The following is a 144,179-nucleotide window of genomic DNA, read 5'->3' as shown; positions in this document are numbered from 1 at the left end:
AGAAAATCACTACTCTATTTCATTCTTCCAATACGTGCAGTTACAATTTTATATTCACTCTGACATCATTATTTTCTCATCTGTAATAACCCACTAGAGAGTAGTACTTGATTCTAGAGAGTTTATCTTGCAAATAATTATATATCTAACACACAGATATATAAATAGGAGTGTAATTTTAAAAATCACCAGGAAGAAGACTATACATTACCTCAAACTCAATGAATTTTCCATTTGCTATCATTGGGTTCTAGAGTCTTATCTTAAGTGTTTCTTATAGTCTTTCTTAAGGAAGAGATAGAGAAAAAAGTACTAAGTCTCTGGTATGTGCCAGGTGCCATGGTCTTTATATATATACACACACATACACACACACACATATATAATCAATTTACACACACACACACACACACACATATATATATATATATATTATTTTTCTAATTTAATTTAAATTACAGCTATTATGTTTAATTATTTTATCTTGTTTTACAAAAATGAAAACTAAGGCTCAGATAAGCTAAATGACCTTTTCAACTCACACAGAAGATATGAAACTATGGTAAAGATAAATCATCTGTTGGTGGTAGCCTGGAGAGGGAGCTGATGCTATGAAGAAGTACAAAAAAAATGAATTTGACAATTCTACAACAAGAAAACATAAGTCAATCAAATTGTGCGATTTGTGAACATCAATCATATGTATTTGGAAAAGTCTCTGCAGCAAATTGAACTGTAAATAATTATATCTCTAAGTATACTCTTTTGTTTACTTTGTATCTAGTTTAGACCATAATCTACATTTTTAAATAAAAATAATTCACACAGCTAATGATAAAATTATTTAACAAACAAGATATTTATCATTGCATTCTTATGTATTATATATGACCATGGTGGAAAACATTTAGAGTGATACCATCTTATCCTACAGTTGTTCTGTGTGATTTTGTGAGCCAATTGGCTTGGCATAAAGGGCATGGATTCCCTCTGGGGACTGTTTTGAGCAAAATCAATCAGGCAGGGCTGCAATTATAGCACCTGCAAATATTATTATAACCTTTTCTACCCACTATCTACCACAGGTTGTGTTCCCAGGGAAGCAAATGATGAGATGGAACTGAATGTGCATGGTTTTTAATCTAAGAATGCTCTTGGGACCAACACCTGTGGAAGGTTGAGTGGGAAGCAGGATTTGGCAGAGGAAGGAGGCAAGCTGCAATATGGCCAACTACAGTCCCTGCCTACCAAATGGAGAGATGAAAGCAAAATGCATTCTTATCTCAAGGTGGGTTATCTCCTAATGTCTTCTGGTTGTCCTAGTCACAGTGGGACAAGCCAAGAAAAGTCTTGACATTGGGTGAGGCAGCTCTCTGAAGCAGAGGCTATCAATCATAAAGCAATTGACAGTAGGCAGCTATTACCTGATAACACACTAAAGCTGGGGCAACATGTTCTTTGTTGCAAGGAGTCTGGGTACTGAAGTATGACACCATCCATCAGAGTCCAAATACCATAGCCTTTCTAGTAAGATGTCCTTACAAATGTAGAGGCATCTGCCATGGGAAGGCCTTCCTTCCTGTGAGCTAGCACAGTGGCTACACGGTCCTTTGATTATACTTGCTTTTAATTATATACTTTATATCTAATTAAAAATCTTCATTTAGGTAATACAAAAAAGAGACTTTACAGATGAGTTTTTATTGGCCATGTTATAGATGAGTATGTAGATTGACTTTACAAGTTGTATTTATCTGATTACAGTGACCTAACTCAGTACCACAGACTGGGTGACTTAAGCAATAGAAATGTGGAAATCCAAAAGCAAGTCCAAAAGCACAGTGCCAGCAGAATAGGCTTTTTGAAAGCTCTCTCTTTTTGCCTTTTGAAGTCATGTCATCTAGTTCGCAGGTGTCCTCGCTCAGTCTCTCCTTGTTTCTTTTCTTAACCTTTGTGCAGAGAGAAGCAAAGATCTCTGAGTTTTCCTCTGGTCCTAAAACAAGTCCCACCAAACTAGGGCCCCATCCTATGCCCACACTAAATATAAATTATTTCAAAATGGTCCTATCTTCAACAACATTGCACTGGGGCTTAGAACTTCAATGCATGACTTTAAGAAGGGAGGATGCAATTCAATCCATAACACAAGGAAATTAAATTGGGAACTGGATCTAATTCCAAGTGTACAAAATGCAAATGCTTTTTGGTTTATGACTGTTTCTTGGTAGAGATTGGTAAATGTTCTTTCACTAATAAGGGTGCATACTAATTTATTGATTTCAATTGGTTGTCCTTTTTATTTGTCTTCATATTTAGGCTCCCTCTGCATTTATTCACTAATATACACCTGGACTTCACATGGCCATAACTTCAAACTCATATTTTTTGATATTTCTTAGTTGTAGTTGGACACAGTAACTTTATTTTATTGTTTTATTTTTATGTCGTGCTGAGGATTGAACCCAGGGCCTCTCACATGTGAGGCGAGTGCTCTACCATTAAGCCACAACCACATCCTCAAACTTATATTTTGCAATTGCTAATTTTACATTATTTTCAACATTCAACAAAATATTCAATTTTTGTACATGCAAATGTTGGTAAAATGCATATAATTATGTTACCTCATGTCAATAGGGAAGAAAAATTTATGATAATTTGTCAACACAAGTCTATCATTTTACTTATAATGGTATTCAAATAATTTTAATGTTAAAAGAATCTCTCATATAGGTGCCTATGCTTTTCTCTGAAATTCTGTTCTTTAAACTTAGTCTAAGGAAATAACCAGAAAAATGTGTATGTGTAGATGCATATATATACACAAATACATGGACGTACAAGGATGTTCCTTACAGTATTAATTGAACATTTGGAAGACATTTAATGGGCATTTAATAAGGCTCTAGCAAAATAACGTATGAGACATCTGTTCAACAAAATAATGTGCATTCATAAAAATTGCCTACTAAATTGATTAAATTACAAGGACCAGTTTTCATATTTTAGGTAAAAATCAATTTGTGTTTCAAAATTGTTAATACAATTTAGCAGGCTAGATTTGTAGCTCTGTGGTAGAGAACTTGCCTCGCAAGTGTGAGGCACTGGGTTCAATCCTAGCACCACATAAAAACAAAGGAATTGAGTCCACATACAACTAAAAAAAAATATTAAACTTAGCTTTTTGTCCAGAAAAAAAATCTATGTGCCTAGAAAAATATAGACTGATATATTGTACCCTATTAATGGAAACTATTCCTGAAAGGTAGGAAATAGGCCATGTTTTTTTTAGTATGTTCATTTTAACTCTACTTTTTCAAACTTCTTATAATTAAAATGCCTTAATTTGGTAATTAAAAACTTAGCATAGTATTTAAAATTTATGAGAAGTAATAAAGTAATAGTGTAATGCTCCTAACACTAATGAATTTTAATACTGATTGCTTACTAGGTAACTGTTAGTACCCGAAAATTTCTTATCTAAATTATTTTTATAACCCTAGAAACCTGAACCAATCATCTATTCCTGGTTTTCATCATGCTTCTTAAAATCAATGACAATAAAGCAGTTTTTCTGCAGCTATCTTTGTCTTTAGTATTATCTACACATGAGCTATGCTACAAATTAATATTGTTAATGAAGAAAAATATTTGTAATTGGGGAAAATATAGTAAAAATTCATGAATTCTTTGGTTGTGTACATGATGAAGAAAACAGAAAGAAAACAAAAGAGTGAATGACAACCTCCTAGGCCAAGACATCAGTCCTTGGAGAGTGAAGCTCTTCTTCCTTCTCAGAGATGAAGGTGCACCTTTTAAGATTATAACCAGCAATATATATTGATTTGGCAACTTAATTTGTTTTAGTGTGACTTTTCCATGCATGTATATATTGTGAATTGATCATATCATGTTCTCCTTTCCTCCTCCTACATTATCCACTCTCCTTCCTTCAGAAACCCTTTCCCTGCCTCACTACCACTAATGTCCCTCTTTTACTTTCAGGTTTTTTTTTTGTATGTTTGTGTGTCCTCATCTGAGAGAAATCATGCATTTTTCTGTATCTGCTTAAACATGATAAAGTTTATTTCCATCCATTTTCCTGAAAACAACATTCTTCTTTATCACAGGGAAAAATGGATATTTTAAGTGTACCCAGATTAAGACCTAGAACTCAGGTTTCTACTCTCAATACACTGCTTTTTCAACTTGCTAAATCTCATTAATTTATGATTGTTTATACTTTCAGGATAACATTAGCTCATGTGAATTTTAGGTTTTATCCTATATTGCAAAATTCTTTTGAGTTACTTTATCATTTTTCATTTTAATTTTTAGACTTTTAGTCATAATTGATTCCTTTTAACTATCATACCTGAACACAAATGATACTAGATCTTTAAATTATTTAATTCTAGAAGGTAGACATTATTATTTTGCTAACTTATAGATATGGAGACTGAGGATAAAATTCAAACCTCTAGGGTATATGTTCAGAAATTGCTAAGTCTCTAATATTATAAACTAGGACTAATTTACTTGAAAACTCTTTATTTGACAAGACCACCCATCTTCATCCTTAGTGGAACACTTGTCTCTATGAAAAAAATCATACAAAGAACTGCAAAATTTTTAAAAATTAAGCTTTTATAATTGTTGATTTAAGTCAAAAAGTTTAACATTTATTCATAACAATGTTAGTAAATAAAAGGGGCATTTTTACATAGACATAGATCTGAATGGGAGCCATGAATGAGAGATTCAATTAGTTTCAGCATCCAATTTGTTCTTGTATGTTTTCCAATATCATATATTCAGAAATTTAAGATTCATATTGTTACAAAAAGCATCTGCTTGTTTTAGTACTCCATGTTATAATTTCAGGATATCTTTCAGTTAAATGAAAGGAAAAATGTATTTTAAGAGTTACCTTAATACTACCTCTACTACTACCACTAATAGAATGGAAGCCTCTTTCTTTTGGTCAGTGCTTGTCCTGCATTTGCCACTATAGCTCCAGGGTCTAGAAGATTGTCTGCACATCATAGGAACTAAAGAGACATTCTGGGAATTAAAATAAGGAATTCACAAAGACCCAATCTTGCTCATTGATGTCTCTACCTTCCTAACCTCTAGTGGTAGAATAGTTGCCAAAAAGTTGGGTTATGTACAAGAAGAACTTACCATTTTTGAACTCACTGCTTCCACTACTCGGAATTTATAAGCCAATGCAAAATATTTCTGAGAAGCGGGGCTAGAGGAGTATATAATACATTCCCTCTCCTTTTTTTCCTTCCTCCTTTACTTTTTTATTCCTTTCTAATCTGTCACTTTTGTTTTAAGAATCTGAAGTTAAATGTGCCCAATTTGTTTGTACCTTGTGAGAAGGCAAGGTACCAACTAGCACTGGGAATGATTTCTTTTGTCCTCAACTATATTTGGAATTAGATATTCTGTTCTATAGCTATAAATGAATGAATGGTTTTGTATATCTCTAACTCCACCTGGATATTAGCTTCTGGGCACTAATACCTTGACTTCCGTCTTAGATTCCTGTGTGCTTACATAACCTGCAACCAGATTTGGATATATGGGTTTTAACAACATGATTTACGTTTTTGTTTTTTTTTTTTTCTTCAGGTACAAAACTTATTCTGACAGTCACCAGAATCTTTAGGGATTTCTTATCTGAAAATAGTTATCCAATTGCTAGATTTTTCTAATTTAAAGCTCTTTGCTGACACTTCCTTTAGACTAAGCCCCTTAATTCTCAATTTAAAAATCAGATAGAAATTCCCATGATTAAAGTGTGCCTGTTATTGGAGTTACCATATGTTATTAGTTCCTTAGGAAATAATTCTCTAACAAATATCTCACTCAAATGTCAGTAAAAATGTTAGAAAGGAAAACAAAACAAAAATGTACATGAGTTGCTGTGTTTGTAAGAAAACTTTAGCTAGGTTACTACTGACCAAGTGTCTGTCTCTGTTACAAATGAGGAGTCCAAGCAAGACATGGGAAGGAGGTAGGAATACCAAGAGTCATCTATCTCAGACTCTTAGCATAAATGTAGTTACTCTTTCAAAGCTTATCTGTTGTGTGGCCCATTACATGTCATTAAATCATTAAAAGTAATGTTTATTGGATACTTAATTTGTAATGTGCATGAATCTGAGTATATCACATATTTTAAATGCATTTAATTATCACAGTAGTACTATGATGTAGAGATGGAATACTGAAGTCAAGGCACAGATCATTTAAATGACTTGGCTAAGGCTTTACACCTCTTGACTGGCAGAGTTGGAATTCTTAGGAAGGGTGATTCTGTGTTTGGTGCCTCTTTTTCTTAAATATCATGTCTCTTTAATAATGTGAGTGCATGTTTGTGTGATATATAGATCTACCAGTTTAAAACATTTTGTGCTCTAGGGAATGTTACTTAATTGCTTTGAATCTACTTTTATTCTTATAAAATGTTGATAAAAATAACAAATTTGATAAACTGCCATCAAAAGTATGTGAAAACACATAAACATGTCAATTTTGCCTGTCATGTTAAGTGCATATATTAGAGAATCAACAAATATTGGCTTTCATATCTCTAGTTGTGAGGTTTTCAACAAATGGTTGCTGAATAAATGAATACTACAGAAAAAAAACAAAATCATAGATGTCTTCCAAATTACACATATGGGGCAATATTAAGATTTATATTTAGAAAGGCATTTACAGATCTCAAAGTATGAAATATTGGCAATAAGAACATATTTACTACAGTTATAATTTTACTTTTCTAAATTATAGCTTATCTAATTGTCAAAGTAATTTGATAATTTGTTGTTCAACTACTACTATACAATCTCCATAATCTTGTGTTATATATCATAATAATCCTTGTCACATTATCAGAGAATGACAGTATATTATTATGACAAAATTTTCAACAAGCAAGTCAGCTTCCAAAGTACTAATGCAAATATAATTTTATTGAATATTTTAAAAATCCCACATGTGACAAGTTAGAAGCAAGTGAAGTTATGATTAACAGCAGTATAATCCTAAATCCTGTCTTCCACAGAATTAACCCACCCGAATTCTTTTCCTGGAGAACATTAGTTCAAAGCATTTTTTAAATCCCTGTTTTTTTTTCCCAAAGATATGTACATTTTACCTTGCTTTTTCAGTCTACTATGAAAAACAAACATGCATATTTTACTTCAAGTTCAAAGGAACTAAATTTATCTGACCAACTTTTTCACTTGTATTCACACTATTCACTTATTTCACATCATATTCTAAGGTGACATGTAATGTGCTTTACTGCAAACTACTTTTTAAAAGATAAACTAAATATTTTTCTCCAAATGCAATGGATGCAAGCAAGATAATGCAATTCATCCAAACATTTACTCTAGGAGCTATACATCAGGAACCCACTTAAATGCTTAGAAATAGTTAAAAGATTGATATTACATTGGTAATAAAATTTATAATCCATCAATAACTTTCTCTACACAATATTAAGTGGAGTAATAAGGGAGATGGAAAGATTAAAACAGCAAAAGGGAGAGCAGAGCAAACAGCTGCCTATTTACTCATGACAGATTACAGGGGTTCTTGGTCAAAGCTGTGGAATCTGCCCCCTAGCTATTGACAGTGTGTAGCCACACTCTGTCACAACATGAGCAATAACAGGTGAGGTCTTCCTCACCTGTGGAACAGCTATACTCCCAAGAAGTTATTGGTTATTTGGTCATAGTAAGTCTGGAAGCCAATTCAGAATGTAGTTGCTATGGGATGTGTTTAATCATTTACATGACTCTTGTTCTTCAGATATGCAGAAATATGCTAAACTAAAAATCTTAACAGAACCTTATACTGTTTCAGAGGACACCACAGTACCTACATTGACAACCATCTGTTGTTATGGTCAAGTGGGATTCACGTCTTATCTCTGTAATTAAAAGCACAAATTTATTTTCTAATGGTTCATTTGGGCTTGTGAGAAAATGGCCTTAATAACTACATTGGTTAACACAATTAGGCAGAAAACTTGAGATGTACTGATTTAAAAAATATTTCAAACTTGTATAAATTAACTAATATCTACGTATAGTATTTATTTTCTAAAAGGCAAAGCTGAGTGTATTGAGACACATCTGTAATTCCACAGGCTTGGAATGACTGAGACAGGAGCATCTTAAGTTCAAAGCCAGCCTCAGGAATTTAGGGAGGTTCTAGGCAATTAAGTGAGACCCTGTCTCCAACTTTAAAAAAAAAAAAAAAAAAAAAAAAAAAAAGAGCTGAGGATGTAGCTTTGTTGGAAAGCACCAGTAGATTAAATTTCCAGTACCATCAAATCAATCAATCAATCAATCACAAGAGGAATGTTTATTATAATTCATACAAAAATCTATTTGATAAACTAATTTTACAGGGCAATATTTATTTCAAAATAAAATTATATTTCAAAAAATAAAGAATATAAGTATAACAGGGAACCAGTGATTAAAAAGAAGTTACTGGATATAGATACAAATGACATGCAAATTGAAAGTAGGAAGCTCAATAATGTTAAGATTCATTACTCTGACCTGAAGAAACTTTCTTCACCTCAGTTTCACAATTCACCATTTTGAAGTCTCCCAGTTATAACAAACCCTAAGCTACTCTTTGGTAACAGAGTATAAATTTTAAATTAAAAAAATGAATGGCATCTGTTATAATCAAGAACAATTGGCAGTCATGGTGTGGAGTAACTATTTTGCATTTCATTTTCTCTTTCTAAATAACTTTATGCGAGAAGTAGAAAACATTCAAACACTTCTACAAATTTCGCCTATAAAGCTTTTTACTCTAGCCTAAATACCCATGTAGTTTTTTCACAGCTGACATTTTTGCCAAGAAGAGTTTTCAAATGTTTAATTGCATGTTAACACTGAAAGAAAAAGTGAAAGTTTCATTAGCTCTATTAATAATTAAACGATGAAGAGATGAAGGAAAGGTCCTTTATTCATTATTTTAACAAAGAATTTTGAAAAATCACTTTTGGTAATCCCTGGAAGTACACATGTGAATAAGAGAGGACTTATATTCTAATGAAAGACACAGCAAATAACATAATTTATAGTCAAATTTGTTCTGTTAGCCCATATTTGTTGAACATCTACCTATGTGTCTCTGTGTGTAAGGTATAATGATGGGTTCTTGGGATTTATTAGTAGATATAAATGAAAATTTCCACCCTCAGGAGGTATGTAAATTAATTCTATGAAAAAAATAAACAGAATGTAATGGGACTAAGAGATTTACTTTGTAAGATGCAGGAGGAGAGCCTGAGAATGTGATATTTTAATAAAGAGGATGATAGCAAGGTGTGAGCTATGGGAAGATTTGGAAGAAAAGAATGCCCGGGGGAACAAAGGGCACACATAAAGACCTTGGAATAGATCAGAACCTGGTGGGTTATATAAGAAGAGCAGGAGCCTATTTCTGGGGCACAACGGCATGGAAGTGGGTTGCATGAGGTGAGACTGGCAGGTAAATGGGGACCAAATAATGAAGAACATTTGGAGACACAGTAAACTATCTAGATTTGTTTGACCAGATTTGAAGCTGATGACATCATACTATTTACTCTCCCTATGAGGACTAAACAGGAAAGGAAGAAAAGAAAAAAAATTAGTGGTTATTACTCCAGATAAGAAAAGATATGTTAATGAAGGGGTTAGAGTGATAATCTCAAACACCATGATCCAAAGGAGATAAGATCATCATACCAAAAACTTGTTTGCACTCCCATTTTTCCTTTCTTTTTTCATTGTTAAATTTGTTCTAATTAGTTATATATGACAGCAGAATGCATTTTGACACATTTTGTACACAAATGGAGCACAACTTCTTTCTTCTGACACTTCCATTTTTATTGCAATCAAATTTATATTGCACACACACACACAAAGGAATATTATTCACTCATAAAGAAAAATGAAATCTTATCACTTATAATAAAATGGATAGAATTGGAGGAAATAATATTGAGTAAAATAAATAATCTAGGCACAGAAAGACAAATACCACATAATCTCATTTATTTGTGGAAACTAATAAATCAATGGCATGATTTTAACATAAATACCAACTCAGTCAACTTTCAGATGAGGAGTAAAATCCATGGCATGCTGATAGCATTAAATAAATTGATGTCAATACACTTAACTTTAATTGTAAACTTTGATAAATAAAAACATATGAAACTAAAATTGCAAAGTTTACAACTCAGATGAGCATCTCCCAATATGTGTGACACACATTTTAGGTTGTTATATAATATAGCAAAGAGGGAAGAGTTAGTACAACATTTTCAGCATGAAAACACCCAGTATGTAAATAATGTATATTATTTATTATGGCATTAAAATAATGAAAAATAACCAAGCAATAAATTTTATAATAATTTGGTGATTGAATGGGACTTTTATGACTTTATTTTCTTTTAATATTTTAAAAGATAATGGAATTGGCAGTTATTTAAAAATCAAGATTTCAGGTAATGAAGTAAAAAATTGCCAATTTAAAAATAAGACTTTTCTGCTCAATTATAATGAAACAAATGAAATAATATTTTATAGGAAAAAAGGAGATATTTCTTCACCATTAAGTACTTACAATGTATGTGTGCACTTTTATTCTTATATGTTTGGAACATACTAAAATTGTAGAGGATAATCTCAAAGTAATTCACAAAGCATAATTATTTTGCCCTTTCTTTAAAGTTATAGCTCCCTTCTCCTAATATTTGATAGACACAGATGTTAAATTCCTCAAAAATAAACACTAAGATATGACAGTAGTCACAGAACCACAGAACAATTTTCCAATGGCTTTTCTTCCATTATATTTTCCCAGGTCTAAATTTCTTTTTATTCACTTCTTCTCCCTGTACAATGAATCATTCTAAACTGGGCATGGCTGAATATTTACAATTATTTCTTCAACCTTAAATTTATTTCTAGGTACTAATAAGTGTTATTCAACTTTTCATCTCCATGACCAAAATATCTGACAAGATCCATGTAGAGAAGAAAAGATTTATTTTCGTTCATGATTTCAGAGGTTTTAGTCTACATCAACTGGCTCCATATCTTTGAGGTTGAGGTGAGACAGAACAGTATGGCAGAAGGGAACTGGGGAGGAAAGCTGCTCAGCTCATGAAGCCAGGAAGAGGAGATAGGGAGGGAAGGAGGGAGAGGGGTAGGGGGAGAGACAGAAAGACACACACACAGACACACATGCAGAGAGGCAGGCACATAGACGGGAAGGGGCCAGGGACAGAACTAATCACCAAAGCCATACCCCAAGTGATCAAATTCTTCCAGCCATGCCCCAATTGCCTACAGTTTTTACAACCTCCCAGTAGTCCATCAAATGGATTAATCCAATGATGAGGTTAGAGCCCTTCATAATCCAATCATTCCACATCTGAACATTACTGCATTGCCTAACATCTGAGCTTTGGGGAGATATTTCCAGGCCCAAACTATAACAGCAACATCCATAATACAACTTTGGAAATGTGAAAGCATTTAGGGGAATGTGAAATTTTTTTGTCTCTCCCTAATTGTTTTTTATTCAAATATAGATCTTAGGCAGGTTTGGGGCAGTTGTTTCCTCTAGTGTATCATCCAATTCATTTAATAGAAGCTACCTGAGGGATATCTTTTGCTATAATCTCGTAAAATTGCCTGACAAATTAAGACTAAGTGACATCTCTGCAGCAGTGAATTTAATGGTTTTCACCTGCACTGAGAATATCATCTTCCTTTTTGACTTCCCAGAGCTTCATCTCCTTCTGAAACTTTCCCATCCTCCAGTATTTACCCCCAAGCTCTCATCTCTCTTAACATGAGCTTCTATTCCATTGGTATAGGCATAACTCATCCATGCTTCTATAATCCCTTTTGTGGTAGTTCAATTAAAGAACAAAACTAAAATCACAGGATGCAGTAATTATTTCTGCTCATTGATAATTAGAAACTCGGAGTGGTCAAATTGAAGTATATCTTCTTCCTTGAGAAATATGCTGGAAAAGGACTTATTTCACATAAAGATACTATTTTCAGGTCAGTGGTCTAGAACCCAGGAATCAGTGGTCTAGAATCCCTCCTTTCTCTCCCTGTGATTTCCAAGTGTTCACAAATTCCTTGGATCACTTTCTCCTTCTTGTCTTCTACAATTGTTCTAGTTAAAAACCCAACCACTGCTCATTAGCGCTGGTGAAATTCACTCTAAACTTGCCACATCACTTTCATCTAGCCCATGTTAAATGCACATCACTGCCCAACAGATTTATAGGATTGTATCATTTTATTTTAGAATATTAACTGCTTCAAGCTTATAGAAAACTAATACTGCTCCACTCACATAATCATGACTAAGATATTTTGCTCTGCATCTTCAGGTCATCTGAAATTATAGCTAGTACTTACAAAACACTTCTATGGCAGTATCAGAAGGGCTTTAATATGCTCATGGGCAAAGTGCATTTCTACTTTATTCCTGTATTAATTAGTTGAGTTGCTATAAAAATATATATCATGGAAGGCTTAAATAAAACAAATGTATACACTCATTTCTGGAAGCTGGAGCTCAGAGATGGGGTGTCAGCATGGCTGGGCTTGGGTGAGCATCATTTTTTTCAGTTGCCTAAGCTGTCTTCTCATGGAAGAGAGGGCAGGGGGCACAAATATGTGGTTGTGCTTTTAGAAAGCATGAGGGGAGCTCTTGGGTGTCTCTTCTCATGAGATAATAATCATTTTATGAATGCCGCACCCTCAGACCCTTGGATTAATCTAACTGCACTCTGAAGGCCCACCTCCAAATACCAGCACATAGGGAGCCAGGGCTTCAGCATAGGAGCTTTGGGAGGGTAAAATTCAGTCTTTAACAATCTCTATTTTAGAGGAAAAGGAAAGGATACAAAGTACTTAGGAGAAAAGAAATAGACCCAGAAAGGTCAAGGATGCCCAAGGGGAAGAAGGGGCAGAACTGGGTTTTGAATTCAAACAGCTTCCACCTTGACATTCTTGAACATTGTGTTGTTATTTCTAATAAAAATGTATTGCAAATATTATCAAACTTAAAGTGCTTTTCTCCTATTCTAGAGGAAATCACTTTTTTGAAGCTTCTGTGCATTTTCTGAGGTTCCTTATTTATATACCATATATATTTACATATTGACAAATATATGTGTACACATACATTCATCTATAATATATGTCTATTACACATGTCTATGACATATTTGTCTAATTTTTAATTTACATAAATAGAATCAAATGTTAACTATATTTACAAAATTTTTTCTCACTAAATATTGTACGTTTGAGCTCTATCCCTATTAAACATTGTTTACCTCACTTACCTCATTGAACTTTCTCCTTCATGCCATTACCACCTTACCCACCTGGATTCATTACTAAGGTTCACAAATTTAACATGTCCAAATACAAACTACTTTTTACTTTTTGACTGAAACCTGCTACTTTGAGACTCCTGTAAGTTACATCTTTCAGTTAATAAGCCTCAATGTTCCAGACTGTGAGCTATCTCTCTATTTCTCATCCATCAGCAGATGCTTATGGTTCTACCCTCAGTGTACAATGAAATCTGCTATAATGCAATAGTTGGCACCTGAAAAGTTTCAATCACATAAATCCCCATAATTTTTATGTGATCAAATTTATCATTAGTGTGAAGTTTAAGGTAAAACAATATTTTAAGTCAATGTTTATTTGTACAAGAAACACTGTTTTGAATTTGTCCTGAACTGAAAATCCCAAAGGATCAGAAGACTGTTACTATCTACTCCCACAGCCCTTTCTCTCACAGCCCTAATTGTATAATTTGTGAATTTTAATAATGAGAATACCTAGGTTTAATTGCTACATCTGGAATCTGTCTCTCACTGTCTCACCACCCACATCTCCAAGTCAGTCTGTCTCTCCCCAGTACTTCCCAATGGATGTTCCCACTTATACTTTGTCCTTTCTCTTCTCTATTCTCACAAAGTAGCCAAAATCATACTTTCAGCTTCAAGAATTCTTTTCCCCTAATTTCCATACCTCCAACTGCTTCTCTCTTGTCCTCACTCACTCCACTTTAGCCATGTCAGCTTCCTTACTGTTTTTCTCATCTTCATCTTTGTTATTCTCTCTATATTGCATGAGCTCGTCCACTCATTATATGCATACAACTGTTTTTTGTTGTTGTTGTTTGTTTGTTTGTTTTTTGCGCCTCCTTCAGGTTTCTTAAATATCACTTGAGCTTTCCTTTCCATCCTTTAAAAAATTACTCCTGGTCTACTTCCACTCTCTTGACCTCTCCCATATTTTGTCCCACTCCATAGAACTTAGCACCCTCTAATAAATTTATTAAATATTTCATTACTCTCTTTCCCACTAAAATATAAGCTCAATGAAGGGAGTAGTAATTATTAGTTTTGTTTGCTTTTCTGCTCCTAGTACCTAAAACGGGTCCTGACACATAGACATTCAATGAAGTTTTTACAAATGCTTAAATTTAACTGACCTGCTACATGGTATTGTGTCATATGAATATGCCCCCAAATGTACATTTTCTTTTGATGGTCAATATCGGAGTACTTTTTTCTGTGATTAGCAGTACAAACAAATACAAATAGACACACACACACACACACACACACACACACACACACTTACATATCAGTGAGCACATGAGGCAGAATTTCTACAGAGAATATACCAACCAGTGAGACATCAAGATCTCAGAACAGGGACACTGACCCTGTACTACACACTTATTCTCAGTTCAATTTACCAAACATGCTTTACTTATTTGTACTGATTTCTACTCATGGTTGCTGTGTATGAATATTTTGGTTTCCTTGCCAACCCTTGGTTGCCATACTTTCCAATGTTTACAGGCATAATGACTTTGAAATGATCTCATTGCTTTAATTAGCATTTCCCTAAATACCCAGTGTGGCTGATATTTTCGTGTTTTAGTTCTTTCAGATTTTCTCATTTGTGTATTACATGTTCTAGTCGTGATCCTTATTTCATAAGATTTGCAAAAAAATAGATCACAAGTATTCTTCTCCAATTATTCCTTTCTTTTGTGTTAATATCTTTAGTATTTTTTTTTTTTTTGCTTTGCTTTAAATACTACACGTTTATGTGTTCAAATTGTCAAGCTCGTTCTTTGATTAATTTTTTTAACTGTCTGGCTTTACTGACACTACAATTCTCATGAATCCTAAATTTATTACCATATTTTCTATAAATATAGAATTTATAAGATAAAATACTAATGACATAAAAACAGATGTTCTCAACATAATTGATATAATAGTTCATTCTTTTGTTATTTATTTATAGCGCAACCTAAAACAGATACCACATTCTTACTTTTTTCCCCAGTACTTTTTAGACTAAAGTGGTCTACCACTGAGCTACATTCCCAGTCCTTTTTATTTTGAGGCAGGGTCTCACTAAGTTATAGAGGCTGGTCTCAAACTTGAGATGCCCCTGCTTCAGCCATCTTTAACTACAATTACAGATATGCATCACTGCAACTAGCACAATGGCTAATACCTTAGTCTTGTTCTGCACTCTCTTCCTTTGCTAATACCCATTTTATTTATATTACCATAAACTCATAATGATAATTGATATTTGAAAAAGTTATATCAAACTGTTTTTGCAATTCTATTATACTCTAGGAGATATACTCTAGGAGATATATATATATATATATATATATATATATATATATAAACTGTATATATGTATATATATGTATATTATATACAGTTTAAAGCTATTTATTAATTAAAGCCACCTAAAATTTTCTTTTTATTTAAGTAAGTTTTATATTCCATGTTATCCTTGTCTGAAAGTCTAATTTCTAACTTACCTTCAGAAAGACATTATAAGTGTATTAGCTGAGCCATCTAGAATATTTTTTTTTAGATTCTCTTGACTAAATTCTGACTAACTGAATGTAAGTGGAAATGATATGTCCAACATTTAGGAGGTGCAGATATGTACCTTACTTCACCATCTTCCCATTTTCATTCTCCTGCAAGTAAATGCTTTGGGCTTTAATACTCTTTCTATCTGTTCTCCCATTGCTCAGAGAGCAGTGTTCAAAATCCCCAACTTAGTTTTGTGTACTTTTCTCTCTGGTTTCATCACCTTAAGATTCTTGTGAAGCTTCAGTTTTGTGCACACATATTTTAGGATTATTATATGGGTGCTGAGTTGTTGGCATTGTGCAATTTAATGTATGACATAAGTTGATATAATGACATTTAATATCATGCGACACCCTCTTATTTCTGATAATAGACATCTGGTATTGATGTCTACTTGGTTTGATATTGACATAGCTTTATTTGCTTTCATATGCTTAGTATTTACATGGCATATCATTTGTCATTTTTATTTTCAACTTTTGTGTGAAAGTTAGAGCACCCCTAATGTAAATAGCACAGAGTTGGGTATTGAGTTTTACAAGCAATTCAATTGCCTCTGGCATTCAATTAAATTTTATCATATTTGTATTTTATTCTATGATATGTTCCTATATTCTTTCTTCCTTCACTTCTCCTTTCTTGTATTTATAAATTATATTTTTAGGTTTGTGATTTTTTTCTCTTCTAACTTTTAACATTCTCTTCTCCATCCCTTTCTTGATACATGGGGGATATGGTCCATTCTCAAATTTCTCAATTTGATTCGATCAGGCTACTCATCCCGTAAAAATTTATCCAGGTAGTATTTAGGAACACAGGATCCTTTGGTCTTGTGATTTTGCCATTTTTAACATGAGATCATGCAGGACATTTTATGGCCTTTCTTAGAGTTGGCAGATATTACTTTGTCCAATATTTCATTCCCACAAGTCCCAGGAAAATTGAGCAGGAGGCAAAGACAGGCTATGCGAAATGTAAACAGGCAGAACAAAGAAAATACTGCAGGTACAGAATACAATATGAGCAACCAGTAATTGATGACAAAGCTGTGTGGGTTGAGCAGATGAATTACTTTAGATAGTGGTGATAACTGTAGTTGAGTAGAAAGAGTGTAGTAAGATTACATTATTATTTCAAAATTCAGCCCAAAATATGAGGACTTAGCTCTGTCTTAAAAACATGGTAGATTATATAGTTCACATCTATCTACCCCCTCACTAGGAGCAGGAATATCTAAATGTGACTTGTCACTTGGAGTATTCTTCCCTCTCACCCTTCAGGTCCTGCCCATTTGACTGTTGTTGGTAAGTGGAATCTGGGCAATTGTAACATGTGTCACCCCCTGACAGAGGTTTAAATCTGATCAGAGGCTGGTTTAGGCCTCTTGAGCCTCTAACTTCTGTCACAAGCAAATTATGCCCTAGTAGTCTCTGATTCTTTATTTTGGGACTTGGCATAAGAAGCTACTAGCAGAATGTTACCACAATTTGGAGCAGAGGTGCAGCAATCTTTAGACTATATGCAATGAGGATAAGAAATAAATGCTAAGGTTTTAAGCAAAATCCTATTGGTAGAATATTTACCAAAATATAGTTTCTATTTTCTGAGTGCTGTGGCATAGATAGAAGAATAAAATTAGGAGTAGTGTGGTATAATAAATTATTATTTGGGATTCAGAAACAAATAGGTGTGGATTTGAACCTTCTGTTCTACTACCTACCATCCCCCTAACTCATAGCTTTAGTGCTTATGTATGGAAAATAAAAGGTAGGGGTGAATAATCCACACACCATAGAGCTTTAACAAAATATAAAATGTGTACACAGTGGCCAGTACTTAAGATGTGTTTAAAATTTTTTGATGATATGAAAATATTACTGATTTTTGTCAGCATTATCTTACTTCAATGAAATGCTTGAGGCAGCTACATTTTAAGGGGAACAGATATATTTAGCTCATAGTTTTGGAGGTTTGGAGTTCAAGATTGGGGGTCTTTATGCTTTGACCTCTGATGGGGGCAATGGATAATGGTACATTTTGGTGTGAATGTATGAGGGAGAAAATGGTCACATGTCAAACCAGAACAAAGAGAGAAAAGGTGATACCTTTTCAGGCTTTTCCAACAATTCTCTCACAGGAACTAACCAAAGAGTTCTGGGAAAACTGCCTTCAAAAGGTTGCAGCCCTATTGACCTAAGTACCTCCCACTAGTCACCACCTTTTAAAGATACCACCACCACCCAATAACACAACTCTGAGATCAAGTTTTAATACAGAGAACTGTAGGGGACATGCACTGTCCAAATCCTAGCAGCACTGAACCAGACACCTGAACCACTTATAAAAATAAATGTAGATCTCATGTGTCAAATATTATTTAATTCAGGGCACGCAACAGAATAAAGAGCTCAAGGTACCTGTGCCCTTAAGAAGAAAGTTGCAGGGGGGCAAAGTACAGAAATTGAAACACCTGATGAGAGTCATTTAATCTCCTTGGGATGCAGAGATTTCAACTGGAAAATTGGGATGCTATTTCACAAGTATTTTATGTGTTGACTAATTTATGATCAGGAGACACTTTATAACACCAAGCATCCAGCTTTATAATAGCATATTAATAGCAATAAAAACTAGCATGCCATGCAAATTCTAAATCTAAAACACATTTTATATTAACTCCCTTGGCAGATCCATTTTGCCCTAATAGAACTGTTCATTTTCCATTGTAAGATGCAGTTCAGTGTAACTCTAGGTTATCAGATAGCTTTTTTATTCTACTCTAGAGGACCACACTTAAGTCAAATAAAATGATTCCTCTGTGAGGTTACCATGTGTTCCTTTGTTAATTTGGTTGGCATGGAGAGACTTAATTAGAAACTTTAAAATATTGTGTAGTTCTTCAGATAGAATATTTCTAGGAATATCTAAAAAGATGATATTTTGACATGTACATATTTATTAAAATTATATAGACCACCTAGTCTCATTTTTTCCAATTCTGTTTTGAGCACCTGCAGATGAAGACAAAAATTGACACATCTTAAGAAAGTAATGTTACTAATGCCATTGTTTTGCATTATTATTTGTGCATATTTTTGTATAGATGAGACATGGAATGCTAAAGTGTATGTGAGATTATTCAAGAATGAAGAAGAGTATGAAATAATACACATCTGATTGTTAACAAAATTGCAAAGTTTGGGAATAGGAGTTTTGTGGACACAGAAGTCAGGGGCATCAGAAAGAGGAGGCCACAAGAAAAATTAAAAAATACATTTTAAATATAGAATATGAAAATGGATGTTAATTGAGATATGTTTGTATATTGCTATAAAATTAGAAAAAAGAGTTTCACATCTATATAGTTCTACAGACGATGTAATGTTATTCAAAAAATAGAACTATATCTATATGCTATGATTCTATTTTGTTATGAATAACTCAAACTTTAGCATCTTCTCTATACTAGTCTATATGATTGCATATGCATATATGAATGAGGAAAAGTATGTCAATTATGCTATTTATGTTGATTTGGGTTTCTGTGATAATGGGCAAAGGTACAAGGCTAAGAGGTGAAAGGATTAGATTTGACATTTTAATCTCTATTGTTTGATTTGTCACAAGTAGATGCATATTAAGATTTTGAAGTTAAAATTGTCAAATATTTAATGTATCTCCCAAGACTAGTTTTTAATGTATCTCCCAAAGTGTTGAGAGCCACAGCCGAAGGGGCCCCAGCAAACTTCCAGCTGCCAGCTGATGATTGGCTCACAGCAGCCCCAGCAAACTTCTAGCTGCCAGCTGATTGGCTCCTCTGCAGTGATGCTCATTGGGCTGTTTCCCCGCCCTTTCAGACCATGGAACTACTCATTGGGGGACTTTTTTTGGCTCTACCACGGGACCCAGCCAATCAGCCTCAAGAGCAGGAGGAGTGGGGAGGTAGAGAGGCTTGTGGGAAGTTGGGCTCTGAAGGAATTCCTGAAGAGCTCGTGTGTTGTGGTGTGTGTGTTCTAAAAATAAAGTTCATTTCTGCTTGATAAGTGGCTCCTGAATTGTGCCCAGCCAGACTGCGGCTTTTGGTGGACTGTACAGGGAACGACTGAGGGTAAGTGATAAGGTAAACTGCTTGCCCCTGAAGGCAGGGCGAGAGGATGGGTAGCCATTTTAAGATTCTTCTTTGGTTTTGTTTCACTTTTGTTTTAAGTTGCCTGTCCCTGGAGATGTGTAAGATGGAAGAAAAACCACTCACATCTGAGGAACAGATAGGGAGAAAGGATGGATGGACATTTCAAGAGGATAGAAAGGTTATTATAATGATTTTTTGTTGTTCCAATTTTTTTACATTCTGTTTCAGTTTTGTTTGGTGTTATCTTGTTGGGTTGTATTATAGTTATAGAAGAAATATGGGATCAGAAATTAGTAAAAAACAAACCGAAAGAGTGTTAAGTAAATTGTTAGAGGAAGGAGGCATCTCAGTAAAATCAAGAACAGTCAGAGCATACGTTGATACAATGCAAAAATGTAGCCCATGGCTTTTTAAGGAGGAGTTGTTAAATATATCACAATGGAACCATTATGGTGAAGATTTAAATAGAAAAGAAAAGCCCAGGGACTCTGCCAGTTGGCACATTGCCATTGTGGACATTTGTATCTTATTTGCTTAGTGCAAAGCTTTCAGTTCAGACAATGGTAGAGGAAGGAGAAGACATATTGATTCAAGTAAAAGAGAAGGTCTCTTGAGCTAGTCAGACAGAGGAAAAAATTCAAGTAAAAGAGAAGGTCTCTTGAGCTAGTCAGACAGAAAAAAAAATCAAGTAAAAAAGAAGGTCTTTCGAGCTAGTCAGACAGAGGAAGAAAGTTTAGAGCAGAAAAAGCCATCAGGGGAAAAGTTACAACAGGAGACTGCTACTAACACCTTTCTATCACCAGAGGGCGTAAGTGTCCAATCAACAGCACCACCTCCATATGCTGGGAGGCCCCCAACACCTGCAGTTGATAGATGGGATCCTGAGACAGGGCATCAAATATTAACATGCCTTGTATTTGAACAGGCAGGAGGGCAGCAAATTCACCATGCTTTAGATTTCAAAACAGTGAAGCAGCTAAAAAAGGCTGTAACAACTTATGGTCCTCAAGCACCCTTCACTGTAAGCATGGTCGAATCCATTACCAACTTGAACATGACGCCAGCAGATTGGGCTAATATGTGTATAGCTGTGCTAAATGGAGGACAATACCTGTTAAGTAAGGTTGCCAATGAGGAATTTTGCAAGAAGATGGCTAGGCAAAATGCAGCAGCTGGTTATCCTCAGAGAAATCTACATATGTTGTTAGGAAAGGGACCTTATGAGGATCAGCAACAACAAATTGCATATGATCCTGGCATATACTCACAAATTGCTGTAGATGTGGTTAGGGCATGGAAGACTTTACAAGGACATGGAGGTTTACAAGGTCAATTATCTAAGGTAATACAGACAGCTAATGAACCTTACGCTGAATTTGTAGATAGGCTTATTCAAACAGTTACCAGAGTTTTTGGGAAAACAGAATAAGCAATGTCATTAATAAAACAACTGGCTTATGAGCAAGCAAATCGTTGGTGCAGAGAAGTCATTAGACCATGGAAACATGAAGATTTAAACACATATATTAAATTATGTAGAGACATTAATGAATAAGGGCAAGTCATGGCAGCTGCAGTATAATACATTTTAGATGCCAGGCCAAAAACATGCTACAATTGTGAACAAACAGGACATTTTAAAAAGAATTGCCCCATAGGAGGAGGGTTTAACAAAACTAGGTATCAAAGGAGTAGAATATTGGGTATTTGCCTGTGATGCTGTAGAGGGAGACATTGGGCTAATGAATGCCATTCTCAAACCACCATAGAGGGTACTCCATTATCAAAAAATGAAAAAGGACCAGGTGTTTATCCACGATATCGTGGAGAAAGGCATCGGGCTACATTGCCAAAAAATGGACAGGGGGGCCCAATGCTCCGGGGCCCAAGACCACAAATATACGGAGCACTGGAGGAACCCAGCAACCCCATCAGGGTAGTGCCCAGGACACATTGTCCATTAAATCCCTCACTAGACAAACCAGAGGAAGCGCAGAATTGGACATCTGTGCCTCCGCCAGAACAGTACTAACTCCAGAGATGGGAGTTCAAATCATTCCCACAGGGGTAAAAGGACCTCTTCCCAAAGGAACAGTAGGCTTATTATTGGGACGCAGTTCTTCTATTCTAAAATGACTTATGATAAGTCCTGGGGTAATTGATCCTGATTATGAAAGTGAAATAAAATTTATACCCAGTTCTCCAAAGGGTATATCAGTAATTTCACCAGGAGATAGAATAGCACAGTTACTAATAATATCCAGCCTACATGATAAATTTTCCAGTCGTACTGTAGAAAGAGGTTCCAGGGGATTAGGCTCCACAGGTGTAGATTTGGCTATGCTTTCTTTAAATTTAGATTCTCACTAAAACTAAATATTCAAGGACATGAATTTAATGGGCTACTGGATACAGGTGCAGACCTTAGCATCATCTCTCGTCAAGAATGGCCAAAACATTGGCCATTTCAACAAGCCACTCAAACACTTCGAGGCCTAGGAGTGGCGACTAATCCCCATAGAATTGCAATGGTATTAGATTGGAAGGATCCTGAAGGATGTGAAGGAACTATACAGCCATATGTATTGGATCATCTTCCCATAAATTTATGGGGACGAGATGTCCTATATCAATTAGGACTAACATTAACAAATAACATCAATCCAAATGCTCCCACTATTAGGGCTAGACAAGATTTTAGGAAAGCAAAAAGATTAGGAGAACAAAAACAAGGTATAGCAGCACCAATTCAAATAGATCAAGGAATAAATAGACATGGATTGGGTTTTCAGAAGGGGTCACTGAGACAATAAAAATTACTTGGAAATCAGAAAGACCAGTATGGGTTCCTTAGTGGCCCCTGACTAAAGAAAAGATATAAGCAGCCCATGACCTGGTCAAACAACAATTAGTGGAAGGACATATACAATCTTCTGTATTTCCCCATAATACTCCCATTTTTGTCATCAAAAAGAAATCTGGTAAATGGAGATTATTGCAAGATTTAAGAGCCATTAATAATGAGATGGTTATTATGGGACATGCTCAATCGGGGATTCCTCAATTGTCTGCTTTGCCAAAAACCTGGTATGTTTTAGTTATAGATATTAAAGATTGTTTTTTTTTTCAATTCCAATTCATCCTGAGGATAGTCCACATTTTGCATTTACTATCCCTGCACTGAATCATGAAGGTCCTGATCAGAGATATGAATGGAAAGTACTCCCTCAAGGGATGGCTGACAGCAGAACTATTTGTCAAATTTATGTTAACAATGTAATCCAGCCACTTAGAAATCAAAATCATGAACTACAAATATTTCACTATATGGATGATATATTAGCACACAAAGATAAAAACACATTGCTAGAATGTTATGCCACACTTACAAACTTATTAAAAAAATATAATCTAGAGATAGCAATAGATAAAGTACAATTAAATTTTCCAATTAATTATTTAGGAGTTCTATTATCCTCAACCATGGTCTGTCCACCAAAAACTTCAAATACAAGTAGATCAACTCAAATCACTTAACGACTTCCAAAAGTTATTAGGAGACATAAATTGGATAAGGCCTTATCTAGGTATACCAACAGGAGAGTTGGGACCTTTATTTCATATCCTAAAAGGTCCATCAGATCCAAATTCAGCCTGAATGCTAACGCCTGAAGCAAGAAAAGCATTAAAAATCATTGAAACATATATGGAAAATATGCATTTGGATAGAATTGATATAAGTTTGCCTTTATTATTTATTGTACTACCAACAAAAAATATTCCTACAGGAGTATTTTGGCAAGAGGGTCCATTATTATGGATACATTTATCTTATCTCCTAACACTATTCTTACTAGGTATCCTGAGGCTGTAGGACAATTAATACTCAAAGGAATAAAAGCAGCAAAGGGAGTGTTTGGAATTTCTCCCAATAAAATTATTACTCCATATACTATGGATCAAATTGATGAGTTAGCTAATGAGTTAAATTCTTGGGCAATAATCATGTGCAAATCTAATGTTTCATTTGATAACCACTTACGATCTAATCCTTTATTGTCTTTTTGGTCATTGCATCCTGTAATTTTTCCAAAAATGACAAGGAAAACACCTATCATGAATGCTCCAAATATATTCACTGATGGGTTAAATAATGGTACAGCAGTAATAGTTACACCTGATCAAACTTTTACATTTTTAGTACCCAAACAATCAGCTCAAAAGGTAGAGCTTAATGCAGTATTACAAGCTTATGTGATGTTTAAAGATTCTGTATTTAATTTACTTTCTGATAGTCAGTATATAGTTAATGCTATGGTATCCCTTGAAGATGCTGGTAGGATTTCCCCTTCCTCTACTGTTTTCTCTTTGCTTTCCACTATACAAAATCTAATCTGGGACAGAAAAGATCCATTCTTCATAGGACATATCAGGGCACATACAGGATTGCCTGGAGCCCTTAGTTTGGGCAATGATTTAGCAGATAAAACTACACATGATATACATATTTTCTCTACACTAGAAGAAGCTACAAATTTTCATAAAAAGTTCCATGTCAATGCTAATACTTTACAAAAGCATTTTAAAATAACTAAGGAACAAGCTAGACACATAATAAAACAATGTCAAAATTGTGTGACCATTTTACCACAAGTTAATCTTGGAGTCAATCCTAGAGGACTGATACCTAACCATATTTGGCAGATGGACGTCACACACTTGCCAGAATTTGGAAAATTAAAATATTTGCATGTTACAGTTGATACTTCTTCCGGACATTTGATGGGCTCCATTCATGCCAGAGAAAAAACTAAAGATATTATAGCTCATTGCTTACAAAATTTTGCCACTGTGGGCATTCCAAAACAGTTAAAAACAGATAATGCCTCTGATTATACTTCTACCTCTTTTAAACAATTTTGCTCATCATTTGGCATTATTCATATAACAGGAATCCTATACAATCCCCAGGACAAGCATAGTTGAAAGAGCTCATTAAACTATTAAAATGTACTTATTAAAGCAAAGAGGGAATTGGGAAGGGGTATATATATTCCCCAAAGATAAACTTAAAATAACCCTTTTTACTCTAAACTTTTTAATTTGTATTCATCAGGGCTTAGTGCTGCGGAAAGGCATATGTGTCCAAAAAATGTACATAAGCCCAAGCTACTTTAGAACAATATTCTAACAGGACAATAGAAAGGTCCTGACCCAGTAATTGTCTGGAGTGGCGGGTATGTTTGTGTGTTTCCACAGGGAAAACAACAGCCAATTTGGATTCCAGAGAGATTATCTAAAGCAATTTCTACAGACCAAAAAGAAGATGATTTGGCTCAAATCCATAACAACTGATATCCCGAACTCCAGTTTGGCTACCCTTACATCTGCGACAGAACCAGGATGCTTTTTTCAATATCTATTTTATTATTGCCCTTTCCCATATCATGAAGTTCTATTTTGTTTTTTGAGCTCATACAGACCTAGGTTAATGTTTTGCTGATCAGGTCCATTTTTTGACTATAGAGTTTTTAAACATTGCAATGGAGATTTCACCTGTAAAAAGTTATAAGGTCTTTACTATTATGTTATGTGTTGTACGTATTATATTACGTGTGCACACTTGTGTTTTATGTTGTATGTTTGTATGTACATATGTCCATATATCATATATGATGAGCACTCATGAAAAAATGGATCCAACTATTTTTATTATTCACATGATTTAAATGGTTTAATTTAAATTGGGTAAACAGCTGTTGAGGATTGTTTTAATATGTGAACAAAAAAGGAGGTTAACAGATATGTTTGTTTACTTTCACCTTTCCTTTTCATTGTATTTAATAATTCTGTTGAATATAATGTAAATTGTTAAGAAAATTGTTTTCTTTTAGTGCCTTCTGGAATGTTACATAATTTTTTCTTTATCCATTATTGCCAGAATTCCTATCTTATTCCCAGTGCTGGTGAAGACAATGATAAAACCAATCTACAGCTTCTGCAATAGCTATCACTGAACTGCTTGGAGAACTTGCCTGGACTATGTATCACTTGTATGCATTGTGAATTCACTTGTATGCATTGTGAACTATCTGTTGATGCAGCAACTTGTGGTAGTGTTGGGATATTTTTTGCTGATGGTGTCATTTTTGGTACAATTTCTCCAAAAGGAGCCGTCAATTGGCTTGGTGTATCCTCCTCCCTTCTGCTTGTGATGGTCGTTCAGCTAAAATTTGGGGGCCAACAGAGGTGAGACAAAGAACCTCACCCCCCTGCTGGTACAAAGACCTATCCACAGGTGTGGCTGTATGCTGGACCAGTAGACAATGACCGTTAAGATCCAATTGCAATGGTACCAACCTAAGACAGGAGGCTGACGCCTTGGCCTTGAGGTCAGCTCATCCGATAACGGGTAAGGACCATATGTACTATTGGACAACCTAAGGCAGGCACGGTCCCTAAGCCACATGCTTGTTGTTTAAACAGAGAGGGGAAGATGTTGAGAGCCACCCCGGAAGGGGCCCCAGCAAACTTCCAGCTGCCAGCTGATGATTGGCTCACAGTGGCCCCAGCAAACTTCCAGCTGCCAGCTGATGATTGGCTCACAGCGGCCCCAGCAAACTTCTAGCTGCCAGCTGATTGGCTCCTCTGCAGTGATGCTCATTGGGCCGTTTCTGCACCCTTTCAGACCATGGAACTGCTCATTGGGGGACTTTTTTTGGCTCCACCCACACGACCCAGCCAATTGGCCTCAAGAGCAGGAGGAGTGGGGGGGGGTAAAGAGGCTTGTGGGAAGCCGGTGGTGGCAGTTGGGCTCTGAGGGAATTCCTGAAGAGCTTGTGTGGTGCGGCGTGTGTGTTCTAAAAATAAAGTATGTTTCTGCTTGATAAGTGGCTCCTGAATTGTTCCCAGCCAGACCGCGGCACCAATGGTCAAATGTTGAGTTAATTTAGTCCTCAGTTCAACAGTGTGAAGAGGCAGGTCTTTGAAGAAAGAAATGGTTAACTCATGAGTGCTTGGTCCTCACCAATGGATTGATGATGCTGTCACAGGGGGGAGTTAGTTATTCTGAGGGTGAGATAGGCCTCTTGCCAGTCTCATCCATGTGCTTGCTTGCTATCTGATACTTTCTGCAGATGTTAAATGTAGCAGGAATATTCTTACATGATATAGCCCCTAGAAATTAGACTTCCAAACCTCCAGAACCATTATCCAAATAAATATCTATGTACATAAAATACCCAGTCTTTGGTATTGTGTTATATTGGAACAAAATTGACTAAAACATCTTGTACTTTCCCTTCTTAATATGGCCTTCTCTTCTTCTCAGAATCTTCTTCCATAATTATGCTTGCTTTTCTGAACACAAGTTACTCTAACAACTTTTCTCTGTAGATTGACTGTGTTTGTATCCTCAACTCCCCTACTCTTTGCTTTTCCCACTTTGTTCCTACTCCTGTTCTTATAAGTCTTTCTACATAATGTCACCAATAATTGTCTTGTGTTGGTTCCAGTAGACTTTCTCAGACTTCAACCTATATAAATTAGAAAAAAGAAAAGACACCCATCTTTTCAGAAATTTCACTTCTCTTGGTTCCTATAATTTCAGGCAATTACTTTCTTGGTCTCTTCCCTTATCTGCTAGCTTTTTTCCTCTTACAATCTACTCTCCCATTGGATCCCATATTTTGTGTATTTCCAGGGCTCAGTTCTGATCCTACTTTTTTGTAACACATTTTACATACATTCACCAGATGATCTCAACCACATTTTAAATGACCCATACTCCAATAATTATTAAAGTTAGATCTCTTCTCTAGAACTCTCGGATGACAACCAAGCATGTATGTGTGTGATATGCTAAGGGTTTTGGCCTATCCCACTACCAAGTCATTCTAATGACATTCTTGCTATACTTTCCCTTACCAGTGTTATCAATTATCATCAAGCTAAAAAACACTTCAATGCATGTAAAAACTGCTATTTTAATAGGTTACTAAAAAAATTATAATGATTATGCAGCAAGCCTAATCCTGTAAACATTTTCTGCATTATTTTATTTGCTGTTTATAACCACATTATGAAGTATCACTGTAATTTTACAAATGAGAAAATGAAAACTCAAAAATATTAAGTAATTTTTATAATTCTATTGACTTTTTACAATTCTATTGCCTATCTCTTTATGTCTTTCTTTCTTTATTTATTGTAATTCTATTGCCTCTCTCTTAAGTGATTTTCCCTTCTGGAGAAGAAAAATTCTAAATTCATTGATTTGAACAGATCCTGCATAATCTGGTCCCTCTCCATCTATCTTGACTCTTCTTCCATGATCACTCTAGTGTAAACCTAGGCCCAGTTCAGTTCTTTGAATACTTTGGAACATGTCTTGTAAAGGCTTTTCTATTCATGATTTGCTTTGATTAGAAGACTTTTCCTCCACTCTTCATCTGGCTATCTTAAATATATCTTCTGTGTTTGAACTTTAGTGGCATCTTAAACCAGACTACCTTTGACCCATTAAGTAAATCAGATGGCTGTTACTGTTGTTCTACTGATTATACACCTGTACTTTGTATTCTTTTTTAGGGAATGATTTACATGTATTTGTTTGTTTCATTATTAAATGTTATCTTAAGAAGAACAAAAATTCTTTCTCATGTTTTCATTCAAATTATCACAGTTCTTGACTTGTCTGTAAGCCTACCATCACCTCATATATAAACTTATTTGTCCACAACAATAGCTCAGAATAGTCAGAGCAGAATTCTCTTAGAGCATTTCTTCTTGTATTGTAATGGTTCATATATCTGAGTTCATTGCTTTATGCACAGAAAGAGAATTACTGCCCTCTTATCCACTGTTTACTTTCTACAGTTTCATTTAACTTTAGTTAACCATGTTGAGACAATATAAAGTGGAAAGTTCTATGAATAATTCTTAAATTTTAAACTGTGTATTATTATAGATAGTCTAATGACTATCTATGTTAGTCTAATGAAACTTTATAATATCCTGCTCCATCCTGTCAAGAATGTGTTTGATATTCTGCTGCCTTCCCTATTCTCTACAACAGACACTAGTATGGCAATATGTAAAACAGTGGATGTGTAACCGATGTGATTCTGCAATCTGTATGCAGGGTAAAAATGGGAGTTCATAACCCACTTGAATCAAGTGTGAAATATGATATGTCAAGAACTATGTAATGTTTTGAACAAACAACAATAAAAATCAAAAAATAATATAATTTTAACTCAGCTACATTAGAAAACAAAGATTAAACTAAAATCACCTATATTCTTAAATTAACATTTTATTGCATTGTTCCCCTGCAGATTTTTATTTACATAGAGATCATCTTTTGCATATTATTTGGCATCACAATTTCCTACAAGTACTGTTAATAAATGTGTATTCACACCATGAAAAAAAAAAAAGAATGTGTGTGATATGGTAAGGGTTTTGGCCTATCCCACTACCAAGGTCATTCTAATGACATTCTTGCTATACTCCCTTTGTCCAGTGTGTCTACAGTGTATACATTACTTTCCCCGTCATCATTTAGTAACCAACTATCATATTAATATAATGCTTGTGTTCAATTAATTCTTGTTTAACTTAAAAGTGTCTCCCAAATAAAGAGTGGTGATACTGGCAATTCAGTTGAATCAAGGAAAAGCTATAAGTGCTTACTTTAAGTGAAAAGTTGAAAATTCTTCACTTAAAGGGGAAAGGAAAACAATCCTTAAGGATGTTAAGATCTATGGCAGGAGCAAATTTTCTAACCAAGAAATTATAAAGAAGGAAAAATAAAATTGAATTAATTTTGCTATAACCCTTTAAACTGCAAAATTTATGGTCACAATGCATGATAAACACATAGTTAACATGAAAAAGCACATTAAATAAATTTTGGTGAAATACATGAGTAGAAAACACAATCCAATTGATAGAAACATATTGCTCCAGAAAGCATTTTGCCTGTACAGAAACTTAAACAAGGGGATCTCTGGAATGAATGACACCAATCCATTTACTACAAGTAAGATTTGTTGACCCAGACTCAGATACAGATTTGCACTGAAAAAATACAAAAAAAAAATGGTGTGTGCCAATGAAGAAGCTGCTGCCACTTTTCTAACAGAGTTCAGTGAATTGATTAGAGACAAAAGATGTCATCCAAACCAAATCTTTAATTGTGATAAAACTGGCTTTCTGAAAGAAGATACCCTATAAAAGCTACATTTGTAAAAGTGCAAAGTAGGTACTGAGGCATAAAACATGGAAGGACATGCTAACTCTGGTACTATGCAGTAATACTGCAGCCATACTGTACAAATCACAGCACACTCATTCTCTTAAAAAATTATTTCTCAATTCTGACAATATTATCAGAAAGTATGGGGTAACTTTCAACTTGATTATGGATGGTTCCACTAACACTTCATCTAAGTAGTGAAAAAGTACTTGGAAGATGAAGGGTTGAAGTTTAAATTTCTATTAATAATAAAAAATGTACCTGACTACCTTGAATCTGTTTGCTATAAAAGTGACAAGTTTGTATTTTTACCTCCAAATACACTCTCATTGCTGCAGCTCCTTGATCAGGGCATCATGGGGTTTGTTGAGGCTTATATACCCACATTATCATCTGACCATCTACTGATATAGTGTATTACTTGTACATAATGCAGTGCTGAAAATCATTCACCATTGCTGTTATAATAATATTCATTAAATCTTCAATGTATGATAAAAAGCAGACACTGTAAATGCCTGCTGGAAGAACTTTATAGAAGTGAAGTTTTAAATGATTTAAGGCTTCCTGGAGATTGATGGGGAAGTAAAGAAAATCATTCACACAGCAAGATAAGTTTTTGGAGAAAGATTTGCTGATGTGCTTAATGAAAAATCTGAATATATTGAAGGCCACTGAGAAGTATTGACAAATGAGAAATTGGAGAAAGTCAAGTCATCCACAGAGGATGAGGAAGATGAATAAACTGAAGCAGAACCAGCAAAATGAACATTACTGAAATTTGCCAAAGTGATTTGAATTGCATGGACATTAAGTGACAAAATTATGCAATATTATCCTCATATGCAGCATAAAGTTATCCATATAATTATTGAAGGATTTCAGGCTTTGCAGCAATGCTTTTATGAGATTTTTTGTTATAAGAGACTATTTAGATTACGTTTTTTTTCAGAAGGTTTTGTTGTAAAATCCTTAAAATATCAAGGATCTCTCCAACCATCAACATCATCATCTGCTTTTGACATTCAAGTATCAATATTATTATGGTTCATTGATCTGGGATCACACAAACAGATGGTCCTCTTTCTGATGTTCTGTCAGAAGGTCAATAGCAACTTAATACCATATCACAATGCCTATGTCATTCATCTTCTTCTCATCACATAAATATTGCTTCATCTCATATCATCACAAGAAGGCTGAGTATAGCACAATAAAATATTTTGAAAAATAATATTCATATAACTTCCACTTGTATTATACTACTCTTTGTTATTATTTTTTATGAATTGTTTGAGGCATCCACTTGAATCCTGAAAAAAATTGCTCATGGGTAATATGAAATTACTATTAAAGTACGTTTTCATGGACAATTCATACTGCTGCAGGATGTAACATGAATAGTTATCAATAATGTGGGGATGGTGTAGGTTAAGTATCTCTAATTTGAAATGTTTGAGACCAGAGTTATTTTATGTTTAAATTTTGGAATGTTTATATAGAATTTATCAGCTCAACAGCCCTAACCTTCAAATACAAAGTCCTAAGTACCCCAAAATGCAAACATTTTGAGTATCATGTTAACATTCAAAAGCATTTTGGATTTGGGGCATTTTGGATTTCATAATTAGATATGCTCTACCAGTACTGATTCTGAAACAAGACTATTGGATGGATTGAGCAAGATTATATTTGTAAAACACATTTTCCCATCTTTGCAATTTTTGTTATTTAGCTACTATTTCCCCAAGGGCCTAGTATCTTTCTTCATGAAATAATAAAATGGATCTAGAATTTAGGATGATAATCGTGGCTGCATTTTTTTATCAGATGGAATAATTTATGCAAAATTACACATTTCTGTATTATCTTCTACAAAATATCATAGTAACCTATAATTCTCCAGGGTTATGGATTACATTAAACCCTGTATGTTCAAGTGCATCAAGAAGGTCAGGAAGTCAATAACGTTGTAGATGTTATTATTTACCAATTATACTCTTAAAATTTTATGAAGTAATTCACACTAAAGAATGTAAATAACAGAGAAAGTTTATGAAACTATCTTTGGTATGAGTACTTGCATTTAATAGTAATCAGAATCAATTTTTTGTTCTAAAGGATACTAGGTTCCAGATGTATTAATATTGTTAATGTATAATTTGATGACAAAACTCCAAAGATAAGTATATTTTTTAAAATACATTTTGATACAGTTCTTACAATTTGCCCCTAATTGTGCTTATTCTTAACATAAAAGGGTGAATAATAAACAATCAGGCATTAGTCTTATCAATCTTTCATTCTCATGGGGAAAGTGAAAGATAAAAAGTGAATGAACAAAATTAATTGTAGCTTCTGACAAGAGCTAATAGATAGAGTGGCATGACAAGATATTCAGAACAAGGCACCTGGAATGATATAAAAGTTATAAGACTAGGTCTGCAAAGGAAGTGGTCTTCTGTAGTACTAGGTAAAGGTTGTTCCAGATGGAGGGAACAGAAACTGCAATAAAAAAGAAAAACAAAAACAACCTGCATTTTCTAGGAATATAAGAAGACCAATGTGGCTGAAACAAGGGAACCCAATTGCGACGAAAAGAGCTGTCTTAGGGTTAAGCAAACCCTAAATACTATAACTAGGATGAGAAACTCCTGATAAGGCATTTGAATTTTTTAAACAATACAATGGAAACCATATAAAAGTGGCATCTTAAGAACACTGTGGTATAAAATATATACAAAAATAAAAACTAATGAAGTCCTCTAACAGGAAAAATTAACAAAAGAGAATCACGTTAATGGTAACCTTGTTGTGGTAGGGTTGAGGTTTTTACAATGGGGAATAAGGGAATATTTTGAATGATGCTTTGATTCTTGATAGAGGTTGTGATTACACAGATACATCCAAGTTTAATTCATTGAATAAACACTTTAATTATTGATCATCACTTACAAATTTAAAATGTATCTCAAAAATAAATATATAGGGCTGGGGATGTGGCTCAAGCGGTAGAGTGCTCGCCTGGCATGTACATGGCGCTGGGTTCAATCCTCAGCACCACATACAAAGAAAGATGTTGTGTCTGCCGAAAACTAAAAAATAAATATTAAAAAATTCTCTAAATAAATAAATAAATAAATATCCTCAGCGAATATTGAACTTTTGTTGATGGCTGTGGGAAGTCTTTGTAAAATTATTTAAGCTTTTCTGTGTATTTATCATTTTTATTAGAAACCTTGGGGATGGAGAAACAAAGTGGAAAAATGAAGAACTTCCAGAACTCTTCATAAATAAATACTTGGAGTCTCTCATAGTGGGTAGAGTTGCAGTGACCCAATTACTTCATACTCATTATTTGCTAAATGCTAGTAGTGGAAGATACTGGAAAAAAAAAGAGTAGTGAGAAAATCTGTCATGGTCTTCATCATCAAATAGCTTAAAAGGTGTTTTGTAAATATTTATGAGACAGACTGGCATGCTTAAGTGAAAGAAACTAGAAGCCAGACCTAGATGGTATTAATGAATGATTCCATCCTGGGAAAAGGAACAGATGGAGGGGGAAAAGGGGTATATTAATAATATTAATAATCATCATGGAGTAGAGGGAAAGTTTGACTAAAAAAGAGTAAGGGAAGATTTTAGGGGTGATGGCATGTACAAATTGTTGGTAGTGATCTATCCATGACCATGTGTGTTTGCCAAAATTCATCAGATTTTACACATAGAAAGGTAAATTTTATTGCATGCGAATATTGCAATAGTACTGACTTTAAAAAGTAGGAAAATAAACCACAGATCAGCATGCTTATGAAAAATTCTAAGGTGCTACTTTTTATGAAACATAACACTTTATAAATTAATTGGTACTATTGTATCTTGGGATTATAGCAGTATTGCGTGGTGATACAACTAGCCATCAGGCTCTAAGGCAGAGGTGGTGATTTGCTCTGCGAATCCCATAGCCAGTCATCTCTGATGGGAAATACCCTTGTATCTTAAAAGTTGCCATAAATTGATATCTTTAAAAACTGAATTCCCAAAGGTACCAATGAAGGTTATTTCCATCAAGACAGACACAGGTGAAGTGAAGAGCAACCAGTCTTTGGAGGAGTATCTGATGAAGGTTAACATAAATATCAATGGTAGGGCTGCTTTTGAAGGTTATCCCCCGCCTGAAAATGAAAAGCCAGAGTGAGAACCTGAGAACCTGAAATTACACCTTGCATTACATGTCAGAGAATTTTAAACATGATTATAGGAATTAGACACAGTTGAGAAGGCCCAAATCTTTGAAATTTTTATTTAGAATATTCTTTCTTATTAATCCAGTATATGAAACATCTGGCATTAATATGAGGGAAGCTGGTGAAAAGGTAGTTGTCAAACCTATTTGATCTGAGGTGGGTATATAGTTTTGGGGAGAAATTTTTCTATTACATATTAAACTTTGGAACTTAAAATCCTAAACTTAGTTACCTCAGGTGAGCAATTTAGAATAGTACTATTCTGTCTCCAGAGATTGATTTGAAAATCAAATTGAGAAACACATGAATAATGGTATCTGCCCACAAAATGGAAGGTATTGATTTTATAAACTATACTGAGGCTATGTAAATCTCTGATTTCGAGCTAAAAAACTATTTGAAATTTCTGCCTCCTTATTACCATTCTCACTGCTTACCTATACTTTGCACATGGTCATTATGGAAGCACCAGGTTATTTTCTTTTCACGTGTAATAAGAACTATTACCATGTTCTGGTTCGGTGTATAACTAATTGTCTTTGTGGGAAAATGTCACTCTGAACTATGATTTTAGCCCATACTCAAAATTTACTTCATATATCTCCCAAGCTATTTACTCCTCCTCCTTTCTCCCACGCTTCTGGTTCTTATGAGTAACTAATAGAGGATACACTGCAAGTCTTAGAATGCAGTAGTCTATAGATACCATGATATGGTTATGGAAGTGATGGGGGGCATTAAGAATTGATCCACATCTCCTAAATAGAGAACTGTGTATCTATTGTCTTTAATAGAGAGCTAATATTCATGTAGGTAATACTGTTTATTTATACATTATTCACTGTTATTTCTTCAACAACTTTTAGAAGGTACATTCAGTATACCAGACACAATGATATAGGCTCTGGAGAAGGTGGCAAAATTGCTGCACTGACACATCATAGAACCTACAAAAACATGTTAAAGTTTTAAAAATATAGCACAGATTGAATTCTTACTCATCTGGAAATAAAAATAATTCAGGAATATGAAGTTAATATATTTATTGCTACTAACATAGGTAGTCCAAGTGATGAATTTTATCCTGTATCATTTGGTCTTGAGGCACACTAATGTCCTAATATGTGTAATGTTTGGTAATAAATGCTAAATAAAAATAAGTGAATTAAAATACATTAAGCAGGTATTTTTTTCTTACTGTGTAATCCTTACTGTTTCAGGGTACAAAAATGTAGAGAAGAATAAAACACAGCACTTGCCATCAATGAGCTCATGATTTCATAAAGGACTGAGGAGTGAGCCGATTTTTTTTAGGATTTTTTGCATAGTTAAAAATACATAGTTACAATATTCAATAAAAGAGGGTGAATGATGGTGGGTTCTGCTTAGAAGGCAACACTTAAATATATCATGAAGAATGATGTTCATCAAGATTACAGCAGCTCCAAGAACTTACTGTTTGTCGGGGACAGTTCTAAATATTTTCTGGAAAATAACACAATTTTCACATAATCCTATAATGTAGATACTATTTATAATTCTATTTGATAGAGTAGGAAACTCAAGAAAAGTTGAGGGTTAAGCAGTTTGACAAAAATACACAGGATAAGTACTGGAGCCAGAATAGCCACACAGGTACACAAAATCCAGCTTGGCAGGGGAACAGTAAAAAGCTGACTTTGCCTAGAGAATGGAGGGCATATAAACATACCTGCAGGGACCATGCCAGAAAGCTAAATGGGAGAAGCAGGGTAGCATACTGTGGTTAAGCAGATGGTATATATGCCCAGTGTAAACTAACCAGCTACTTTTTTCCCAGTGACTGGTGATCCAGAGCTACTAAATGTCATATCTGGATTGCATGTGAAATTTTACAATTACTTTTTTTAATGGTCACTGATTCCATGATTTCAAAGATCCTCTGGATATCACAAATATTTTTCTATCTGCTGTAACAGTATTTCTTGTGATCTCATAGAGAATGGGCTAAAGAAAAACTGAGTTCATATGCCCCACCATAAGGAAACAGGGCCTAATGTTAGTGGTAGGTGGTACTTTCTCTTCAGTCAAGGTTGTAGATACATGTATCAACTAAGAGTCTGTATAACAGGCATGGCTTTGTTTACTAAGTTCTCTCTTCACTCAGCCTAGAACACACCTACTTTTTTCATTGGTACTGTTACTTATCTCCTAAATTTTTTGTTATCTATCCACTCATATAGCTCTAATTATTACTCTCTCATATCATCAAACTTACATGTCCAGCAAAAGTAAATACAGTTGTTTTTCCCCAAAGAGAAGTTATTAGACTGACTGTTCATGTTACATGCAAGGACTTCTTAAAAGAAAGGAAGTGCTGTGTATTTTCAGGTGTATGGATTTTATTTCCATAGAGATTATGCCTGGTGCTTGATTATAGCCCCTGTAGCATCTGGGCCATCCATATTCAGTGTACACTTGCTGTTCTGCATCTTAAATGTGGAAATACAACGTTCTAGTAGAAACAAGATTGCCTCAGTATTTGTTAGTTGAAATGAGTAATACAGTCTGCATATAGGAAGTATGAGCTTTAATCCCTACCTAACTTTTAAGAAAGCCACAACTTTCTAATTTCACAAAGTCAAATTTAATAATTTCTGAACCCCCATCCCATTGAGCTGAAAGCAAGGTAAACCACAGGCTCCCCTGAGTTTCCTTTTCACCTCTGGGATGAAAAAAGATACTTGGCCTCCTACGTATTCCAGTACAATAGCCAATACTAATATTTCCACTGCCCAAATTCAGATATAGAGAGCAGAGGAAATTTTGAGCCATGTTTGAAGATCAGGTATTTGTCTAAGAAATTCAATTATCCTAGAGATACCACAGCTATCTCCCTGTGAGATCCACCCACAGTCCCAGTTCTCTGGAAGGAGACTGGAAAAAAACACCTTCTCTGACCATGCTTATGCAGGTGCCCCTGCATGACCATTGCTGCAGTTGTCTTCCCCACTCTTGGCAGACCTGGATAAAATTGTAACACAGATGTAGGCAACCAATTGTCTCAAAAATTTGAGGAATCTCATCCATGGACACAAGGGTGAGAGCAAAGTAACAGGATTTATTAGAGTAATACAAAGAAAGCAAGCAGAGCTCCCAAATGGAAGTGTCTCCAATAAATGGATGCCAATGGGTGTCCATGGTCTGTGGTTTTTAAAGGCATATCTGATAGCCTTGCCCAGGTGACTGTTAGGGTGATGGATGACACCATAGATCAATCAAGCTCTGAGATTTATGGGCAAATAAATTCATAATTTCAATCCCTTATTTACATAATTAGAAAGACAGGTCTCATTTGTGGTTTAAGTCTTTTAGAAAGAGAAAGCATTTTGGGTAGGGGGCCTGCTTGTCATCTGTCATTGCTCAGGTAAGGGCAAGGGTAGCTAAGGAAGGGCTGCTGTGTTTGAAGCTATGAGGAACAGAATCAGGTATTCTAGGTCAGGAGAAGGCATGTGATTAACACTGCCAGGGAGCAGCAAGTCACAGGATGTCTTTTACACTCACTGTCTCCTTTTAGGTTGGTGTGTTGTCTCCGTTCCTCCTATCCTCCTCCAAGGTTCCTATTCTGGCTTCCTATGGGAGATCACTCTTTCTGCCTCAGAATCTACTAAAATTACCTCCAGGGGATTTATTTACTTACTTATTATTTATTTTTTATTTAGGTACCAGGATTGAATTCAGGGGCACTAGACCACTGAGCCATATCATCAGCCTTTTATTGTATTTTATTTAGACATAGAGTCTCACTGAGTTGCTTATTTATTGCCTCACTTTTGCCGAGTCTGACTTTGAACTCACAATCCTCCTGCCTCAGCTTCCCAAGCTGCTGGGATTACAGGCATGCACCACCATGCCCAGCATCCTCCAGGAGATTTTATTATAAAAAACAAAGTAATATTTTTAAAATAAATAAAACTACTGGTTTGTCCATGTGTTATTTTTTTAAATGGAATGGAAGAAAAAAGTTCTAGTTATACATGAAAGCAGGTGGAAATTACCTAACAGTATATTCTGGGCCCAACAGAAATCTATTATGTGACTACTCTTTGCCAGGCACAGCTCTCGATATTAGTTGCAATAGTAAACTAAATGACAAGGAGCTTTCATTTTATATAAAATACAATAAAAAAGCAAATTAATTTGTTCAGTTAATGGTAAGTGCTTCAAAGAAGATATAGACTAAAAGAAGAAAGTGATGGGAACTACAGATAATGGCTGTGAAAACCTGAAGAGGTTGCAATGCATGGAGACCTGAATAAATTAATGAAAAAGAACATGTAGTCATGTAGAAGAAGAAATCATTACCCCCAAGGAAAAAATCAGGTCCTAGGGCTTACTATGCCAAGAATTAGTTAAGAAAACAGTGTGGTTGAGGTTGAGTCCAGAAGGCTGGAAGTTAAGGTTGAGTTCAGAAGGCTAGAAGTTTAGAAAGCTAATTAGGGGCCTGAGCATGCAGAGGCTTATAGTTCACAGGTGAAACTTTGAATGTACTGTAAGTGTGATGGAAGGCATTGGAGAATTTTAAGCTAAAACTTGTGTAGAGTTTCAGTTAGATAAGATTGATATATTCCAGAGATCTTCTGTAAAGCATAGTTCTTATAGTTAATAATTAGTCAACAGTATGGTACAATGCACTTTAAAATATCTTAGGAAGTGGTAGTTCATATTAAATGTTCTTAACATACACAGACACAAGACCACAACAAGTGCAAAGAAGTAAATCAATAGAAACTGGAAGAAAGCAAGAAAAGCTTTGAAGCTGTTGGATATATACAGTACTTGGATTATGGTGATGGTATTATGGGTATATGCATATGCCCCCAAATTATTAGAATGCATAAAGTATGCACAATTTTTATTTATCAATTATCAGTAAATATTAAAAAAATAAGGATCAGTAGAATAATTACTTAATACATATGTATGATGTACATTGAATAAAATTAAGATAAAGGGTATCATGCTGATATTTGCTTGCATTTTGGCTAAAGGTAGTGAAGAACAAAAGAGCTAGTTAGAATGTTGCTAAATTTAGCTCATGTAATGTAGCTTAAACCAGCATGAAAAAAATCATGTGACATTGCTTGTATATTTTCATTTCTTCTTCCAGACATTTAGTGAGCTCTTCCAATTAAGCAAATTTTTTTTCTGATAAATATTTTTAAAAATCATCCCATGAAAAAATTTCTCCCCTTTTTTTATTTTATCAAATATGATTTATATTTTCTGGTTGTGATGCTTATGAAACTTCTATTAGTTTGTAGGTTAACCAACTGCAGTGTCTTCTAATTCTTATACATTTCATACATTACTCTTTTTGTTGTATTCCTTCCTTTTTGTTCCAATCTCAAGAACATTTCTTCAAAAGTATATTTGAGTCATTCAATTGAATTTTAATCCCTGACCTTATGTGTTTATATCTAGAAATATATATATCCATGATACCTAAAACAAAAAAAAACTACATATGGTTATATAAGTTATTACAAAATGCTTTTATATAAATACTAAGAGTTTTTCTAAATCTACTTTCCTATAGCATAGTATTGTTAATAAAATCAATTCTTTCTCTTGGTCTTTTGAGGACACTGGTGTACTTTTCAAAGTTTTTTTTATAGCTTTAGTTTACTCATAATTTATTTTTTTCTGTTGAAATTTTATTCCATGCTTCATTTCTGTGTTACTTTTAGCTATCTCTTTGTACTTATGTATTGAGAACTGAAGTGTTGGGGATATAGCTCAGTGCTTGAGTGTGGTGACCAAGCAACTGTGAGGTCTTTGTTCAATTCCCAGGACTAAAAAAATGAGTAAATAAAAAATATGAGATAATGCATGAACAAAAATAAAAGCTGGAAACTAAAAAGGTACTTGGAAGTTTTGAGCTAATGTGTGGTACATGTAAAACATGAGTGTAACTGTAGTGTGATTAGGTTGGCTTCTTTATCTTAATTTATTTATTGCAATTTGTTTTACATGATAGCAGAAAGTAATTCACCAGAATGCATTTCAATTCACTGGACACAAATAGAGCACAATTTTTCATGTCTCTGGTTGTATACAAAGTAGAATCACACCATTGGTGTCTTCGTACATGTACTTACGGTAATGATATCCTTCTCATTCCACCATCTTTTCTACCCCCATGTCCCTTCCCTTCCATCTCCTCTCCTTTGCCCTATCTAAAGTTCCTTCATTCCTCCCATTCCTCACCCCACTTCCATTATAGATCACCATCCCCATATCAGCGAAAACATTTAGCCTTTGGTGTTGGGGGATTGGTTTACTTCACTTAGCATGATATTCTCCAACTCCATCCATTTACCTGAAAGTGCCATGATTTTATTATCTTTTAATGCTGAGTAATATTCCATTGTGTATATATACCAGTTTCTTTATTCATTCATCTACTGAAGGGCATTTAGGTTGGTTCCACAATTTAGATATTGTGAATTGTACTGCTATAAACATTGATGTGGCTGCTTTACTACAGTATGCTGTTTTTAAGTCCTTTGGGTATAAACTGAGGAATGGGATAGCTGGGTCAAGTGATGGTTCCATTTCAAGTTTTCCAAGGAATATCCATACCGCTTTCCATATTGGTTTTACCAATTTGCAGTCCTACAAGCAATGTATGAGTGTGCCTTATTCACCAACACTTGTTTTTCTTTGTGTTCTTAAGAGCTTCCATTCTGACTGGAGTGATATGAAATCCTAGAGGAGTTTTGATTGCATTTCTCTAATTACTAGAGATAATGAACATTTCTTAATATATTTGTTGATTGATTGCATATTATGTTTTAAGAAGTGTCTCTTCAGTTCCAGGACCCACTTATTTTTTGGGTTATGTGGTTTTTTGGTGTTAATTTTTTTGAGTTCTTTATATATCCTAGAGATTAGTATTCTATCTGATGTGCATGAGGTAAAAATTTCTCCCATTCTGTAGACTCTCTATATTTCTTTTTCTGAGAAGAAGGTTTTCAGTTTGAATCCATCCCATTTATTGATTCTTGATTTTTATTTTTTGTACTATAGGAGTCTCATTAAGGAAATCGGGCCTAATCCAATATGAGGATGATTTGAGCCCACTTTTTTCTTTTATTAGGATCAGTGTCTCTGATCTTATTCCTAGGTCCTTATTTTACTTTGAGTTGAGTTTTGAGACATAGGAACTTAATTTCATTTTGCTGCGTATGGATTTCTAGTTTTACCACAACTTTTGTTGAAGAGACTATCTTTTCTCTAATGTAAGGTTTGATGCCTTTGTCTAGTATTTATGTGGGTTTGTCTCTGTGTCTCTATTCTATATCATTGGTCTAAAGTCTATTTTGGTGCCAATACCATGTCATTTTTGTTACTTTTGCTCTATAAGTTTAAGTTCTGTTATAGCAATGCCACCTACTTCACTCTTCTTGCTGAGGATAGCTTTGGCTGTTTTGGGTCTCTTATTTTTCCAGATGAATTTCATGATTGCTTTTCCTATTTCTATGAGGAACATCATTGGGGTTTTGATTGGAATTGTATTAAATCTGTACAGTACTTTTGGTAGTATGGTCATTTTGACAATATTAATTCTGTCTATCCAAGAATAAGGGATATCTTTTCATCTTGTAAGGCCTTCTTTAATTTCTTTCTTTAGTGTTTTCTAGTTTTCATTGTAGAGGTCTTTGATCTCTTTCATTAAGTTGTTCCCAAATATTTGATGTTGGTTTGTTTGCTTGCTTTTGAAGCTATTGTAAATGTGGTGGTTTTCTTAGTTTCTCTTTCAGAGGATTTGTCACTGATTTACAGAAATGCCTTTGATTTATGGGTGCTGGTTTTATATCTTTATACTTAGATGAATTTATTTATTAATTCTAAGAGTTTTCTGGTGAATTTTTTTGAATCCTCTGGGTATACAATCATGTTGTCAGCAAATAGTGATAGTCTGAGTTCTTCTTTTCCTATCTATATTCTTTAATTTCTTTCATCTGTCTAATTGCTCTGGGTATATTTTCAAGAACTGTGTTAAATAGTAGTTGGGCAAGAGGGCATTTCTGTCTTGTTCCAGCTTTTAGAGGGAATGCTTTCAATTTTTATCCATTTAGAATTATGTTGGCCTAGGGCTTATCATAGATGGCTTTTAAACTGTTGAGATATGTTCCTTTTATCCCTAGTTTTTCTAGTGTTTTGAACATGAAGGGGTGTTGTATTTGGTCAAATGCTTTTTCTGCATGTATTGGATGATCATAGGATTCTTATCTTTAAATCTATTGATGTGATGAATTACATTTATTGATTTCCCTATGTTGAACCAACCTTGCACCCCTGGGATGAATCCCACTTGAGAATGATGCACAATCTTTTAAATATGTTTTTGTTTTCAATTTTCCAGAATTTTATTGATAATTTTTGCATCTATGTTCATTAGAGATATTGTTTTGAAATTTTCTTTTTTTGATGTGTCTTTGCCTGTTTTGGAAATCAGAGTGATATTGGCCTCATAGAATGAGTTTGGAAGTGCTGCCTCTTTTTCTATTTCCTGAAATAAATTGAAGAGTATTGTTATTAGTTCTTCTTTAAAGGTCTTGTAGAATTTGACTGTATATCCACCCAGTCCTTGGTTTTTCTTTGGAGGCAGGCTTCTGATGGCATCTGCTATTTTAACACTTGAAATTGATCTGTTTAATGAGTGCATATCATCCTGATTCAATTTGGGCAAATCATGACTCTAGAAATTTGTTAATGCCTTTGATATTTTCTAATTTATTGGAGTACAAGTTTTCAAAATAATTTCTAATTATGTTCTATATTTCTGTAGTATGTGTTGTGATCTTCCCTTTTTCATCACATGTTAGTAACTTTGATTTTTTCCTTCTCTTTATCACCATGGGTACAGATTTATCAATTTTAGTTATTTTTTTTAAACCAACTCTTTTTTTGTCAATTTTTAAAAAAAAATTGTTTTCAATTTCATTGATTTAAGTTGTGATTTTAAATATTTACTTTCTTCTACTTTTGGTGTTTATTTAATTTTTTAGAGCTTTGAGATGTAGTGTTAGGTCATTTATTTGTTGACTTTTTCTTCTTTTAAGGAAAAACTCCATGCAATTAACTTTCCTCTTAGTAATGCCTTCACATATCCCAGTGATTTTGATATGCTGTATCAGTGTTCTGGTTTACCCCTAAGAAAATTTAATCTCCTCTTTGATGTCTTTGTCAATCTATTGTTTATAGCATATTATTTAGTTTTCATGTTTTGAAGTAGCTTCCTTTCTAAATTAATTTTAATTAATTAATTTAATGAATCCATTTTTTTTTCTCACCAGCACATGAATTCTTCTCTAATATAGACTATATATTATGCAACAAAGCATCTCTTAACAAATTCAAAAAATAGAGATACTACCCTGCATTCTGTCAGATCATAATGGAATGAAATTAGAAATCAATGATAAAATTTAAAAGAATACTCCAAAACCTGGACATTAAATAATATGCTATTGAATGAACAATGGGTTTAAAAAGACATCAAAGAAGAGATTAAAATATAATTAGAGATAAATGAGAAAAGTGATATAGTATATCAAATCTCTGGGATATTATGAAGGCAGTACTAAGAATACCAAGAAACTACTTAATAATACGATCAATAACATATACATAACAGACATATATAAAATATTTCATCCATTAATGAATAAATGCACTTTGTTCTCAGCAGCACGTGGATCCTTCTCTAATATAGACCATGTATTATGCCACAAAGCAACTCTTAGGCTAGCTTCTTTACATCTTTCTTTGGGGGTTAGCTTCCCCGGAGAAGAGAATCTGGAGCATATATGAAAGACACATGAAGAAAGAAAGCTGTGTATGTTAGCAATCAATTGGTAAACACACACTGAACCCTTCTATTTTTAGTGTACCAACCAGCCTGGAACTATGGCCATTGTCTGATGTTCAGATATCTGGCTTTGGAGAAGTTTGAATATAGATATAATTGCTACTTCATAGATTTCCAACCAGTATTTTCTTTTTTACACTTTTTTCCATATTCCAGGAAGTAAGAATCTTATGCCAAATTCATGCTTTATTTATTTTTTGAGAGGTTTGAATATGTATTCTGTATCCAGGGGCATGTAAGTTTTTCTTACTACCATTTTAGGACTCAGCTTCCTTAGATATATTCTTTCTGTTGTTTATCAAATATATAGATCCTGATATTTATTGTTTTTTTAAAATCTTTTTTTCCTTTTTCCTTTATGGATTAACAAAAGATATCCTTCATTTCATTTTAGAAATAAAAGTGAAAGTATTTTTTAATTTACCACCTCTACTCAGAGTACATTAAGACTAATTTTAAATTAAGCTAAAAATGCACATAGTTGTGCATTTATTATTTATTATCAGTGTTAATTGGTGGAGTCAGGATTCTTATCAAGTTCAGGGTGACTCAAAATCTATGGTCTTTCTGCTCCTTAATGTCATCTCTGTTATCACCCATTTACAGTGGGCTAATTGCCAGGGAAGCTCGGTGGCTTATCAAAGTCCCAAATGTCCTGCACACATCTTATTGACTGTCTTCTCACCCTTAGAAGCAGACAAGTCGGCAAATCTCCACTTTCCAATTAGTCAAGTTAATGAAGCTCTTTAAAGAAATCCATATGTTACCTCCATGGTCCTGACATTTAGTAACTGCTGGATAATGGTCTCTAGGCACCTTGTCCACTAAAATATTGTATTTTGAATCCTGAAATGCTGACTCTGAGACTTCCTTACAAAGGAAGAGGATAGGATCACTTGAAGCATCCCAAACCCCAGGATAAACACAGAAATGACACTTTGAATAGTCAACTAAGAGACCATACTTATATAGTTGCCTTCTGCCAGGAAATCTATAGATTTCTGAGTGAGACATAGCAGCTGGAGTAGAAAAAAAAAGGAGCTGGAGAATGAAGTCTTACATTAAGTAAAATAAGGCCAGGATAAAATGATTATCCAACAGAGTAAAAAGGACCCAGGCAAGGACTGGACACCTCAAAACCTAGAGCAATATCACCTCTTGGTGTTTTGACTTTCTCCTTTGTGTAATAGGGATAATTTCTTGCTTTTATTCAGTTTTCTGGTAATATTCAAATGTGAGTTAGAATAGGAATACTCTATGCATAGGGAAGGAATTAAAAATTGATTTGGTAATGTTCAAACTCAATATGAATAGCATTCACAGAGAAGAGGAATCAAGTTTCAAGTATCTCTACCACAATTTGAAGGCATATTCAGTTTACCTAAACCAATAGACTTTTCCAACATAGATCCTGCTGGAAATTGGATTTTTTATTTGATCCCTCATCTAGTTATTTAATGCATTTATCCATCTGGCTTATACTGTCTTCATCTAAAGCTATTTAAATAGCAAATTATATATAAGCTATTCTAGAGTATCACATAGCTACATGTATGTTTTTTTATTCCATTATTTTATCAGAAACTATGACAAGTCAATGAGTACAACACCTCTTGCCATTTAATACATATGTCAATGCTACAAATTTTTATTAATTGCTACCTATTAATATTTACTAATCCATAATAATATTTCAGACATGGGATTAGGTAGAAAGAAAACATTATTCTGGTTTGATATGTCACTTAGGGAAAAGAAACAAAATTTATCTGTATTCCACATCTCATTCTTCCACTGTGTCAACATGGAATTAGAATAAAAGGAATTCCAACATTTCAGAGACAGACCCCCATAGATGAGAAGCAGAAACCATTGTAACTTTTACTTTATAGTGTGAATTTTTTGAGGTTGGAGATAGTCAGAAGATGGATAGACACAGAGAAGAAGCTTCTGTGTCTTCCCAGAAACAAATCATCTGTGCTAAGTGGCACAGGGTTGAGACATTTAGTCAATGTTACTGGCTGGCTTAAGCTGCTCTCAAATCCATGTAACTCAGATACTGGCACTTAAACCAATTCCTCCTGTACTTACAAATTACAGATTCACATTCTCTAGTCTTCAGAAATACATTTTAAAATATTATTCCCTTTACCTTTGTGTTGCTACCAGCATGGTGAAACAAAGACATGTCTCAATTAAATCATAATATACTTAATTTTCTTTCAATGTATATTTTGGGTTATCTATTATGTACTGGGCAGTGTTCTTAGTATTCTTCTAAAAATTATTGGTGGGGCTGGGGATGTGGCTCAAGCGGTAACACACTCGCCTGGCATGCGTGGGGCGCTGGGTTCAATCCTCAGCACCACAAAAAATAAAATAAAGATGTTGTGTCCACTGAAAACTGAAAAATAAATATTAAAAATATTCTCTCTCTCAAAATAATTATTGATTCTTTTCAGTTACATATGACAGCAGAATCAATTTTTATATAATTATACAAGCATGGACTATATTGTATCTTATTCATAGGTGCGACAGCAGACAGAAACCAGTCTCTACGCTACTATAAAGAAGCCTCTCTGGTGGGAAGCAGGTGCTTAGCATTCCCTAGCAATAGTCCTATGCCATGCACCCCCAAACCCAACAAAAACAGTCACCAGATTCAGCACAACATCATCCAAGCCTGGAGACTCAGACTTCTAGGCTAACAAACAATCAGTGGCTAGCAAGAAAACTGTAGCAACAGGGAAGTAGCTCTGAGCCTCAGCATCATAAAGTGGGTCCATAGTTTTAAGCCAAACAGTTTCCAGTTAATTCAATTATCATTTGAACAGATAGACCCAAACAAGATAATTTCTGAGGATAATCCAAGTGGCCCATGAAGAACCTCATGTATATATAACAGAAAAATATACAAAGGGTTATACAGAGGAACATCCAACAGATACTAGCCATCACCCATGGTGCCTAGATACAATTTCATGAACCTGTGACCTACACACTTCAAAGGAGGGAGCAGCCATACAACCCCACACAACTCACCCAGTTGCACATCAAATAAATGTCAATAACTTTAATATAGTCTTCCATACCTCACAAAATCCAAAATAAACATGGGGAGCCTACACTAGATTTGACAGTGCTGGATACCTGTACCTTTGTTCAGGAGGGCACCCAAGACTTCAAAGGTGATAACCTAGTTGATAAGTCACAGAAAATTAGTGATCATCTCTTCTAACCCACTAGAAAGCTAATAGGTACACAGACATACCAACAACAGAGGGCACTTCTTAGAATTTTATCAGAGGTGAGCTGGTTTGTTGACTACCTGCACACATAGGGAAATTTCAAGGTAAAACCAAGGAATATTGGGCATCTTCCACAGATCCCAAGTCCTGATGAAATCCCAAACAGGAAGACCCAGGGAGAAATCTCCCTGCCTTGGCATTGATTATCATAAATAGCTCCAATGTCAGTTGTAATCTTACAGATACTACATTTCATATTGAATCACAATGTTCCCCTATTATTTAATGTTGCAACTCTCAAAACATTTTATTATACTTCTTCTAATGTTTTAAAGTATTAGCAGGAATCATTCTTCTTTTTTTTTTAGCTAAAGTCTTCATATCTCTGTTCCTTCTTACATTACCTGCCTCTACTTTAACACCTCTCAATTTTCTCCTTTGTATCTTCATTTGTGTTATGTCTTAACATTTTTCTTTTCTCTTTCTTTTTACTTTGACAATTCTTTTTTCCCCCTTTTCAAACCCTACATAGTGTAACAGGAATTTTACTATTTTTCAGAACTAAATTCTTAATCTATTTAACAACATGACTACAATTTTGTACCTGGAGTACACTAACTTTCTGTACTTAAAATTTATTAGTACATGGCTTCTCTCTGAAGTGATTGTTGTAAATAGAGTTTACAATCTTCTCTCAAAGTGGTGCTGACAATGAGCATAGAAAAGGATGCATATTGAATGGGAGTGTCAACACCTGCATGCCCATGCAAGGGCACTTAAGAGAAAGACTCACCAAATAGTCTCTTGCACAAAAGTATAAGAGATCATCATCCCAGGAGATGGATAGACATACAAATATCATGAAAAAGCAGGAAAATAAACCACACCAAACACCCCACAGCACTTCAACAACCAATCCAATTGGCACCGCAGTGGAGGGAATGTCAGAGAGATTTTTGGAATTCTGTACTTAAAAACAATCAATGATGTAAGAGAAGATATAAGAAATAAACTAAAAGAGAAAATACAGTAATTCAGAGATCATTTAAATAAAGAAATAGAGATTTTGAAAAGAACCAAATTCTGGAAATAAAAGATGCAATAAATCAAATTTAAAATCCAGTTGAAAGCATCACATAGAAGATAGAATCTCAGACCTCAGAGACAAAAACTTATCAACTACTAGATGAAAACATGGGCACAATATTGTGCAGGCACAAACTTCATTGGAAGACCCTTAAAGCTCATGAAGTAAAACCAAGGATCAGTAAATGAAATAGAATCAAACAATTGAAAGCATGAAGAGGGAGCTTACAGAATGGGCAATTTTTCCCAGCAATTCCTCTGACAGAGGATTAATATCCAAAACAAATAAAGAACTTAAAAATTTAATGCCAAAATTAAATTTAAAAGAATCTCCTCAATAAATGGGCAAAAGAGTTAAACAGACATTTATCAAGAGAAATGCTAGGTGCCAAAAATTACATGAAAAAAATTTCAAGATCTCTAGCAATCAAGGAAATGCAAATTAAAACTATATTGACATTTCATTTCATTCTAGTTGGAATAGCATTATCTTGAAATAATAGTAAATTTTGGTGATGTCATTGAGAAAAGGGTATAATTATGCATTGTTGGCAGACCTTTGAATTAGTACATCCACTTTGGAATGCAATATAGAGATTCCTCAAAGAACTACCAATGTAACCACCATATTACCCAGCTATCTCATTCCTTGGTATTTATCCCAAATAACTGAAATCAGCATATTTTAGTAATACAAGCATATCTATGTTACACAAGTGTGATTCAAAAAAGTCAAGTTTGGGTCCAGCTGAAGTATGCTTCAACAGTTGAGTGGATAAAGAAATGTAGTGTATCACAATGGAGTTTTGTTCAGTCATAAAAAATAAAATTTTATTTGCATGCAAATTGATAGAACTGGAGAACATTATGCTAAGTGAAATAAGTCAGACTCAAAGTCAAAGGTTGAATACATTCTCTCTTATGCAGAAGCTAGTGTAAAGAAGGGGAAAGGGTGGGATAAGAAAATTAATGAAAGATCAGTAGAGTGTAGAAAGTATAGGCTGGGAGGGAGGAGACACAGGAAAACTGAGGGAATATGTAAAATTAAATTTACCAAATTATGCTACGTACATATATGAATACACCATTGAAATTCCAACTGTATTTATCTCTATAATGCACTAATTTAAATACAATAATAACACTAAAAGAATATAGAAGCCCAAGTTCTTAAGGAGGGGGAATATTGGGTAGCTAGTTAGCCATGAATCGGTGAGCAGGAAAAAGATAATGAGGAACCACTGAAAACCACAGAGCATATAAGCACCTGGAAAATGGGGATTAGTAGGTGAACCCTCATATACTTTATATCCCATTGAGAAAAAAATATTGTTTCAAAATCATGCCACACCCTGCCAATTGGCCTTGACCCTTCTTTATCATACAACCTATCACAACCCTCAATCACACTGGCAACTAAAATATCAACACCTTCACAAATAAACCTTTGCTGATGGCTTTTCAAAGAGTAATAAACCAATTAAGGCACATGATATTGAGGCATAAAAACAGTAGCACTCAATTTCCTCTCTGAGTACCACAATATCTCTTTGAAGAGGTCCATGTAGCTCCTATACTGTTAGTCAAAAGTCCCCAATAAAACTGCAGGACAGAGAGGCACGCCATTCCTTTCCTCTTTGAGAGTACCCACACTTTCCCAGGAGAGTGTCCCATTTTCCTCTTTCTTATCCCTTCTAAGAAACTTACATAGATTACTCTGAGAAAAAATAAACAAATAAATAAATATGTAGAACAAAGGTCAGTAGAGTTGGGGAAGTGAAACAAGGGGAGAAATGAGAAGAGGAAAAGAGGAAGTAGTAGAAATCGAAACAAAGCAAATTATGTTCCATGCATGTATGATTTTATCAAAATGAATGGCATTATTATGCATACATTTAATGCAATAGTAAAACATTTTTTGAAAAGTTTTGAGAAGTATTAGATATTTTGTAGAATGTTCTCTAATGTGATTTATCTGATACATTTCCCATGACTGCATTACTGTTATGGATTTTAGGAAAGAAGACCAGAGGCAAAGTGTCAATCCTATCAAGTGTATTTTATCCATAGGACATTTATTTGTCTTGGTCACTGGATTTGCTCATGATTTCCAGGCTTCTCCATTCTATTCTGTTTTCTTTTTTCACTACTGTATTCTTTGGAAGGATGTCATTAGGAAGAGACTTCACTCAAGAAGTGGAAGTTATACTTTTCTTCCTTGAGAGTGGCTCTATACATAAAATATTTGGCATTGTTCTACTTCAGAGATTTGCCCATTTTTCCATATTTATTTATTCAACCATTTACTTATATCAGTATGGTATTATGAATATTTATTTTGTACTGTTTTTTATAATCCATTGCTGTCTCTCCTCTTGAAACAGACCTTTAGAAGCTCTCCAAATTGACCATTAGAAGCTATTTCATTTGTATCCTGAAATTTTCCATCATCAGTGTGAATTTTGAGAATTTCTTTCTTTTCCTTCTACTATGAGATATTCCAGGCTCATCTTGAATATTTTGGGACCCAATTCTAGAACATGCCAGTTTTCTAAGCAGCCCACTCCCTTTTTTTGGAAGAACATAATAAGAAACAAAGACCTAGGTACAAAGTATGCACATTGTCGCTGTGCCATTGTTTCTTCCGGGCTCTTATAACTTATAAAATAAGAAAATATATCTACCTAAATTAATGATATAATATATACACACATATGTATACATATTTCCATGTACATTCTTTTGTACCAATATTAAGATAAATAGGATTTCTTTAATGACAATCCATATACATAGTAATTATCCTATCCTCTTCATGCTTATCTATAACTTCCCTTTCCAATGGGAAGAGCTCTGCCTTCTACCATACACCATTCATTTACAAAGTATTCAATTTCAGAATAAATATAAATATATAATGGTTTTAGAAAGTAGTTCTGGAAGGAGGAAGCATCCACTTAGTCAGCTGAAGCAGCACTAGAGAAGTACATATTTGATTAGTCAACGTAGCAGGAAAAAAATATCTCAGTGAGGTGGTACGAATGGAACCCAAATTGGAGTGGATAAAGAATAAAATTGGTGATAAAAATTTGGTGACATTTCATATAGTGAAATATTTCAAAGAATATTTACTATAATAATAGGGCAACACATAAAGCAGGATTCAGAAGAACATGTGCTAATCTGAAAAGGTATAGGAACAAGAGAACTTTTTCAAGTGTTTCCTTGCCCTTTAGTAAACATAGAGTCTTTCTATGGCTTTTCTCAGAAATATCAAACAGAAATTCTTTTTTTTTTTACATCTTAATACATGTATTTTGTACAACAATGAGGGTCTCCTTCTACCATCCATGCAATTCCCCTTCTCCCTCCTTTTCCTTCCCAGCCCTCTTCCCTATCTAGAGGTAATCTTCTTCCCATGCTCTTCCTCCCTACCCCATTTTGAGTCACTCCCCTTATATCAGAGAAGACATTTGGCATTTGTTTTTTGAGATTGGCTAACTTCACTTAACATAATCTACTCTAATGCCATCCATTGCCCTGCAAATGCCATGATCTTATTATTTTTTAGTGCTGAGTAATATTCCATTGTATATAAATGCCACATTTTTTTTTATCCATTCATCCATTGAAGGGAATATAGGTTGGCTCCAGGTTTAGCTCTTGTGAATTGTGCTGCTATAAACATTGATGTGGCTGTGTCCCTGTAGCATGCTCTTTTTAGGTCCTTTGGGTATAGTCTGAGAAGAGGAATAGCTGGGTCAAATGGTGAGAAAAGGAGGGAGGGAGGACAGGAAGGAAAGGGGAAATGATATTGGCTAAATTATATTGTTGTACTGAGTGAATGTATGAATATGTAACCATAAATCTCGCCATTATGTATCATTATGTAATTATGTACATTACAAATTACAATGCACCACTAAAATATGAAAAAAGAAATATCAAACAGAACACTGCCTCACACTCTACCTCTGAAGGCACAAATTTATTTCAAATATTAAACCCATGTCTATCACAGTATGATATCTACCTGGTGGCTTCTCATTTTGCCCCATGAAAGAACTTAAAATGAAGTTGAATTCTTTGACTAGAATTTTTCAATTGTAAAACATCATATTTCTGGTTAAGGGTTAAGAGACATCAAGGAAAGCTTTCTTTCATTATAATTTTTGTCTACTTTGCTAAATTCTTTCCAGTGTATCACTTTTTGCAAGATTAACCCTGTAAAAAAGTTTGTGAATGTAAGATTTTTCTGAACCAATAAACATAGTTGAAATCTATGGCATCAGAATTTTGAAGCATAGGCTATAATTCTTGTGTCTGTGATGCCCATGAACAATAATAAAGAGTACTAACATTTACTCTTTGTAAATTGATCTGATGTCTCATAACTATGTTAGATTTGGTCTTCATCAAAACCCTATTAAACAATGTGTTAGAGTCAAACTCCGGATTTAAAAAATGAGGCTCAAAAATATTTAGTACATGTTATATTTAACACCTTGTCCGAACTCCAGATTCCAATATTCTAATGATTCATTGTACTGCCAATTACTATTTGTTCATCATTGACCTCCCTTTTGTTTTATTATACCTAATAAAGAAGTTTTCTACTGAAAATACAATGATGAAGATAAAGACAAAGACAAATTAATAGTAGTAGTAGTAGTAGTAGGGTATTTTTTTTGAATCATCAGATATAGCCAACAGCTTAATTTTCATGTAAATGGAGTGCTACTGGATTGTTTAGAAATGTGTGTGTGTGTGTGTGTGAGAGAGAGAGAGAGAGAGAGAGATACATTCCCCAAATTCAAAAGTCACAAAATGAGAATTTACATTTCGGACAGAGATAATTTTATATTCTTTTTGCTGTATCATGTTTTTGTCTTTATTATGGGAATATACTTAAGTGGTTTCACAGCTTAGCTACAGTCAATTAAATTTTAGTTCAGAGATGAATTCAAACTAAAAAATTTCTTCTCAGCAAAAGAAACAATCTGTGAGGTGAATGAGAACCTACATCTTAGAGCAAATCTTTACCACTCATGCTTCAGAGAGAGCACTAATCTCAAGGGTATATAAAGAACACAAAAACCTTAACACCAAAAAACACAAATAACCCAATCAATAAATGGGACAAGGACCTGAACAGTAATTTCTCAGAAGACTATATATAACCAATCAACAAATATATGAAAAAAAATCCATCTCATCTGTAGAAATTAGATAAATGCAAATCAAAACTACTCTAAGATAGCATCTCACTCCTGTCAGGATGGCAGCTATTATGAATACAAACAACACTAAGTGTTGGTGAGGATGTGGGGGAAAACGCACACTGAAACATTTCTGGTAGGACTGCAAATTGGTGCAGCTAATATGGAAAGCAGTATAGATATTCCTTGGAAATCTGGGAATGGGACCACCATTTGATCCAGCTATCCTGTTCCTTGATCTATACCCAAAGGACTTAAAAGCAGCATACTACAGGAACACAGCCACAGCAATGTTTTTAGCAGCACAATTCACAATAGCTAAACTGTAGAAACAACTTAGATGCCTTCAGTAGATGAATGGATAAAAATATGTGGCATATATACACAATGGAAAGGAGGGTGATTCATAGTGGGATAGAAAGGGGGACCATAGGAGGAATAGAAAACTCTAGATAGGACAGAGGGTTGGAGGGGAAGGAAGGAGGCATGGGGTTAGAAATGATGGTGGAAATTGATGGGCATCATTATCCATAGTACACATATGAAGACACGAATTGGTGTGAATATGCTTTGTATACAACCAGAAATATAAAACATTGACTCTATATGTATAATATGAATTGTAATGTATTATGCTATCATATAAAAAATTAACCCAGAAATCTCAGCCTATACTAAGATACGGGTTATAATTTTATTACCTCAAAGTGAATGATGAAGTATGATTTTCATATTCAAGTGGCATTCTAGATTGGATTGAAAATAAATGTATGATTGAGCAAGTTTGTGTATACACGAATGTTTTCAAACATATTTTGCAATATACGTACTGTATTTTTTAATCTTCCCTCTTGAAGGTCTTCTGTGTTTAGTCTGGTCCAACAGTTTATTTCACTTACAATCTGATCATTTCAGTTTTCTTTACAAATATGCCAAAAGTTTCCAATAACATACAAAATTCTAGTTACTATGTCATAAAATATGTGTAAGGAATTGGCACCGTGCTATCACTTCAAAGTGCTCCTCAACAACAACCTTACAATTAGTTCATGCTGTTATCTAGCACCTTGTCATTCGTGATGGCCCATGTGGTTGCCAAAAGATTATGGTCTCTCGGCATATGATGAGAATTTTACTAATCATTCTTTTCACACCAAGAGAACACATTCTTCGTGTGCTAATGCAGTAAAAAATAGTTCACAGCATGATGAACAGAGATACTGGATCTTTTCTTTATTCTAATAACTGATAGATAATTGAAAGTTGAAAAAATATCTAATTCTGTCATTATTATTAACAACATAATAAGCTGTTTAAGGTAGTGGGTTTGACTGTAAGCTTTCATACATCCATACATTGTACTTTTACTGGTTTCACCATTCTTAATACTAACCTCTGGTATTCTTCCCTCTTCCCCCTCACATTGGTCCTCTCCCAATTCCATAATAGTCCCTCAGTGCTCTTCCCTCTTTTATTTTCAGATGTTATTGGGACTTTATGTGTGTTTTTGTTTGAACATATGAAGAAAAACAGGGTGTACTTATCTTTTGTGTCTGGCTTATTTTGCTTAAAACGATACGTCTAATTCCATTTATTTTCCTGAAAATAATTTCTCTCTTGGTTATGATTAAATAAGATTCCACTGTATACATATACTGTATTTTATCTTATTATATATTTTTATCCTTTTTACTATCATTTAGCATATATCTGCTCACCTTTGGCACTCACTAAATATCGGTGTAATGAAGAGACTTCTGCCAACAGTAACTCCCATAGAACATTGAACTGAAAATTCTACAAAAGAATGCAACTTTCCTTGTTAAAATTAATTCTACAAAAGAATATCATTCTCCTTGTTAAAAGTAATCCATTATGACATATGTGAACTAATACCAACCTACTTTTGCAGTTTAATTTCTTGTCTTTTTCTCTCACTCAGCTATCAACAAATTTGTAAGATAGGTAGATACTTTCCTGTTTTATAAATAAAAAAGCTGATCCTCAAATTTATTTTTCATGTTTTCCATCTGGGTAGCACCAGAACAAGGATTTGCACCCTAATATTCAGCATCTAAGTCTAACTCATTTTGCAGAGCACTGTTACTACCTTCACTCTTGCTTTCACCTGCTCAATACATGTGCATTATTTGAGAGTTAGCAAAGGTCCCTCTTAAATCATGGTGTCATAAAACAACAGCATTCTAATTCAGAAAGACCACACTATATCCTGAAATAAGTAAACTTTAGATAGGTCACTGTGGTATTTCCCCTAATACTCCTGATGCTTTCCCACTGTTTACATTTATTTTTAAGCCAAATCACTGTTCTGCCGCTTTCCACAAGCTTATATTATTTCCCTCCTATTAATCTTTCCATAAGCCAAATTCTTAGACCATTGTATCTAATTTAGTAGATGCTAGACTGAGATTATTTCCATCTACACCAGCTTTCTATTTACATTGACTTATGAGACATGTTTGTAAACCAGAAGACCTAGAAAGATATCTGGATGATGTATAACAAACAAGATCTTGGGGCAAGACAGAAAGGCAAAAAAGCTACCAATGTCAAAAATTCTTCTTTGTTTATTAACAAATCTACATGAGCATAATTAAAGTTGCATGCCAAGTTTTAAAGAGTCATTTTTTTAGTTAAAATTTTGGGATTGTAATTAAATATAATTACATTTAAACATGGGGAAATGTCTTCCTTTGTTCTACTTTCTTGTTTTAGACTATACTTAAAAAGAAAATGAGAAGTCCACTCTCCAGTCTTGTATTCAATATATCCAAACGCATTTTATGTGCTTTATTATAAAAATGTAACGTTCACTGTAAAGATTTAAAAAACTAAATAGAATACATAAGGACATTAGAGAAAGCAGCAGATTAGATAAAGAGTGCGCTTCCAGCAGTTTCTCAGCACCAGACATAAAAAGTAGGAAAAAAAATGTTTCTCAGATACATTGGTAACTAAAGGAATTGACAGAAACTCAACAGTGGACAACAAAATAATTTGAGACATCAAAAGTTGGAAATTACGTTAGCCTACTGCAGAGGAAAGGAGGGGTACAAGCACAAAGAAGGAAGTGTGGCAAGAAATAAATGGCTTGAGGCAAGAGGAAGACTGACTTTAGCTAAGCCACAGAGGGTGTGGAAAGTTGTTCAGTAAAAAGCAATTAAAATCAATTGGCCAAGGAGAAAAGGGTCTAAATGAATCAGCACCAAGGATGCAAAAATCATTTCTGGAGTAGCTATGAAGTAGAGAGCAGAAGATAGAGATAGAGAATTCAGAAAGGAAGTTGCCAGCCTGATCCACAAGACACTCAGAGAATATCTGGACCAGGAAGATTGAAACAGGTACAGAAAGAAGCCTGCCTAGGGTAATACAGGATACTGAGGAGAGAGCTTTGTACTTTGGGTTATTGTTTTGAATGTGAGGTCTCCCCAAAAGCTCACATGTGAGACAGAACAAGAAGGTTCAGAGAAGAAGTGTTTTGATTATGAGAGCTTAACCCAATCAGTGAATTAATCCTCTGATAGCAATTAACTAAGTGGAAACTGAAGTTGGGTAGGGTATTCTAGGGCATGATGTAACATGGAGCATGTTGCATCAGAAAAGAGGAAACTTAACTTGCTGGCTGCTACCTGCTTCCCAGTCCTGGGGCCACATGTGGCTAAGAGAGCACCTAGCGATTAGCCAGAAGGCTTTGCTGTGGGTTGTGGCGGAAATCGGACCACCTCTAGGATAGGCTCAGAACCCTTCTGCCCTCACGGACAGCTCATGTGTCTCCCATTACTGCCTGTAGGATGGGTGTACACGTGAACTCTCCCCACCCTGCTGACCTTTACCCTGATGGGTTCCTGTACATTATATTAGCTGTGTGTGTTTTCTCAACTAATGAGATCCTGCTTTGGCTATTCTCCCTGGTGCCTCTGAATGTCCTCCAATGAGGGAGGGCTGGGTGTGGGTCGCCAGTCGACCTTCATCTTTCTTGGCCATCTTGATCGGGGCATGCTTCCCCAATCTCTCCCGCAGATCAGGAGGGAACAGGGATCTAAAAACCCCAACAGGGTATGGCTTTGGGTATATATTTGGTATCTGGCAAATGGATTTTCTTCCTCTGCTTTCTGATGTGAGCTGCTTCCTTCTACCACCAGGATGTTCTGCCTCCCCTTGAGCACTGAGGAATGGAGCCTGCTGTCTTTGAACTGAGACTTCTGAAACTATGAGCACCTAAATAAACTTTTCCTCCTCTACAAATTGTTCTGGTCAGATATTTTAGTCGCAGCACCAAAGGAGCTGACTAAAAAGCTGTCATGGGGGATCCAAGATGGTGGGATAGACAAGATGATGGGCTGGACAGAGGCTGCATTCTGTGTTGCTCTGGGACCTGGAATTCAAGTAGTGGGAATAGTGTATCTGTGTGAGTAATTTGATGACCCCTGACAGCTGTTCCCATGCAGGTCTACAGGCCTCAGTGTCAGAGCAGGACTTCATGCAGACCTGAATAGAACCATTGGCATTAGCACCCATGCAGGACACCAGTCCTCAGCCCATGTGCAGGAACTCTAGCTGCCACGTGTTTATGGACCCCTTCCACCAATGTGAGGCTCCCCTGGTGGACTCCATCTTGGGACACTGCAACCGAAGTTGCTGTTCAGAGATAGCTGCAAGCCACAATGTTGCACACCAGAGCGACATATATAAATACACCCCTCAATGCCACTGGTAGCCTCACCTGACCCAATACTCAATGGCTAAAAGCAGCTGCCTCCATCTTGGGACACCTTTGTCACCATCTTTAGTTGGGGCAACCCCCAGCTTGAAACGCTGGCTGGAGATCAGAAGCAATATCAAGATATTGAAAGTTCTCAACACCCGTCTCCCAGGCAGCCACAAAATCAGGTCATGAACCTCCCAGTATAAAACAGCTATCTGTAACAGGTGCACAGCCCCCAGATCGCAGCCCACAAGACCTCCAGAGAGAAAGTTCATGATTGGGAAGTAGAAAGGGAGAGGATGAGTGAGACATAGTTTAGAGACTAAATTAGACACCAGGAATTGTGAGGTCTACAGGTGATATAAGGAGATAAGACCAGGTGCCCACATCACAGGAGTGGGCCCCAGAGGAGATGCTTGTGGTGCAGTCTCCCATTAGAGACTGACAAGTGCTATCCCCCATGTTCAGGAGCCATGCCCCCAAGACGAACCCTCTCACCCTAATAACCATCACCGTCCTGAGGGAGGAGACACCAGCAAAAACAGACAAACCCACCTATTTGATAAGAAGGGAAGCTGGAAAGATACTGATCTCCAACAAAAACAATCCTTGCATCTTCCTTTGAGATTTTTTTTCTCTCTCTTCTCCTACCCTCACATTCCCAACATTTGTGAAACCAAGCACTTTTCATGAATTAGGCTATTGAGGACGAAAATGTCTGAATAGTATATTACAGTGGTGTTGTATATTCTTTTATCTCCTATTTTTACAGTTTTTAAAAATTTTCTTAATATTTTTGTTTGTTTTTCTGCTCTACTGTCTTCCCACTTACTTATGTATCCAAGATGACTTTCTCTCTCTTGTCTTGCTACTAACCAATTTTGTTAGATTCCTCTTCCATGCTTTATGAGATCTAATAACTCTATATCCACACCTCCTATCTCCTCAACATCTCATCTTACACCTCACCCCCAGTTTTTTGTCCATCATCAGAAAGTGTAGACCTTTTGGCAAACCTATTGCTTATATTGTAGATAATAATTTTTTAACTTATCATTTCTGTATTTGGTGACAAAACCATAAACATCTTAATAGCAGTTATTTGGTTTAAGGTTGTATATTGTTTGTATTGGGATCTGTTCACATTGATCTCCCCCTTAAAGAAGAGGTATGGGAAACTTGCAGGGACACTATAAGCCTAGAGGGTAGAAACTGTGATGACTCTGATTCGCAGTGCTACAAGGGAAGATACATAAGCAGCATGAAAAAACAAGGGAAGAAAGTGCCCCACAACAAACCAACATAGTACACTTGTAGAATCCATGGTTGGCACAGCATAAGAAATAACAAAGAAGGAGTTTGTTTGCAATATACATAATTATAACATTTTATGAATTAAAGAATGACGTTAGAGAGAAAATACAGAAAGCAAAAGATCATTTCAATAAAGAGCTACATAGGCAAATACAGAAAGAAATAGATTATTTCCATAAAGAGATAGAGGTCTCAAAAAAAAAATCAAACAGAAATACTTGAAATGAAAGACACAATAAACCAAATTTAAAAATCAATAGAAAGAATCATCAACAGATTAGATTACTTGGAAGACAGAACCTCAGACAATGAAGAAAAAAATATATAATCTTGAAAAGAATGTTGACCACACAGTAAAGATGGTAAGAAACCATGAGAAGAACATTGCAGAATAAGGAGATGACATAACATAAGACCAAATTTAAGAGTTATTGGGACAGAGGAAGGCACAGAGTTACAAACCAAAGAAATAAACAACTTATTGAGTGCAATAATATAAAAAAATTCCAAACATAAAGAATGAATTGGAGAGTCAAATACAAGAAGCTTACAGGACACCAAATGTAGAAAATCACAACAGAGCCACAGCAACATACATTGTAATGAAAATACCTTGCATACAGAATTAGGAGATAATTTTAAAAGCCACAAGAGAAAGGAGTCAGATTATGTATAGAGGTATAGAGGGGAAACCAATTAGGATATCTGCAGATTTTTTAACCCAGATCCTGACTACTAGAAGATCCTTGAAGAACATATACAAAGCTCTGAAAGAAAATGGATGACAAGCAAGAATCTTATATCCAACAAAATTAATTTTTAGATTTAATGATGAAATAAAGACCTTCCACGTTAAAGTTAAAAGAATTTACAACTAGAAAGCCTGCACTACAAAACATCCTAAGTAAAATATTCCATGAGGAGGAAATGAAAAACAACAATGAAAATTAGTAGAGGGAGGTATTACACTAACGGAAAAACCAGTAAAAGGAGAAACCAAGTCAAGTTAAATACCATAAACAAACAAAAATGGCTGGGAATATAAATCATATCTCAATAGTAACTGCAAAAGTTAATGGCCTCAACTCACCAATCAAAAGACATAGACTGGCAGGTTGGATAAAACAAAACAAAACAAAATAACAAACAAACAACAATAAAAAACAATATGCTGCCTTCAAGAGATTCTTCTCATAGGAAAAGACATACACAGACTGAAGGTGAAAGGTTAAAAAAACATACCACTCACTTGCACTGTGGAAAGAAGCAGGGGTTTCTATCCTCATATCAAATAAAGCAGAGTTCAAGCCAAAGTTAATAAAAAAGAATATTACATACTGCTTAAGGGAACCATACATCAATAAGACATAACAATTATAAATACATATGGCCAAAACAATGGAGCATCTAAATTCATAAAACAAACTCTTGTCAAGTTCAAAAGTCAAATAGACTACAACATAATAATTCTGGGTGAATTTAACATACTTTTTCACCACTGGAAAACAAAGCTAAAAAAAAAGCAAATATAGAACTCAATAACACAATCCATAACTTAGACTTACCAGACATATATAGACTATTTCATCCATCAATGAATGAATACACTTTCTTCTCACCAGCACATGAATCCTCTCTAATATGGACCATATATTATGCAACAAAGTAATTCTTAGCAAATTCAAATAAAAAAATAGAGATACTACCTTGCATTCTGTCAGATTATAATAAAATGAAATTAGAAATCAATAATAAAAAATAGAAGCTACTCCAACTCCTGGAGACTGAATTATATGCCATTGAGTGAACAGTGGGTTGAAAAAGACATCAAAGGAGATTCAAAAATTCTTAGAGGTAAATGAGAAAACTGATACAGCATATCAAATTTCTGGGATATTATAAAGGCAGCACTAAGAGGAAAGTTAATTGCATGGAGTTCATTCCTTAAATGAAGAAAAACGTCAACAAATAAATGCCCTAACATTATATCTCAAAGACCTAGAGAAAGAAGAAAAAAATCAAAACCAAAAGCAGTAGAAGACACAAAAATATTGAAATCAATGAAATTGAAACAAAAGAAACAATTGAAAAAGTTGACAAAACAAAAAGTTGGTTCTTCAAAATAAATAAATAAATGGAATTGACAAGCCCTTAACCATGCTAAAAAAGTGGAGAAAGAAAACTCAAATTATTAACATACATGATGAAAATATCACAATGGACACTACAGAAATACATAAGATAATTAGGAATTATTTTGAAAATTTGTATTCCAATAAAATAGAAAATGTCAAAAGCACTGACGAATTTTTAAGAGTCATATGATTTGCTCAAACTAAGTCAGAATGATGTACACAATTTAAGACAGATAAATTTCAAGCAAAGAAATAGAAGAAGCCATCAGAAGCCTACCAATCAAGAAAACAAGATACACAGCTGAGATCTCCAAGACCTTCAAAGTGGATCTAATACCAATACTCCACAAATTATTCCATAAAATAGAAAAAAATGGAACACTTTAAAACTCATTCTACTAGCACAATATCATCCTGATTCCAAAATCAGACAAAGACACATCAAAGACAATTTCAGACCAATATATCTAATGAACTTAGATGCAAGAATTCTCAATAAAAAGTCTGGCAAATCAAATATAAAAACATATTAGAAAGATAGTGCACCACTCACACTCACAAATGAGGTTCATCCCAGGGATGCAATGTTGTTTCAATATATGGAAATGAAAAAATGTAATTAATCATATCAATAGACTTATAGATAAGGATCATATGATCATCTCAATTGATGCAGAAAAAGCATTTGACAAAATACAGCACAATTTCATGTTCAAAACACGAGAAAATCTAGGCATAATGGAAAATATCTCAACAGTGTAAAAGGTATCTATGCTAAGTCGCTGTCCAACATCATTCTAAATGCAGAAACATTGAAAGCATTCTCTCTAAAACCTTGGAGAAGACAGGGATGTCCTCTTTTACCACTTCAGTTTGACAGATTTCTTGTAACTATAGCCAGAGCAATTAGACAGACAAAAGAAATTAAAGGGATACTGATAAGAAAAGAGGAACTCAAAATTTTTACTATTTGCTGATGATATTTTTCTGTATGTAGAAGATCAAAATAAGTTCCATCAGAAAACTTTGAGAACTAATAACTTAATTCAGCAAAGTAGCAGGATACAAAATCAACACACATAAATCAAAGACATTTCTATATATCAGTGACAAATTCACTGAAAGAGAAACTAGGAAACCTACCCAATTTACAATAGCCTGAAAAAAAATACTTGGGAATCAACTTAATGAAAGATGTGAATGAATATATCAACAAGGAAAATCAGAGAATGCTAAAGAAAGGAATTAAAGAAGACCTTAGAAGATAAAAAGATTTTCCTTGTTCTTGAATAGGAAGAATTAATATTGTCAAAAGAACCATACTATCAAAAGCACTGTAGAGATTTAATGAAATTCCAATCAAAATCATTGACATTTCTCATAGAAATAGAAAAGGTAGTCATGAAATTCATCTGGAAAAAAAAGAGACCCAGCATAGCTAAAGCAATTCTAAGCAAGAAGAGTGAAGCAGGTGGCATCAGGATATCAGACCTTAAACTATACTACAGAGCAGAGTAACAAAAATGGAATGGTATTGGCACTAAAATAGACTTGTAGACCAATGGTACAGAATAGAGGACACAGAGATAAATCCACAAAAATAATGTTACCTCATATTAGACAAAGGCACCAAAATATATATATTGGAGAACAAAAAACAGCCTCATCAACAAATGTTGCTGGGAAAACTGGAAATCCATATGCAACAAAATGAAATTAAGCCCCTGTCCTCACCATCCACAAAACTCAACCCAAAGTGGATCAAGAACCTAGGATTAAGATCAGAGACCCTGAGCCTAATAGAAGAAAAAGTAGGTCCAAACCTTTATCATGTCAGATTAGGCCTTGACTTCCTTAACTAGACTCCTATAGTGCAAGACATAAAATCAAGAATCAATAAACAGGATGAATACAAACTAATAAGGTGCTTCTAAGCAAAATATACAATTAGTGAGGTAAACAGAGAGCCTACAGAAGGGAGCAAATTTTTACTCCACACACATCAGATAGAGCACAAATCTCTAGGATATATAAAGAATTAAAAAATCTTTTTTAATATATATTTTTTAATTGTTGATGAACTTTTTTTTTTAATTTATATGTGGTGCTGAGAATTAAACCTAGTGCCTCACACCTGCTAGACAAGTTCTCTACCACTGAGATACAAGCCCAGTACCTAGAATTAAAAAATGTTAAAACACACACACACACACACACACACACACACACACTAACTAACTAACTAACTAACTAAATAAATAGGCCAAGGAACTGTATATCAACTTCTAAGAAGTGTCTGTTCAATCAATCAACAAATACATAAAAATGTTCAATATCTCTAGCAATTAGAAAAATACATTCAAAACTACTCTAGGATTTCATCTCACTCCAGTCAGAATGGCAGCTATTAAGAATACAAACAACAAAAAGTGTTGGTGAGGATGTGGGAAGAAAGACACACTCATATATTGATGGTGGGACTGCAAACTGTGAGTGGAATTTTCAGGAGGTCCCCGAGTCCTAGATATTCAGCAGAAATCAGTAAATCCCCAGCAATTGGGGGGGGGGGTGTGCCACATCTCAAACACCCACTGACAGAATTTCAAGAGTCAGTTAAAATCAAACTTATGGTACTAGAACTTCAATTTAGAACTCTACATCTGCCCCATTGCAGTGATATACCAGTTGTCAATATTTTCCAGTCTATCCCATCCTATCCTGGGAGATGGGAAGCTGAGAGCAATTACAAACAGTTTTGGTTTCTAGTCACAATGGCTGGCAGGGTAAGCAGAAACACAAAGACATGAACTTAACCCACACAACATACTCAGTGGTTATAGAACACGCCCAAAATAAATTACAAAGAATGGGACATCAGTCAAGAGATTTGATCACCTCTGTGAAAATAAGCCCCCTTTTTCTTCCTCATTAAGAATTTTTTTTATCCCATTCACATTAATTTTAAGTAATAATGGGAATTAATCTAACAAAGGATGTAAAGGACCTCAAAAATGAAAACTATAGAAAACTGAATGGAGAAATTGACAAAGATCTTAGAAGATGGAAAACCTACCATGTTCTTGCATAGGCAGAATTGATGTTGGCAAAATGGCCATACTACCAAAAGTGTTAGATTCAATGCAATCCCTATAAAAATATCAGTGACATTCTTCATAGAACTAGAAAAATGATTTCTAAACTTCATTTAGAAAAAATAAGAGGCCCAGAAGAGCCAATAAATAACTGACTATAAAAAAATGATTCTGTATGCATCAACATACCTGATCTCAAATTTTAGTACAGAGCTACAGTTACAAAAACAGCATGGTACTGCCACCAAAATTAACAAAAAGACCAATGAAATAGAAGATAACCACAGCAAGAGTTGACTGATACTAGGCAAACTTGCAAACAATGTTAGATAAATATAGCCTTTTTAGTAATTGGTGCTTGGAAAACTGAATATCCAATTAGAAGAATGTAAATTGACTCCTATTTTTCACCCTGCACAAAACCAAACTCTAAGTGGATTAAAGACCTAGAAATTAGACCATAAATTCTGCAATTGCTAGAATCAAATATAGGCCTAACATCCAAGTGTTGACACAGGAACTAAGTTTCTTAAGAAAAATCCTAAAGCTCAAGAAATAAAGCCAAATATCAATAAGTGGGATAGCATCAAATTAAAAAAAATCTTGACAGCAAAGTAAATGATTAAGAACATGCAGAGATAACCTACAGAATGGGAGAAAATACTTGCTATCTGCGCCTCAGATATGGCAATAATATCCAAAACATATAAAGAACTCAAAAATTTTGACAGCACAAATACAAATACCCTAATTAATAAATGGACACTTCTCAAAAGAAGAAAACCATTGGTCAACAAGTATATGAAAATGTTCAATATCCCTAGCAATCAGGGAAATGCAAATTAAAACTACATTGATATTTCATCTTACTCCAGTCAAAATAACAGTTATTCAAAATGCAAATAATAATGTGTTGGCAAGGATGTGATGGAAAGGTTATACTCAAACATTGTTGCTGGGAATGCAAATTATTGCAATCACTCTGAAAAGCAGTACGGAAATTTCTCAAAAAATTAGACAGGAAACTATGATAGGATGCAGCTATCCTGCTCCCTGATATATGTCTGAAAGTTCTTTAATGAGCACACTATAGAGATGCAACAATATCAATGCTTATAGAAGCACAATTCACAATAACCAAGACACAATTCACAATAACCAAGGTGCCATTCACCAGATGAATGGATACAAAATGTGGTATATACATACAATGGATTATTACTCAGCCACAAAGAAGTATGTCATCATAGCATTTGAAAGTAAATGAATGGAACTGGAGACTATACAGGCTAAATGAAATAAGCCAAAATCAGAAAGTCAAAGATCAAGTGTTTACTGTGACATCTGTGACATGTGGAAGTTTGTTCAAAACAAGGAAAAAATTAAAAGGGGGGGTTCCATTAAAATAGAAGGAAGACCATTGGATTAAAGAAAGGCAATTGAGGAGGAGGGAGGAGAGATGGGCTGAGTGAAGACCAGTGGAATGAATCTGGCCTAATCTTCCTATGAGCATATGTGAATATATCATAATGAATCTCACCATTACGTAGATCCACAAGACATTACTTTAAAAAACCACAGTAGAAAGATTAGTATAGTAGGAAAGGGTGAAAGACCATTTCCATGAAGAATAGAGATATATTGAAAATAAGCCAATCAGAATTCCAGGAAATTAAAGAGAAAATGAATCAAATTTAAAAGTTTACCTGCAAGTTAATATCAACAGAAAATAGATTACATAGAACATAAACTTCAGGCCTTGAAGACAGGTTACATGAACTTGAATACTCAATATGCAATAAAGGAAAAAATAAATAAAAGACCATGATCATAATATACCAGATCTCTGGGAGAACATTAAGAGACAAGACCTTAAACTCATTGTTATAGAAGTAAACATGGAGATATATATTAAAGGCATTAAGAATCAATTATGAACCTTTCCAAAATAGACCATATTGTAGGTCATAATTCAAGTTTTAGTTAATGCCAAAACACTGATATAATCCCATGCATTTGGGGAAGGGAAGAAAAAAAAGAGAGAGAGATAAGTGTCATAGTAGAATGGGTACAGAATAGTGATGGGAGGGGAGGGAAGGGGAGGGAGGGATAGGGAGGGCAGCAGAATACAACTGACACTAGGATTGCTGTAGACATATGGATGTATAACCAATGTGATCCTGCAATCTGTACATGTGGAAAAATGAGAATTCATATCCTATTTGAATCAAATGTATGATATGTCAAGATCATTGTATTGTCTTGAGCAACTAATAAAAAAAAGAATATAATGGAATAAAACTAGAAATTAACAGCAAGAAAGCTATATAAATTATATGAACTATACTTTTTTAAAGTGAAAAATGGACTGAAGAAGAAATGTGATACGAAATAAATAAATTCTTAGACATAAATAAGAACATAGATGCAACATATCAAAATCTCTGGGTTAGCATGAAGGCAGTTCTAACAGGAATTATTGTTACCATTGATTTCCTACATTGAAGATGTACAAAGATCCCAAATAAATAAGATTCTGGTCCATCTCAAGGCCTTAAAAAAGGAAGAATTAATGCCCAAATCAATAGAAGATGAAAATGATTAATATCAGAGCCAAATTAATAAAATTGAGAATTAGTAAAAGTAGTACATAAGATTAATGTCCAAAGAGTTGGTTTTTCGAAAAGATAAACAATATTGATAACCAACTACTCAAACTAACCGAAAAGACAGAAATAGAAAGAGATGGAGAGGGAGGGAGATGGGGGTGGAGGGAGGGGGATGGGGGTGGAGAGAGAGAGAGAGAGAAACAGAGAGAGACAGAGAGAGAGAGAGAGAGACAATACCCAAATTAACAAAACTGGAGCTGAAAAAGAAAATATCACCACGGATACTTTAGAAATCCAGAGGATCAGTAGAAACTATTTAAAAAATTTGTACTACAGAGTTAAGGATATAGCTCAGTTGGTAGAGTGCTTGTCTCACATGCACAAGGCCCTGGGTTTGATTCCAAGCACCATAAAGAAAAAAAGCATTACAATAAACAGAAAAATTCAGAAGACATTGACAAATTTCTAGACATGTCTAACCTTTCCAGACTGAACCACAAAGACATGAACAACCAAAAGAGACCAATGACATGCAATGAAATTGGAACAGCAATTAAAAACCTTTCAAACAAAGAAAAGTTCTCATCGAGTTCTACCAGACCTTTAAAGAAGAACAAATGCCAGTATTTCTCAAACTAGTCAATGAAACTGAAAGAGACAGGCCATTCCCAACATATTCTGTAAAATCAATGTAACCCTGATGCCAAAACCAGACAAGAAAATATCAAGGAAAGAAAATAACATACCAATATACCTGATGAACATAGATGTGAAAATCCTTAATAAAATATTAGTGAACTGAATTTTAAAAAAGATGATTTTAATATACCACAATCCAATGGGCTTCATCCAAGTGATGAGAGGTTGGTTCAACACATGCAAATCAGCAAATGTAATTCACCACACACGTAGAATTAAGAACAAGAATCATACAATCATCTCAATAGATGCATTAAAAGTCTTCGATAGAATTCAATACCCATTCATGTTAAAAATCTGAAGAAACCAGAGATAGAAGAAACTTTCCTCAACATTTTAATGGCAATCATGACAAATCCCAAGCCAAAGTTATATAATGAACATTATAAAACACTGAAGAAATTAAACAAGACCTTATAAGATGGAAAGACCTCCCATGTTCTTGGATGGGCAGAATTTATATGTCAAAATGGCCATATTATCAAATGCACTGTAAAGATTCAATGTAATCCTCATCAAAACACTAATGACATTCTTCCTAGAACGAGAAAAATCCTAAAAATTATTTGGAAGAAAAAGAGACTAGAATAGCCAAAACAATCCTGACAAAAAGAGTGATTCAGGAGGCTTCACAACACCACATCTCAAATTATAATACTGACAGGGCTACATGTATTTTTAAAAATGCATGATGTTGGCATAAATCAGACAAAGACCAAAGATACAGAGACAAACTCACATACTTTCAGTGATCTAAAACTTCACAAAGTTGCCAAAAACACATGTTGGAGTAAAGAAACAAGGGGTGTTTCCCCAAAATGTATATTTATAGGTAGAGGAATATTAAATGAAACTACATTCCTCTCACTCACTCTGCAGAAAAGTCAAATCAAAATGAACAAAAGACCTAGGGATTAGATCAGAAATTCTGAAACTGCTAGAAGAAAACATAGGCTCAACACCCCAAATATATATGTGCAAGCATTGGCTTCCTTAATTAAACATCTAAACTTAGAAATTAAACCAAGAACCAATAAATGGGATTACATCAAATTGAAAAGCTTCCACAAAGCAAATGATTAAGAGCATGAAAAGAAAAGCTATAAAATAGGAAAAAATCTTTTCCAGCTTTTCCTTTAACATAGGATAGATAATGTCTGAATATATAAAAAATAACTCAAAAAACTTGAGACCAGAAAAATGCATAACCCAATAATAAGTGGGCAAAAGAAACAGACTTCCCAAAAGAATAAACATAAACGTAAAAAAATTACTAAAGTTCCACATCTCTAGCAATCAGGTAAATCCTAATCAAAACTACATTGAGATTTTATCTCACTTCAGTCAGAATAGCAATGAAGAACACAAATAATAAATGGTGGCGAGGATGTGGGGAAAAAGGTATATTCATACATTGTTGGTGGGACGACTGCAATTAGTATAAGCACTGGAAAGCAGTATGTATATTTCTCACAAAACTAGAAATGGAACCACCATATAAATTAGTTATCCCACTCCTTGGTTTATGTCCAAAAGATTTTAAAATCAGTGTACTACAGCAGTGTAACTATATCAATATTTATAGCAGCAGAATTCACAAGAGCCAAGTTATGGAACCAGTCCCTATGCTCAACAGTGATGACTGGATTAAGAGAATGCAGAATATATACACAATAAAGTTTTACTCAGCTATTAAGAAAAATGAAATTATGATACTCACTGGTAAATGGATGGAACTGGAGAACATCATCCTATGTGAAATAAACCAGACTCAGAAAATCAAGGGTTGAATGGTTTCTCTCATATGCAGAAGCTAGAGCAAAATGAGGGATAAATGTTGGGAAGATGTTATAAAGGTATAGAAAATATCAAAGAAGAGAGGGAAGAGGAATGGGAAAGAGGAGGAAATGGAAAATGAATCTGATAAAAATTTAGTTATGTGCATAATAAATATATGTGTGCGTGTATTATTATTTGCAGATGGTGTGATTATGAGTCAGATTTTATTTACACACACACACACACACCCCACAGGGAATTTTACCTTCATGGTAATCTTTAAAGCACCAATCAAAATAAAAAAATAAATGAGTGAAGATGACCTGTTGAAGAATGAAGAGGGGAGGGAAAATGGGAAGGCACCAATGTACCAAAAGAAGAGTAAATCAAATTCAGTAGAAGGAAGATTCTGTCAAAGTTAATTCAACCATTATGTATAATTACAATGCACCAATACAAGACAAAAGATGAGGAAAAAAATATAAAACAGGGAGACACACACACACACACACACACACACAGAAAGAGAGAAAGAATACATAAGGTAAATAAAATCTGACCCATAATCACACCATCTGAAAATAATAATAGCTTATGAAATTTGTTTCAGGTTTTTATACTAAGCAAATGTATTCTATTATTTTTCAGTTTATTTCATAAAATCATAAAGTTTATTTCAGTAGCAAATTAGCTATTTGACAATGTATATAGCAATGTATCTTACACATTTTCCATATCATTAACTATTTTGCAATATCACTTTAATGGTTATGTGAATACTATGTTATGTATTACAGAAGAATAATAAACCAATCCACAATTATTAGATATTAGGCTTGTCTAATATTTTGTATAACAATTACATCAAATGTGTAAACTTTAACAGCTCATTTGACTTCTCTTACTCTCAGTATTCTAAACTTAAGAAATGAAATATCTCTACAATGAAAGTTGTAAACATTTATGAAAGAAATTAAAAAGAATAAAAAAATGGAAAGACATCTCAAGTTAAGGAAATGGAAGAATCAATATTGTTAATATTCTCATAACAGCCAATATCATCTGCACATTCAGTGAAATCCATCAAAATACCAATAATGCTTCTTACAGAAATAGAAAAAAAAAATCCTAAAATTTGTATGGAACTACAAAATGAAACAAAATGACCCCAAAGTTGTTTGAGCAAAATGAATAAAACAGGAGTAATAACAATACCTCTCTTCAAAATATGCTACAAAACTCTAGTATATTTTGAAGTGAGATAGTGTAATAGGTACTGTTCAAGAAGAGTGAAGCACCAGAATAACAACAGACATACAAATGGACAGAACGGAATAGAAAGCCTAGAAGTGTACCTATCACTTTTGGTCAAATGAATTTCTACAAAGGGGCTGAGAATGCACCTTGGAGAAAGAAATACTTTTTTAATAAATGATGCTGGGAAAATTGGTATTCACATGTAGAATGTGAATAGACCCCAGTCTCTCATCAGCTAAAAACCATTAACTCTAAATGGATTCGACATTAGATTTAAGGCCTTAAAGTATGAAACTACTTGAAGAAATGAGAAAGAATACTTTAGAACATGAGGAGGGGCAAGGAGTTTTTTGGATAAGAAATGAAAACAGAGAAGAAAAAAAAGAACAGGAAAAATGCATTATGCTTTATATTAAATTGATGAGGTATGTAAACTATCTGTGTCCTGGAGTTATGCTCATTATTTTGATGAAATTGGAAAAGTGAATTATTAATTGTAGTAATTGCAATGTAATATGATAAAATAGACCCAAAAAGTTGGAACAAAGTACTGTGAAAGAATGGAATATAATAACAGAATTTGAAAAAAATAATCTGAAGGAAAGATGGCATGGAGTTGACATTTAAAGATGAATGTATTGGTTAGCATAAGAACTTTGGATTAACAGACTTGAGAGAAATAACCATTTAAAAATAAAAGAGGCATAAAGATAGAGTGTGTGTTCTGTGCTTTGGATCTGGAATGTCCCCTAAGGCCTCCCCCTTACAGACCTGGTTTCCAATTCTGCCCTATTGAGAGGTGTGGAAACTTTAAGAGTTGGGGCCTTGATTTGGATCTTCTAGACTTTGTGACTGTGACTTTGAAGTGGATGGTGAGACCCCGCTTTATTTCCCTTGCCTGCCTTTAACGGAAGAGCTTTGCTTTGGCCATGTGTCCAACATTTTAAGGTGCTGCCTACCGTGGCCCCAAAGCAACAAGGCCAATGGAGCATGAATCTATGAGGATTTTCCCTTTTCGAGTTCATTGTTTCAGATATTTGTTTTTTTTTTAACAGTAACAGAAAGTGAACTAACACTAAAATTTGGTACCAGGAATGGGGTGGTTTTCTAATACCTGAAATAATGTGGAAGAGTCTTTCGTATTGGTTTGCATAAGGTCTAAGGACTGGTTTATGTAGTGGAGGATATTTCAAGGCAGCATAGCATTCAGTCTGCAGAATGGGTATTACAGATTACCTTAGCCAAATTTACAGTATAAATCAGGGAAAAAAATAGGAACAGAGTTGAAATATTTAAAACATTTGCAATCATGTCAGGAAAGAAATGATTGTAAAAGTTCACAGCCAACGAGGGTGCTTGTATTAAAGATTTGTGCCATTCAGAGAAATCAAGAGCTTTGTGCTTCAAGGACACTTCAGGGCCTTCTAAGGAATCAGCAAGGTCACCATCACTGACTCTTTCAGAAATATATAAATAAAAATCTGTCCCAAGTCTTTCCAAAGTAGAGTCTTTTGAGAAGAAAGCACCATGGTGCCCTGCTTACCCAGGACCACCTCAGGGATTCTCCTGTGTCCAGCCAGCAAGGTACTCAGAGTAAGCAGGTTGGGCACAGTTCATGCCATGGGCAAATTTTGGTATTGAACACACAATTCTGGTTTTGTAGACATAAAAAAAATATATAGGGGTTATAGAGTCATGGAGCCATTGATCATTTTTTTTTAAATGCCTAGCCGATCAGGTAGCATATGTTGTGGTTGGAATCCATGCAATTAGCCCCGACAGGGTGACATGTACTGTAAAAGTGAAGCCAAATCTACAGTAGAAACAGGAGTTAGATCCAGGAGAAGGAACTTGGATCACCTTGCAAGGGAAGTTACAGGCAGCACTTGGTGCCAAGCCAGGAGAGTGATAATTTGGGCTACACTTGGCAAGGCTGTATGAGCAGAGCTAATTCTAGTTGTGAAGATTTAGGATTTAATGTTTGTCCTGATGGGTTTAGGTCTTGCTTTTGGCTGAATTCTGTTCCTTAAATTTGGAACAAGACTGTTTAGTCCATGTCCCTTTTTCTTGGAAGTATGTAACGTTTTCTTGTGATTTTTATAGAAGAACACAATTAAGAGTTTTCCATGAGTCTCTGAAAGGCCTTTATACTTAGGCTTTTGAGCACTGCTACAGTTAATGTTTGGGTTACTCTTAGAGATGAAGTAAGCATTTTGCATTGTGAGAGGTAGAGGAATAATTGTTAGGAGGGCGGGCAAGGGTAGAATGCTCCAGTTTGGAGGTGGTGGGAACTTTGATAGGGCCATGTAAGAGGTTTTAGGTTATTAAAGCATGCCCTTAAAGTGCATTATGGGAATCAAGTCTCATCTTTTTTTCACCACATCCTGGCAATGAGGTGAAAGCCTTTGCTTTGTTACACATGTTTTGCCATGATCTGCTTCCTTCTCTAGTCCCCAATACAATGGGCCAACTGAACATGGATTAGAATCTTTAAAACTGAGATTTAAAACAAAACTGTTGCAATTTAATTTGATTATCTCAAGTACTTTATAGAGTGATGAAAATGTAACATGGTATTTTAATAGACTATTCAAAATAAATGAGTTTAAGTAAATTACCTCTCTAGACTTCAAATTTCATCAAAATGTGAGGAAATTGGACGAATTGTTTTCTTCAATTTTAATATGCTATTGGATTTTTTATATTGGAAATTTGTTAATAATCGACAAGCCCTATGCTTTAGTAAGCATTCCTTATGGAGGCGGGACATGTGGAGGAGATGGCAAATGGTTTTTAATTATGCATGCCAATTCTGATTGTTTAGAAGCTGTCTGGAGAACTGTGTTGCGTTAAAGGCAGTCTGAGAAAAAAATGGTCAAATGATTACCAATATTTTCCATGAACTCAGGACTGGACAGCACAGAGATAAACAGGATATAGAGGGAATAGTTATGCCCATGGGTTCATGGAATAAAAATAGTGCCACTGTAACAATTTATGAACCTGTGATAAAAATTTAATGAAAGATCCAGTGTGATGTATCAAATTTCAACATCAGTGGTCATATGAGTCATCTAGTACTCAAAAGTATCCCTCCCCTGTAACTTGCTTGCTGTAGCATCAATGAATGCAGAACACTGGTTTATCCAGACTCTGCTTCCAGTTTTACCCCATCTTAGGGATTCCCTTTCCCAAATCTGTGAATGTGCCTATGAGTTATGGAGCATACCTATAAAACTGATGGTGAGAAAAAAAAAACCAAAGGAAGATTACATTGACAGTGAAGAGTATAACGTAGGAAATACAGGAAACAGTAGAGAAAGCTTTTTAAAAGTCGATATTTTAGTTACTTCTAACTTTCAAATGAATTATTAATTTTGTGATTTTTTTTTCATAAATAAAGCAAAGACTACTCTCAAAACACTCCATGCTTTCCAAGTACCTCCCCTGAAGAATTAGGTAGTTTTGTTGCATCAGGTAAGAACTAGAAAATAAGAACTTGTCATGTAATTGAAACAATTGTTAAAATAGGAAGCCACTTATTCTACTTTCAGCCAAAAATAATACTTGTATTAAAATGACTTGCCAATAAACTGTCTCTTCATTAAATAGAATAATGGAGGTTTAAGTTGCCCTTTTCAAGCAAATAGACTATTTACCTGTACAACTCTGTCATGAAATGCATAGGTATAATTAGAGCTAAGTGTATAATTTTTCTGCTTCTACTTAATAGAAAATGGCTTTTCAGAAATTAGTCACTTAGTTTTCAAATGCATTATATAATAGATTTCTTATCTTAATATTTGTAGCTATTTATTTACTCTTTCCACCTCCTTAGATATTCAAGCATTGAGCTATTGATTACAACTAAATCAATTAGAAGGAGAAATAAATGGAGAAAACATTGGAAAGGATATGAAATACATGGATGAAAGTGGGATACACCAAAAGGGTTTCTAGTTTTAATTCCCCCTGAATAATACTAATTATATCAATTCAGCTTGTGACAAATATATAATATGAAATACAGAATATTTTACTTAACCCTTACAGCATAAACTCACTTAAACAATTATTCAAATATTTGTTATTAAAAGATAACATTTAGTTATCTGACATGGGTAGAATAGCTATGACTAGGACTGATTAACACAATAATTAAATGCTGTAAATTTATCTAATATGATCTTATAACTTTTTTTAAAATTTTTATGTTATCTTCACACCTATACTCACATACCTGATTTATACACAACTTTTAAAAATGTATCCACATATTTGCATGACTATTTCTTGTCATAACAGCAAATCCCATCTCAATATTTGCTATTGTTTTTATTATTTATTTATCTGGTTTATTTTACTTTTTTCCATCTCATAACATCTAATAATATTTCCATAGTGAAAGACGCTTGTAATTTAACCTTAACCCTTTTTGACACCTTTCTATTTAGATTTATATAAGTTACAGCATTATGTCATTTACCTGTATTGCTCCTCCACTTCCCCAAACAAATTTTGTGCTTTTAATCTTTGAAATGGACAAGGGATTATTAGTACTAAAAAATGAGAACACTGTAGTTTAAATAAATTAAATAAATGGTCTAAAATAACCCTGTTAATTTGATTTGGACTTAAAATGATAACTACCTACTTATACAATATTTTTGTAGAAAAAAAATCATTGTGAATATTTTCATAAACATCATTGTACTAAACAAACATGTTTGGCAGTGTTCAAATATGGATACCTGAAATAATTGTTTAAAAGGTTTGCCATTAAGTTGGGATTTATTTCTAATTGGCTGGTGAAATCTCCTCCTTTCCACAACTTACAATTTGTAGTTCTAGACAAGTGCTGCCTGATACAGTGGCTACCACCTATGTACAACTATATAATACAACTCTAAGAAGTCCTATTATTTAAAATTCAACATCTCTGTTGTACTCACTGCATTTAAAGTGTTGTAGTGCAAAAACATTCTATGTGGCAAGTGGTGACCACATTGGGCAACACTGACAAAATTTTCATGAATGAAAAATGGTGTTAGCACTTGTGTAGACAAATATTCTAATGAATATTAGTCACGATAGTTACATTTTTAATATATATTTCATAATATATTTCTATTCTTTCTTCTTCTCACATATGAGATTGTGATTGATCTTTGTATGCCATCACAGGTTTTAATATTATATAGCATCAGGCACAGAGGAGGCCTCTGATACAAATTTATTGTCATGTAATTAAAGACTTCATAACACAATAAAGAGATTTAATTCATAAAACATAAATTTAAATCCCATTTACGGTATTAAGTACCACACAACCTCTGACAGTTCTGTTTTATAATTATTTATCTCTACAAACACATATGTAGTATGTATGCGTAACAGGGAGCTATGTCTGGTGGACACACTTTTAATCTTAACTACTTGGCTCAAAAAACAAATGAACAAAAACCTGCTCACATGCCTGCTTGATGAAATGGCCAGCACAATGATGTTTAGCAAAGAAAATATATAAGCCAGTCATCACTGTATCAAGGGCTCGAAAAAGATCATCTTTTGTTATGTTATATAACTCATCACTGTCAGTGATTTAAAGGGCATTTGAGATACCAGTTGAAAGTTTTTAAAGTCCAATGTATAAGAATTTTAAGGAAAATTATTATTTAACAATATACTTACGAGTATATTCCCAACCATTTTTAAAATTCAACTCCTTCCTTCTGGTTTCAGTAAGAATATCATTTATTGAATCTTTCAATGTCAGTGAAGAATTAATTCACTCTGAATCCCTGCTAGCTCTAAAAGGACTAAGTGTGACATTATTGACTAATAATTTAGCCTTGCGTAAAATTCTCGGTTGACCATTATTTTTCTCAATTACTTTGAAGATATCAATCAATGAACTTGTACCATGTATTATTACTGAAGAGAAGCCTATCATCAATCTATTTTCTCATTGTTATTACCCTGTAATAATCTTTCTTTTTGACATTTAAATTTTTCGTTTTTGATGCTATACATTTTCAATATTGGGTTTCTCATGTGAATTTCTTTTATTTTCTGAATTCAGTTTGCTTCTTCCATATCAGGAATCATCTTTTACAATTCTGGGAAAATCATCCAATATTCAAATATATAGCGATATTTCATTAGTTTTTTTAGTGCTAAATGAGTTCATATTTTCTTTCTATCTTTTATATCTCTGAACTGTTTTTCTTCAGTTTTATTATTTATTTTTGATAATACCTCTAGAATTATATATCTGATATACTTTTTAGGTCATTAATCTAAGTTATTTCTTAAATATTTATTCAGTCTAAAAGTTCTACTTGGTTATTTTCTGTATTCATTGACTTTTTAATTAAGACTCTTGGTTAAGTTTCTATTTTTCTTTGCCTATATGAATATTTTTAATTATTTTTAAAATTAATTTTACTTGGATTATGAAGATTTCTTAATGGTAATGACTGCTTCTTCCTCATTATGAATTGTTTTAAGTTGTGTTCATACTTTTTAAATTATGGATTTATCCTTAGTTTTTCTTTTATTGCTGTGTATATATGTATGCATGTCTGGGGACAGAATCTTAATTTATTGAAGAAGAGCTTTTGAGTTACCTCAGCTCAAGGCCCAAAGCTTTCATGAGCTCTTAAATCTGTTTATATTAATTTATCAGATTTTTTTTATATAAGTTGATAAAATTTATTGTCCAAAGACGACAGTTCTGAAAGTAAACAGGGCTTTATACCATAATTGATATAGACTAACTAGAAAATATGACCACCCTACTCATGCACCATGAAATAATGATAAATATAAATGCAATCATTTATGAAAACTTGATAGTATATTCATTTATTTGTTTTTTCCTTCCCCCCCCCTTAAGTGAAAAACCATGCAACAATAGAAAGTTTTCATCAAGGTAATTTCCATCAGTGAGGATTGGGTTTTGAATACAGTTTTATGAACTAGAACATGTTAATGTACTAGAATTTGTCTAATCCACAGACAAGTTGTCTTGGGCTTTGTGCAGTCCTAGGAGCCAGTTCTTAAAATGCCTGGATATGACTGCCTGGTTTGGAATGGGTGATGTATGCTTACACTTCAGATTCTTTCCTACTTACTGAGCATTGTCTTTGAACTTAAAGTGATATTAAGCTCACAGTTATTTAATTAAAAAAATAATTTTCTATTCAATGTTATTATGTGTGTGCCTGGAAGTCAAAACTTTTCTGTATCAATTCCCTTTTCTAAAAAAAATTAAGTAGATTATTTAATATATTAAAAATTAAGGCTGTCATCAGTATGACTATTTTGATTTTCATGTACATTTATTTCTATTTATACATTCCTCAAAAATTCCTAATTTTGTGATTCCTTGACTAGCTCATAATCTGTATACTCTACATTATTCTCTTTTCTTATCTATTTATACTATCCACAAATAAGGTAACATTCAGATATAAAAAAATGTGTGATATTACCTACATAAATTTAGTTTTATGATGCTGTTAAATATCTGAAAGACAGAATAACTTTTTCAGGATTGAGCACATTGATGCCTATAAGCCAATTCCAGGCTATCTACCTTAATGATTTTGTATAGAATGAGAGCTAAGAGTTTCCCTCATAATTTGATGTGAAATACAATTTTTTGTATCTGTTTATAAATTTTTACTGAACTAAGCCACATACTTTTCATTTATGTATTGTCTATTGCAGCTTTCACATTATAATGACAGAATTGAGTTATGATAACAGACAGCATGGGATCCATAAGCCTAAAATAATTATGATATGCACATAAGAGAATAAATTTTATCACCACTAGCCTGTATAAATATATGAACCAGGTAATGATATAATGTTTTAGTGAACCTAGAATTTCTATGATTAGCATCAATGAATGGATGACAACTCAAATACTAAGCAAAAATAAACTTATACAACATTTTGCTGTAGAAAATGGCAAAGAAATGCAGTATGAGAGTGATGTTTGTTTATTGGAATACAAATACCGAGAGCAAAAATACAAATAGGGAATAACATAATGAAAGTAAGGTAGAATGTTACATTATAAATGACAGTCCATGTAACTCCCTAAGCAGTTTTTTAATAAGTATCATTATGTGTGTTAGTTACCTTTCTCTTACCTGAGATAAGTTATCTTATGAAGAGAAAAAGTATATATTGGCTCACTCATTTAGCGGTTTCAGTCCATGGCCAGTTGACCCTTGGCCTTTGGGCCTGTGGTGATGCCGCATAACATGACAGGTATCTCATGATGGAGCCAGCTGCTCATCTCATGGCAACCAGGAAGCCAAAGAAAGAGGGAGAGACCAGCACCCCACCATCTCCTTTGATGTTGTACCTTTCATGACCTAAAATCATTAATCACCCCCTCTTCGAGTATCCATCACTTTCCAACAGGGCCAAGCAGAGGAACAAATATTTACCAATTATATTTTGGGGAATATTTACTATCTAAAATATAGTAAGTAGTATGTTATCATGGAAATATGAAGAACAAAGAAATAAGATTAGCATTGGGGGGAAAATTGTCATGTAAAATGTTGATGTTGTGAATCTTATGACATCATGAAGAACAAAAAAATAAAAAAAAATAACTACAGTGAAGTATAGATCAATTATAATATGAGTAGAAATAATCACCACATGCTCTTTATGGGAAAAGCTAACAGCACTCAAAAGAAAATAAATAAAGGAAACTGATATTAACAAAGGGGACTGAAGGAGGTAGAGTCTCCTGAGAACCTGATGCCTTTCCACTAACATTTCAAAGTCACTGACATACCATCAACAAATTGATTAAAAGAAAAATCAACATGATATAATACTAAAAAATATCACTATATAATTGGCAATCATACTTACTCATAATCATCATAAATTAATAGAAGATGATTTAAGAGTCCTAACACATAATGGAGGACCGGTAATTTCTAAGGAAGTCTCTGGAACTTCTTTTATTTAAAAATTTGAAGAATTCAATTAAATTAAATACATTTTTTATTTTATGTACTTTTGAATTTATATAAATGTTTTCTAAATATTTTATTTCTGTTTCAGTTTCTAGAAAATGGTACTTGTCAACAGGCATATGAAATTTGAGAGGAAAACTACCTTCCTTGAAAAAATGCGTAGTGAGTATCCAATGAGCAATTTGTATTATAATTGGATCCATAGAAAGGCTGGGTTGAAGGGAGTGAAGGAGCCTGTAGGGAGTGGTCATTATGTTATAAACACTGTGCTAAGTGATTTGCATGGATTATTTAACTTTATAGTCACAAGACATTGACAAGTCACTCTTTTACACATGAGAAAGTTGAAATTCACAGAAAATAAGTTATGTATCTATTGTCTAGTTAGTAAAAGGTGGTAGATTTAAACTTACAAGCCATGATTGGTTAAATCATGTTATGTTCAATGTGCTGCTCTATTTATATTTTTGGTAGGATCATCTTTAAAGTATGGCTGGACCATAAAAATAAAAAAAAAATACACTATGAACTCAGATAAACCTATAGTTAGAATTCAGGCTAGATAATACCGAATCTTAGGTATGGATTTATAGTGAAATGCATATAATATTACCTACTCAAAAACATCCTAACAGTGCTGGGGATGTGGCTCAAGTGGTAGCGCGCTCGCCTGGCATGCGTGCGGCCCGGGTTCGATTCTCAGAACCACGTACAAACAAAGATGTTGTGTCCGCCGATAACTAAAAAATAAATATTAAAAAAAATAATTTTCTCTCTCTCTCTCTCTCTCTCTCTCTCTCTCTCTCTCTCTCTCTCTCTCCCCTCTCTCACTCTCTCTTTAAAAAAAAAAAACATCCTAACAAAAGTCAAACAGGATAGAAACAGCACAGAGCACAGTGCCTGAGACTTAGAAAGTGTCTCCTATGTGACAAGTGCTGTCATTCCCAATGTTAACTCTGTTCTTAATACAATGGTGTCTGAAAAGCTCCTCACCTTTCTCCAGGTAGACGGACATTTGATTCACTGGTGAACCTTTGACATTTTTGCAGTGTTTATCACACCAACGTTTACTTTCTGTAGCAAACATAATACATAGTTTTCTAACAGATCTCAAAAGTCATTAAATAGTAACTATTTTATTTAGTATATACTAGCTTGTTTTTGTTTTATTAGTGTTTTTAGTTATACTAACATTTGGTTTCATTTTGATAGAATCATCAAGGCATGGAATATAATTTGCTCTAATTTTGTCTCCAGTGTTTCTCCTTTCCCTCTCTTCTTCCTTATCCCTTTCCCTCTACCGATATTCCTTATATTTAATCTTAGTTTTTTATTTGATTAGTGCTTTGTGGATACACATAATGCTGATATTCACTCTGGTCTATTCATATATACATAGGAATGTGAGGTCAGATTCCATTCCACTGTTCTTCCCTTATCCGCCCCTCCCTCTCCCCCTTCAGGACCTTTCCTCTACTCCACTGATCTTTCTTCTTTTTTTATTATTTTTTTATTGGTTCTTCATAATATTACAAAGCTCTTGACATATCATATTTCATACATTAGATTCAAGTGGATTATGAACTCCCATTTTTACCCCAAATACAGATTGCAGAATCACATCGGTTACACATCCACATTTTTACATAATGCCCTATTAGTAACTGTTGTATTTTGCTACCTTTCCTATCCTCTACTATCCTCCCTCCCCTTCCCTCCCCTCCCATCTTCTCTCTTTACCCCATCTACTGTAATACATTTCCCTCCTTGTTTATTTTCCCCTTTCCCTCACAACCTCTTATATGTAGTTTTCTATAACATTGAGGGTCTCCCTCCATTTCCATGCAATTTCCTTTTTCTCTCCCTTTCCCTCCCACCTCATGTCTCTGTTTAATGTTAATCATTTCTTCCTGCTCTTTCTCCCTGCTCTGTTCTTTCTTCTATATGATAGAATCCCCTCTTTTTAAATTATTTTCACCTCATTTTAATAAAATTCAACAGTGAATGATAAGTTGGATGATGGCATCTCTGAAGGATTCTTACCTCATGAAGCAGATAACAATAAACACATAAACACACCTCAATTTCAGAAAAGATAGATTTAAAAAAAAATAGGATAAAATAAGGAAGTGCTATTTTTTTTTCATCCTTATCTATTTTGGGGCCTGGGGATTGAACCCAGGGAATTCCAGAAGTTAGGCAAGCACAGCCTCAGCCCTAAAACAAGCCATTTTCAAAGCTTAATTACAGTTCCTTTTGGTTCTTCTATGACAAAGTTACCTAATTGCTAAAGCCAATGGAGCATCAGGAGACATACATATGTCAGGTGTTTCAATTATGATTTAAGCCTTGAAAATGCATCAATGAAAACTGGGTAATATATATGTGACAGTGAAATGCAATACAATTCTTATTATACACATAGAGCACAATTTTTCATATCTCTGGTTGTATACAAAGTATATTCACATCAATTCATGTATTCATACCCGTGATTTGGATAATAATGATCACATTTCACCATCATAAATAACCCCATTCCCCCTCAAAACTGGGTCTTAAAATAGCAAAATTGAGGCAAACCATTAATAAAAGAAAATATTTACAAAAATCTGCCAGAAGACACTTTTTTACACATAAGACCTTGTAGGCTGTACAAAAAATTTTTAAAAAATATTCACTAAGCTCTTATAGGTTTTTTATATAGTCTGAATTGAATATAATGCAAGTACTAGTTATATACATTTTATTACCACATTCTGTCAGTTGTAAGAAAGCATCAGCCCTGGATGTGGTGGTGCAGGCCTAGAACCCCAGTAACTCAGGAGCTTGAGGCAGAAGGATTGCAAGTTTGAGGCCAGCATCAGCAACTTAGCAAGACCATGTCACAAAATAAAAATTAAAAAGGACTGGGGATGTGGCCCAAACCAGAGTGGGTCTGGAGGGAAAATGAAGTGATGATAGGTTGGAACACACGTAAGTTCCTGAGTAATCACAGGCTGCCTGACTGATTTGTCATGATCTAGAAGGAGTAAGATAGCAAGATTCAAATGTCAGAGATGATTTCTGGGAAAGTATCGCCTGAATGAATTTATGGAAGTAAGCACAAAATGTGTAGATCTTTGTGTCTCACATCAATGCCCAAAAGAGAACATCTACTGATCAGGAAGCTCTGAATACCTGTGTGGTATACCTGTGTGGAAAGGATGATGCATCTAATGAAGGTCAGCCAGCCTCTGTCCTCAGGGATCTCATAAACACAAAGGGCCCACGAAAAGCAGAGGGCAATAGACATGGAGGCTATTAACCAGCTGGGGATGTGGTTAAGTGTTCCTGTGTGTAATCCCTGGTATCAAAAAGAAATGGGAAGAGGTGGAGGAGAAGAAAAGAAAGCATTAGCACAAGTTAGTTTGATAACTCCACTTACTTTCAAGATTGGTTGTTCCTACCTAGTATATTTAGGCCTGCCATTTGGGGATCTGGAACTATGATAGTATTGTGCGTTAGGTAGTTTGAAACATAGAACCTTTAGATTATCCAAACATAGCCAGACAAGTCGAAGAGACTTACCTACTTTTCAATGTATTTTTGGTATCAAAATGGATCATTTTCAAACAGTACCATAACTGTCTAAACATAATTATGCAGACATGAATATTGCCAGTAATAAAAAATTGTTTTGAGGCAAGATTGGTAAGAATGAAAATCACCTTGTCATAAGTCATATACCTTTCTAATTAAATCAAACAGTATTTCATTACTACTTAAGCTACTCTTGACTCACAGAATGATCTAGACTCACTTCCAGGCCAGAAGTCTTCTCACACTGTGCTCATTAACATCCCTGGTATTTGATGTGCGGGAGCTACTCTGATCCTCAAATCCTGCCACTCTGGTTTGAGTGATAATGTTTTAGATAGGCCAATCTAGGTGTGCTCTTCTTAAGACTTCCATGGAAGTCAAAAGTGGAAAAACAGGTAGCAAGACCAATAGGTTTAAAACCCTGGGAGACCTAAGCACAGTGGCTTAGGCAGAAGGAAGGTAGTGAAATTCAGAGGACAACAGGACTCAAACTCAGACAGTTGAATGGTGAACTGAATGCTATAGGGATCCGCTGCAGAGCTTTGAATAGTGCAGAACATGATTTATGCTTTTAAAATACTTTTTTTTGCTATTCTTTTGGAGAAGAGGAAGAAAGGAGGTGAGTTACAGAAGCACATTGCTATTATTTAGAATGGATGGAAATGTGGCTCAGACTAGGGACAACAGGTAGCGACAAGTCCAAGCATTCTACATTTCTCTCTAAAACGACAGTAATAGCATTATGCGAACAGCAACTGCTGAGAAATTTATCAAAGTAACATATCACTAACTATGACTAAGCAAACATTTGTGAAGAAATAATGTTTGTCGATATCTGACCATGAGGAAGATGTAGAAACAGATGATTCTTACAAATACCTTAAATCCTATTCAATATTAAAATATTTAACATTTATAAATAATTTCCATGAGCCCTTGGCAAGATTCATGAACAGATGCTTCATCACCATCCAACTTAATTCCTCCCAACACCAAAACTCTACTTCCACCTACTTTTTCATATGGACCACTGATATTTTCTCTGCCTTCTGTACAATGCTACATATTAATACTGTTCTAAGCCCCTTTCCTCTTCTAAATTAGATTGGCATACAACCTAAATGCATACTAAAAATGAACTCAGATATCCAATCTTAAACAGAACATTGGAATACAACACATTTATACATCACACACTTGATTGACAATTAGCTAAGGTGATCAAATATAAGTTATGCTCATTATTTTCTTGAGATGAATCACTCATTAAAAAATAATTAAATATAAAAGATTAAAGATGACTGTGTGATGCCACTCAAGTCCTTCCATTATATAGAAGATTAAGTTTGGGTGAATAGAGATTCCTGGTATGTTGGGGTTGGTAAACATGATGAGTTAGGAAAATGCTTCCTACCCTTGCCTTGTGTTGGAGAATATAGATCTGCTATAATCTGCCTAGACTAATTTATGGGCCTCCAACAAGATCTGTAATTTATCCCTATGTCCCAGGCAATTAATTTATGCTTTTTCTCTCTTTTGGTATGTTGGTTCTGATCAGCTCTTGGTTACTGTTGTTATTTGAGGTAATCAGATTGATCACTGAGGATTTTCACTGTAACAAGAATGATTAGTCTGGCAGGAAGAGTATTTTTAAATAAATTCTACACTCAGAATTAGGTCTGAGGGATTGAAGGTTTCTTGGTTAAAGTAGAAATAAAGTTGGAGTGGAGGGCAAGTCTTATACTACTTTGGGTTCCTGATAATAGAAGTCTTTCTCTGGTTTCATGGATTCTGTCTGTTCAAAGGAAATCATCTATGTTCTCACCAAAATAAATTTTCTTTTGTCCCTTTTGTCCCTTCAAACACAAATGTTATATAAATAGTTATTGGTGGTGGTCTCTGATGTGAACCATTAATCTGCCCATACTACAGCATGGTTAAGAGAATAGCCATATTTTTTTTTGTGGCCATCTCCTGAACATCTCAAATGGTACACAATCTTGTCCATGATCAGAGGCTTCAGATATTTTTCCCAAAACTGTACTGTTAGCTCCACAAATGTTGCATTGTCATAGGGACCATATGATATGAGAAATTTAGAGTCAGTCATCCTGGATGATGGTCTCTATGTTCACCAACTGATTTAATTTGACACATGTAAATGATTTAATTCCTGTGATACTCAAATGTTCTCTCTTTTGAAATAGGATATTCTGGATTTACAGGGGTTTTGTATATTAGCAGTATATCCACTCAAATATCTAACTCAGTGAGCTCATACCTTAAATAGTGTTAGTTCTCAACAAAAGATCAACATTATAATATTGTTCTTCACAAAAAATGTGATTTAGTATACTTTGTATCTATTGTGTATTTGCATGAAATTATTATATTAATCTATATTTATGGGTGGAAAGTCAAGCCTTTGAGGACCCTGGGTTAATGGTCAATAATAACATTTACCTAACTAATCAGCAGACATTCCCAAGCAACATTAAGAGATATATCAAAGCTCATATTTCCCTTTTAATGATGTTTTCAGAATCAAAGGTAACATAATTTATTCTTACTTGAACATAGTCAAAGTTTACTTATAATGCACATGGGAGTAGCACCAAACAGACACAAAGACCAGTGAAGTAGAAGACACAGAAATATAATCATATAAATACAATTATCTAATACTAAACAAAGGTGTCAAAAACCTTCATTGGAGTAAAGACATCCTTTTTCAACAAATGGTGCTGAGAAAACTGGAAATCCATGTGTAGAAGAATGAAACTTGATCTCTATCCCTCACGTTGTATAAAAGTGGACTCAAAATGAATCAAAGACTAGAAATTAGGCCAGAGACTGTACAATTTCTGGAAGAAAATGTAGCCCCAACAATCCCACCTGTTGGCACAGGAACCTACTTCCTTAAGAAAACTCCTCATATAAGAAAACACAGCAATCCCTAAGTGGGATGGCATGAAATAAAAGAGCTCCTGCACAGTGAAGGAAGCCATTAAGATCATGAAAGCAAAGACGTCTGTCTTGTTAGTCGTCCATATGAAAAAATAGCCAGAGTTAGGGTGTTGATGTTGGGAGGGCGTCGGTTGGAGGGTGACGAAGCGCCCCTTGAGAATGGTAGAAACATGCCACCTGCTTCTCAGGGTATTAATGTCCAGAGTTTATAAAGAATTTAAAAACTTCACACCTCCCCCGAAAAATTAATACATGGGCAAAAGAAATAAAGAGGCACTTCTGAAAAGAAGAAATCCAACTGGCCAAAAGATATATTAAAAATATATCTAACCTCTCTAGCAATGAGGTAAATGTGAATCAATGTGAATCTACACTTCAATCAGAATGACAGTTATACAAACTCAAAAAGTGTTGCCAAGAATGTGGGGAAAACCTTACACTCATACTTTGTTGGAGGGATTGCAAATTAGTGTAACCACTCTTGAAAGCAGTATGTAGTTCCTCAAAAAACTTGGAATAAAACCACCATATGATCCAGCTATCCCACTCCTTGGTATATCCAAAAGATCTTAAATCAACATTCTATAGTGATTCAGCCACATCAAAGTTTATAGCAGTACAATTCATAACTACCAAGCTATGAGACCAATCTAGGTGCTCTTGAGCAAAAAAATTGATACAAGAAATGTGACATATATACATACACACAATCACATATATATGTGCATATGTGTATATAAGTGTATATATGTATAGGATATGTATAGGATATATGTGTATATATGCATATAATACACACACACACACACACACACACACACACACACACATACAAACACTAGGATATTAATCAACCATAAAGAAGAATGACTTTATAGATTTTGCTGGTAGATGGATGGGACTGGAGAACATCATGGTAAGTGATATAAGGCAGATTCAAAAAGTCAAAGGTCAATTGTTTTCTTTGATATACTGAAGCTAGTTCTAAAGAAAATAAAAGTGAAAAATGGAAATACAGAAAGGGGAAAAGACCAAAATAGAAGATACATAGTTAGACTACATAAAGGGGACTGTGGATGAGGGAGAAGGGGTGGGATAGGGAAGAACAGTAGACTGATTCTGACCTAACTTTCCTTGGTACATATATAAATATACCACAGGAAATCTCACCATCATGTATATACATAAGACACTAGCTTTATAAAAAGAAAACTAAGAGTAAAAACTATGAGTAAATAGGAGAAAGATCAATGGTGCAGAGGGAAGAAAACAGGGAGAGGAAGGAGGAAGGAAAGGGACTGAATTAGAGCAAACTATATTCCATGATTTTTATAATCATGACATAATAAATCCCAATGTATTGCATAGATTAAAGAAAAACAATAAAAAGGACAAAAAAGACATTGTAAAGTTTTTTTTTAAATAGAGAGTAGTTCAAATTAATGCAAGAGCTAAACACATGTAGCTACAATATGCAGAACAGTGACACAGAAAAGAAGCCACTACACTCTTTGTCATTGAAACTTGTGAAAATTAGAAAAAAGCATCTTTTTCTCATGCAAATTTTCTGAAATCATATTTTTTCTTCAACAGCTATGTTCTAGAATCTTTTCCAAGTCTAATGGACAGTGCACTGTCTGTAATTTGAACACATATTACCAAATTTGGTCTTCCTAAACAACTTGGACACAATAAGAACACACATGCCATTATGTTCTGTTACATGTTCCCCCTCAGGCAATATGATTTTCAGATTCAAAACTTAATGGGGGAAAAGACTCAGCCTCCAAATACCACTGGTAGGTGGTTAAGAGAAAGAAAGCTCAAGGTATATCTAAAACACATTTGGGAAAAGAACACAGCTGAACGTGAAGGGCTTTTAAGGAAGTGTTTTATATGGATTCTATTTCCCTGTTCCACAGGTTGGTCTAGAAGCCCCAAAATACCCATATCACGGTGTGAATGGTGGCCCCTTATGGTGTACCTTCAAGGCATAATACACATCATAAATATGCAGACATGACTGTGAGAACTGTGATATTTGCATTCTTATGCCTTTCGTCACAGTGGACAAATTATGCACAACACCATAAAATGGAATAGTTCAAAAAGAAAAAGAAGGTAACATAAGACTAATAGAAATACAAGTTATACAATTGAAAAAAATATTATAAAGGTAGAAGTTTCTTTTGCAAGTTTTTCTATTTCTACTTTTACTTCTACATATTTTATGTAACTTGATTAAATATTGTGTCATGTAGAATGTTAGAAGTGTGCAAGGATTTAATGATAACTAACTTTTGACTGCTTAAGAGGTGAGAAAATTTACCTTCAAAAAGATTAAGGTGCCCATAATGACAAAGTTCCCATATAAGAAGATACATCTGAACTTCTAGTTGTCTGATGGTATTGTTTACAGCATGTATCTTTACTAATAATTTTAAGAAAAAAATGTTCATTATCCATGCCCGAGTCAAATAGCTATCTTTTTTTTTTTTTTTTAAACTCATGCCTTGGTTCTTCCTCCTTCATTTCACTTTTTGTACATCTATTGTGAAGGCAGTTCTAAAGGCACACACACACACACACACACAAAAAAGTAGGACCATACAAATGTCTTCATGGACTCAATTAAAAGTTTTGGTTCTTTATGTATGTATTTATCCAGTATTTAAAATATAACTATTGTATATATACAAGTTCCCAGTTTATAATAGGGAAGAAAATACACATGGTCTCTTGGTGTATCCAGCATATGTAGAGCTCAGATTTTCCTAGTTTGTATTGTGGCAAAACCCTATCAAATTAAATGCATGATTAAAATTTTCTTTGTGATGGTAATAAAAATAGAGGCTTCTAAAGTTGATGATGCAGAACAGGGTGCAGCTCACCTAAGAAATCGAATCATTCAGGTGAGAGTAGTAGAATCCAGAGTACAGCTGATCGTGCCTACACACTCATGAACTCTAAGCTCTGACTTCATGCCAAGTCCCACTTTTGCAGTTTGATTGCTTTCACTCCCTCAGTTTTATCTCAGTCTTTTTTTTTTTCTCATTGTTCCAGAAAATGTTCACAAATCCTCACATGAAATTTATTTTTTTAATCTCTGTGGCAAAATAGTTTAGCCTCTAGGATCTAGTACAAAAGGTACCTCCTGCTATTACAAATCTCCAGGTGGAACTCAGCACAATCTATGCAGCAGTCACACCTGCACTGAACCGTCGTCAGTTATTTTTGGACACTTTGCGGATGTACTTGCTTTTGTCTATACTTTTAGCTGTGGATTCAAGGAGAATATGAACTGTTAATGTCATTTTTGCATTCTTTTAGGAGGTACATAATACATGTTTGTTTAAATAAAATAATTAATCATGATGTTAATTGCCCCAAGACAAAAGGTCACAAGGGGTTGGCAACAGATTCATGACTAGAACCCCCAAACATTAAATTCTCAGCCCAGATTCATTCAGGCATTCTAAATCCCACACACTGGGGTGCAACTTTACAGCATGGCGTGGTATCAAAAAGACAAAGGCAATTTACACTGAGTTTGAAGAGGCAGATAATATTGGTTCTCTCCATGCAAATTCTAGGAAAATGTGTTTGGAAAATGACATTCAATTTAGAGCACTGCCGAACTGCATAAACATGAGGACACAGAAAAGAAAAACAGAACGTGTTAAGCAAATGAACAAGTTGGCTTAGGAAGGAATCACAAGGATTCACACCTGAATTGGCTACTTGACGTGAAGGAATAAAGCAATTCAGCATATAAACAAAAGGCTTGTGTGTTATCAAAGGAAGATATAAAATATTAAGCCAGATTTATTAAAATATTATTTTGTGATAAATTTGTAACAAATACTAAATATTATTATCAATGAGTATTTAGATTTACCATTTCAAAATGATGTAGTAAAAAAGAACCTGTATAATGATTTTAACAGATTGGAAAAGGCAGTCCTACCACTCTACTGATATTTTAATATGAACAATATGCTTCCTGAGGGGAGTATGATCAGTACTACACCACTATGTAATTTACCATCTGTAAACACAGTTTGGGTGAGCTAAACCTGAGAAAAATATCCAGAGTTAAGAGGCTATGCCCTTGGAAAATGGTCATTTCATTAAAACATTCTTCTGAGTCTCAGAGTGAAACACTGAAACATCTTACTTTAGACAAGATATAGTCTTTTCTTTCAACAGTTCTTCAGAAATGTTGATTTTTTTGGTAAATGATACTGTATTAGAAATGCACTGAGATATCTTACAATAAAAAGAACAAAAATTTTTGCAATTATGATTTAAAAATGAAAAAACTCTTCATTTTTTTAAATGTACCTTGTGATTTCTACAATCTTAAAAATAAGAGCAGCTTTGATTTGTATCATTTTCATGATAGTCTTACATCACAGCCTTCAAGAGAGCCTTATTTTACCTCCCTGTGTCACTATTTCACTTGTACCTTCATATTCTCTTACTTTTTTTCTTTTCCTGGATTTCTCCAACAGATGCTTATTCTGACATTAAGATAATTTAAGTTTTATTTCTTTTTCAGAACTTCATAATTAAAAAAAAGATGTCACACTGTCCTCCTGATTTTGATCTTCTACTCCAACATAAGATAGAGAATCACATCTTGATTAGTGCAGGGGGTGGGAGTTGTCATGTCCAATACCCATGTTGACTAGTGACATGGCCTTGAGCACATGCAATCATGTATTGTGCTTCTATGGGGGTGGTTTTCTTAACCTTCTAACGCTCAAGAAGTTAGAGGTGCTGATATAATAAATGACTCTGGATCAAGAGGCAGTCCTCTGATTGACGTCCCTACACCAAATCCCCAACTCCAGGACAGAACTAGTTCTTTTGGTGCTCAGCTAAAGTGATGAACAGGAGGTAACAAAGTTGTCATTATTTTGAATTTCTATTATCAGACATAATCTTCTCTGAACCATGTCAGAATTGCTGGAATGAAGAGAGTTCTGCTTATCAGGGTCTTTGATTTGCAGTGACAGCTGTCATAGCACTCTGTAGCAGACCAGATTTTAGACATCAGGATTGGAGAAAAGCCTCCTATTCCTTATTTGCTTCCCATTTATTTTTTTCTGATTTTAATTTGAAACTACAAACTCTAAATTGCATTATATGGTTCAGAGAATATAAAAACAGAGTTCAATTATTCTTAGTTTATTTATCATTTGTACCAATTGGATAAACTGGCATATCCTACACTACTGAACCTCAAAGCAGAGATTTTAGTATATTTTGCAATGTTTAGTATATTACACTCAAACAAATTAATTTCAGGTCAGAGGAATCTGTTGCTTTATGGGTAGCTTGCTTCCTTTAAATACCTTATCACTTGACAAAGCTTAAGATCTGTTTATATATCTTTCTGACTGAAATTTGTTATTGGATTTTTTAGTGTATGATATATCTAAAAAAAAATTAACGGAGATGAAATAGTGAGCAAAGCAATATGGTATTCACCATCGTAATCTAGGAAGAGAGCTAACTATAAACAAACAAAGTTATATACATAGTTACACACTGAATTAACTGATCTAAAGAAAAATATTGGTTTCTATGTGAGAGATTAATACAGGCATCTAATATAGATTGGAATTTCTGGGAAGACTTCAGGGGAAAAGTCAATTTAATCTATTTTTATTTTTATTGGTTCTCTTTAGTATTACATGACAACAGAATTCATTTGGATATAATTATACAAGCATGAAATGTATCTTACTCTAGTTAGAACCCATTTTTATGGATGTGTATGATAGTGGAATGCACTGTGATATTTTCATATATGTACATGGAAAAAATATATCAGATTCATTTCACTGGTTTTTCTTTCCTATCCATTCTCCCTTGCCTCTATTCTCTATTGTCTAATACACTGACCTTCTATTCTTTCCCTTTCCCCCACTCCTTATTGTGGGTTAGCTTCCAAATACCAGAGAAAATATTGCTCAGCCATAAAGAAGACAGACTATGAAATTTACCAGAAGATGATGGATCTGGAGACTCTCTTGCTAAGTGAAATAAGCCATTCTCATGAGGATGTGGGGAGAAAGGCACACTCATACATTGCTGGTGGGACTGCAAATTGGTGCAGCCAGTACGGAAAGTAGTATGAAGATTCCTTGGAAAACTTGGAATAGAACTACCATTTGACCTAGCTATACCATTCCTCGGTTTATACCCAAAGGACTTAAAAACAGCATACAACAGTGATACAGCCACATCAATGTTTATAGCAGCCCAATTTCACAATGGCTAAATTGTGAAACCAATTTAGATGTCCTTTAGTAAGTCAGTGGATAAAGAAAATTTTGTTTATATACACAATGAAATATTAATCAGCAGTAAAAGGGAAAAAAATCATGGCATTTTCAGGTAAATGGATGGATTTGGAGAATATTATGCTAAGTAAAATAATTCAATCCCAAAAAACCAAAGGCTGAATGTTTTCTCTGATATATGGATGGTGATTCATAACAGGGTAGGGGTGGAGCATGAGAATAATGGAGGAACTTTAGATAGGGCAAAGGGGAGGGAGGGTAAGGGAGAGGGCATGGGGGTAGGAAAGATGGTGGAATGAGATGGACATCATTACCCTAAGTACATGTATGAAGACACCAATTGTGTGACTCTATTTTGTATACAACCAGACATGAAAAATTGTGCTCTGTATGTGAACTATGAGTTGAAAAGCATTCTTCTGTCATATATAACAAATTAGAATAAATAAATTAAAAAAGAAATAATCCAGTCCTATCTCATTTAATCTTAAGGACATTGTCAAAAACCTTAATATCATGTATACTTTTTATATAAAGATGGCTAAGAATAACTTTAGAAAAAAATAAATAGCAAAGAGTTTGGGAACTCATAATCATGATTTCTGATGTCCAACATTTCTTCTGAAGTCTGTAGCATCTCCACTGTGACACTGTGATGGTCTTTCAGGTGTGCCAACATAGTTAAATCAAATCACCCAGGTATTCAAAAAATCTAAGTTTAGTGTTGCTGAGAAGATATTTTGTCGGTATGATTAATGTTCATAACCTACATAATCTGAGTAGGCCTGATGGAGGTAAAACGCCTTAAAGGGAGAGTTAGCCTAAAAGAGAAAATTATCACCTATGGATAGTGGTTTCAGCTCTTGCCCCAGAGTTGCAAATTTGGCCTTCCAGACAGCAGGTTCTATGGATTTCAGATTTGCTTGGTCAGTATCTCAAATCATAAATGCTTATGCCTTTGTAATCAATCTCTTAATATATTATCTTACCAATTCTGCTCTTGAAGTTTGTATAAGAGACATGTACTTATACATGCAGGCATTAGTGAGAGACTTTGGAAAGAAATGAGCAGAAATATTAACTTTCTTCTTAAAAATAAGTTAAGCAGACACTTCTCAGAAGAAGATACACAATCAATCAACAAATATATGAAAAAAATATTCAACATCTCTAGCAATTACAGAAATGCAAATCAAAACTAAAATTTCTTCATATTCCAGTCAGAATGGCAGCTATTAAGAATATAAACAACAAGAAGTGTGTGTGAGGATGTGGGAGAAGAGGCACACTCATACATTGCTGGTGGGACTGCAGATTGGTACAGTCAATATGGAAAACAGTATGGAGATTACTTGGAAAACATTTGACCCACCTATCCGACTCCTTGATCTATACCTAAACGACTTAAAAACAGCATACAACAGGGATGCAGCTACATCAATGTTTATAGCAGCCCAATTCACAATAGTTAAACTATAGAACCAACCTAGATCCCCTTCAATAGATGAATGTTTAAAGAAAATGTGAAATATATACACAATAGAATATTACTCAGCATTATAAGAGAATAAAATCATGGAATTTACAGGTAAATGGATGGAGCTGAAAAATATAATGCTAAGTGAAATTAGACAATCCCACCCCCCCAAAAAATGCCAAATGATTTCTCCAATTTAAGGATGCTGATCCATGATATGCTGGAGGTTGGGGGGTGGGAGGATTAAATGAACTCTAGATAGGGCAAAGGGGAAAAGGGGAGGGGAGAAGGGAAGAGGTATAGGGGTAGGAAAGATGGTGGAATGTGATGGTCATTATTTCTCTAAATACATGTATGAAGACACAAAGGGAGTGACTCTACTTTGTGTACAACCAAATGTATGAAAAACTGTGCTCTATATGTGTAATATGAATTGTAATGCATTCTGTTGTCATATATAATGAATTAAAATTTTAAAAAATAAAATGCATCTTCAATCCCATAACAAAAAGAAATATCACTCTTAAGCTTTTCTTGGAATTTTTGATGAGTTTAGAACTCTGGTGACTTGGAGTAGTGTTTTCTCTAGTGTGAAATGCTGCAGATAATTTTAGGTGGTGCATAAGTTTGACAAATAAAATTGAATCACAGTGAAAAAAAATCCTCAGCTTGCTTGCAATCATTTAATACTTGATAGAAAATGATAATATAGTAAACTCACATTCTGTATATTTATGTATAATTATATATGTAATTGAATATTTTATTTAATATTGAATATATTTAATTAAAATATATATTTTAAAAGTAAGTTAAAATGTATTTTCAACTGTTATAATTTATTTGTGTTTAAAAGACAGCTCTCCAATATTCCATGACCCCAAGCTGCAGAAATGAAGGAAACAATGGATATGTGTTTTCTTCATGGCTCTGGAACATAGAAGATATGGTTTGAAGGTCAGAGCTTTGTTGCTCTCTAGTCTATCATCTTAGACAGGACACATAGCTTTTATGAATCTCAATTTTCTCAATGTCAAATGAAGCTCATGATTTCTATTTTGCATACCTCTGGGCTTGCTGTGAGCACTAAAAAAAGATTGTAAACATGGAATTACTTGGTTTAGCATTAATGCTCTTAACAAAATAAGAGGATGTTCACACCAAAGATTCAATTGTGACTCAGTGTTGTGTTCTTGATCTGTATCTATGTCTCAGCAACTTTGCACAGCAGAGGGGCACAGATGCCTTCATCTTATTATGACTTACATGGATTCAAATTGCAGGCAACAGAACAATGTTGATATTACATGTCAAAGCACAATAGGAGAGAGAACTAAAAGGTTATAATCAAGCTGCACAATTTTTCCTCTTGTCTCTGAAATATGTCAAACACTATTTTCTGGAATTTGAGTCACTGGATGATTAAGATCAGTGGAAAGTACATCTACAGCAAATAGGTATCACTTCCAAATACTTAATAAGACACAATACACATTAACACACACAAATTATTATGAAAAATATTTCCTATTTCTAGTTGTCATTTTATTAGATATATGAGGCATAATTTATAAATATCTACTCTCTAATATCAATAAACTTTTTGTATTGAAATTCTATTTTTCTAGTCAGGAAAAGCAAAGTGTGAAGAATCATAGCCCCAAAATCCTTCTAAGGCTTTCCTCCAATTTCATCAAGGAAATAGAAATAATCATGTAGAAATACTAACCATAATTTTTGGAAACTGTAGCTACAGAAAAAATTGCTAAAACTTTGAAAAGTTCTTAAAGCCAACAAAGAAACACAAGAAAATAAAAGCTATTCTATACCTGATCTTTTGTTGATGTAATGATCTTATATCCACTTATAATAGGAGCCACACACATAAGTAAATAAAAAGAGGTCACAAATATTCTTGCTAATGAGGAAAAAGAGAAAGAGGAAAGCAAGATGACTTGTTTATGCTTTTATCTTCTTAGGTAATTTTTAACAGTAATTCCAACTGAACAAACATAGATTGCAATTCAAGTGGCTTGACCAAGGTCAGGTTTACCAACAGATCTGCTATTGAAAATCCAAAGGTCTTTCATCCAAAGACCTCATTACCTGAAACATTTTAATAATATTGCTATAGAGTTTAGTAAAGCAATAAATTATTCCAAGTTGGAGAGGCAATCAGTGCCACCTGGTGACATGTAGAGTGGCATTCCTTTCATTTTGAGACAGTCTTGTAAAATGACATCTCGTTTATTAACATTTTAAGTCTCTTTCCCATAAGGAAATTGTTAGGAACAAACTGCCTACATTGAAATTATCTGTGTAAAATACTCATGGGTTTGCTAACTTATTTTTATTTATTTTCATGGTACTAATTGTTATGTCTCATTATAAAAGTAATGAAAAACAATGTTTCATGAAACTGGAATACAAAGTATTTTTTTCTCTTAAAGTTCAGGGACAAGATGAAAATATCCTCACTCATAGTCACTGTTCTAAGAGTTTGGGCTGATGTAACACACAGGGAAAAAAAAACAATTATTGTCTGAAAATCCGTGATTAGCTACAGTAGAATAATTATAAAAAATCACACAAAATTTCAGATTGTTTGTTAGGTACAAGGATAATGTTTTAAAAAACAATAACATATACCTTTTCATTAATAAACAAATTAAAATTTATGATTTTGTGTGCAACAAAACTATCATATGTCAATGAATAATGTAATACTTTAAGGACATAGAAAATACAAATGAATTGCAAGTTAGATTACAATGAATATTGTAACTTACCATTATAAAAGATTTCCATTTTTTTCCAAATTAATGAATGATTTCAAAAATAGTTACCAAAAAATTCAATAATAATATTGAGAATAAATAATCTAAATTATTATGGGAGCACAATGGTGTTTTAATAGCAAAGATGTGTTTGAAAAAGGATTTTGAATATTAGGGTGGGTCTCATTTACCAGTTGCTAAGAAATACAGAGCCACAATAAATTGGACAATGTCATACAATGCAACAAAGGAAGCATATAACAAAAGGTCTTAACATAGGTCCAGCTAATGATCAGACTACATTCTGGAATTTCATTTATAATGGATGCGACATGGTAATCAGTATCCCAAAGTGGAAAAGATGAGTTACTTTGTATAATATGATGGGAATATTAGTCAATTGTTAACAAACAGTAATAATAATAATAAGCAGTGTATTACCTTTAGGATGAACAGAATGAGTAAGGCAATGACCTCAACAATTAAATTTAGGAACCCTTTCAACACAACTACCCCTTAAAGAAGGCACCAGGATATGGAATTTACAGATGAGGAACTGACAGAGAAGAGTGAAGGTGTGAAGCACTAGGCTAAATAAAAATTTAGTGGTTTGGTTATAGAGTCATTCCTCTTATACTTCATTGCTTCCCACTAATTAATTAGACCTATATGTCGTATCATGAACAGAACCTCTAAGTAAATTAAAGAACCATGAATGAAATGGAAATTTTACAGGGTTAAATGAAGGGAAATATACAAGGGGTTCAAATCATATAAGGAATATCTGCATATTGGTAAAAAAAAAAGACCAATAAAACCAGTTTAAAAATTGGCAAATGATTCCAAAGGGTTATTTAACAACAGGAAACCCTCTCTGCCTAAGAAGAATGTTAAAAAAAAAAAAAAGTTCAACTTCACTTGAAACTCGGTATTGCTTTTTTATAAAAATGAGATATTTCCTATATGCTTAGGGTTAACAATAGAACCAAGTACTTGCTAATGTAAGTTATGCCACAATATAGAAAACATTCCAAATATGAGCCAATAGGGAATTCATCAACTGTTAGATTTCCATTTCACCCATAGTTTATAAAATCATTTAAAGTTTCTTTAAACAATTTACAGTTACTCTTTGTGGTTGTAGTAGTAAGCTTTGGAGACAACTAAATGACTTCACCTATATAACATATAATGAGTTCTCGGGAGGTATCAGAAGAGCAATCTATGTATCATCTATGATCAACTCTACATATAAAAATGAGATTTGATTTCAAAAACATAACTTCCAGTGATAAAAGCAAAAGATATAAAAGATGTTAGATAAATAGATACATGTATACCTATATACATGGAAACAGATTCGTGGATGAGCTTATACTATTTCTTTAATTTCCTCCACAAAATTGACTTATACTCTTCTTTCTACCTGGGATAAGCTTTACACACAATGTTATGGTTTAGATATAAGATGTACCCCCAAGCTCACATGTGAGACAATGCAAGAAAGTTTAGAGGTAAACGGACTGAGTTATGAGAGCCTTAACCTAATCAGTGAATTAATCCCTTTATAGGGATTAAGTGAGCAATAATTGAAGGCAGGAAGGGGGCAGCTGGAAGAGGTAGATCACTGGGGCCATGCCACAGGTATGTAGATATTTTCTGTAGCAAATGGAGTCTTCCTCCCTTTCTTCCTTCCTTTTTCCTTGTGTCATGTCCTGACCTGCTTTCCTTCACCACCCTCTTTCTCCATGGTGTTCCACCTCCCCTCAGGCCCTGAGGAATGGAGTCAGCTGTCTATACACTGAGACCTCTAAAACCATGAGTTCCAAAATAAACTTTTCTCCTTTAAAGAATTTGTCAGGTCTTTCTGGTCACAGCAGTAAAAAATCTGACCCAAACATACACTTTCAATAGCAAAACAGTGCCAATAATACCTCACCAGCCAATCTGGCTGTGCAATCCCTTTTTGCTCAGTCACTTGCTGTCCCCATAGTCCCTGTCACTTGGCTATTAGCAGTTTCCGTTTAGGCTTTTAGGTTGTACTTTTTTATTATTTCTTCTTTTTAGTGACACATGACAGTAGAGTATAATATGACATACTTACAAACATGTAGCATATTTTATTCTAATTAGGATCCAGGCTTGTGGTGATACATAATATGGAGATTCATTGTGGCATATTCATATATGTACATAGGAGAGTTTTGTCAGATTCATTCCTTTGTACTTTTGCTGGAATGTCACTAGCTGCCTGCTCTTGCTTCAGGAATAAGACTGTTGAATGCAAAAATCAAGTAATCCATTCACTGAATGAGACAGTGAGAATATTTGGTCTGGAATGTTAAGAAAACCAAGTTCTATTCATGTTTATGCATATTTTCCCCAATGCATTAGGGGTTGATAAAGAACTGTGGGATCTTTTGATTGAGAACAGTCTTTGGAGGATAAGTGAGCAGCAGCCGAGGAGGATTCAAGAAAAGGAGAGCAAAAGGGCTGTCTGCTGAAATGTGAAACACTATGGGAGTGAAAGTTCCAAATGGACCACATTATTTCCCCATTACCTTAGGGCAGTTGATGAGACTGGAAGAATAGAGCAGATAAGGATTTGGATAGCAACCAAGTCTGGACTGAAAGCACCTGTGGCAAACACACAAAGACTACAGACAACATGAGTCATTTTATCTTCCCCAGAGCAAGCCCAGCAGTTGATGAAATATCACCTATCTTTGGCAGCAGGGGGCATATCATATTTATCTTTTTTATTGATTTAACCCTCAGAGATTATGTATGGTGCTCAATAATTTCTTGTTTAATGACCAATTGAACTGATGAAATGGAAATAGATAAAATTTTAACTCTACAGTATAAAATGAAAAAAAAAAAAACCATAGGAGTAAGAATATAAAGTTCATAGAGTTTTAATGAGAATACAGTATAAACTTTATTTTCATGAATTGTTTATTTAATATAATTTGGAAATCACACTTTTAAATTTCAATAGTGTGTTTTTTTAACTCTCATGGGAGGCAGGCATGAAAAAAGCAAACCAAAATAAGCATAGTAAGATAAAATAAGCTTTCATAAAATATAAAAGAAAAAACTTTAAATTTAGACCTCATATTCTTATCAGATATATTTTGTGCAAATGTAAATTCAGGATCTGTTCAATAATTGTTGAATGATAATTCATATGCAAATAGTCTTTTAACTTTTAAAGCAGAAATTCTAATGCATATGTGTGTGTTTTAAACAAAATTACCCAAATTGCTACACATATGGATAATGAAGTGAATTGTAGGATAGTGACATTCTAAAACAAAACAAAGCAACAAATAATTTAGCCTTCTTCTCAAAAGTACACTTAATTCTTTCCTCTATTCAATTGGAATAATGAAGCATAATGCATATGTAGGATTTTAAGCCTTGGTTCTACTTTATGACCTCATCAAAATCTTTTCATAAATTGTTCTATTTCTTAATGAAAGAGAAAAATGTAAGAGAGAGAGAGAGAGAGTTTCTCACTCAAGCACATTTCTGAGGAAGAATCTTCTATAATCTACAAATTAATGTTTAATCAGTAGGTCTCTTCACACTGCTTGCTATCATTTTCTTCTAGAAGATAATATTTTTGGGAATAATACTAAGTATTGTAATCCAAGATATCTGGATTGAGATTCATGCCCTGTTACGTGAATAATGTTTGGTGTTTGGGAAATGTCTTAAGTATTGAAAATATATTTTTCATAAAATTAAAATTAGGTGTCATTATCTTAATTATTGTATCGTCTCTGTGATCATGAAATCTAGTTAGCTAATGATTAATACTAATAATTGTACTGATTACAATGATGTGGTTGGAATTGATAATAATGACATTGATAAGAAGTGGAAGTCTTACATATCCTTTCTAAAATTTAGTGACAAAAACAAATGCTGTACATATTAATGGAATGTCATGGAATATTTGGTACACGTACACATTGTGTAAGGTTCAAATCAGGCTAAAAATAGTTATCTCTGCATATATTTTCAATTCTTTTTATTTGTTCTAATTAGTTAAACATGACAGTAGAATGCATTTATGCACTTTGATATATCATACGTAGATGAGATAAAATTTCTCATTTTTCTGAGTGTACATGTTGCAGAACCATATTGTTCATGCAGTCACATATACATATATAGTAAAAATGTCTGTTTCGTTGTACTGTCTTTCCTATGCCCATAATCCCTTCCTCCGCTCTCATCACTTCCCTTGATCTAATCTAATCGTGAAAGCTTTCAAATTCCTTTCTTCCAGCTTTTTGAAATGCATGGTAAATATTTTCTATCTATAGTCACCCTACTCCATCCAGTCCTTTTGTAACAGTGTTTAACTAATCAATATGAGTCAAACAATCAAACTACATTATAGCAAAAATGACATCTGTCTCCTCTCAGATTCCTTCAATGAGAGCACTTTCAAAAACCACAAAAGACATGTTCTTGGGTCTATGAAAAAGCTTGTTTTCATGACCTTGGTAAGACTGACCAGAGCTGCCTCTCTGGTCCTACAATCTGTGAAGCTGCATGAGGCACCATGCTGATAAGACCTCTGTCATCAACTCATTAGTAATTTTTGAAGGAGCCATGCACTTTCACTTTGCATTGGGCCCAGAAAATTAGACAGCCAGAACTGAGAAAGACTAAACATAAGCAGTAACCCAAGGTTTTAAAGTGTTCTGCCTAAACTTTAAAATATACTTCTTCACACAAATTAATGATATAGCTTATAAATTTTTCCTAGCTGCACCATTAACACACTAAATAACATACAAGTATGTTAAGTTATAGAAGCTGCCTGCCAGTTACTAGCTTTGCATTTTAGGGAGGTTAAGGTTTACCTCAGTTTCTACTTTTGTAAGTTAGAGGTGATAATAGTAACCTCAAAGGAGGGTTCCAAGGATTAAATAGTACAACGTATGTTAAATTATACTCAGTACAAAATATGGAAGTACCTTAATGTTAAACATAATCACGTGTATGTAATATTGCTAGACAAGGAGCATTATACAACAATGTTTTATGTTAAACAAATGCCTTACAATATATTAATCTGTTCAGTAAGTGTGAGATCAGTACTATAAATATAATTTTAAAATTGTTTTTCAAGCATTACTATAAATATATTTTATATTATTTATATAGGACTTTTCTATTTTTATTAAATTTTTAAAACATTATTCCTATCTTCAATATGAGCTTCAAAGAAAATAGCATATCAGAGGTAAAAGTGGTATTAAGTAGTAAGCAATGAATCTCAAAAATGCTTTTGATTATCATCATTAGCATGTATTAATTATCCAAATTAAAGGGTTTTACTGTGGCATTTCCATGCATGTATGTGTTGAGTTTTGAACACATCCACCCTTACTTTTTTTGCACTCCCCAACTTTCCCCTTTCCTCTCCCCTTGACTCCCTTTCTACATGCTATAATCCCTCTTTAATTTCAGTTCATCTTTGTTTTTGATTGAGTCTCCACAAAAGAGAGAGAGTCATATGATATCTGTATTTTTGTGTCTGGCATATTTCATTTAACATGATGACTTTCAGTTCCACATATTTTCCTGCAGATGGCAGGAATAGCCAAAGCAATCCTGAGCAAGAAATAAATAGAAAGGAGCTAGGTTTGTTGGTTCACATCTGCAATCCCAAGGACTTGGGCCTCCTCAGGAGGCTAAGCCAGGAGGATCATGGGGATCACAAATTCAATACCAGCCCCAGCAACTTATCCAGGCCCTTAGAAACTTAGTAACACCCTTCAGTCAAAGTAAAATAAATAAAAAGGGCTAGAGATGTGGTTAAGCACCCCTGGGTTCAATCTCCTGTACCAAAAAACAAAACAGACAAATGAAAAAGCAATGCTGGTAGCATTAAAATACCTAATTTATAAATATAGCATAGAGCCATATTAACAAAAACAGTGTGGTATTGGCATAAGAATAGACACACAGACCACAGAACATAATAGAAAATACAGAAATAAGTCCACATATCTTTAGCCAAGTTATTTTCCAAAAATATTGCCAAAACTGTGCACTGGAGAAGTTATAGCCAGTTTAACATAGGTGTTGGGAAAACTGGTGATCCACAGGATCAAGACTGACACTCAAACCATCTCTCTCCCTGCATAAAATTCAAAATTATCAAAGACGTTAACAGAAGACATGAAACTTGGAAATTACTAGAAGAAAACTTAGCAAAACACTGGACAGGACACTAGTAGTCCAGAAATAAAAGCAAGAATTGACAAATGAGATTATGTCAATTTAAAAAGCTTCTTCCAATCAACAGAAACAATCAACAGAGTGAATGGACAACATCCAGAATGGGAGAAAACCTCTATCAGCTATTCATCTAACCAAGGATTTAGGCATAATATATAAGAAACTCAAAAATAATCTAATCTTTAAGTGGGTGAATGATCTGATTAGACACATCACACATAAGAAGAATAAACAACCAATAAATATATGAAAACAATATCACTTTTAACCATTATAGCAATGCAAATAAAAATATTTTGAGGTTTCATTTACCACAGTCAGAATGGCTATTATCAAAAACCAAAATATTAAACGAATACTGGCAAGGTTGTGAAGAAAAAGGAATACTCAAATATTATGGAAATGTAAATCAATGCAATCAATATGAGAAACAGTATGGATATTTTTCAACAAAACTAAAACTGCCATATGATTCAGCTATACCACTCCTGAAAATCCATCAAGAGAAAACAAACTCAGCGTACAAAGAGATACTTCAATTCCCATGTGTTTGCAACACGATTTACGATGGAGAAGGCATGAAATCAGCCTAGGTGCCATCACAGATCAATGGATAAAGAAAATATCGTACAAATACACAAAGGTTTGTTGATGTTAAATTTAGAGCTCATCCCTTTGCACCAGAGAGATGATTCATACACAGTGATGATATGTCCTGTAACACTCAAAATGAGAATATATCTTGGCCCCTGTCTTTGCAGGGCTTACTGAGTAGAAGACACAAATACTAACTCATCAGTCAAGTAGAGATTTTACAGTGTAAACCAGAAATGCTACACTTCATAATCTGGAGATTTCTCCTTATTTTAAATATTAAGTATGAAATTCCAAAGCATGATCAAATTTGATCTTAAAAAAATTTTAAACCATCTCAACTATATGCTACTAGAAAGCTCTCCGATGTCGGAGACTTCAGTCAGTTGTAAAGTCTCTGCCACCCAGATGCACTGCTAAGACAAACTATGGTATCTGGAAGAATTAAGCAATTGAGCCTGGTTCTTCTTTTTGTTTTCAAATTTTAGCCTGCATGTAAAATATATTTTGCCATTACTGATTATACATCTTAATTGTATGGATTAATAAAGATACAAAATCATAATAGGCCTCTACCTATGTTCAAATCCTAACTCTACTATTTACTGGCTTATGCCTTTGGAAAAACTAACCACACTAATACTTGTTATTCTGATTTATACTATGAGGTTAATGATGGTAACCTCATAAGTGTGGTGATGAGGAATTAATAAAGAAATGCATATAAGTCATGTAGTAAAGGACCTGACAGATGTAAAACCCTTACTACAGGTTTGAAATGACCATAAACTGTGGTGATGATAATGCAAGTTTGATACAATGATGAAGAAGTGATGATCATGTTAGACCTTGTGGATCTGAGCAGACTGAGAAATTACCAAGTTAGATACATCCTACTCAGTCCCAGGCCACCTCATACAGCAACACAAGAATGACACTCATGAACTTACTTTTTTAAAAAAAAATTTATTGGTTCTTTCTCGTTACATATAGCATTAAGATATACTTTGACATGGGCTGGGGATGTGGCTCAAGCAGTAACGCACTCACCTGGCATGTGCGGGGCGCTGGGTTCGATCCTCAGCAACACATAAAAATAAAAAATAAAGATGTTGTGTCCATGGAAAACTAAAAACATAAATATTAAAAAATTCTCTCCCTTTAAAAAAAAGATATATTTTGACATGATCACAAAAGTGCAGAATAAAATTGACTTTAGCTCAGTCCCCAGCACTTCCCTTCTATACCTTCCTCTTTCCACTTGCATTCCTCTCTCTGCTCTACTGATCTGTCTGCAATCCATTTATAGTTGTTTCTTAAAAGAACTTACTTTTGAATAAGAAACATACTTATGGATTTAACAGTTCTATATAGATAATGACTAACGTAATGTTATATACTCTATACAGACTTTGTGGTAACTCTGTGTCCTGGTTATTGTTTCTAAGCTTCCTGCTGGTTTGAATGTTAATAGTTGAAGCATACCACCAGTGGTTCTTAAATACCGAAAGGCAGGAAAACATGGAATCATCTTGAGTAAGGAAACAGAAAGAGAAAAGAGTTATTAAAATCTACACTGTGTCCAGAACTGGGCGTGATCTTTGACATATTTTATTACCATCTCATCTTCATAATCTTCTATAAAATTTGATGCAAATATATTAGGAAATTATACTGGAGAGAGGTTGTATAAATTCTAATGTGATATCTATATCTCTAGATATAGAGCTAAATATTTATATCTGTCCATCTATCTATCTATCTGGATGACACAGAGGAAAGACTAAATATCAGATACCAAATCCTAAGGCAGAATTTCTCATTCGATCCTTTAACTCAATTATCTCCTTCATCAATAGAAGACAGAAACGTGAAGAGCTTCATGAAGAGTTTGCTGTGGACAGCTCCTCCATGAGCAGGTGACTTTTAAATCACTTGATAATTTCTTAGTGAAAATGGCAACTATTTTAAAAGAAGCTACACATTCAATGACATTTTAAGAATTGGCATTGCATTCAAAAGCATTCTTGTATGTTCATATTACGATATTTAAACGTGGCAACTATGCCACATTAGTCAGTTACAATGTCCCCACTTATAACATGAGGAAAATAGTTATTTTAACAAGTTATTATCAGGCTTGAAATAAGTGAGAAGAAAGTGAAATGTGAGCATTATACAAATGACTGCTATATTATATAACAGTATACCAGTTCAAGGCTTAAGTAGAAGTTAGAGAAATTCTTATGAAGATTAAAACAATTAATTAAATTTATCAATCTGGTGAAGTTGTATAATACCATCTTCTTATTTGTAAATAAGTTTTTTTTTTTAATATTACTTTTTGTTGTTGTTGAAAGAGGGTCTCACTATGGGGCTGAAGTGATGCTTTTGCCTAATCTTCCCAAGACGCAAGGACAACAGGTGTGCCACCAGATGTGGCAATAAAACCTTTTATATTTATAACTCTAAATACAAGACTTTGCCTTAAATAACTTCTCTCTTCCTATTGATCTTAAAAATGATTAATTACTTCTACATGATTAGCATTGTTTAATTAGATCTTCCTAAACATCATAAATCTTATACAAAATGGCATATGCTTTTGTGAAAGCAGACTTATCTGTAAAATATAGATATAGTTACTAATTTATGATGGTTTCACTGGATTTTAAATTTACACTATTGTTTTTATAATACAAATTCAATAAAAGCCATACTTCAAATTAAAAAATTTAAAAAAAAAAACTGTTACAAATGCCTTTGAACTGGTATTACTGCATACGGTTTGAGCCTGGCTGAATTAATCATTTCTTTGAACTTGATACTCTGCTGTCACGAGGTTGGGAATAAGTGCCAGTCACTGTTAATCTAATTGAAATTCACTTTTGTACCAATATTTTGTAAATCAAAAAAGTGAAACTTTGTGGCTCTTGAAAAATACAATGTAGGGAAGCTTTACAATGTAACAAAATGCACAGATAAGATTTGAAATCTTTACTGTTTTTAACTGGAAGATTATAATCCTAAATAAAGGACTCATTGAAAAGAAAAACTTTTTAAAAAAAATTTTAATCCCTACCTGGGCTATCAATACATAAAATGAGATTCAGTTCTGATGTTGGGAAGGAGCACCAGCAAGTCACGGCTTCTAGATCACCATGAAATCACAATGACAATCAATCAGTAATCTACAGTATTCTGTGTTGCTAAGCTCTATTTTTGACAGGTTAGATGTGCCAAATGAATTTTCAACTTATGCTATGTTCAATTTAGGTTTGTCAGCACAGGTTGTACCCAATTGAAACTTGAGAAACATCTATACTCCCCATATTCGAACAATGAAGTCCAATAATACAAAGTAGCTCAGGGAAAATTCATAATGGCTTTAGTTAGTCAGAATTGGAAAAAGGTGTGTGTGGGTTGAATAGAGAAGAGAGAAGATGGATGGCAAAGAAAGACTGGTTATTTGGGGGGTAAAAAAGCCTTGGAAGGAGAGAATAAAGCAGAAATAAAATGTTCCAAAAAACTAGGGAATTACATATTTGGATATATACAGAATCAAGAATCTGAGATGTGCATAAAGGACAAATGAATATAGGACAGAATGGTTTGCTCCATCTGCTTATACTTCTGCATAGATTCTGGATGCAACTAAAATGATAAACAATCCTGTGGTTCATTTCAGTTTAGTTAAGTAAATAATGTTTCCAATAAATTCTTTCTTGTATGATTTCCATGATACTTATCAAATCAATCTCAATAAAATCAGGATATTTAACACAAAAGCTAAAAGTATAAGAATGTCTTAATTCTAACCTTCAACTTGGTTTTGAAGTTTAATAGATTCACTTATTATAATAAATAGACTTGACAAAGTTTAGTTAAAAATATGAAAACATATTAAAAGTTACTAAATATGTAGGCTTTGGATTATGTAAAGATATTTGGGGTGGAAGATGAAAGTAGAAGTCAAATATAAGAGCAGCAGGCATATTTCAGAATTCAGAAGAATATATCTTTAATATTTAACTCAGGATTTTATTTAAAAATTCCTGTAACTGATATTATTTTTTTGTATTTCTAAATGGTTATTAATGAGATTTAGTTTAGTACTGAACAAATGAAAAAGGTATCTTAATAATCATAAATCTGAGAAAGATCATAAATCTAAAAGTGCCAATAACCACATATGATTATTATTTAGTCCTGGAAAGACTACTATTTGAATATAGCTTCCCCAGCTACCTGTAGAATGCCTTTCACACAATAGACATCTAATCAGTACAATCTCAAGAAGGTCCCTTCCTCATAAAAATCCAGGATACCCACAGGCAAGAACTCACAACACCTGTTTCCTTGGAAAAACTTACATAATCTTGAACACTTTTTAAAAAGATTTTTTAAATTTGTTCTATTTAGTTATACATATACATAACAGTAGAATGCACTTTGATATATCATACATATATAGAGTATAATTTCTCATTCTTCTGGTTGTACATGATGTAGAATCACACCAGTTATGTAATCCTGTGCATGGAGTAATAATGTCAGATTCATTCTACTGTCACTTCCTTCCCCCAGACTCCCTCCCCTCCCTTTACTCCCCTCTACCCAATCAAAAGCAACTATGGTCTTCTCTAGCACCCACCCCCCAGCCCTCATTGTGAATTAGCTTGCTAAGCTATGGAACCAATTTAGGTGTCCTTCAGCAGATAAATGGATAAAGAAAATGTGATATCTATCATAATGAAATATTACTAAGCCTTAAAGAAGAATGAAATGATGGCATCTGCCAGGAAATGAATGGAGCTGGAAAATAATCATGCAAAGTGAAATAAGTCAATCCCCCAAAACCAAAGGCTGAATGTCATCTCTGATCTTGAACACTTCTTTAAAGACACAAGCTAGATACTTTTATTGCATGAGGTATGTTTAAAAAGTCTCCATATTGTTCATATAAAGCAAGAGACACACAGTATTGCCATTGAGGGTCAAAGTAGGAGTGACCAACAGGGAAGATGGTGGATGATCTGACATTGCCTTGTCTTTCATTTCAGCAAAAATTATTTAATTATCCTCCTAAAATCATTTAGGCCTTCATATATAAATGCTTCACCATGCAATCTAATTTTATATGCCTGTCTTAAATTATAGTTCAATTAGCTTGCAATGTAAGAAGAAATTTTAGTTAAAATACATGCAGTTCTCTACAACTATAGGCTCTACATCCTGGAAATGAGCCAAACACACAGCTGAAATACATGAGGGAAAAACATGTGTCTATAAGAAATACATGCAGACATTTCTTCTCCCCATGGCTCTCTCAACACTGTAATATAACAACACTTTTAATAGTTTTTATATTGTATTAAGTATTAATTATTATAATTAACTGAAGGTGATTTAAACCTATGAGAAGATTGTGTAGGAAATACACAAATACCATAGTATTTTATACAAGAGCCTTGATCATCATCAACTTTATCATGTATTGGGGGTCTTGGATCTAATCCCTGACAGATATTTAGGGACAACTACATACCAAGGTGAATAGATTTAGCTCCTTATCAAGTTCATGTGCTCTGTGTCACCTACCTTGTCTCCCAAACCACACAATTATCTATGAACTAAGAAGAGGTTATCTGGTGTTTACCAATGGAAGAGAAAGACAAATATTCAATCTGCAACTCTAGCTCCAGAGTTGAGGCTTTAACCAAATAGTTTTGGTCTTTTTCTCTTTTGGCACTGGGGATTGAATTCAGGAATGCTTTACCACTGAGCTACATTTCCAAAACTTTTAGTTTTATTTTGAGACAGGGGCTAGTTGAAGAGGCTAGCCTTCAACTTATAAAAAGTAGCAGGGATTACAGGTGTGCACCACTGTGTCTAGCACTTCCTTTTTAGAAATATATATTCTGATGGAGATATGCAGTATATGTGTGTATGTGTGTGTGTGTGTGTGTAGTATTACTTGTCTATATTAATGCATCATTAAGTGATTTTGTGAATGAAAAATCTAGCCTGTGATATCACTCTCTCAAGTTTTATTTCTATCTAGTGAGAACAGTAAGAGGTAAGCTCTTTTTAACTTTTATTTTTCTTTTAAAATGGTAGAGTAACATCTCCTTATTCTCCCCAACCCCTGACAAAATTTGACAAGAGCACATCCTCACCTCATGAAAAAATGGGCATGCATATGCATACATGTGTGTGGGCACACAAACAGAGAGAGGTAACTACAGATGTTGAATAACATGCTAATTAATTTGACTGTTGTAAGCATTATACAACATGTACACACATCAAATCATCATGCTGTATGACTTGAGTACATTCACTTTTTAAATTTATCAATTAAATATTTCAAAGTTAAAAAAGGTAGACTAAAGTAGAGATTTTGTTGCTGTTGGGATTTTGTTGCTGTTGTTTGTTCAGTTTTAGTTCACTGGTAATAGCTACTTATTTGTCTAAAATGAAAGCATCTACTTACCAAAAAAAAAGTATTAACAGTACTCTTGCCACTACTACATAACAATTATGTACTTTTATTTATTTATCTATCTATTTATTTATTTATTTTTTGCTTTTAAGACTTCATTTGCAGTAATTCAAACAAGGCACAAATTACCTCACAGGGTAAAAACAACACCATCTTTATTTTATATGTGAGGATAGTAAGCTCTTAAAATTTTCCAAGATGTAATCAAGATTACAAAGCTGGTAAATGATTGAACCTAGACAGAATTTACATCTCCTTCTTCCTGGGCTAGTGTACATTCTGCTATATTCTGTTACCACTGAACATTTTAATAAAACGGTGAGAGACTAAATTGAAATGAGATAAAGTAGGTACCACATTTTATGATGTTAGTTCTAAAATGTACCTACAATGATAAAATCTCAGAAGAAACACAAATTCCAGATATATTTTCTAAATTAATTGAATTGTTAAATTTCAGTATTCTATAAATAACATCACAAATGGGCTCACCAAAGTTAGCTCCTTAAAGTAACTTAAGAGTCTTAATATGGATATCTTGCAGAATTCTTAATTTTTTTTTTCATTAAAAACATTGCTTTTTTATTTCAAAGGAAAAATAAAAGATCCTCCCAAGCCTTTATAAAAAAAAAAAAAGCCCAATAACATTAATACAAAATCCTATTAGAAACCCTAAGGAAGCACTGAGTTTGAGCATTACATATCTCAAATATGCTGTTCAAATTTTTTAAATTGGTAACTACACACACACACACACACACACACACACACACAGGAACCTTAGAAGTGCTGCCAAGGGATTTTGCTTAAAATCAGATTTAGAGGGTTACTTCAAAACACTGTAGTAGGACTGGGCAGTGATCCTACAAAAAAGAATGCCTCAAAAAAATGGGGATAGTTGTACAGCAGTACATGATTGTTTAAAAAACAGAGCTCAAAAACCAACCAAACAAACAAACAAAATTTAAATAAGACTCCGAGATGACGGCATATAAGGAGGCATATTGGAATTTTCAAAAGCAAAACTTTAGAAAATGGCAGCAATATAAATAATGTATAAGTGTGCTTTTCACAGATCAATGGCAGCAGGAAGAATTATACATAGTCCATAGTGGGATACAGTCTTTTTGAAACAAGTAAATTTAATTTAAAATGAGATATAAGTTTTATATAGTCTTTCAAATACACATTGTATTTTCATAAAGATTTGTGGAGTGTCAGTTTCAGATACCAAAAATGCCAGTATATTAATCAACATGGCACTGCTTTATATAGTTCATTAGTACTCATGTTTTAAGCATATGTGTACATTGTTTTTTTTTAAGATATTGGGAATGAAACCTGTAGTACTAAACTACATCCCAAGCCCATTTTATTGTCTCATTTCTGAGACAAGGTCTTGTTAAATTGCCCAAGCTATCCTTGAACTTGTGTTCCTCTCGCCCAAACATCCTGGGCAGCTGGGATTACAGGTGTGTGCCACCATGCCCAGTCATTTTCATATACATTGAAATTTCATCTGTTCATTAACATCTCCCTTTAACACTTGAGCCTCTACTCTATTTTCTACCTTTTTGTAATGTGCTTATTTTTGTTTTATTGTTTCCTAGTAACATAGCAATAATACAATTTTATTAAGAATATTTCAACCCTGTCTGTACTACTTATTATTATCTAGGATAAGTTATTTAATACCCTTGCATCTTTACTTTTAGCTCTTTAAAGTGACCAATAATGGAACTCACATATCTAAGAATTGTTGTGAATATAAATTATATACTGCATATAATATTACTATGACTTGTACACATTGAGTGGTCAATACAAGTTGCTAATCACTAGCATCACTACTATTTGTGTGCTGTTATCATTATTGCCAAATTAACATCAAAGCATTCTGGTTAGGAATTTATTGGGATAAAATTTCATTCTTTATTCATGTCCAAACATCTATTAAGTACTGAATATGTGTTGCCGCAGTCTGGCTGGGCACAAAAATCACGAGCCACTCAAACAGGAACAAATTTTATTTTTGAAACTCCCTCCAATGCCCTGTAAGCTCCCGGGAAATATGCTGACCCACACATGTGGCGTTCTCCCGGACCCCCACAGGAAATCCCTCCTCCGGAATTCCCTCCTACTGCACTTACCCAACCAATGGGAACTCTCCAGGAGTTCCTTAGCAGGCTGAGGTGGACAGCAGGGGTCTAATATCCATATGAATGCAGATCTTAACATAATCATGTCATCTCAATGGCTTGCTGGCATCACCTTTCAACCAAAAATGCCATATATCATACTACTTGGCTATGGCTCTTAGCACCTCCCTGCTTCTGTTTAATTAATCAACAAGCAATGTGGCTTAGGGACCACAACAAGCAATGTGGCTTAGGGACCTTGCCTGTTAGGTTGTCCAATTCAACATATGGTACTTACCCGTCATCGGATGAGCTGACCTCTAGGTGTCAGTCTCCTGTCTTAGTTTGATACCACTGCAATTGGATCATACTGGTCACTGACTAACGGTCCAGCATATAGCCATACTTGTGGATAGGCATATGCACCAGTGGGGGGGTGAGGTTGTTTGCCTCACGTCTGTTGGCCCCCAAATTTAGACCATCACTAGCAGAAGGGAGGAGGATACAGAAATGCCAGGACACCAAGCCAATTGATGGCTCCTTTGGAAAAATTGCATCACTGGTGACACATCAGCAAAGATATGCCAGCACTACCATAATTCGCTGCATTAACAGATAGTTCACAATGTATACAAGTGATACATAGTCCAGGCAAGTTCTGTAAGCAGTTCAAAGTGGAGGAATCTATCAATATGTCCATTTCCTCCCAAAATAAATCGACTCATTGATTGAGCATTCCTTGTTGAGTTATTATTCATTGATGCATCCATTTATACAGTTTGTTGTGATAACTATCGAAGAAGCTGTAGTTTGGTTTCATCTTTGTCTTCACCGGCACTGGGATGAAAATAGGAATTTTGACAATGATGCAAAAAAAAAAAAAAAAATCATGTAACATTTCAACAGGTACTAAGAAAACAATTTTCTGAACAATTTACATTATCCTGAACAGAATTATTAAATATAATGAAAAGGAAAGGTGAAAGTAAACAAACAGATCTGTTAACCTCCTTATTTATTCACATATTAAAACAACCCTCAACAGCTATTTACCCAATTTAAATTAAACCATTAAAATCACGTAATAAAAAAAATGGCTCTTACCAATGTGTGGCATAAATCTAAACTTTTTGATATACAGTTAAATGCATCAATAAAAAAGAAAATGCTCACTAATAGCCAAATAATTAAAGTAGTATCATTGAGTGACCATGTAGCTGCTTGATGTTGGGTGGTCTTAACATCCTCTTTGCTGGTAGTATATAGACTTGAATGAAACACAAATGCTAACTCCTTAAAGATATTATGCAATGCAGGCAAGGCTAATAGGTAATGAAAAAGGTCTTTTTACTGGAATTATAATGATGATTAAAGCAATAAAAGTAATAGTAATAATTACAGCTAACATGCATAAAACTATAATTCTATGTCTGGTACCTTGAAGTCATTTTATTGTTATAACAAATCATGATACTGGAGCTATAATTTTACTAATAGAGAAATTGAAACCACACAGAGGTCAAGTATATTGCTTAAACATTGCCAGAATTTGGTTTTTATAGTTATGCTCTTGACCATTATGCTATATCATCTTGTACCTAGTGATTTGGAGACCAAAAAAGAAGGCCTGTGAGGTGGTAACATTTGGGGCTAGGAAAGAATGGCATGCAATAAGTTAGAGAGGTAAGCAGGTACGTGCCCAGGAATTTAATATTAAATTTTAAGCTCTATTGCACTTATATTATTCTAGTTTGATCTCTCCTCTCTATTTGCTTTTACATTTAATTGCTTTATCTTCTTTTGATTTAATTAAGATCTTATGTTTTGTATAAATTAATAAATTCTGAAAATTTAAAAATTTATTAAAGTAGATAAAAACATTGGCCTGTTACCACATTAATGTGTCCTTCTTATTTGTATCTTTAGTTAGTATTACACTGGTAATTGGGATGTTTTAGTGAGTTCAAGGATTTTGTTTATATTTCTGGTAACTTGGCATAAATTGGTGGAAATCTGGGCTCTGCTAGGGCTGATGACAGGAGGGCCTTTAGGTTTCCTCCCTGCTTGGTGGCTTCATGGTAGCCAGATGTCTCAGAAAGTGGATCCTGGCAAATGTTCAGTCAACAAGTCAGAAGCTGCCTGGCTTTATGTGACCTACCCTTGGAAGCCATTTGGTGTCAGTGCTACTAGACTTTATTGATCAATATTCCCAAGCCTTTTCAGCAATAAGGGGCAGGTAACGTAGGTCCCTCCTCCCAATGAAGGAGAGACAAAAGAACATGTGGCCATGTTTTAAAATACCACATCAAATTAATTTATACCAAAATGACATTTGAATGGAAGCCCTGAAATACACACTTAGAATCTTTAACCTTCTCTACAAGTATCAGCAGGCTAATCAACCAAATTCTTCTTCTCATTCTCTCTGATGAACCACCACAAAATTAATCACTTTGAAATAATTTTTAAAATCGCAGCTTTCAGTTCAACATGTACCTATGTACTAAATATACATCGAATCTCCATGAATATGAACTGAAATAGACAAGTCTTTCAGAGCACATAGAAGTCTAAGTCATCTGCAGCATAGTTTAAAAATGTGTGTGGAGTCTTCCAAATGCATGGATTGTCTGGAGATTCTATGGCTGTGCTGACAGTATAGGCAATCTGAATGTAGATATGGCAGCTAGAACATCCAAGCTCCGAAATATCTGCCCCGAAGTTCTTCATGTGATGACATCAAAGATTCATTAAATGGGAATATCTCTTTGATCTTATATGTTAGAAAATAAAATATATCCGGGCTGGGATTGTGGCTCAGTGATAGAGAACTCGCCTACTACAGGCAGGATCTGGGTTCGATCCTCAGTACCACATAAAAACAAAGGCAATGTGTTGTGTCCATCTACACCTAAAAATAAATATTTAGAAAAAAAAAAGAAAGAAAATGTATCAAGGAATTTTAAAATATCACCACGTTATATAACACAAAATAGAGGACAGTATATATGTGAGGTATCAAAATTAGGCTATTTTAGGCAGCCAAAAGAGACTGAAAAAAATAGAGTAGGGCATGAAAGAACAGGACATGGAATAAGAACAAAAAGCCCTGGGAAAAGAAGAGATTATGAGAGGTAATGTTCTTCTTTTCAAAATATTTTTTATTGGTGATGTTAATTATACAAAATAACAGGTTTCATTGTATAATAGTCACACATGCATATAATATAATTTGATTAATTGCATTCTGAATCACAGGGCTAATAGTCTTCTTACTATTAAAAAAGGAGATAGAGGAGGAAATAGAAGTAAAATCATGTCATAGAAAGTTGCTATTTAGTAAGCATTCACACATGTCACTTCCCATTGTTAGTTATCTATATAATATGATAACCTATTAAGTCAATCTCAGCATTATACTTCTAACATGAAAGAAGCATGGACATGCAACTTTTTCAGTCTTAAATCTACAGGTGCCATAACAGACCTCAACCTCAGGTCTACCTCCTTTCTTCCCCATTCTACCTGTTTCAGAAATCCAAGGCCACTGCAGGTCTCAAGAATCCTGTAATAAATGATTTGAGCAACACCTCTGCTACTATAACTCTCTGGCAGAGTATGAATTAAAGAACACTGAAGATTGTTCAAGGTGAAAAAAGATGCACAAGATGACCATGTAGAAAGGAAGCATTGTGAGCAAACATCAGAGTTATAAAGTTTGGTACTTCTTTCTATATAATGTGTGTCTACATACAACTGTAAGAAATGAACCCAGAAAGTTCACAGGATATTGTGGGAAGTTTAGAGGCTCTGGAATCAAATAGAATGAGTTGAAGTCATATTCATATTTGCTGCTGGAATATTTTACTCTGAGTAGTCACAATTTCCCATTTTATTTGTGTAGCATAAATTATTCATTATTTCAACACATATTTTTCATATTATATACCCTATACTATATTAATTACTAGGGATGTACTTGTGAACAAAATAGACATAATCACCACTTGTGTGGAGCTTGGAGTCTTCAGTAAGAGCCAAAATTTATCAAAATAATCATACAAATATTTCAAACAATATAAACTCCTATAAATATACATAATATAAATATAATACATACTTGTAAATTTATTCATGAGAGGATCTAATCTGAAGCGTCAAGGAAGACTTATTAATAAAATGGAAATTTCAGCTATAATCTGAGACTAACTAGGATGTAATTAGATAAAAGGGGAAAAGGAAGATTAAGAAAAAAAAATACTTTTATGAGCAGTATCCACGGTGGATGGAAAGTAAGGAGAGAAGGAACATGGAAAAGTTTTATAAAATGACTTTAGGGTGAATATATTTCATTTTTAAAAGACATCTTAGGCTACAGTGTGAAGATGCATTAGCTGGTACAAAAGTGCATGAGAGAAAGAGCAACCAAGATAGTATACATAAAAGTCAGGGAACAAATAGTTCATACTTGGATTAGAAAGTTCTGGTGATGAAAAAGTAATATGGAAATAATTTCTTCACATAGTATTGAACTGTTTGTTGTGAAGATAAAAGAAAGTTGGTATACAAGTGAAAAGCACATGACAAAATGTGAACTGTATAATAATAAAATGTATTATAATAGATACATTAGACTACAAAGACAGTTTCCATCAGAAAATCTTACATGTAAAGATGTTTTAATTATATGTTAAAGGTCATTTCACCTGCAAAAACCTCACACAAAGCCAACTGATGAGTTAGGTCTGCATGCTTTGGAACAATAGCTATAGTTAAGAGGCAAAATCAATGGTACTTAGAATAGAAGCAGTAGGAAAATCTACTCATAAATAAAAGGAAACTGTACCAGGGCAGTGTTGTGTGAATTGAGAGGAATATTAATTAAGAGGCATTTGGGGGCTGGGGCTGGGGCTGTGGCTCAGTGGTAGAGCACTCGCCTCGTACATGCGGGACCCTGGGTTCGATCCTCAGCACCACATAAAAATAAACAAACAAAATAAAGATATTATGCCCATGTATAACTAAAAATATATTTGAAAAAAAAAAGCATTTTGTACACGAACTCATCATAGTGTGGTGACTGAGTATGGAAACAAAAGGGAAATAAACTGATTCAATTCAATTAGCATTTACAAATTAAGGGATCACTATCCTGAACAGTATGATAGACATATTGATATAAAAATGAACGTAAGATGTTCTATATGCATGATGGGACAGATAATGTTTCAACTCCAAATTGAAGGGTGTAAGTAACAATGACAGCCCCCATATTCTTTGCATCTGGGTTCCATATACAAATTAGATTCCAGGACATAGTGGCACTTGCATGAGATTTAAAATGAAAAATGGTAACATGAATTCTTGCCACTGGGATGGCTGTTGACATGCAAGGTCATGAGATGGGTATTGAGAAGTTGCTGGCGGTGGAAGCCTCTCTGACTTCCAGTATTTCCATTTTCCTACCCATTTGCAGAATCATAGCTCTGAATCATAGCTCCTGTGGTACATTCTCTACCTCAGGGCCTGGGGGTGGTCTCAGAATACTGCTAACATTCCTCATCTAATGATTAGGTAACTACCTTTTTCCTTTCTGTATTAAATACTTTTCTGCTGAAAATACCTATAATTTTATTATTACTGTTGTTGTTTTTTGAACTACTATTTTAACACTGAATCAGATACATAGATAACTTATATAACATGCTAAGTGCATGGTATGATAACCCAAAAAAACATGTGACAAAACCACCAAACTTTACTTTAAACTGACCCAGTTACACCTAAGAGTTTCTGAAGAGACTGTCAGAAAAATAGGGGAGACAACAAAGAAGTATAGTCATTGAGACTAGGAGAGGACAGGATGATATCTTTCCTACCACCAGGTATCACCCTAGAAACCTTTTCAAAATTGTGGGCTTCCCTGATCTTGCATTTCCATAAATCCAAGAACATGAGATTAAACTACATTCCCTATTATGGTGTAGATATTAGGTATTCCCCAAAAGCACCTATGTGAGACAATGCAAAAAGGTTTAAAAGTGAAATTATTGGGTTCTGACAACCTTAACTCTGATAGGGATTAACTAAGTGCTAACTGTAGGCAGGTAGGGTATCACTGGAGGGTGTGGGTCCCTGGGGGTTATGCCTTTGGGGTTTATATATTGAACAGAATGTTGAGCAGAATGTCTTCTCAATCTTCCTCCTTTCTAATGTGATGTCTTAAGCTGCTTTCCTCCATCTCACCCTTCTTCCATGATGTTTAGCATCACCTTGATCCCTGAGGAATGAAACCTAATGTCTTTGAACTGAAACCGTGAGCTCTCTAATAAACTTTTCTATTTTCCCTTCACTAATTTTTCTTGTCAGGTCTTTTGGTAAAAGCAGCAAAAAAGGTGACTAAAATATTTCCTTCTGCTCCAAAATTCCATCCATCTAAGAGAATATTTCATTCTCTTATAGCAACATTTTTTCAAATATGTCAGAATTTCACAAGATATTTTCTTTCCTAAGGAATATCATGAGCCTTTACTTGAATCTTGCAAGTATAAATGTCAAATTAGTTGTTATAATTGGAGGAAATCATGTAGCTACTTGGGAGTTTCCAGTTTCTAATCAAATTGGGATAAAACTGATAGGTCTCTGTGAACAATGGTGCCCAGGTGTGAGAGCGAGCTATGCCATTAGAAAGTGTGAGGAGAGAACTGTGCTTCAACTTTCCATTATGAACAAGTTTCCTGTTCACAGCACCAATTCATAATTTAAACCTGAGAAAATGAGCTTCTGAAATTCAGGAACAATGTATATCTTTATTATAAAACAGGAAGATTGGGAGGCAAAAGATACTTTGTGTTTTTCAGGCATCATAATTTCTAAGAAATTTTGAAAAATAATCCACATGTCAGTTATCATAATCCTCTATCTTCAATTTTAAATTATTCACAACTGGAAATTATTATTTAATAGCAAAATGATAGAAGCACCAAAACAGTGTAGCTCCTCAGTTCGAATTCTCAGGTGTGAAAACTAATCATATAACCAAATTCATTCCTATAAAAGGATTACCTTTGAAGTTGTTGCTGGTTCTGTTGAACTTCATGTTTTTATTCTTCACTATCCTTCAGTCTTCCTGCATCAGAATTTCTGAAATAAGTGAAATCTTTTGGCAATAGAGAAGGGATATTCTCTTACTTTGACAACAAGTTTCTTGGAAAGAAATCTTTTTCTCTGTTCTTTTAGGCCACCATAATGTGACTAACTGTGCTAAGTGATGCTCTAGTCAACAGGATTCTCTGCCTTACTACAGACCCATAGTAATGGAGCCAACCGACTATTAACTAAAACCTCTGAAATCATGAGCCAAAATAAATATGTCATCCTTTCAGTTATGTTTATCAGGTATTTTGTCATAGCAAAAAAAAAAAGCCTAGTACACTATGTGTTCATTCATCCTCATGATTCTGTTACTTTGTGTCTCTGGAGAGCTTTAAAACAGATAATAATACAAATTAGGAGCAGAGAAACTTAGGGATGGTGAAGGACTACACAGCCTGTAGACCTAAAAGTCAAACCGTTTCACATGCTAAAAACTGATGGTTGGCATTTTACTATTAATTTATGTATCTGAGGTATTGTAAGATATTCCTGGTTTGAGGAGCATAAAAAAATTTAAAGAACAGTTTTACAGTCACAGAAAAATTGAGAGGAAAAGTTCAGAGATTTTGAAGGTACATTCTATCTCCATACATGCATAACCTCCCTCATTATCTCCATTCCAACCAGAGTGGTACATTGGCTACAATTGATAAATCTACATGGACATGTAATAATCACTCAAACGCCATACTTCATATTAGAGTTCTCACTTGGAGTTGTGCATTCTATGGGCTTGGACAATGGTAAAATAATAAATATCCACCATCAGAGCATGATATAGAGTGTTTCCATTGCCCTAATTTTTTCTTTTTTTTTTCTCCACATCATTCATTTAACTGCCACCACTTTCAATTCCTGGCAACTAATGATCTTTACTGTCTTTAGTTTTGGCTTTTTCAAAATGTTATATAGTTAGAATCATCAAGTATATTGCCAATTCAGATTGGCTTCTTTTTCTCAGTAATATGAATTCAAAGTTTCAGCATGTGATTTTATTGCACAATAAATTGCATATTTTTATCACTAAATGATATTCAATAGTCTACATGTAAGGTTTATTTATCCATTATGGTTTATTTATCCATTACCAACTGAAGGATATATAGGTTGCTTCCAAGTTCTTGAAATTATGAATAAAGATGTTATAAACATCTATGTGGACACTTCTGTGTGAAAATATGCTTTCAATCTCTTTGGGTAAATACTAAGGAGTAAGATTGCTGGAATATATGTCAAGCTTTTTAAGAAACCACAAAACTCTTTGAAAGGAGCTGTATCATTTTGCAAACCCACCAGTAATATATGAAAGTTCTTGTTGCTCCACATCCTCACCAACATTTAACATTTTCAGTGTTTTGAATTTTTAGAATTCTTGTAGGCATTGTGTAGTATCTCCTTTCTGTTTTAATTTTCATTTTCCTAATAATATGTGATGAGAAGCATCTTTTCATATGATAATTTGGCATTTGTATATTTTATTTGGTGAAGTGGCTATAAAGATCTTTGGCTCATTTTTTAATTGGGTAGTTTGCTTTTTGCTGGGTTTTAAAAATTCTTTGAGTATTTGGGGAAACAAATCTTTATCAAATGTCTTTTACACATATTTCCTCCCAGTCTGTGGCTTATATCCTCATTTCTTGATATTTACAAAGCAGAAGTCTTAAGCTTTAATGTAGCCTCTTTTATCAATTTCTTCTTTCATAGATCATACCTTTGCTGATAGATAAATTGTACCTGATCATCTCAATTGATGTGGAAACATATTCAACATCAATTCCTAACAAAAATTCTAAACAGTTGAGGTATATTAGGAAAATCCCTCAGCATAATAAAATCCAGTTACATAAAATATGCAGCTATCATTATACTCAATGAGGAAATGACTAAAAGCTTTTCTACTAAAATTCAGTTCAAAGCATTTTTATCCCTTTTTTTCAAAATGCAGATAGAAGTACTAGCAATAGCAATCAGAGAAGGAAAAATAAAAGTCATCCAAATTGTAAAGAAAATCATTTGCCGATGACATTTTAATATATGTAAAAATAATTCCAGAGTCCTTAAATATTCTTCTTTTCAGTATTTTTTTTCTTTTTCAGTTTTCAATGCTTTAATTGATATGTCCTTGAGCAGCTTAGACAATCTCTCTTCAGTCGTGTCCATTCTACTAATTGGCTCATGTAGGACAGGCCCCAAAATAGCTGTACTTCAGCTCTCTCACCAAGGCTTCAAGCAGGCTATGTTTTATGTTATGTGTTTAGTTTATAGCCAAGGCCATGATTCTTTTTTTGTTATGGTTAATGTATAGTCAAGGTGAGAAACATTCTGATTTAGTACATGTGCTCAAGGTCATAAACATTTGCTTGTGAGCATGTGCCCACTGACGTAAACTGTTGGCAGTGTGCCTTCTTTAGCTTCAAATAAAAAAAGGACCTTTGGAAAAGACATGGACTAAATGGGGGCCAAATGGAACTGACTGGGAACTACAGACGCTGCTGATGTTAGAGGTTTGCCGCCACTTCCAAATAAAGCCTGTCTACTATTCTATCTTCATCTTACATCTTCTTCCACCTGCTGGGCCCTCAAGTTTGTTTTCTGGGTGACAGCGCTGCATGACAGCCCATCAAAGGCATTCATCATTCTTTTACAGTGTTTTTGATCTCCACCAGTATTTTAGGATAGTTTCATAGGATTTTCATCACTCCCGTTACTTTGCTCATCTGTTCTGCTTGATCTCTACTTCATCTATCAGGGTCCTTAGCCTATTTATCATTGTTGTCTTAAATTTTCAGTCCGATAATTCTAAAATTCCTGCATGTCTAATTCTAATGTTTGATTTGCCCCTCAAATACTATTTCCTTTCAACACGATTTGTAATTTTTTCTTGGTAACTTTCCAGAAATTACATACTAGGTGATAAGTGTTGATGCACATAGGCCTATAAAAATGACCTGAGAGGTGCAGGGAAAAAAGTCAGTGTTTTCTTGTTCTATATTTTGGTCTCAGTATTTTATTTAGAATAGGCCTCTGCACTGTAAACTTCATAAGTGCTCTTCAGTTTCTCCACCCAACTTTATGTGGAACAGAATAGGTAGAGTGGGCTAGAGTTGGCTATTTCCCTTCTCCTATATTGAAAGCTAAATTATCTTGTATATTTTATTTCTAGCATATAAAATGTGACACCTAGATCTAGTTGGATGTTTCCATTCCTCTTGGTCAGGTAGGCCTAGGAGGTTAAATTCTGGTTAATTTTTTCTGAGGTTAGACTTTGTTAAGAACAGCATGATTGGGTATGTTTCAAAATGGCTTTTTTTCCCTTCCCTATATTTAAAGATGATTTTTCTCTGATATTTATTAAGCAAACGTGGTTGAGCTTCAGGGTGCCCCTATGACTTGGTCCACGTGGAGTGTGTGACTGACAGACATTACCACAGAGCCTCTAGCAATTGGTCAATTATAGCTTGCTGGTTCCTATCCCAAAACTGCTTAAAGCTGGAAATTGACTTATAAGTGTGTTCTATAAGCGGTGACTCCTGGTATTTACCAGTTTATCTTTCCAATCAAGAGGGGTACAATTTCCTCTGTGCTCTCCCTTATCTTATGTATCTAAGAAATTCTTTTAGATTTTTTAGTCTGGTCACCTTTTTACTTGGTAGGATGGAATTATGTCTTTGAACTTCTTGAAAAAGTTAAGGACATGCAACCCAAAATACACTGAGTTGGTGTATCATTTTTAGCTGAAAACACCTCAAGAAATGTAGCTGTATAAGGAACTATTTGAATTGCATTTTTCTACACATAAAAGTCTTTCCCAAACCAAAGCAATGTTATAAACCTTACCAGAGACTGAAGATCAGTGCTACAATAAGTGGACCTGAAAAAATTAACTCACTGACATAACCCTTATCTAGCTGTAGATATTCTATGCATCTCCTAATGACTCCTCTCTTGATTGCCCCTAGTCCTAACATCCTTTCATCCTCTCATTTCTTCACATATTTATTATTCTTTGTCTAAAAGGCAAGCATAAAAGGCTCTTGCGTTGACCATTCTTTAAATCTCTATTCTCCTGGGAAGGTTCCCCATTCACACAGAAAATTAATAAAACTCATTTGCTTCTCCTTTGTTAATCTTCCATGAATTAATCTCATCTCCTAGGCCCATCTGATAATCCTACCTAAGTCTAAGATGGGTGAAGATGATTATTCGACTCCCTTACATTCTCTGTGTGAAGCATCAGAAACATGAGGCCTTGAGGTGCTTAACAGAGTATGAGCAACTTTCTCACAGCATTCCCATTTCACTGTAATACCAGCTATCTGCTGATGCAAAATATAATGCCTCCTTCCATCTTTTTCCATTATTACTACTAAGTTCTGATAGTGTGTATACATTCATTATCTTTTACAACACAGTCAGGATAGCCACCTGTAACCTTTTGTCCTCCAAGTCACAGATCCACTTAGCCTATCCTTAGGGAATAGTAAACTTTCTAAAAAGCAAGATTGATTTAGTTCTCCCTGGCTGCATATCTTGATGGTCTCCCGAGTCTTTCAGTAAGAAAATAAAACTATAATACAACATTCATGTTTAACTGTAGAGGGGACTTATCTTCCATACTTTGTCTCCTACCCCTGACTTAACTTTTCTCTTTGGCAACACTCGGTTGACCTTGTTTCTTCCTGGTTAATCACAACCTTGTGTCCAGGATCCTGGTACACTGAAGTCTCACACAGGGTCCAATACCACAGGCTTCACCCATAATTTAAAGCCTACTTCACTCCCAAGCAGGTAGATATATCTTCACCTATGGACACACTTCTTTTCATCAGTAATTGTAAAAATATGGCTGGCCCTGTCATAGTCCTTGAAGTAAGATTCTCCATGATCTTCGGTTGTATCTGAAGTGCTGGCCCTAGTGTGTTACACAACGATGACACTCATTGAATTATTGTGGAGTGGATGCTTATACAAATTTAAAGGCTTTTTACTAGTAATTGACTTCAGTGTACTTCAGAGCATTACTTGTTAGTCATTTCTTCACAGGCCAAGTCCATTTCCTTTATTTTCATTTTACAATATAAACTCTGAAAACTGAACAACAAGTTTACTTTTCAGAAGCTGAATTGCATCAATTTGGTGAACTTATAATGGCTTGTTTTATTCATCACCTTGTTTTATTCACCATCTTCTGTTGTAAATTCTTTTCATGGGGTTTCTATGGTTTAATGATAACCAGAAATGACTCAAGCAGTTAAAGAATTCACTTCATTAGTGCAGAGTGTGCTAATTTGCATCACAAAACAATTCATTTAAATACAGAAATCTGCTCTGCATGTCTTTTCTTCATGCCTAGTATAATTGCACCTTTATTAATGCAAACTCTCAAGGTATCCATCTTCTCTTTCTTTTTCTCCAGCTGTCAGGGATGGTGCAGACCAATATTTTCTCTGATGCTTTAGTAAAGAGGGACCAATGATGAAAAGTAAAAGTTTATGTTTTAAGTACACACCATTCAATTTTCAGTAAAATAAAAGCTTGTGTCAATGTCCCTTGTCTTATAGTGATAAGGCCATAGGAGGGACTTGAGTTTAAATCCCATTTCCATTACTTTATTGCACTTTATTTTATACTCACGTAGATTATCCCAGTCACACTTCTGCCTCTCCATCCCTCCCTCTCTGCTTATGCTAGGTTTTCAAAGTGATAAAAGGCCATAAATGTATAAGCAATAACTATTGGTGAAGAATATTATGATTTTATAGAAAATGCATCTGCTTTAAAATTAGCCAACCTAGAATAAAGTTCTTCTTTACCATGCTCTATCTGCATATTTAAAACTTGATTTAACTGGGTGATTGTGAACATAAAATAATAAATGTGGACTAAATGTTTCTGTCCTCACTCTCATAAATTCATATGTTGAAATCCTAATCCCCAAAGGCAAAGTATTAAGAAACAGTCTGTGGAATGTAATTTGGTTGTGAAGGTGGAACCCTCATGAATGATATTAATACCTGTATATAAAAATAAGAGAAAGTTGGTTTTCTCTCTTTCTTTCAGCCATGGGAGTACACAATGGAAAGATGGTCATCTGCAAACCCAAAAAGTACCTGTACCAGACAATATATGCACCAGTATCTTGATCTTGGATAACCTACTCCCCAGAACTGTGAGAAATAAATTTATGTTGTTTATAAGCTGCTCAGCAATTTTTTTCTTACTTCAAATAAGCAAAGATACCTTATAATGGGAGGTTCATGTCAATAAAGTTAGTCTCTTTTTAGAATTAGCTGATGTGTTTCTGATATATAATGTCCTCTCTGAAAATTATCTGCTATGATTATTTACATCTTTATTAATATTCACTCATAGTAACCTTACCTCATTCTATTTTGAGTGGTTTTGGAAAACTCATTTGATACCATTAAAGCTACAGGAGTTCACTGCAAAGAGGGATGGAAACCAGAAGTCACAGCTGACATTCCCAGAGAACCCAGGACATGACATGCTCCTCTTTGGACCTCACTGTGCATGATCTCCGTTTTTTAGAACTGCTGCAAAGGTGCATGTTACCATATATAATTCAGAGATAAGAAAAATAAGGACCAGAGAAATGTTGCTTGATCAAAGATAATTAGAAAAATGTAACCAAATCTTTATTTTTATCTTTTTCTAAAGGCAGATTATTTTTATGATCATCAAATTATTATGATATGGCGGGACCCAATATGGCTGCCGGCAAGGAGGCAGCACTTTCAATGCCTCCGCAGTAACGGGAGCAGAGCGGTCCATTAATTCACCTGCATGCGGCCTGCTGAGGGACTTCTAGCAAAATTCCGCTGAAAGGAGACCTGCCGGGAATTAGTAAGTCTATTAGAGGGGTCACTTTGTTCCAGACGAGTGAATCTCAGCGAGTGAAACTCAGCAGGAACTCACGGCCAACGCCGAACTCCCGCTGCTGCCCACACTTTGCAGCGTACTTACAAACGGCCACAGCCTGCTTGGGCCCCAGCCGGCCTAGCGCAGAGGCGGTTCGGCGCTGCAAACGACCACCCCCTCCAACCACCCCCTCCCCCCGGCCGGCTCGGCGCTGTGAACAACGACCCCCACCCCCCCACCCCTGCCCCGCCCGTGTGAACAGCTCCCGCGGGGGGCGCAGTCCCGCCGGCTCAGCCGAAAAACCACTGCTCACACATTGCAGCGAGCATACGGAAGGCTGGGTCCTGCCTTCCCAGCTCTGTGAGCCGCCTTTGGCGGTTTGGCACTGGAAACAACCACCCCAACCCCCAACCCCGCGCTCGTGTGGACAGTCCCCGCCTGCCGGGCGCTGCTAAAGGCCCCGCCCGCCCGGCTCTTGCACGGGGGAATCAGGAGTGGCGCAGGACCCGAGGCACGGAATTCCGGCTACCGCTATCACCAGTGCTGACAACTGAGGTCTCTTGCACCAGCTTCCAGGGGCGTGGCTACCAGAGGGCAAGCAAATTCGCTGGGGGTTCTCAGCCCCAAGCTCTACAAACTTAGGGTCCAAGGGAATGGCAAACAGGGAGAATGTGCCCAGGCGTTCTTGAAAACAGGGCTCACAGGAACAGCAGACTTGGTGTGTAGCCAATATTGTGGTGAGCATCACCGGTGCACTCAGGATTAGAGACCCGTCCAGTCCAGGAGGAAGAGCTGCTGCACAGCAATTGGCTCCCGCCTACTGAGAGGAGAAGCGTGGCCCGGTGGGCACAGCTCCACCTACTGGAAGAATAGTGAATCGAACTCTAAGACTGCATGTATTTTTTTTTTTTTTTTTCCCCCTCTGGTCTCCTGTTTTATTCACACTATGGATGATCTCTCTCATACCAGAATTGTAGTTAACAATCTGAATTGATGAGTCTAAAAGACTGCATGTATTAAAAATTTTTTCTTTTTTTTTTTCTTTTTATTGGTTTTGTTTTGTTTTTGTTGTTGTTTTCCCCAAATTTTTTTAATTCATTTTATTTTATTTTTTAATACTAATTTTCATTTTTATTATGCGATTATGATTTCTTTTTAATTCTTTTTAATTTTCTGTTTCCTTTCTCTCTCTCTTCTTTTCTTCTGTCTTTGCATTTATTTTCAATTCTCATATTCCCCCTTCCTTGAATTCTGCCTGCTTACTCTCATTCTCTTTGGTGACTTATTCCCTCCCCCTATAATACCTTTCCTCCCAAGCAGCAAATAAATTTATAGGAGTAATCAACAACTAAGTAGTCAAACAGAACAAGAAGCAATATGAAAAAGCAAGGAAGGAAAGGAGTACAAACAATGCAGGAAGGCCTAAATATCCAGGAGAATATAGATTCATCAGAAAAATGGTCATATAAAGACCTCAAGGAATACCTTAGACAGATGGAATGGAACCTTAAAGAGGATATGAGACAGCAAATTCAAGCAGCAAAAGAACACATTGAGAACGAATTACAAAAACAGATAAAAGAAGAAGTTAAGCATCTTTATCAGGAGATAGAGATTATAAAAAAGAATCAGACAATAATCTTAGAAATGAAGGAACTTATAAACCAAATTAAAAACTCAAATGAGAGTATCACTAACAGAGTGGAGCAAGTAGAAGCCAGAACGTCAGATAATGAAGACAAAATATATCATCTTGAAAAGAGTCTAGCCAACTCTGATAGGCTGGTTAAAAATCACGAGAGAAGCATCCAAGAGATATGTGATAACATTAAAAAACCAAATTTAAGAGTGATCGGGATAGAGGAAGGCACAGAGATTCAAACCAAGGGAATGTGTAATCTACTACATGAAATAATTACAGAAAACTTTCCAGAAATAAAAAAGGAAACAGATATACAAATTGTAGATGGATACAGAACACCGAGCATACAAAATCAATGTAGACCAACGCCAAGACACATTGTTATGAAGATATCCAATATACAGAACAAAGAGAAAATATTAAAAGATACAAGAGAAAGGAGGCAGATTACATTCAGGGGTAAACCAATAAGGTTAACAGCGGATTTTTCATCACAGACACTGAAAGTGAGAAGATCCTGGAACAACGTATTTCAAACACTGAAAGACAATGGATGCCAACCAAGAATTCTGTATCCAGCAAAATTAAGCTTCAGGTACGACAACGAAATAAAAATCTTTCATGATAAACAAAAGCTAAAAGAATTTGCAGCCAGAAAACCAGCATTGCAAAATATCTTGAGCAAAACACTACACGAGGAAGAAATGAGAAACAATAACCAAAGCCAACAGTGGGAAGTGCCCCAGTAAAGACTGACGGAGGGGGGAAAGCTAATCATGGAGAAATAAACTAAATTTAAAAAAAAAAAAAGAGAGAGAGACAAATAATCAAACATGGATGGAAGTACAAACCATATAGCAATAGTAACTCTAAACATTAATGGTTTAAACTCTCCAATAAAGCGACATAGACTGGTAACATGGATTAAAAAAACAAATCCAACAATATGCTGCCTCCAGGAGACACATCTGACAGGAAAAGACATACACAGGCTGAAGGTGAAAGGTTGGGAAAAAATATACCATGCACACGGTCCTCGCAAACAAACAGGTGTGGCCATCCTCATATCGAACAAAATCGACTTCAAGACTAAGTTAATCCAAAGGGATAAGGAAGGCCATTATATACTGTTAAAAGGAACTATTCACCAACAAGACATAACAATTATCAATATTTATGCACCAAATAATGGTGCTGCGACGTTCATAAAACAAATTCTCCTCAAGTTCAAGAATCAAATAGACCACAATATAATAATTATGGGTGACTTCAACACACCTCTCTCACCATTGGACAGATCCTAAAAACAAAAGTTGAATAAAGAAACTATAGATCTAAATAACACAATCAATAACCTAGACTTAACTGACGTATATAGAATATATCAACCATCATCAAGTGGATATACTTTTTTCTCAGCAGCACATGGATCCTTCTCAAAAATAGACCATATATTATGCCATAGGGCAAACCTCAGTAAATATAAAGGGGTGGAGATAATACCATGCATTTTATCTGATCATAATGGAATGAAACTGGAAATCAATGATAAAAGAAGTATGGGAAAATCCTATATCACATGGAAAATGAACAATATGTTACTGAATGATCAATGGGTTACAGAAGACATAAAGGAGGAAATCAAAAAATTCTTAGAGATAAATGAAAATACAGACACAACTTATCGGAATCTATGGGACACAATGAAAGCAGTTTTAAGAGGGAAATTCATCGCCTGGAGGTCATTCCTCAAAAAAAAGAAAAACCAACAAATAAATGAGCTCACACTTCATCTCAAAGCCCTAGAAAAGGAAGAACAAAACAACAGCAAATGCAGCAGAAGGCAAGAAATAATTAAAATCAGAGCGGAAATCAACGAAATTGAAACAAAAGAAACTATTGAAAAAAATCAACAAAACTAAAAGTTGGTTCTTCGAAAAAATAAACAAGATTGACAGACCCTTAGCCATGCTAACGAAGAGAAGAAGAGAGAGAACTCAAATTACTAACATACGGGATGAAAAGGGCAATATTACAACAGATGCTACAGAAATACAGAAGACAATTAGAAATTATTTTGAAAACCTATATTCCAATAAAATAGAAGATAGTGAAGACATCGATAAATTTCTTAAGACATATGATTTGCCCAGACTGAGTCAGGAGGATACACACAATTTGAACAGACCAATATCAATGGAGGAAATTGAAGAAGCAATCAAGAGACTACCCACCAAGAAAAGCCCAGGACCGGATGGGTATACAGCGGAGTTTTACAAAACTTTTAAAGAAGAATTAATACCAATACTTTTCAAGTTATTTCAGGAAATAGAAAAAGAGGGAGCTCTTCCAAATTCATTCTATGAGGCCAACATCACGTTGATTCCAAAACCAGACAAAGACACCTCAAAGAAAGAAAACTACAGACCAATATCCCTGATGAACCTAGATGCAAAAATCCTCAATAAAATTCTGGCGAATCGGATACAAAGGCACATCAAAAAAATTGTGCACCATGATCAAATAGGATTCATCCCTGGGATGCAAGGATGGTTCAATATACGGAAATCAATAAATGTTATTCACCACATCAATAGACTTAAAGATAAGAACCATATGATCATCTCGATAGACCCAGAAAAAGCATTCGACAAAATACAGCATCCCTTTATGTTCAAAACATTAGAAAAACTAGGGATAACAGGAAATTACCTCGACATTGTAAAAGCTATCTATGCTAAGCCTCAGGCTAGCATCATTCTGAATGGAGAAAAATTGAAGGCATTCCCTCTAAAATCTGGAACAAGACAGGGATGCCCTCTATCACCACTTCTATTCAATATAGTTCTCGAAACACTGGCCAGAGCAATTAGACAGACAAAAGAAATTAAAGGCATAAAAATTGGAAAAGAAGAACTTAAATTATCATTATTTGCGCATGACATGATTTTATACCTAGAAGACCCAAAAGGGTCTACAAAAAAACTACTAGAACTAATAAATGAATTCAGCAAAGTAGCAGGATATAAAATCAACACGCATAAATCAAAGGCATTCCTGTATATCAGCAACAAAACTTCTGAAATGGAAATGAGGAAAACCACTCCATTCACAATATCCTCAAAAAAAATAAAATACTTGGGAATCAACCTAACAAAAGAGGTGAAAGATTTATACAATGAAAACTACAGAACCCTAAAGAGAGAAGTAGAAGAAGATCTTAGAAGATGGAAAAATATACCCTGTTCATGGATAGGCAGAACTAACATCATCAAAATGGCGATATTACCAAAAGTTCTATATAGGTTTAATGTAATGCCAATCAAAATCCCAAAGGCATTGCTTGTAGAAATAGATAAAGCAATCATGAAATTCATATGGAAAAATAAAAGACCCAGAATAGCAAAAGCAATTCTAAGCAGGAAGTGCGAATCAGGCGGTATAGCGATACCAGATTTCAAACTATGTTACAGAGCAATAGTAACAAAGACAGCATGGTACTGGTACCAAAACAGGCGGGTGGACCAATGGTACAGAATAGAGGACACAGAGACCAATCCACAAAGTTACAACTATCTTATATTTGATAAAGGGGCTAAAAACATGCAATGGAGGAAGGATAGCATCTTCAACAAATGGTGTTGGGAAAACTGGAAATCCATATGCAACAAAATGAAACTGAACCCCCTCCTCTCACCATGCACAAAAGTTAACTCAAAATGGATCAAAGACCTTGATATCAAATCAGAGACTCTGCGTCTGATAGAAGAAAGAGTTGGCTACGATCTACATATAGTGGGCTCGGGCTCCAAATTCCTTAATAGGACACCCATAGCACAAGAGTTAATAGCAAGAATCAACAAATGGGACTTACTTAAACTAAAAAGTTTTTTCACAGCAAGAGAAACAATAAGAGAAGTAAATAGGGAGCCTACATCATGGGAACAAATATTTACTCCTCACACATCAGATAGAGCCCTAATATCCAGAATATACAAAGAACTCAAAAAATTAGACAATAAGATAACAAATAACCCAATCAACAAATGGGCCAAGGACCTGAACAGAAACTTCTCAGAGGAGGATATACAATCAATCAACAACTACATGAAAAAATGCTCATCATCTCTAGCAGTCAGAGAAATGCAAATCAAAACCACCCTAAGATACCATCTCACTCCAGTAAGATTGGCAGCCATTATGAAATCAAACAACAACAAGTGCTGGCGAGGATGTGGGGAAAAGGGTTCTCTTGTACATTGCTGGTGGGGCTGCAAATTGGTGCGGCCAATTTGGAAAGCAGTATGGAGATTCCTGGGAAAGCTTGGAATGGAACCACCATTTGACCCAGCTATTGCCCTTCTCGGACTATTCCCTGAAGACCTTAAAAGAGCGTATTACAGGGATACTGCCACATCGATGTTCATAGCAGCACAATTTACAATAGCTAGATTGTGGAACCAACCCATATGCCCTTCAATGGATGAATGGATTAAAAAAATGTGGCATCTATACACCATGGAGTATTACGCAGCACTAAAAAATGACAAAATCTTGGAATTTGCAGGGAAAGGGATGGCACTAGAGCAGATTATGCTTAGTGAAGCTAGCCAATCCCTAAAAAACAAATACCAAATGTCATCTTTGATATAATGAGAGCAACTAAGAATAAAGCAGGGAGGAAGAGCAGGAAGAAAAGATTAACATTAAACAGAGACATGAGGTGGGAGGGAAAAGGAGAGAAAAGGGAAATTGCATGGAAACGGAGGGAGACCCTCATTGTTATACTAAATTACATATAAGAGGTTGTAAGTGGAATGGGAAAATAAACAAGGTGAGAAATGAATTACAGTAGAAGGGGTAGAGAGAGAAGATGGGAGGGGAGGGGAGGGGGGATAGTAGAGGATAGGAAAGGTAGCAGAATACAACAGTTACTATTATGGTATTATGTAAAAATGTGGATGTGTAACCCATGTGATTCTGCAATCTGTACTTGGGGTAAAAAAGGGAGTTCATAACTCACTTGAAGCTAATGTATGCTAATGTATGAAATATGATATGTCAAGAGCTTTGTAGGGTTTTGAACAACCAATAAAAAAAAACAAATTATTATGATATTATTAATAGAGAATATAATCCTTATCAAAAATTATGATATTATTAATAGAGAATATAATCTTTTTAGGAAAAAGAAAGTTTCCTAATAGATTTGGATATCCATATCTTTAATGCTACCAGAAAAACATTCCAAAAAAAATCATTGGTTTTATAGTTAACTCTTCTCTCCCTTCTTAAAACTTGTATTTAATCCCTCTATGGCACCTTGGGAAAAGTTATCAATGGAAGTCCACATATCATGTGCCCAAATATTTAAAAGTTTTAAGTCACACAAATGTATTAGGAGATATTCTATCTTATAACCTGAAAAACTTAACTTGAATATATAACTATAGCACTTCTTGGAATTCTGAGTTGAATGTGCTACTGAAACAAGAGCTTCCTCCTACTCCCCATTTTTAAGTCCCAACATCTGCAGTTCTATACCTTCTTTACTACTTGACTCAATCCATCTTAAGGGGAACTTTGGGGACCATCTCCTCACACATCTAAGGTCCATCCACATACCCATACATACCTATCCTGTGGCCAGTTGGGTCTAGGATGTGTCCAACACAGGTATTTCTTTTCAGAGGCATACCATGGGGAAAATCTTTAGGCTATTTAGAATGTGGATTCTTGAGTCCCGAGTACCCAGAGAAAGTGTCTGTAAGGGGCCTTCATGGGTTCCAGGTGGGCACATTTCCTTAGCCCAGTGAGATCTTCATTCTATTAAAAGGCACATGTTAAAGTTCAGGAGCTATTTAGTACAAGTCTAATGTTTGTTCTGTTTTACATTCAAATATCCAGGGTTCAGAGCCAGACCCCATTGTAGTTTCCATATTACATATGGCACCATCTCTGGTGGAATTTTATCCCCAGAAGCAACTAGGGAATTATGCAGATATTGTCCTTCTACCTTTTTATCTCCCCTGCTGTTTGTTTTCCTTTGCTTCCTTTAATCCACCTTTTTCTCTCCCTCTTCCCTTGGGTTCAAATATTGGTACCCCACATATAGTCACAAGCATTCGAATCACTAATAGGTGTCACTATGCCGCAGCTTCCTCACCTCTGAGGCCTTAGTAACCAGAGCTCCTCTCTTCCTTGGTTGTGGGGATTTTGGAAGGTAAAATGCTTGAAACCCTTGGCATAGTGCAGTCCTGTGGCCTAAGGAACACTAGCTGACTCCCTGTGCCTCTTTCCTTACCTCCTTCCTTAACTCCTTCCTTTTGCTTTTGCTTTTGCTTTACTCCCTTATTTACGACTTCTGTTATTTTTCTCCTTGCTCTTTATTTTCTTATCTGAGCACATTTCTAAGTCAAGATCCACATTCCTTCTCAACTGAAGGTGATTTTCCAGATCACTTCCCCTGATTACATATAACAATGTCTGGACATAATTTTGTCACAACTAAAATGTTGCAAATGCCATTTTGTGAGTAGAATTAGGGACCATGCTAAAAACTCTGTAATGTACATGCAACAAATTCCTATCTATCCCAAAGTATCAATTTGCCAAGTTTGAGACCCTACTGTTAGCGAGTCACAGGTGAACGAGGCCCCAAATTGAGAGTGCCCAGCTATGACAGGAGACAAAAGTCTAACACAGTCCTATCTTATTTACTATGTACAAATTGCTATAGAGGTAAAATAGAGATCTTGGTGATCTAAGGATGACAGGCCTTACAAAAGGAAAGATTTGAATCTTTTTGATTCTATTTAGTTCTATGTAGGATTTGTTTTGACATAATTATAAAAGCACGTAATATAATTTGTTCTAATTTAGTCCCCAATACCTCTCCTTTTCCTCCCCTCTCCTCTCTCACTGCTTTCCCTTTATTCTACTGATATTTTTGCTATTGATAGTTTCTTTTTTTTTTTTAAATTAGTGTCTTGTGGACATACATCATGGTGAGATTCTCTGTAGAATATTCATATATGTACATAGGAAAGTTAAGTCATATTCGATGACTGTCTTTCCCTATCCCATCCTTCCTTTCTTCCCTTCATTCTTCATTGTCTACTCATCTTTCTTTTTTTATAATCTCTCCTTTATTTTGGATTAACTTCTGCATATCAGCAAAATCATTTGACCTTTGACTTTTGCGGACTGGCTTATTTCACTGAGTATAATAGTCTCCAGTATCATTCATTTTGGCAAATGCCATAATTTCATTCTTCTTTATTGCTTAGTAGTACTCGACTGTGAATATATACTACATTTTCTTTATGTATTCATCTGTTAAAAGGCATCTAGGTTGGCATCTGAAAGAATACTACTCTCATTATAAGAAAGTTTCCACTTAATGAGTGCTAGGCACCAGGCATTGGGAAATACCCTCTCTATACAGCATGAGAAAAGGTCATTCTCATGAGGTTTCTATGAGGAGCAACAGAATCTATAACCTCAGCACCTATAATAATACAACGTTCGCAATAAGTACTCAATGAACATTAAATAATTTGATGCATGTCAGTATCTTAGTTCTGAGTTTAGAGAATAATGAACACTCAGCATATAGTATTATTGTTAATATATATGCTACTACTAATGAGTTATATTTTATTAGGTCATAAATAGTAAAGCAAATTGTTTCTGGCTTCAAATTTCAAGTGTTTAGCAATTAAACCCCGAAGATTTTTTAAGAAAACAAGTAAGACACAAGTGAAGGATAAAATATTGCTAATGAGTGAGATGAAAACATCAACATGTGCCAAGTCATGGAGACAATAAAGTTTTTGGGGGTAGTACTGATTAGACTACACAAGGACAACATAGGAAATGAGGCTGAATGACAGCAATGTGTCTGGAATGGTAGGTTTGCATCAGGTTGCAAAGATCCTTGTATATCCTACTTAGGTCGGTCTGGGATCTGGGTCACCCACTGTGTCACAGGTTGTTGCTGATTCTGCAGTTTTCATTTCAGTCTATATACATAAAATCTGAGAAATATGTCAATCCCTGTTCAGGAACAGTCCTCAGATAGCCAAGGAAAATTGAGGGGAAAAAAGTGGTGTTAGCTAGGGCCAGTGTGATGGAGGTCCTAAGGCACCCCCCAAAATAAGCCAGTACCAAAAAATACTTAAAACAAATGACACAAAGCATATCCAAGAATGTGTGATCATACAGAGTACCTAAATTATACAATGCCAGCCTCATTGTCTAACATCTTTTCTGCAATCAGTAATCCAGGGCTGAGACTTCTTTGTATTTCCTGTCATTATTTCCCTTTGTGCTAAATGTTTTTCCATAACACAGGTGCCACAGGTGCAGATGTTTTATCACCAAATATTTAAGACTGTTGCCAGAAATTCTTGCCACACAGCAAGACTTCCAAGCTCAATCAGGATCAAATCTTGATTCTTACCTCCTCAACTCATCTTTAGAGAACCTAAAATAAATGTTTTCTGCTTCCTTGAATAGAGCCAATGACCGAAGAATAGCAAAAAGTCCCTCTCTGATTTCTGTCTCATTTTTACCTGTTCTTCAAGGGTCAATTTGCAGTATCAAGAACTATCATGTGTTGTGTACTTACCACATAATGAGAACTTGGTAAGTGATTTAAATAAACCCATATAATCTTCTCAAAACTCAGTAGCTAGATAATGTATTCAATAAGATCAACTACAAAATGAAGAGTAATCTGAGAAATCCAATAACAGCTGCCATTTTCTGGGCAGGAAACACATGGCAATAATCCTTTTGAATGTTTTTTATGCATTATTTCACTTTATTCTCATAATATTTTTTCTGTTGACTAATTCTAACTATCATTTGATGTATCTATACTGTAGTTATGTATTGAGCGATTCACTTTCTTGCTTCATGATTCCTGGCCCTGAGCGCATAACAGAAATGTGTAATGCATAAAGAGACAAAAATAAGGGAGGAGGAAGGATAAAAGGGAATTGATAGGTGTGTTAGTCAGCCTTCAATTACCATGACAAAAAATCCTAAGGAGAGCAACTTAAAGAAGGAAAGATTGCAGAAGTTTCAGTTCATGGAAACTTGAGCCTATTGCAGCACAGTACCTCAGGTCAGAATGCATTGGAGGATCTCTGCTCACCTCATTGTGTCCAGGAATGAGAGGGGATGAAGCTGGGTCCCAGTATTCCCTTTAGAGCCATGGTACCAATGATCTACCTTCCACTAGGTCTCACCACCTCCCAAGAACCCAAAGGATGGGAACACAACCTTAAGCATATTGGATTTGAGGGAATATTTAGAATCCAAACCATATGAATAGGTAAGAAGGATAGAATATATGAGATGAAGAAATCCATAACATTTAAATCGAAAAGAAAAATAGATCAAATAATACCTAAAGCTCAGTGAGGTCAGTTCTACAAGGGAAATAAGCACACGATAACTAATACAGGAGGAGGTTTTTCCTACCAGTTTGGGGATTCCTGGAACACTTCCAAGAAGATGTTTGTCTTTGCTAACTCCTACAGTTGGAGAATAGCTGCCTACATAACAATGAGGGAAGAAGTCACGTCTCACATGGCTGAACAAAGGAGTAAACAGGAGGAAGTAGCCACTAAACCTTAGAGAACCCCAACAATTATGTTGGCAGTTCAAATTAATACACCATTTGTACATGTCTTGGAAGTATTCCCTAATATTATCAACTTAATGATTAAGACATACTTATAAGGCACATTCTTGAAGGGCCTTCAGGTGCAGATAAAAAAAGACAAAACAAAAATCTCTTAAGTGAAAGTCTTAGCTTTACGTAGCTGTGAGTACTTGGTACTTGAATTTTTTTTTTTTTTTTTTTTTTTTTTTTTTTTAGCATCTCATGTTACAGACTGAAATTAGCCATAGGTTGGTTCCTACTACCACAAATCTGCCTAGCAGGTTTGCGGTTGTAGCCTTGGTGAAGGCACTTATAAAGATCATCAGAAATGTGTGTGATTCTTATCAATGACCTCATGTCTGTTAATTTATTTTTTGAGTTATTTGTGAACAGATGTTAATTATGCAGCAAAATAAAGACTTTGAAGTTTTGACCACAACTGACAGATTTGTTCTATCATGGGACAAGATTCAGTGTCATGTGCTTAGTGAACTCAAATGAAAATATCTGCTAAGCCAATTAATGACAGGATAAAGAAGCCAGTTCTCTCCCTCAGCCACAATTTTTTTAAAGGTAGAATTTGCATTTATGGTTGTATAAAAGGAAATACAGCAAATGGGGAAAAAATTACCTGGAGAAAAAAAAAAAAAAAAACCTCAAACAAACCAAAAAACTGTTGTGGTGGCAGAGGCAAATGGTGGAGGAAAGTGCTGATCACAAAAATGGGTGCAAACAGACCAAGCATCAGAAGAAAAACAGAAGACCTTAGAAATTAAGAGGACAAAGAAACAAAAGAAACCAGTCCACAGGAGTCATCAAAAGATTATTATGAATAGTAACTAGACAGTGAAATATTCACCAGGGGAATCACAACCTCCCCACTAGGCTATAGACACATTATATGCACACAAAAGAACAAGAGGTCACAGTTATATGGGAGGCTTCAGCAAAAAGCAATGGATCAAAATTTAACTCAGTAATTCAGCAAACATTTATTATGTATCTACTCTAGACCAAGAATTGTGCTAGGCTGTAAAAACACAAAGATGAATGAGACAAAGACAAATGAGCTCATAGTTTACTGGGGTGAAACAACATGCATTACAGCTTTTTGTTAAGAGTGTGATAAGTGTTATAATAGAAGTATGTGTGCAGTGCTTTGGAAACAAAGAGAACAGTTTCATCTATCTGGGGGAATCCAGGGGTGGGGGGACAAACAATAGAAAAGCAATGATTTTGTACTTGATCTTCAAGATTGAGAAAGTTTCCCAGCTGGACAATGAGGAGTGAAGAGCAGATCTAGACAAAGGCAAGAGCATAAGCAAATCCAGTGACACATTCACATTTTTGATGCATTGAAAAAACATCTTGCAAAAGTAGAAGTTATCTGAAAAATTTGCTATTCCTCACTTGAGGATGAAAAGTAAGTAGTAGTTGGATTATAAAAGGCTCTGAACAAAAAAGAACTCAGAATTTTTTTTTCTCAAGTCAAAATATTAAAAGCTTTAAGAAGATGTGATGAGTGTACTTTGGAAAAATCACTCGTGTGACATGTTAAAAATAAAATGAGCTTGGTGAAGTCTTAAAGAGATAGAGGAAGGCAGGTCAATCAGGGAGTGCTTCAGAGATAAGAAACTGAGAACAAAAAGAGAAACGAATGAAGATATACACAGAGCAACTTCAGGTTCAAACTCTTGTTAGTGCTCTCTTTTCTAATTTTTAATTTTTTTGTTTTAATTAGTTACACATGACAGAATATATTTATGCACTTTGATATGTCATACATAAATGGGATGTAATTTCTCATTTTTCAGGGTGTACATGTGGTAGTATCACATTGGTCATACAGTCATACATATGAATAAAGTAATAAAGTCTGTTTCATTCTGATATACATGTGTGGGTATCCAATTTGGTGGATATTTGTAGATGACATTATATAAACACATGTGTGGCCACCATTAAAATATGTATAACTGGAATGCTTTATAAAATGGTTATTCTTTCACCCTATCATTTTACCTAGCACATAAATATCTAATAGACTATTTTGTGAATGACTATGTCCACATGAAATTTTACTGAAATATTTTGCTTTGTGAGCCACAATCTTAGATGACATCACTTAATATTGATGACACTTGGGTCTTAGGGACACAGTGAGCATATGGGGTACCATTAAATAACCATGGAGTCTGACTGTATCAATAAAAATATGTTTTGAATATGAAACTTAATTTTTACACATGTATGAAAGACTGGCGGATGGAGGGGAGAATTTTAAAATTTCAACATCTTAAGATGGCATAATTTACAAGCATCAGAAGTTTCTTTCTTACATTCCTGGATCTGGGAAGTCCCAGAGAATTCTGTGGGCATCTGGTTAGGCCTTCATGCTGCATAGTATGATGGAGGGCATCTCATGGTAAGAGAACTGCAATATGGAAGCTCAGAGGTCTCTTCCTATCATAAAGCCATTAGTCTCATCATGAGGGTCCCGCTTTCATGCCCTCATCCAACCCTACCTACTTGCTAAAGGCCCTCCTTTCAAATGTTCTCCTCCTATGAATCTGGGAATTAAGATTCCAACACAAATTTGGAGGATACATTCAAACTATAAAACACTCATTTAAATCAGAGAAAGAAAGACCTATATCTATTTTCATCTTAATATATAAATTACTATGAGTTATTTTGGTGTTAGGCCATTTTTAAAAAAATATTCTTACTTTGTGCAGTACTTCCATATTTTTGGTATCTCAAACAATATCTTACTTGAAGCCAAATGGAGTTTCGCAATCTAGGACTTCTGCTCAACAGTTCTGTGATCTGGAAGGACAGTTCTTTGACTCTGTGCTGTTGATCAGGAAAGGGGGGCTTACACCTCATACGCATTTTTGGAAAATGCAAATAACATAATGTGTGAAAATGCATGATGCTGTTCTTGAGCATATACAAAGTTTCAAAACTCTGATTTCTGAATTTTTCTATCTTCCCTTGCTCTCATTCCCTTTTCTACCTCCCTACATATGTCTTCTCTAAAACAAACACTGAGTAGAAAGTAAAACTGCCAGGAAGTTCAGGAAAAAAGCTCAAGTAATTAGACTTAGCGAGCATTTGATCTCAAATGAAAGTCCTGGCTCTTCGGAAGGAGTTCCAAATACTTCAGAAATATGTCAAAATCTCAAATATTTTCCTGGCCCAGGTAATAACCTTTACAAAATAAGAATTTTGAGGAATGAAGTGCTAAGGCTTTTCACATATGTATCTGAACAATATAGTTCTATTAGAACTTTGTATTTCAGAAGCAAAATCAACCTTAGATATCTTAGTTCAGCCAATAACAACATTTCTAAACTACTTACTACCCAACAAATCTGCTTTGCCAGGTTCTAAACAGAACAAATGAGTGTTTTGCTAAAGTATGGGAGAATCTCTTTGACCTACAGACAGCAGTGAAATGATTGTCTCCTCAAACCTGATTAAATACCTCCCAACCCCTTAATGCACTTGACATGGCATCTCTGTTTGATTTCATTTGATCCTGGTGTTAATGGTTTTGTTTTCATTCTAGTGGCTTAAATCCTATAGTCTGCCCTTGTTTATTCTAAAGTGCTGGTAATCACCTTTGTAGTAGAACCATGAATGCAAGCACAGACGATCTGGATCCATAATGACATTGCTCATCTACTATTTCCAACTTTCATTCAGTACTGTCTAATTGGAATTTTCATAATCACATATCAACCACAGTCACATACTCTCACTGGAGACTTTAAAGTCCTTGAAGATAAATTCTGTGAACTTTAATTCTAGAACCATTTCTGTTCCTGTCTAGGGGAAAAAAGCATTATTTTGAGAAAAGTTACAGCTGGGTCAGAGAAAAGAAAAAAATCTGGCTGGGATGTATTAATAATAATTTGCAAAAGAAACTGAGGAGTGGAAGGAAAGAAAGGTGGGAAGGGATGGCAGAATAAGTAGTGGTAATTTTTGAAATTCATCCAGAGTTGAGGGAGAAAATTGAGGAGACATTTGCAACAGCTCTGGTAGGTAGACAACTCTCTGTGGGAGGAAAGCAGCTGACCAGGTCATGCAAATAATCCTTGCTCAGTTTTGCTCAGAAGAGATCTAACATGGACAAGGTTAAAGCTGATATGTAACTGAACTGAATTACATTGCTGGTCTTTACAAATCTGCTCCCTCTCATAAGGGTGAGAGGCTCTTAAACCACATCCATGTTTAAACCAGAAATCTGGACACATCTCACCACTTTGCTTCACATCTTCCTTCATATCAAGTTTCTTTTTTGAATGTTCTACAGTATTTTCACTACCCTGGCCCTGGGTAACTTTAATACAGAAGTATTCTAATTTGCTTTCTGTCTGTTCCAACCAACTCAGTCATAAACCCTGCAGACAGTAGCTCTACTAAATAAAAAATACAATTAGACCAGGTCAATTTATAACCTTTCAATGACTTCCAATTTATCTCAGAATAAAGTTTATTATATTTAATGTAAGTTCACATCATCTGACTAAGATGTCCTATCTTCCTCATTGTCCTTCACAGTTTAATCACACTACATTTCATTCAGTTATTTTATTTTGTCATACACTTTCTTTATTCCACACAATCGTCATGCTTTTCACTTTCCCTGAACAAAAATCTCTTCTTTCTAAATGTCCTTCTGGTCTTAGCTGAGCAACCAATGGCTCAGGAAAAATTTCTTGTCCACACCAAACCTGGTCAATTATTCCTGCAACATACTCTCACATTGTTCTTTACTTCCTACAATTGGTATAACACACTTATTTTTATCCTCCTCACTCTACTTCCAGCTTATCCATTACAACCTTAATATACTCCATTGCAAGTGTATCCATCTGTGTCTTTCATTGATCAGTTACCTCTTCAAGAAAAGAAGCTAGGTCATTCTGCTTTTATATCCTCAACACTTAGAGCTGTGTCTGGCATTTAGTAAAGTTCAGTAATTATTAGAGAAATGAATAAGAAAATTCTGTGTACTAGATTGAGTATTAGAAAACTAGGCTTAGATTCATATTGCTTTATTTCATGATCAGTCCAAGTAGAATATAAATAGTTAACCTAAAAATTTTATTATCTGAAATATTGAAACTTTTAGATAGTTTTTATGTCTCTGTCCATACAAGTGGGTTCAAATTAACAAAATCATCTTTCTTGATTGCTAGATAATATATATATAGTCAATTTGTACTGTAAAATAGTAAGAATTATTCAATTGAGAAGAGCCAGAGCTAGAAAATAATATGTAGCTATTGTTTACTAGTCCCTTTCTCCTCTTACTTGAAATGTATTCTGCTTTTTTTTTCTCTCATGTAAAAAGAGTTATTGATATTCCTGCATTGAGAAAAGTACACATCTTAGGGGTGAACTACAGTCATATTTTAAATATTCTTGTTTTTTGTT

Source organism: Callospermophilus lateralis, chromosome 2 (genome assembly GCF_048772815.1).
Source record: "Callospermophilus lateralis isolate mCalLat2 chromosome 2, mCalLat2.hap1, whole genome shotgun sequence".
Lineage (NCBI taxonomy): Eukaryota > Metazoa > Chordata > Mammalia > Rodentia > Sciuridae > Callospermophilus > Callospermophilus lateralis.
Note: the sequence above shows the minus strand (reverse complement) of the source record.